The sequence below is a fragment of the Elephas maximus genome, chromosome 1 (genome assembly GCF_024166365.1).
Source record: "Elephas maximus indicus isolate mEleMax1 chromosome 1, mEleMax1 primary haplotype, whole genome shotgun sequence".
Taxonomy (NCBI): Eukaryota; Metazoa; Chordata; class Mammalia; order Proboscidea; family Elephantidae; genus Elephas; species Elephas maximus.
The window spans coordinates 108,765,713-108,902,357 of NC_064819.1; the positions used below are offsets into that span (position 1 = coordinate 108,765,713).

Here is a 136,645-nt window from a genome sequence, read left to right on the forward strand (position 1 = left end):
GATTGAGTTTGGAAGCATTCCCTCCTCTTCTACTTTATGGAAAAGTTTAAGGATTGGAATTCCTTCTTCTATAAATGTTTTGTAAAATTCCCCAGTGAAGCCATCTGGTCTAGGACTTTTCTTTGTTGGGAGGTCAGCGTCATGGTTTTTTTTTGTTGTTGTTGTTTTATTTTAATTGTGCTTTAGGTGAAAGTTTACAGAGCAAATTAGTTTCTCATTAAACAATTAATACACAAATTATTTTGTGACATTGGTAGCCAATCCTGCAATGTATCAACACTCTCCCCTTCTCGACCTAGGGTTCCTCATTTCCATTTCTTGTTTCCTGTCCCTTCTTACCCTCTTGTCTTTATTTGGGGGCTAGTATGCCCATCTAGTCTCTTATACATAGTTGAACTATGTGTGTTATTTTCGGTTTTATAGGCCTGTCTAATCTTTAGCTGAAGTGTAAACCTCAGGAGTGACTTAAGTACTGAGTTAAAAGGGTGTCCGGGGGCCACACTCTCAGGGTTTCTCCAGTCTCTGTTAGACCAGTAAGTCTGGTCTTTTTTTTGTGAATTTGTTCTACATTTTTCTCCAGCTCTGACTGAGACCCTCTATTGTGATACCTGTCAGAGCAGTCGGTGGTGGTAGCAGGACACCATCTAGTTGTGCTAGACTCAGTCTGGTGGAGGCTGTGGTAGTTGTGGTCCATTAATCCTTTGGACTAATATTTCCTTTATGTCTTTGGTTTTTTTCATTCTCCCTTGCTGCAGCCAGTATGGGACCAGTAGACATATCTTAGACGGCTGCTCACAAGCTTTTAAGACTCTGGACATTACTCACCAATGTAACATATAAAAAAAAAATATAGAACATTTTATTTATAAACTGTGTTATGCCAATTGAGCTAGATGTCCCCTGAGACCATGGCCCCAACCCTCAGCCCAGTAAACAGGTCCCTCAGTAGACCATTCATGTTTTTGACATTTATCCCTGTTGATACATGAGAGTTGGTGCATTCAATTTATATAGCATCCCATTTCATAAACAAACTAAGTTTCATTTTCAATTTGTCAATGGACATTTAGGTTGTTTCTAGTTTTTCTGTTATCACATAAAACATAAATGGACAACATGCACATGTCTCCTTGTGCACACCTGTGAGTTTGTCTACAGTCACACTTTGAAGTAGAATTGCTGGGCTCCAGGGAAATATTGCCAAATTACCCTCCAAAATGATCATGCCAATTAACTGTCCTTCCAGTAATAAGGAACCCTGGTGGTGCAAACTGTTAATAACTTGGCTGCTAACCAAGAGATTGGCTGTTCAAACCCACCCAGTGGGCTCAGCAGGAGAAAGACCTGGAGATCTGTTTCCATAAAGATTACAGACTAGAAAACCATATGGGACTATGAGTCAAAAATGACTCAATGGCATCTAACAACAACAACAACCAATACTCCCCACTCGTCAGAGGTGTGAAATGGTAGATTTTTGCATTTCCCCCATTTACTGGTATGGTTGAGTACCTTTTCACATTTGTGGGCCACTCATGTTTCCTCTTCTGAAGTGACCTCCTCATATCCCTTTTCACATTTCCTCTCCCAGTCTGTAGGGGGTTGTTTTATCACTTTGTTTATGGTATCTTTTGTTAACCAAAGGTTTTCAAATTGTTATTAAAGCTAGGTGATGGGCACATAGGAGTTCACTATACTATTACATTTTTGTGTAATTTTTAAATTAGCATAACAAAAAGTTTGTAAAAAAAATCAAGTAATTTTCTACTATTCCAAATTCCTGAAGATCAGTTCCTTTATTTTACAATTTTACTTCTCACATATCTTCAGTGCCCCTGAAATTTATTTTATAGTTGGTGTGTGGGGGATCAAATGTTTCCTTTTCCCTTGTGGGTGGATGGATGACTGTCCCAGCCCCATATCTCATCCTGTATGTCCCTTCTCCACAAGCAACGTCCCCCTCTGTCTCATATATTCTTGGGTCTGTTTCTAAGCTCTCTATTCTGTTCTCCGGTCACTGTGTTTATTCTTGCATCTTGCCACACTGTTTTAATTCCCGTATTACCGGATTAGTATCTATAGGGGCAGCCCTTTCTTCTTTTTCTACTTCAGTATCGACTTGGTAATTCTCGGTCATTTTTTCTTCCATAGAAATTTTATGGTCAGCTCGTCACATTCCAGAAAACAAAACAAAACGCTGTCGAGTTCTTAGTTGTAATTGCATTAAAATTCTAGATTAATTTGGAGAGAATGAACATTTATGACATGGTAATAACCACAAAAATGGACTCAAGCATATCAAAAAGCTTTCATTTTGTTATGCATAAGGTCTCCATGAGCCAGAGCCAACTCAGTGGCGACTACCAACAACACCTACAACATGGTACTTTTCTGACCATTACTTTGGCACATCTGTCCATATATTAAAGGTCTTCTTTTTTGTAAAAAATGTGTTTGCTCCATTGGGATCTTCCCCAGTCTTTGTTACATTTATTCCTTAGGCGTGATGGTTTTTGCTGCTTTTCCTGCCTAAGTGGAATATGCTCAGCATATCCTTCCTTCTCCCCTACTCCAGGGCCTTCCTTAGCTTACCACCACCACCACCAAACCCCCCACCCCCCACCACTGTCCTGGGAAGCAGCTGTCCTTCCCCGACAGCTGACTGCTGTGCTGAGGCATTGCCAGAGTGGGTAGGGTTCCTACCTTCCCCCAGGGTCCTGTCAGCGGAGTCTGGGGAGAGTGACAGCTGTTTTAGTGGGGACAATGGGCTGCATTTTATACAGGCCAGACTGCCCCTCTCCTGGCCCTCCTCCTCCCTAGCCAGAGCAACTGTTCCTGGGTAGGGTGGGGTCCCACCTGTCAGATCCAGGTACTCTTTCAGTCAACATTTGACACCCTGACTGATTCTATTCATGTGTTACAAGCAAGTCCAGTGTGGGTCCTGTTGTCCAACTGCCTGTTCACAGGACTATCATTCATTGGAACTGGTGGGCAGAAGAATAGTGGGCATGGGTAAGGGTAGCATTCCTCCAAAGTGCATGATCCATTACCCTGGAGGGGCTATAGATCATATAGTGTTTTCTCAGTTGTCACCATATTCAGGTCTCAAGGCCTCGCAACAGCCCCCCTTAGGTAGACAGTTCCAGGGCTGTGGCTCTATACCTGACCTACTCATGCTCTTGACACAGCCTCCCCACTTGCTCCTGGGCTACCGTGCCCCTAGGTGCTCCCTGCCCCTGATGGGGTCTCCCTCTCAGAACTCCTTGTTTGGAGGTCAGCCTGGTTCTCAACCTTCCACAACTGGGAAAGGCTTCAGGCCACCGCTAATGTCCAGGGGAACAGCAGTAGAGTGACACATAACAGAGCCAGGGCCAGGGCCTCTCCAGCACCCAGATCTCCACCAATTCAACAAGCACTGACTGAGCCCCCGTGTCCCTCTAAGTGACTGCTCATGGTCTACAGGTGCCTCACATCAGGCCTTCCAGGAGCCACCTCACACATAGGGCATTGTTGTTAACTGCCATCAAGTCAGTTCTGACTCACAGCGAGCCCAGTGTTTCATAGGGTTTTCATTGACTGATTTCCGGAAGTATATTGCCAGACCTTTCTTAGCCCATCTTACTCTAGAAGCTCCACTGACTCATATTCAGCATCATAGCAACACGCAAGCCTCCACTGACAGATGGGTGGTGGTTGTACATGAGTGGTGTACATGGGTGGTGGTTCCCATTCCGTTGGCTGGGAATTGAACCTGAGTGTCCTGAATGGAAGGTGAGAATTCCACCAGTGAACCACCAATGCCCTCTACATACAGCATTATTGTTGTCGTGTGCCGGTGAGTCGATTTCCACTCAGAGCAAGCCTGTAGGACAGAGTAGAACTGCCCCACAGGGTTTCCTAGGCTGTAATCTTCACAGGAACAGATTGCCAGGTCTTTTCTCCTGGAGGGCCGCTGGAGAATTCAAACTGCTGAGCTTTTTATTTCCCTGGTGGTGCAAGCGTTAAGGAAATAAAACCCAAAAAAAGATGAAAGGAAGGAAACTAATGCTTATTGTTCTAAGAGCCAAGCTCTGGGCCTGGTCTTCTCCCTCATCTCTTAATCCTGCCAGAAGTAGGTATTCCTGTAATTCACATTTTAGAGAGGAAGGCCAACACACAGCACAAATCCAGAAAATGCCACGCAAATTGTGCTCTGCGTGGATATCACCGTCAGCTGTGCAGTGTACAGCCGGCTTGGCCTTCCAGCATGGCCCTGAGAGAGGGTCATAGAGCCAGCATGTGAGTCCACTTCTGAGTGACTCATGCGGAAGTCCTTGGAACCACCTATACAGGTAGCAGCAGAGGCAGAGGTCACCTTGTAGAGTGCCTTGGGGCACTTGGGAGGAGACAGGCTTCCCTATCTGGCAAGAACCCAGTAGCGCCTTTACAGCTCTTAACCACCGCACCCTTGGTTTACCTCTCTGCATGTTTGTCACCCCTGCTCTACAAAAGCAGGCCATGAGTCCACTCTTGGTGTGTCTGTTCATCACTGTGTCTGCAACGCCTTGAACAGGCCTGGCATATGGAAGGTATTCAATGTTTATTATTAACGTTTCTGGCCTAAGTAACTGATGCCTGTGTATGGGGGTGGTGGGAGTCCTCAGAATGCATATGGATGGGCCTGAGGGCCTGGGGAGTGGGCAGGGAGGAGGGCACCAAGGGCCACTTTCTGTCCAATCCACAGTCCTTAACTTCACAAGTTGAAACCCAGATGGCTTTTTTTTTTTTAAATAGACACTGAGGAAACTGGAGGTTTGTCCAGTTTCCTCAAAATGGCCTGGCCCCTCCCTTGGCCAGTCAGGAGGTGGAAGGCAGAGGACTGCATGGTGCAAGAAAAACCCATTACCCAAGGCTAAACCAGAATCTAGAAGGAACTGCTCAGTGGCAGCTCTGGTAACCTTTCCTGGAAAAGCTCAGGACATCACTAGCAAAGCCCTAGGTTTTCCTCAGAGAAGAATGTCTGGGGCAGGCCGAGGGGTGGGGCAGGCCGAGGGGTGGGGCAGGTTACTCTGAGGTGGGGGTGGAGAGGAGAGTTAATCTCAGGAGACGGTAGGGGAGGAAGAGAGGAGGCTGAGACTGGACAGGTTCCTCAGACCCAGCTTCTGCCCCTCCCCCACATCCCTGCTCCAGGGTCCCCATTGTTACCAGAGCCAACATCCTGTTTCCTTTACTTCCATAGCTGTGGAACTGAGGTTCTAAGGAGCGGGGTGTGACTTACCCAAGGTCTCAGCAACAGCAAGCACAGATTGGACCAGAGCTTGTTCGGGGCCCTCTGCGGTTCCCTCTGGACCTGACCCTTCTCCATTTTGGCTGGGTTTCTTTGCCAGTGCAGTGTGGTCAGTTCTCCCCTCCAAGCTTCTTTCTCAGGGCTGTCTGCGGCCCGAGCAGCAGGGTTCTCACACACTTCCTGAGTTTTTTTGGATCAATGGCAATCTGGGGCTCAGTGAGCAGCAGAGTCCAGCACAGGCTCTGGGGACAAGCAGGCCCAGGTTTGGATCGCGCCACAGACGCTCCATTTATGCCTTCTTACAGCAAATGTTTATTGCCAAGCAAGCACTGGGGACACTAAAAACCAAACCAGTGGCAGTTGAGTTGATTCTGACTCGTAGTGACCCTACAGGACAAGGTAGAGCTGTCCCAGGGGGGTTCCGAGGCTGTAATCTTTACAGAAGCAGATTGCCACATCTTTGTCCCGTGGAGCAGTTGATGGCTTCAAACCACGCAGCTTTCGGTTAGCAGCTGAAAGTTTAACTGCTGCACCACCAGAGCTCCTTTATTGGAGACACAGCGGCAGACAAACAGACTCAAGTCCCTACTCTGATGTAGCTTACATTCTAGTGGGGGAGGCAGGTAGTAAACAAGGAGGTAAAACAAATAACATATCAGATGATGATTTGCAGTGGAGACAACTAAAACAGAGAAGGGGGATGGAGAGTGGGCAAAAGGAGAGGGTGAAGGGGATATACTTTTAAATAGGATGATTGGGTAACATTTGTTCAAAGACGACTTGAGTAGGTGAGAAATGGAGCCTTATGGGTACCTCAGGGAGGGAGGAGTGTTGCAGGCAGAACCCATAGCAGGTGCGAAGGCCCTGAGGCAGAAATTTGTCTGGTACAATCAAGGAATAGCAAACAGGCCAGTGTGGCCGAAGCAGAGTGAAAGAGGAAAGGACTAGAGGTTGAGTCAGAAAATCAAGGGGCCAGGTTACCCAGGGCCCTGTACATTACAGCAAGGTCTTTGGCTTTAACTCTGAATGAAACAAGAACCTTTAGACGGTTTGAGCAGAAAATAGACAGAATCTGATCCATGTTTTGCAAGGATCACTCTGGCTACTGTGTGGAAAAGCGAAAAAGGGATGCTATAACACTTCAGGGGCCCTGGTGGCAGAGTAGTTAAGAGCTATGACTGCTAACCAAAAGGTCGGCAGTTCAAATTCACCACCTGCTCCTTGGGAACCCTACACAGCAGTTCTACTCTGTCCAATAGAGTTGCTGTGAGTCAGAATCGACTGAATGGCAATTTTTTTTCTTTTTTAAATAATACTTCAGGCAAGAGATGATGAATGCTCATGTGAGGGTAGTAACGGTAGCGTTGGTGTGAAGTGGTGAGATTCTGAATGTTTTTAAAAGCTGAGTCATCAGGATTTACTTACGTAGGCGGTAGACTGTGGCAGAAGAGGGAATTGAGGATAACTCCCAAAATTTTGGCTTGAGTAACTAGACAGAAAAGGTGTGCTTCAGGGTTCTATCCTTTCACCATATTTATCCAATCTGTAATGCTGAGCAAATACTCGGAGAAACCGGACTATATGAAGAAGAACACAGTGTCAGGATTGAAGGAAGACTCATTAATAACCTGCAATATGCAAATGACACAACCTTGCTTGCTGAAACTGAAGAGGACTTGAAGCACTTACTAATGAAGATCAAAGACTACAGCCTTCAGTATGGATTACACCTCAATATAAAGAAAACAAAAATCTCTTCTTCTTGGTGGTAGTGAGGTTTCCCCCACCCCCTGCTCTGGGATTGGTTCTCTTTTAAGCCTAGCACATTGCAAAACTAACCAATCCCCTCGCTTGGGTTCCAGACACCTTATTTGCGTGGTCCCCTCCCCAATATGGGTTCCACGCATCTTATTTGCATTAGCAGCAAGCTGTCCAATCTCGTTGGTGGGCCACAAGCACCTTATTTGCATAGTCCCACCCAATCATTGTATGGGAGTCACAAAGGCTATGGCTAGAAGAGCCATATTAAGTAATTCACTGCACCACACGTCTCCTAAGGAAGCAACTAGAAAGAGGAAAAATGTGCCTATAAATCTACTTTCTAGCTCCTCTACTTTGTTTCCCCCAAGTAGAACTGGGACAGGCCTGCCTTTTTGGCCTTGTAAGTTTTCTTTCTTCAAGGTCTTTGATGGTAATGGAGACGATGATGATGCTTTTGGTGGCTGGTACGGGGATGTTGATAAATTATCATATTTCCAAGGCTTTGGAGTTTACAAAACACTTTCATGACCATTATCTCATCTGAGCCCAGCAAGGCAAGAATTATACCCATTTTATGAAAAAGAGAATGAGGTCTTTTGATTAAAAAACTCAGACTGACTTTATACCTCATTTAATCTGGAAAAAAAAAAAAATGGGTGGAGATGAGAGTCCCGAAGTGGGCATTCCTCGTACTGTCCCTGAGTGGGAGTGCTGCCCAGCTATGCCTACCTGTGCCCAGCTATAACAGGGGCTGTGCTTCCACTCTCTTAACCCCAGGAGAGGACCCACATGTGGCTGCCCGGGTCCTCTGGGCATTCTCCACTCTGGACATGCCTAATGTTGAGATGTGTATATGGGTTGCAGGCTTACTGTTTCTGAGGTTCCTGTGTGTCTCGTACATTGTCTCATTCCACTTACTCTACCTCAGACGAGGTCTTGAAGTAATAGAGGAGGGGGTCAGGGCCCAAGGTTACACAATTAGGAACTACTGTCAGTTCCTACCCTGCAATAGAAATTCCTGCGTATATTCCCTCCTCTCCCCTCCTCGCTATGAGTAGGAATTGACTCCGTGGCACCGGGTTTGGTTTTTTGGTTTGCTCCCCTCCTCCCAGAATAGAAGAGGGACCCAGGGCAGCTGCCCTCTCCCCTCAAGATACCAGGTGCCAGAACACAGCTGCCTCTTCTCCATGGCTCCTCCAACCCAGGCAAGCTGTCATGGGTGGGGCTGAGCCGGGAAGAGCAGCCCTGTGTTGCATGTAGTGAGGCTGTCCCCTCTGCAGGCAAATCCAGCCAGAGATTGATTCTGAGCTGCAGTTCTGACCGGTGAGAGCTCCCCTGATCAGAGGGTAGGGAAGGGGAGGGAGGCTGTCAGGTCTGGGTGGATCAAACCAAAAACAAACCCGTAGCCTTGGAGTCGGATTCCAACTCATAGGGTGGATCAAACCCAAAACCCACTGCTGCGGAGTCGATTCCGACTCATAGCGACCCTATAGGACAGAGTAGAACTGCTTCATAGAGTTTCTAAGAAGCGCCTGGCAGATCTGAACTGTCAACCTTTTGGTTAGCAGCCATAGCACTGGGTGGATCAAGGGCCCTCAAAAAAATTAGAATTGGCTGGGGAAGGAAGAGCTCCTACTGGATTGTGGGGAAAAGGTTAGGGAACCCCAGGGGGACAAAGAGTGTGCTTGAGGGAATGACTAGAGGAGGGGAGAGTTTAGGGAATGGTAGGGGCCCCTGAAGGCTGGGAATGGCAAACTGCAGGTCCTAGCTCCAGCGTAACTGTTCCCTTGGTTTGGTCTCCCCATCTGGGCAATGTTGAGAACCCTCCTGACAGCTACCTTGCCAAGAGAAAGGGCTTCCAGAAAGTAAAAGTGACTCGCTCATGAACTGTGGTCTGGGGATCCTGCCTACCTCCTGTCCATGGGAGAAAGTAGATCCTGCCTACCTCCTGTCTTTGCCAGGTGAGGAGGGAGAAGAAAAGGTGCAAGCTTACAGCCTGGGTTGCCTTCGCAGCCGCTGACCTGGCCATGCCCGTCCCGCTGCTCTCGCTGCTGCTGCGCGCTCTGCTGTCCCGCCTGCTGCTGCCTGCTGCCCGCCTGGCCCGCCAGCACCTCCTGCCCCTCCTGCGCCGACTTGCTCGCCGCCTGGGCTCCCAGGACATGCGACAGGCTCTCTTGGGATGTCTGCTCTTTGTCCTCAGCCAGCAACACCCGCCGGACGCTGGTGAGGCCTCCAGAGAGGCCCTCTCAGAGAGGAGAGGGAGGCTAGCCCCCCAAAAGTGAGGCCACAAGTCCTGGAGGCAGATGTATCCATCGAAATGCTTTGTTTTGGAGTAGGACAGTCCTGGCACTGTCACTGACCCTCAAGAGACACAATGGGATGCTGAGCATGAGAGGGCCCCCCCCACCAGGATGCTGGCCCCTCCCCCTTCTCCCTACTGCCCCAGCAGAAATGCTTCTAGAAGGATGCCTCTTGTCTAGCAGAAAACTGATCATTGGCTTCAGCTCTGCAGTTCCTCCAAAGAATCTTCTAACCACCTCTGGCCTCAGCAGGGAGAGGAACTGACTTTCCCCCCGCAGATGGGGACATTAAAGTCCAGTGTGGGACAATGCTTACTCCAGGGACAACTGGCAATTTAGCTGAGAGGCAAGATTAGAATCCAGCCTGTCTGCCTTCCAAACTCAAGACCTTGGGTCCCTTAGGGAGGCAGGCCTGCCCAAAAGCCTTGCATGCAACAAGCGCTCAATAAATATTTGTTGATTTGAATTCTTGGTATGGCTTCGAAGTCTTATCACCCATACTCCTGCACTGCAAGACAGCCTACCCGAGCCAGGCAGCCGGGGGTGCGGAGGAGATGCAAGGCTTCCCTTTGCTATCTACCCCACTGTCTTCTCAGTCCTCACTGCTTGGAAGTTTTTTGTGTCTAACTTCAGTCAGAATGTCACCTTGGGACCCAGTCATGGCTTAGGTCTCTCTTAGAGGAAGGTTGGGTGGCCAGTTCAGGGTAGGGAGGAAGGCGTCCCTGAGAGAGCCTGGGGATTCTTCTCAGGGGGCGTTGGTGATGGGAAGAGGAAGATTTATTTGCCAAGGAATCCTGTGGCCAGCCACGGAGGGGGGGGGGGCATTCGGAAATGCACGCCCCTGAGGGGCATTCTGGCACAGAGATCTGAGGGAAGTTATGTTACCTGACAAATTCACCGCATCATTTCTGCCTCCACAACCGGAGGCCCCTGGGGGTTAAATAAGAGTTGTCAGACATTTGCATCCCAGCCTCCGGATAATTTGCTTATTGTTCCCATGTAAAAATCCTGCCTCCCAGAGAGTCTTGGACTCTAGATTCCAGGGGGATAGTAAGGAAAGCTGGCCCCCTTGGGGATTCTCATGCCGTCCCTACACCCGTCAAAAGTGAAGTCGGGGGAAGAAATGAGACAAGAGCCCTGCGAGGATTTCGGCCAGGCCCCTGCGGTCGCCCCTTCCAGGGTTCCCCAGGAGCCAGTGCACGTGCTCCCTTCTCTCCAGAGGGCGGCCTTGGGGGCGGGAGCAGGGGAAAAGGAGGTCCGAACTTCTGAGTCCCTAAACTCTGTGTCCTTCGGGTCACCGGCCCTCAAAGTTGCCTCCCCCGGCGCCGCGTGGCCCGGCCCGACGGGCCCCTCCCACTGCTACCCGCCTCCCTTCCTGACGGCTCCAGAAGCGCCTGCGGCTCCCGGTCGGCGCGGGGCCCGGCATAGCCGGCAGCAGGGCGCGGGCCGGGCTCCAGGACCGCCCGTTGCAGCCCGCTCTCCCACCCACCGGAGCTCGGGCCAGCCCCGCCGGCGGCGGCGACCAGTCAGGCCCGCCGCGGGCAGCGTCCTCCCGCCACGGCTTCGACCCCAAGCCGGAGGTGAGAGGCCAGGAGGGGGCCAGGGGCCCGCCAGCCCGGGAATTTCCGCCCCCCAACTCCGGACGCCCACGGCGGGGTCTCAGCAGGTGCGCGGAGGGCTGGGGTGGGCGGGGTGGGGGAGGGGCGGGTGGGGCGGGGTCTGCGCGGTTCTCACGCGGCCCGGGCCCGGCGGGACCCCGGAGAGAGGTGCGGGTGGGGAAACAGGCTGGGGTAGGGGTATCCTCAGTTGAGTTGGAACCTGCAGTTTCTGGAGGAGATCCATTTCTGGGACTTTGAAGGCTGTAGTTAAATGACGGCTTTTCCTCCGTCCAACTACACACAGACGCCCACAAGGTTAGAGACCTTACCAATGCACAGGTTGGGGGCAGAGGTTTGAGAAATGAGCCTATCAGACCTAGTGAACAAAGGGTTAAGTCTTCCTGAACCTTGACCTTGTACCCACCCTCCTGTACACACCCACGGGAAGGGCCAGGACCGTGCTGTTAGTTGCCAGGGAGAGTATATCCCACCTCATGGCGATCCGTTCTGTGCAGAGTACAGCTGCTTCGTAGGGTTTTCAAGGCCTTGACCTTTCTGGAGCAGATTATCAGGCCTGTCTTCTGAGGCACCTCTGGGTGGGTTCAAACTGTCATGTTTGTGCCACCCAGGGACTCCAGGCTAGGATTGTTGTGTGCTGCTGAGTCAGTTTTGACTGGTAGTGACCCCGTAGGACAGAGTAGAGCTGACCAATAGGGTTTCCTAGGCTGTAAATCTTTTTTTTTTTTTTGGTGTGTTTTAAGCAAAAGTTTACAATCAAGTCAGTCTCTCATACAAAAATTTATATACACCTTGCTATATACTCTTAGTTGCTCTCCCCCTAATGAGACAGCACACTCCTTTCCACCTGTATTCCCGTATCCATATCCATTCAGCCAGCTTCTGTCCCCCTCTGCCTTCTCATCTCCCCTCCAGACAGGAGCTGCCCACATAGTCTCATGTGTCTACTTGATCCAAGAAGCTCACTCCTCACCAGTATCATTTTCTGTCTTATAGCCCAATCCAATCCCTGTCTGAAGAGTTGGTTTTGGGAATGGTTCCAGTCTTCGGCTAACAGAAGGTCTGGGGACCATGACCTCCAGGGTCCTTCTAGTCTCAGTTAGACCGTTAAGTCTGGTCTTTTTATGAGAATTTGAGGTCTGCATCCCACTGCTTTCCTGCTCCATCTGGAATTCCCCATCATGTTCCTTGTCAGGCCAGCCATCAGCTGTAGCCGGGTACCATCTAGTTCTGGTCTCAGGCTGATGTAGTCTCTGATTTACGTGGCCCTTTCTGTCTCTTGGGCTCATAATTACCTTGTGTCTTTGGTGTTCTTCATTTTCTTTTGCTCCAGGTGGGTTGAGACCAATTGCTGCATCTTAGACAGCCACTTGCTAGTGTTTAAGACCCCAGGCGCCACTCTCCAAAGTGGGATGCAGAATGTTTTCTCAATAGACTTTATTATGCCAATTGACCTAGATGTCCCCAAAACCATGGTCCCCAAACCCCTGGCCCTGCTACACTAGCCTTTGAAGCCTTCGGTTTGTTCAGGAAACTCTTTGTTTTTGGTTTAGTACTGTTGTGCTGACCACTCCTGTATTGTGTGTGGTCTTTCCTTTCACCTAAAATAGTTCTTGTCTACTGTCTAATTAGTGAGTACCCCCTCCTTCCCACCCTCCCCACTCTCCACTCTTGTAACCATCAAAGAATATTTTCTTCTCTGTTTAAACTATTTCTTAAGTTTTTATAATAATGGTCTTATACAATATTTGTCCTTTTGCAGCTGACTAATTTCACTCACCATAATGCCTTCCAGATTCCGCCATGTTATGAAATGTTTCACAGAGGATTTATCATTGTTCTTTATCTATGCGTAGTATTCCATTGTGTGAATATACCATAATTTATTTATCCATTCATTTGTTGATGGGCACCTTGGTTGCTTCCATCTTTTTGCTATTGTCAACAGTGCTGCAATGAACATGGGTGTGCATATCTGTTCATGTAAAGGCTCTTATTTCTCTAGGATGTATTCCAAGGAGTGGGATTGCTGGATCCTATGGTAGTGCTATTTCTAGCTTTTTAAGGAAGCGCCAAATTGATTTCCAAAGTGGCTGTACTATTTTACATTCCCACCAGCAGTATAAAATTGTCCCAGTCTCTCCGCAACCTCTGCAAAATTTATTATGTTGTGTTTTTTGGATTAATGCCATAGGCTGTAAATCTTAATGGGAGCAGATTGCCGGGTCTTTTCTCCAGTGAATCAACTGATGGGTTACAATTGCACCACGAGGGCCCCCAGGCCAGGACTAGGGTGAGGGAAATGAGGTAAGTCTGACCCAGAGAGGATTGACACCTGTCTTTATTTAAAACATAAATATTTTGTTCATCATGGATTTTTTGCAGTAACTTTTTTTTTAATTGTGCTTTAAGTGAAAGTTTCCAATTCCAGTCAGCTTCTCATACAAAAACTTATACACATATTGTTATATGACCCTACTTGCTGTCCCTACAATGTGACAGCATACTCCTCTCCACCCTGTATTTCCCATGTCTTTTCAACCAGCTCCTGTCCCCCTCTGCCTTCTCATCTCTCCTCCAGACAGAAACTGCCCACATAGTCTCATGTGTCTACTTGAGCTAAGAAGCTCACTCCCCACCGGTATCATTTTATGTCTTATATTCCAGTCTAATCTTTGTCTGAAGTGTAGGCTTCAAGAATGGTTTTAGTTTTGGGCTAACAGAGAGTCCAGGGGCCATGACCCCTGGGGTCCCTCCAGTTACAGTCAGACTATTAAGTCTGGTCTTTTTACTAGAATTTGAGGTCTGCATCCCACTTTTCTCCTGCTCCTAGGGATTCTCTGTTGTGTTCCCTGTCAGGGCAGTCATTGGTGGTAGCCGGATACCTTCTAGTTCTTTCGGTCTCAGGCTGATGGAGTCTCTGGTTTATGTGGCCCTTTCTTTCTCTTGGGCTCATATTTTCCTTGTGTCTTTGGTTGCAGTAACTTTTTAAAAAATACATTGCATTAAAATATTATTTATCTTGATTACTGAGATTTTTGGCACCTCAAATTTTGCACTCAGACAATTCCTAGTCCCAGCTCTGCCACAAAGCCATGGAGATATAGTGACAAACATAACTGAGAATCAAGGTCGTGAAGCCCAGGTGAAATTGTGCACTACAGATTAGTAAGCACAATTAAGCCCGTGCATACTTTGCTTACTGTAAACCCGTGCATACCCTGCTTACTGGTTAATCCCACAATAGACAGTCGTGAGACATTTGCTGGCGACAGACATCGGGCTGAGCAAACACACTTCCAGCAAACACAGATGGTTAGTTAGTGACAGTTGAGAGGACACAGGCCTGGGGAGGAATGGAACTGTGTATAAGGTGGTGAGGCATGCTTGGGGCCTGAAGGGAGGGGAGGAGAATCTGGGGCAAACCACAGTCCCAAACAGGGTGGGTGCATGGGGTGGGGGAGTGCAGCTGGGCCAGCCCTTCCCACCCTACCCCACTCCTGTGCCAGGGACCTGAGGGAGCCCAGGAAGAGCAAGAGCCGCAGACTGGGCAGAAGATGAAGTGGTTGGGCCTGGCTAGAAAAATTCCTGCCGAGCCTGTCCAGCAGAGGGCTCTGGCACCAGGCAACCAACTCTGCCTTGGGGGCGGCTCCGGAGGGGTGTGGGTGCTGGCTGGGGCCTAGGCAGGGTAGGTGCCAGATGGGCTTCTCTCCAGCAATAACAGCCCTGGCTGCTGCCATTCACTAAGCGTGCCAGGCCCCAGCGGGGGTGGGGAGAGGAACCAGCCTTCCGCAGTCTGGCCCAAGACCCTCGCCACTTCCGTCCAGTTACCTTCCCCTTCCAGCCTCCTTTGCACACAACTGCAGCCACTGGCCATAGGTCTGGCCATGCCTGGTGGATCTGTCTGACCACTAGGCCTGTCACCCCCACAGGCCCAGAGACAGGAAAGGAAGGTGGGAAGAGAGGCAAGGGGGCAAGGAAGACAGGAGAGGAGGACGAGGAGAGGAAGAGAGAGAGACTGGACAAACAAGAGGGCGGGAATGAGGGGAGGGAGGTTGTGGACACAGACATGGAGCCTCCCACAAGCTATGAGGCAGTGCCTAAGAAAATACTACCCATACCCGTCTTCCTGCCTTCGGTTTGGTTAAGGCCGAGGGATCCTGGTATGTCATGTCTCTGCGGGTTTCAGAAACGCCATGGAGCTGGAAGGCTGGGTAAATGTCCCTTCTGTAGTACCCTGGGGAGAGGCTACTGATCCTAAGTAGAAAAGCTACTCTTCTCCCAGGGATCCGTCTGTTTCTGTCTGGGGATAGGGTGTGACTCTGCTTGTCCCTATAATGTTAGTACCGCTAATTGTTAATTAGTGTCTGAGGCCTCTCCAGAGGACACAGTCCTTGGGCAGCTTTGGGGAGGGGGGAATGCATTCAATTTTCACTCTTGAGGACTTCTCCAGCCTTTGGATCCTCCTTTAGCACCAAGGGCTGCTGTGGTGCCAGCAAGTGCCCCACCTGCCCTCCAATTTAATGCACAAGAAAAAAGGAAAGGAATCCTTTTTCCTCCCCTGGAGGTACTTGATGGACTGAAAACTCAGCCCTGGGCATGCCCACCCCTTTCCACCTCAGCCAGTGGAGGATGTGGGACTCAGCAAGGCTCCCGCCTTCTCAAGAACAAGAGGATTCACTTCAGGATGTAGGGCTGTTCCTGGCTTTTTCTCTTCGCATGCCCAGCTGTGCCTCGCTTTTCCCAAGGTCTGGATTTAGAAAGGGTGAACAGGGACAGATCACCCAATAATCAAGGTATGCAAGGGCTTTCTTGTGCTTACTTACTAACCTTTAGCGCACAATTTCACCACAATAGAAATGTGGTGAAACCCATGTGAAATTGTGCACTACAGATTAGTAAGTAAACACAAGTAAGCTCATGCCTACCTTGCTTCTTGTAAGCTTCAGTGTACCTTGCTTACTGGTTAATCTGCCCCTGAGAGTGAATCATGAGGGGGCTCAGAGCTGCTTCTCTATCTCCTTCCATACACATATAGCACCATACATACCCCTCCAAGTCAAAGTTGTGGGTGACGAGCATTGTGGTGTTTGTGTCTCTCTGTGTGTTAGAGGCGAAACAACCTACCAGGAAGGTCACTGAAATTGGAAGAGTCCTACCGGGGAGAAGGGGGCAGAAGCAAGCCTGTAGGAAGAGGAAGAGGAGTCTGAAAGGAAGAAGGTGGCACTGAAAAGGGGAGCCTGGAAAGAGAAAAGGTGCAGTGTGGAGGAAAAGTGGCATGGGCAGGGTTTGGAGTGGATAACGGAACATCTGGGATAGAATGGGGCGTCCGGGCTTGTCTGAGCAGAGGGTTTGTCACAGAAGACTACCGCGACTGGCTCTGTAAGAGTTTGCATAGACCCGGCGGAGGAGACTGGGGTACCCAGCGTGGGGCTGTACCCTCCAGAGGCCTCCCCTTGATGGAGGAGGGTTGGCGTGGCAGGGCCCCAAAAGGTCATACTGAGGGTGATAACGTGAGGTGTGGACAGGACAGCCCTGGGGGCGCAGGGTCTCGGGGGTGGGCGCTCCCCGAGCTTTAGGAGCCGCTGTGGGGGAGGCAGGGGCGGTTTCGTGCGGCTCGGGCGGGCGGGCTGGCCCAGGCCGGGGCGGGCTGGGGGCGGGCCCAGCCGAGGGCGGGTGAATGCTCCGGCGGGCGCGGGAAGTGGCCAAATAGCGCGCGGACCTCAGCGCGGGAGGAGCCCACCTCGAGCAGGTGCTGCCAGGGTCGGGGGGTGCCGGGGACGGCCGGGCCGGAGGGCGCCGCTTCCCTCTTGCCATGAGGCAGGGAGCCGGGCCTGACAGCTACGCGGCTGGGACACCCCGGGTGGGGGCGCCACTCCCCGGCGCTGAGCGTGCGGAGCTGCGCAGCACGTGGCGCGGACGGGCCGGGCCTCGGCGGGGGGAACCTTGAGGATGGGGACCTGAGCGGCGCGTGGATGGCTTGGCCCACGAGCGTAAACGCGGCTGTCGCCACGTCGACCTCCACCAGGGTCAGGCGAGTGGATGCTTAATTGCGCTCGATTTGTTGTGGTATAGGGGAGGGGCCGCGCCGCTGGCTGCGCTGGGAAGAGAGGAAGGAGAACGGGGACTGGAGGTCAGGGAGCTGTCTCTTTAGCCCTCTCCTTTTTCTGGCTTAACTCATGTCCCTGAGCCTCCTCTTCCTGGGCGCGTCCTCATTTACTCCCCGAGAGAGGACCCTCCCATTCACTCAGAGGACAAGGACACACATCCCGGGTTTTCGTTCCGGGGGAGAGCAGTGGTGCCCCAGGCTGGTCCCATCCCTGCCTCTCAGACCTCTCGGAGCCTCTCCCCAACCCCATGGTAGCCCCTTTGCCCACTCCTCTTGGTAACCTCCAGATCCTCCTGTTTGTTCTCTCCATCGTCCTGCCTGCCCCGGCCCTGAGACAGAGGGAGAGTGAGTGTGTGTGTGTGTGTGTGTGTGTGTGTGTGTGTGTGTGTGTGTGTGTAATGAGGGGGGTGCCTTAGAACTGACACGTCAGTCTGGTGATGACCCACCTTATTTTTCTCTCTTAGTTGGAGCAGAGTTCCCCCACCTCCCGTCTACAGGGATAGTCAGGAAGCAGGCTTTATACCTCCCTCCCCACTCTAGAAGCAGCCTAGAATAAGCTGCACTCATTAGCTGTGTGCCCTTAGGCAACTGACTCAGACTTTCTGAACCTCAGCAGCCTCTGTTCAATGGAGACAATCTAGCACTAGCTTATGCGGGGTTGTGAGGGAAAAGAGGGAGGATTTTGCTGTTAGTGACTGGCCTCATAAATGATAAACCCCTATGGGATCCTGGTGAGTGGAGAGTTTGATGCTATATTGCAAGGGTGTTCCTAGAAGCAGAGGTGCATGAGGGCTGTTGAGGAAGTGGGGAGGTGTTCCATTTAGTGGCTGCTTTCAGAGCCACATTTCAGCAGGCCAAGGCATGGCTGGAGGAAACACCAGATGCTCTGAGCTGGTATCATATCCCTGGTTGCTGCTGGGCGAAGGGAGACAAGAACAAAACACCAGGGCTGGCCTGCTGAATGTCAGGGGTGGGGGCAGGGGCTGTCCGTGAAGTTGAATTGTGCCCAGGACTAGACCGGGAGTGCTGAGAGCAGCAATAGCAGGGAAAGAGGTCAGAAGTAAATACTTCTCTGAGCCTAAGCTGGATTTTACTGAGGGGAAGGGGAGATACTCTCTTCTCCGCACCCTAGTCTCCCATCTGGTTTGAAACTACACCTGCTCTTAATTCAGGAACCCTGCGGGCAGGGGGGCGGGGCAGTTTTGGAGACCAAACCTGGTATGCCAAGGAGAGAAGCTGGGGGTTCCCCATCTTGTTACCTAATAGCAAATCTGACACCTGAGCCCTTTCTGCCCATCCCCCGCCACAGCAGAGCCCTCTTGCCCCTACCTCTCTGGAAAATGTAAATACTTCTGTTCACCACTCTGTCCTCAGTGCCTGGCTGACATGCAGAGGTCCTCAGTAATAGTTGTTTTGTTGAAAGGATGAATGAAAGAAGCCCCCTGCCTCCCTCCAGAGGAGTGTGGGTCTGCTGCCCACTCCTTGCCCCTGCAACCCTGGCGTCGGTTGGGGGGCTGAGGAAAGCCTTTGGAGAGTCTGGAGTTTGCCCACGGAGGGGCTAAGGAAGATTATCAGGAGGGGTGGGAAAGCCTCTTGATGGTCTGAGGGACTCCAGCAGAGTCTTGTCTCAGGTTGGGGCCTGGAGCGCTGGCTGCACCTGGGAGTTCAGTCAACCCTTCAGCTCCCCTGCTGAGCGTCCTTAACTCTTATCTGCCAAGCCACAGGGTGGTTTTATCACTGGCTGTGTGAGTCTTCTCAGAATGGCCCTGCTCCCTTCCTCAGGGGGGCCTGAGGAGTTCTCTCCTAAAGTGCCTTATGCTACCTTCTTAATTCCGGACCCTCACCCAGGAGCCCAAGGACAAGACCTGCAGCCTGAGCTTGAGCTCAAACCATCTCCTAGGGCCTGCTTGGAGCCCCTCTGCTCGGAACCCTCTGGTGACAAGCAGCAGGTGAATGCTTGGCTGGGCTGAGGAGGGTGGGAATGACCGTCCTCATGCCCCAAACAGCATGATTTGGCCCCAGAGCTAGGCCAGCTTGTGGGGAATGCGCCAGCACAGTCTGGCCTCCATGCCATCCAACAGGAAAGCTGTTTAATCTGCTGATGCCAGGGCTCCTCCCTCCACAAGCAGAGACAGGAGAGATACCGAAGGGGGACGCTGGGAGCTTTGGGACTCTGCAGTTAGGCAGGCCTGTGCCTTCCACCCCCTAGTGTTCCCTTTAAGGCCCCTTTCAGAACCCTCTCAGAAAGGGGAAGAGGACAGGGACCTGGGATTGAGTCAGAGAGGAACTGAGGGGGGATGGGGTGACCCTGGGGGCAGGGCTGGGGAGTCCAATGAGCCAGGCTACGTTGTGGGAAGGGCTGGGTCCCCACATCCATTGAGAAATATTTTCCTGGAAAACCATCTGGAACTAGGCAGCCCTTGAGCAGTAGCTGGAAAGGAAGGTTCAGGTGCCACCAGCACAGAGGCCTGAAACTGGGGCTCCTCTAGGAGGGGACAGGCTCTTCAAAGCCCACCGTAGTTATGGACCCAGGGCTCCCCAGGGAGGGACTGTGCAGGGGGCTGGGGAGACCTCTCTAGCAGGGCCTCATCTTTGACCCCTTGCTGCCGATGCCAGTCTGTAGCTCTATTTGCTTGGTTCCCTCCCTCCTCTCCTCCCCCTTGTCCTCTTTGCTTTATCTGCTTCACTCCATTTACCTCCCCCTGTCCCTCTTTCCATTGTTGTCACCGTCCCTGACCCTTCTCATCCTCTTCCCTGCCTTCTCTGACTGTGTTTCCCTCCCTCTCAATCATTCTTCCTCTTCGCCCTCCACCCTCTTGTTTCCCAGCTTACAAACTGCTTCAGCTGCTGGATAAAAATAGCAGTGGCAGCCGCCAGGCCGGGAGCCAGGTAGAGCCTGAGCAGGCAGGGGTCCTACCAGGACTGGCCTGCTGGGGGTCAGGGAGCAGAGTGCCCACACACCCAGGAGGAGCAGCCTGAGGGGCAGGGCCGGAGGAGTCCTACTGCACTCTGCTTCTTGCCTGCCCTGCCTCCCCCAACCAGGGTCAGAACAGACCTATGGGAAGGCAGGGCCAAGACAAGGCCTCTCACTGCTTCTGTCCCCAGCAAGCCTCAGAAGAAGGGAGCTCTCAGCCAGAGGACACCACGAACACTGTCACCATGACAACCAGTCACCAGCCTCAGGACAGGTACTTGGGGGCAGGGGTAGGGGAGTGGAAATGGGTCTTCAGGACACTGATTACAGTGTCCTTTGGAATTTGGAGTTGCTGCTGCTGGCTGCCCTTCTGGTCAGGTCTGGGTCGGGGTGGAGACCGTGTGTGCCTCGGCTGGGTGGGTGGGTGGCAGTCCCTCCCTGCTTGTCAATATTTCCACTGTTGCTCTGTAGCCAGCCAGCAGCCTTCTGGCTCCTCTCACCACCGTGAGCAGACATTTCGCAGTGCCTTTCATTCCCAAGCACATCTGGCAGAACTGCCCTCTCCCTCAGGGTTGCCCAGCACCTCCACCTCAGATGACCCCGCCCCACCCCAGCCCTTGATCTGACCTTCCTCTCACTTCCCCACCTCCTGAGCCTCTGAGACCCACAATTGTGTTCTATGCAAATGTTTTTTGGGGGAGAGGCTGGAGCTTGATTTCTGTTCTCCAAGGGGCCAAGGAAGTTGAGAAGTGATGCCTGGAATCGGAAACGCTTTCCAGGTGCAAGGCTCTGTGCCTCCCTCCACTGCAGACTCCAGATCCCATCACAGGTCCCCTGCCCACCCTGTTTCCTCCTGTGCCAGAGGCCACAGAACTAGGTCACTTCTGGCTGTGGGACCATGGGCACTTAGCTTCATCTCTCTGGGACTCTTTCCCCACCTGCAAAAGAGAAGTGAGAATAGCTACTTCACAGTGGCTTATTTGGAGGGGAGAGGATTTAAGGGGACACAGTTAAGTATACAGCCCTTGTTAGGTTCCTCCTCTCCATTCCTGGGCTGTCTGCCTGCCCGCACCCCAGCCTCAACGTTCCTACAGCGAACAATCTCCTGAACCCCAATTTTCTTTCTTCCCATCTCCATCCACCTTGTTGCACTTCTTTCCCAGCACCATTCTGGACATCTGTCCTATTTGACCTTTGTTGGGAGTTCCTCCCTCTATTCCGGGCCTAAGAACCAACCCCTGAGCTCTCTTACTCAAAGTAGGGACTATCTGAGGGAATTCAGGAGAGCTGTGGTTGCAATGGCTTAGACCTGCCCACTTGAGGGCTCACCCAGGGCCTGCATCTGTGTCCGCGGGCTCAGGGACAGAAGCCCCAACACTCCTCTCCACAAGTCCCACCGAGCCCGACACCTCCTGCTCTAGCCAGACCTGTCCCTTCACAGCCCTGGGTTGAGTCCCTGTCCTCTCTGTGGATAAAGCAGGGGTAGGCTGTGTGTGGGGGCGGGGTAGGCAGGCATGTCTGAGGCTCACAGTGGGAGGGGCCCAAGCTTACAAACAAGGCCTGTCCCAGACATGGCCTTGAAGTGTAGGGTTTGGGGCAATGCCCTGACCAAAAGCTGCGACAGCCCTTATTTACACTGTGGGGCCCAGATGACATCTAGCTGCCTGGCACCTCCTGGCCTGCCACAGGTGGTGTGACCTATAGAGCCACTTTTGTCTTGGCCAGGAAAAAACAGCTCGCTCATTTCCCAGCAGCCCTGAGGCACCCCGCCTGCCTGCCCCACTAGGTCCAGAATGGGCTGGGAGCTTCTTGACCTCAGAATCCTCTTTGGAAAGCCACAGAGTCCCAGCCCAGATACCATAATCACTTCCAGCCTCCCTAGTGGAGGTGGAAGAGACACTTACTGTTTGCTTTCTCACTCATCCACCCACCCCTAGTCCTTCAGCAGAATTTCCAAAACCAATCCCGGATGTGAGGATCACACTGGTTCCCAGCCTGCAGCGTCCCCTGAGTCTTTCAGGGCTGAGAACCAAGGTCCTGTTGGTCATGCCATTCAGCCATGTGTCCCTGGCCTCCCTCCCACCCTGGACGCTCTGGATTCGTCTTATGCCATTTTCCCTTTCCCAGGGCGCCCTCTCCCCCCACGCCACCCCTCCTCATTCCGAGCAAACACACCTGTAGGAGGACCTGTGCACAGGTACACAAACACAGCTCTCCAGCCCCAGCCTCTTACCCTGCTCAGAGGGACAGCTGGAGAGACTGAAGGTCAGGGAGGCAGGGGCTTCCCCAGGTTTGCTCTGGGGAAGGGTGGGATGGGGAGTCACTCTGGGCCCTTTTCTTCTCCCGTGCCCAGGTACAAAGCTGTCTGGCTTATTTTCTTCATGCTGGGTCTGGGGACGCTTCTTCCCTGGAACTTTTTCATGACGGCCACCATGGTGAGGCTGGGGGCACTGGGCCTGAAGAGGGCGTGGGTCATTGGGTGTGCAGGGCCTGCATCTGTGCCTGTGGCCCCACTGACAGAGGCTCCAACATTCCTCTCAACTTTCACAGTATTTCACAAACCGCCTGGACAAGTCCTATAATATGTCTTTGGTCACTGCTGAACTGAACAAGGACGTCGAGGCCTCAGCCGCCCCTGCAGCACCCTCTCCTGAGCGGAGTTTTCTCAGTGCCATCTTCAACAATGTCATGACACTGTGTGCCATGCTGCCCCTGCTGCTGTTCACGTGCCTCAACTCCTTCCTGCATCAGAGGTGAGGGCCCCTCCTTTGCAGCTGCCCACTTGACCCCTCCCTGTCTCCTCCATTTCCCAGACTAAGAACCTGGTTTGACTACCCCTTCCCTGTCCCCCTCGGCCCCTCCCGGCAGGATCCCCCAGTCCCTACGAATCCTGGGCAGCCTGGTGGCCATCCTGCTGGTGTTCATGATCACTGCCATCCTGGTGAAGGTACAAATGGATGCTCTGCCCTTCTTCATCATCACCATGATCAAGATCATGTTCATTAATTGTAAGTTGGGGCTGGGAGAGGGCCTGCAGGGCAGTCTTCCCCACATACCACCACCATTCTTTTAGACCCAGGGTCAGCCTGAGAGGAGCCACATTCCTCTCCCAGGAGGGAACCGGTGCTGTGGGCAGTTGGGATTCAGAGGCCTGAACAGGCATGGACCAGGGTTGGGAATGGGAGCAGAGAGAAGGGCACCTCAGTGTCAGTACTCACTGGGAGTAAAGCAGGAATTACAGGGACCTGTTTTCCTGTAACCAGCCAGTTGTTGTCAAGTCGACTCTGACTCATGGCAACCCCATATGTGTCCTTGGGTGGTACAAATGGTTAATGTGCTTGGCTGCTGAGAGGTTTGAGTCCAACCAGAGGTGCCTTGGAAGAAAGGTCTGGCCATCTACTTCCAAAAAATCAGAACTGGAAAACTCTACAGAGCAGAGTTCTACTCTTACATGGGTCACCATGAATTGGAGTTGACTTGATGGCAACTGGTTTAGTTTTCCCACAGACCCCCAACCTCAGCCCTGGTGGAAGTGAGTCCCGCCCTCCTCCCTCCCCTCCACTCCCCCCCGCCACTGATGCCCACCCTGTTCCCCCAGCATTTGGTGCCATCCTGCAGGGCAGCCTGTTCGGTCTGGCTGGCCTCTTGCCCATCAGCTACACGGCCCCCATCATGAGCGGCCAGGGCCTGGCGGGCTTCTTCTCCTCAGTGGCCATGATCTGTGCCATTGCCAGTAAGTCCTGCAGCCTACTTGCCTATTGCCCTGGTTTTTGTGGGGAGAAGGGGGTGGGACTTGTCTCTGAACACTGACAACACTATCTCTACCTCAGGTGGCTCGGAGCTGTCAGAAAGTGCCTTTGGCTACTTTATCACAGCCTGTGGGGTCATCATTCTGACCATCATCTGCTACCTTGGCCTGCCCCAGCTGGTGAGCAATGCAGAAGGCTGGGGTTTGGGGCCTGTGGAGTCCAGGGCTCCAAACCAAGGGTATTCTGAGGTCAAAACCTAGAGGAAGCAAGAATTCAGGAGATCCCACCCCTGAATCTACCTCCCTGTCTCTCCTACTTGATAGGAATTCTACCGCTACTACCAGCAGCACAAGCTCGAAGGGCCTGGGGAGCAGGAGACCAAGTTGGACCTCATTAGTAAAGGTCTGAATCGCCTGGGGAGCTGGGGCGGAGGATGGCATGCCAGGCAGGGGACAGCATAAGCAAAATGATAAGAATGAGTACACTGTATTTGCGGGCAGCAATGAGCCAGCAGAGGACAGAGGAACTGACATGGGGGAGGGGAGCGATGGTAAATAAGGCCTGGAAAAGGCAAAATGAGGAGATATTTGGACCGAAGGTAGTCAAAACATTTTTAGGTTCTTAGGAAAGTAACCTGACCTGAGGCTCCAGGGAGAGGTCAGAACCCAGGCAACTCAGGCTATAGGAGCTACAGGGAAGTTCTGGGCCGGACGTGAGGGTGGGACTGTTGACTTGTTAAGGGGCTGTGTGCTTCCAACCAACCTTAGCCCTTTTGTCTCATCTCTTCTCTCCCCATGACTTGAAGATCCCTCTACAGCCTCTCACCCCCCAGGAGAGGAGCCAGGAACAGGCAAAGAGGAGCCCAGAATCTCAGCCCCCAACTCTCAGCCCACCTCCAATAGCCCCTCTATCAGAGCAATCCTCAAAAATGTACGTGGGCGTCCTGCGCTCTTCTTCTTCTTTGCCCCCACGCTCTGCCCCAACTCAACTCTTCCCTTTCTGACCTGAGATTTGGATTCACGTGCGTGTGTGTGCGTGTGTGTGTCTTGTGTCTGTGTATGTTGTGGGTAGGGGTTCTTTTCTGCATGGCCACCTTGAAAACTGAGGCCTGGGTGAATTTCCCGCCCTTTTCTCCAGATCTCAGTCCTGGCTTTCTCCGTCTGCTTCGTCTTCACTGTCACCATTGGATTATTTCCTGCCGTGACCGCTGAGGTCAAGTCCAGCATCGCCGGCATCAGTGCCTGGAGTGAGGACACCATGGGTTCCCAGGATGGGGGCAGGGGCTACAGCGGGACTGGGATTGGAGGAGAGAGGGAGCCTGGGCTGCCTTCTCCCCAGCCAGACCCTCCTCTTTGTCCTTCCCTGGGCTGGAAGCATCTTCCCCATTTTATTGCTGGGGAAGCTTAGGTCCAGTGAGGGTCAGGGATTGCTAACTACCTTCTAATCTAAATCTACTCTGACTTTTCCAGGACACTACTTCATTCCTGTGTCCTGTTTCTTGACTTTCAATATCTTTGACTGGCTGGGCCGGAGCCTCACAGCCATATTCATGTGGGTAAGTGGAGGAAACGGGTACAAGGCCCTTGTGGGAGGCAGGAGTCCAGCCTTGAGACCCAGAAATGGAACCCGAAAAGGCATAGTAAAGGAACTATGCTTTTTTTTGTTTTTTTTTTCATTGAGGTGTAGTTTACATATAATAAAGTACACAAATTGTAAGTATACAGCTATACATACAACACACACACACTCCTCTATAATCACCACCCAGATCAAGATCTAGAACATTGCCCACACCCTCAGAAGGCTCCACTGTGCCCCCTTTCAATCAGTACACCTAAGGATAACCAAGCTTTGAGGTTTCCATTTAGATCCTGAGGGTCCCCAGACAGAGCCCTGAGGGCCTAGGTGTCTGGGTGTGTCCTTGGGGCAGACCCAGGTTAAGGCATTGCCCTGCTTCCCACAGCCTGGGAAGGACAGTCACTGGCTGCCAAGCCTGGTGGTGGCCCGGCTTGTGTTTGTGCCCCTGCTGATGCTGTGCAATGTGCATCCACGCAAATACCTGCCTGTGGTCTTTGAGCACGATGCCTGGTTCATCTTCTTCGTGGCTGCCTTCGCCTTCTCCAACGGCTACCTCGCCAGCCTCTGCATGTGCTTTGGACCCAAGTGAGTGGGGCTGGGTGGGCACCTTGGTGGCATCAGGTAGGGTCCAGAGCTCCAGTGGGGACACTCAACAGAGTTAAAGAGGCCAAGAGGAGGATCTCTGATCCTGGAACTTAGGGTTCCCAGGCTGAGATGGGAGACCCCTTGGGAGAGGCCTGGAGACTAAGGGAGAGGTGGTAGGGATAGGGTGCCCAGCCTGAGCTGGAGATGTGGGAGGGGGCTGTCAGGATGAGTTGGAAGATAGCCTCAGTACACATCCTCCCCAAGGGTAAAAAGCTAGGTCAGAGTTAGGATATAGGATGCGTTAGTTAGCTGAGTTAGGTACTCAGGTAAGTCCTATACCCCTTGCCCTCTTTCCCTCAGGAAAGTGAAACCGGCTGAGGCGGAGACTGCAGGAGCCATCATGGCCTTCTTTCTGTGTCTGGGTCTGGCACTGGGGGCTGTCTTCTCCTTCCTGTTCCGGGCCATTGTGTGACCATGGATAGACAGAACTGCACTGCCCGCCTGCGTCTGGCCACCTTCCTTCTCCTTTCAGGGATGGGCAGGTGTGGTCTGGAGGCTTTCTCTTCCAGCTGACCTCTGATATCTCACTGCCTGTGCTGGGCACAGGTGGCCAGGCCTAGGGGAGGGAGCCTCTGTAGGTGGACAGTGGTTCCCACGGTGGGCCTGAGGGTCAAAGTCAAGGGAGGGGGTGCAGTCCCTGCATCTGCCTAAGCCTGCCCATGCACTTGGCTCTGACTGGTTTCTGCTTGAGCAGGACCACAGAGGCTCCCGGTCTCAGAGCTGAGTGAGTGAGTGCACTGTATCTATATGTATGTTTGTTGGCCTGCCCTGGTACCGGTGGCTAGGAACCAGGACTGACCGTTATATGGTCTGATCTGATTATTTCCCCTCCTTCTCTTCTCCCCATGTACTTCCCCCTCCCCGTATCCCCTCCCCTGCTCTCCACACTTAGTTTCTACCCATCAAGCACCCTGTACAGATTGCCATTATACTGCCTTTTTTTATACCCAACAGAAACCAGGTGCCCTCAGAGGCTCTGTGATTAAATAAACTTTTGTTTTTATTGTTTTTTTTTCCCCCTTCGTGGCTCCGTGTTTCCTCCAGCCATGGCTTCATGCCCTAAAGAAGGTAGAGGGCTGGCGGCCTGAGTCTGGGGGGAATGAGCAATGACCCAGCTGGGCCTCTGCCAGGGCTGGGCCCAGGTCCCAGGTCCAAGGGGAGGTAGCCCTCTTGGCTTCATAGGGAGTGTAGTGCCCCCTTCTGGGGCCATAGGGAAGGACAGGCTGGGAGCCAGGATACTGACCATTGGCCCAAAGGCCAAGTTTTTCTTTTGCCACTTCATTCCTTCTTCCATAGGACTGGGGATGGAGATGGCTCTCTGTCTTTCCTTTATCTTCACTACTACCCCCTGTGCTCTGTCCTCAGCCCCAGGCATGAGCTCTCCAGCACTGGATAGCATGGCCCCCTCCCCACTTCAGCTCCTGGTGGCACTCCTGCACCATCGGGCAGTAAAAGGCTGAGGCCTGAGGGTTCTCCCCTACCTGGCACTCTTCCATGACACCAAAGCTCAGCCTGCCAGTCTGCCTGGGGAACAAGGGGCCTATGTGTCCTGCATTGAAGCTAGGTCCTCCCCTTCTCATCCCAAACTCTGGCCGAGGGAGGGGTGGGTTGGCATGGGGGCCCATAAGAGTGCCTTGGAGATGGAGGCCGCACCGCTGGGGTGCCCCTTCTCAAAAATGATTTCTTGAATGGTAGTGCAGCTCTGGCCACAGAGGCCCCCGCCTCACTAACCTGGGCCTCGGGTGCAGCCTCATATTCCCCCAGAAGGGCAAGAGGTATTTCCTCAGAGCTCAGCCAGCCAGCAGATTGCTACAGAGTTGGCACCTCTGACAGGGCGTCATGTCTCACATGAATTTAATTTAATTGAAGGCTTCAGACCTCATTAAGGGTTGTTAGCCCATTTTTAAGGCTCTTTGATGAGCTCTGAAACCCTAATGGGGTAGTTAAGTGTACCATTATATTGGGAATTAAAGTCTATGTACTAATTTGTCAGACTAGGGTACATAGCTGAGGTTGGTGGAAAATAAGATATTCCTTTCCTCTCAAGTTCAAAAAGTCTGTGGAAGGCCCTTTGGCAATAAGAGTCAAGCTGTAAGAGACAAACCTGAACCCTTTCTCTTCCCTTGCCCTCAATCTCCTTGATTTCCCCCATTTTACCCTATACCTGGGATCCCTGTTGAGTTTCTTCCTTTCAGGGCCAACAGGAATCCTGTGTTTCTTCCCTGGGTGCATTCTTGGGTCGGGCCACGTCCTGCCTGGCCTCTTATGACTTCTTCCCTCCCTGGTCTCCAATGCATCCCACCCGTGGCCACAGGAATAATTGGAAACCAAAATGAGGTTTAGGCCAGACCTCTCCCTGGGGTATGTTCCTACCTTCCAGAGCATTTCCTGATCATTTACCACCACCACCAGCAGCAACAACTAGTTCATGCCGTTTCTTTCCCCTCTGTACCTCAGAGTTTTTGTAACTTTGTGATTCTTCTTCTATCACATTCTTTTCTTACTCCAGCTACCAGACTGTCATGTTTTTGAGGGTAGGGTTTACATTTAACTCATAGTTTTGAATCTTCAAGTTACAAGCACTGTACCTGGCTCCCAGAGGTACTCAAATGTTTGCTTCATTGCACAAGCTTGTTCCAAGATGGGGCTTTTTTTTTTTTTCCATCCAGAAGCAATCTTCACATGCCTGACTCCAGTTGTGTGGCAGCATTTATTGGTATAGAGAGATACAGGATGTTAACTAGGTTCCCCACAATCCAGCGATGATTTGGAGGGAAAAATGTATTTAAAATACAGTCACTTTTCTTTCTGTACTTTACTATTGACACTAAAGAAAATTTTTCCCCAAAATGTTTTCTAATGCAAATATAGAAACTGTCTCCTCACTTCCTTTCCATTCTCATGATCTCAGTGTCCTAGGCACTAGGGATTAACAGAAAAGCAGCTACCAGGTCTCCTGCCTGGCTAGCTGCAATGATGGCTCCTGACCACAAGTGGGTGCTCTTCAGGCAAACCACCTTTTCGGGGGCAGGACTGGATAGGGGCTTCCTCCAGGGGTCTGCACCACTTTCCTCCTAGCATTTTGTTTCCTGTAAAGTGAAGAGGGCTGAGCATGAGAATCTACTAGGTATCCTTGACCCTGCTGTGACATTGCCTTCTGTATAATGTTCCTGCTCAAAGAATCAGTCTACATTCAGCAGCCATCCTCACTAGAGTGGCTGTCTTTGCAACATAGAAATTTTCCTCTTATTTTATGGTAAATTGTTGGGGTTTCAAACACTTTCGAAAGCTAAGTGCCCCAGTCAAATCAACAGCCCTTATTGAAAATAGAAGTGAAGCCTCAGATATGACTAAATGACTAACTGGAATTTATCTGCGTATCTCTTCTTTGAGGTCAATGTGGGGAAAGCATGGTGAAGGCAGTGTAAGGGGGATGACAGAAGAACCCCAATTCTTGGAAACGCTACTTCTCAGAGTTTGACAGTCACTCAAAATGGACATGAGCAGAGAAACGCAGAGTCACTTTAAAGAGAGAGCTCTCCTCTCAGGGCTGAAAGTTCGCTGAGTCTTATACACAGCTAGAGTGGCAGCCCCAGGGAGGTCAGCTAGCCAGCAGAGCTGACACAGAGGCCAGGCTGGCAGTGTCCACCCAGGCCCTTGCAGCCTATCTGGTTCCTGGGGCAAGTTGGCACTGGGTATAGAGATGGGCATCCCCTGGACTCCTCTAGGCTGTCTCAGCATGATCCGTCTTCCTGTGTGGGTGCCTGCTCAGAGCCCTCTGCAGCCTTGGCAATCTTGGTGCTCCTTGTAAATGAGCAATTTGATATCCTGGCTCTAGGCTGCAGGGTCTCAACTATGAGCTGGATCCCACGAAGTTGCCTTTCTCGGCTGCACTGTGGGGCCTCTACCCTGAGACAGCTTCCCTCTTCGGCCTCTCCTTTGGAGGCCAGAGGGGATTGGTGTTGGGGGAGTGGATTAAGAGCTTCTGTCCTGGGCCTGCCCTGTACCAGCTGTGTGACCTTGGATAAGTCACTCATTCTCTGGCCCTAGCTGTTCGTCCTTAAAATAGGTGATTATGCATGAACCTGCTGAGGAAATTAAGAGTCAGTGCCCTAGAGCTAAATGCAGGAGGTGAGGACCCCGCAGAGCCACATAGTTCCATGGGTCCTTAGGATGAGGCTCAGCACGGCAGGCCCCCCCACCCGATCTAGGTGCCTAGCTGCTCCCCCGCACGTCCAGCCTCCGGAAGCTTCAAGAGCCAAGCATCACTCCCCCTACGCTCGTCATCTCAAGCGCGAACCACCTGGGTCCCGTCCCCCTCGCCGCAGATGGCTGGGAACCGCGGGGGCAACCAGGGCCCGCTGCTCTGTTCGGCCCCGCGGCGAGGGGAGGGCGGCACGTGACGTCACTCGGCCCGGCGTCTCCTGGCGGGAGCTCGGCCCCAGTTCTGGCGCTTCTCAGCCCTGGCGGGTGAGGGACCAGACTGACTCTAGTGCTCCCTTGAACCAGGAACTTTCCGTGCCGGAGCCGCTCATCTAAAGCAGGGATAGTAACACGTTCCCTGCCTGCCTCACCGCGTTGTGGAACTCCACTGAGATCATAAATTTCACGAGCCGCTCATCGCTGCGCTTGCCTTGTCTCTCACAAGGCCCCAAAGCCGCAATGAAGTGCTGACTCTTGCTATCCCTGTTTACTCTAGAAAACAGGGTGAAAAGAAAAAAAGGATGGGAAAACATTTTGTATACTACAAAGCACCAGGTGAATCAGAACGTCATCGCTTTTCACATCCCCAGGGATCCCAAGCCTTCTAGGATACTGAACTCCTTTATCACCCTGCCCAGGTGAAACCAGAAAATTCTTAATGTTTAACGTCGGCCCCTCTTGTGATTTCCTCACCATCCAGTAGCGCTATCAGCCCTACTAATCCCTTGTCTGGATGGAAGTGGACCAGGCAGGCACTGGGCCCAGTGAATAGCCCAGAAACTCAGTCAGTTGAGACTAGCACACTGAGAGGGAGTGACTAGCACACTGAGAGGGAGTGACTGGAGTGTGGAGCAGGACAGGTGGCAGGAAAAGCAGTTAAGTAGGTCAGGATTGTTTGTGGTGCCACCTGCCCCCTGCACCTTCCACTGACTATAATCTGCTCTAGACTAAAAAATTTGAGACGGCACTGGGTTGGGTTTTTGGATTTTTACCTCCTTAGTCAAGAGGGGGACACTCGACAATGCCAAAAGAAAAAAGGGATGCCTGGTGGGTGTGATGGCAGGACAGAGATTTTTGGGTGGGAAGACAATGGCAGGCAGGATCAGTCACACCTCTTAGGTCATTGACACCACACCCTTAGAAAAAGGAGACATAGTCACATGTTTATTAATAGAGCTGGTTACCAAAGATGCCCAGTTTACAATTCAGGAACGGCTTAGATTGCAATTTCTGGCCCTCTTCTCACCACAGTCTCCTGAGTGATTTTGTCCCTGCCCATGAGTTAAGCCATCAGCTTGATGATGTCTACATTGACAGCTCCAGCCCAGGCCTCTCCCACATACCCAGCTGCCTCCCAGACAAGTCTCCTTAGTTCCCCACCACATACCTAAAGTAGACTTTGTCACTCCTACCCAGAGCAGTCATCTCCCACCCCTCAACCAGCCCCTACATTCTATCATTTTACCTTAGAAAAGACTGATGCTGCGTCTCTTCCCCACTACTGACCGGTCTCCCTGCCTTCAACTTCTGCCTTCTCTTAAGCCATGTCCAGTAGAGCCTCCAAGAGTTTTTGTTTTGTTTTGAACAACACAACTAATAGGTTTGATTTAATAGATTTAACATATTCTTACCTTTACCCAACAACTACCTGTTGCCAACAAGTTGATTTCAACTCATGAGGAAGCCATATGTTACAGAGTAGAACTGTCCACAGGGTTTTCTTGGCTGTAATCTTTATATGAAAGCAAATCATCAGGCCTTTTTTTCAAGGCACTTCTGGGTGGGTTCAAAACTGCCAAACTTTAGGTTAGTAGTACAGGGCAAACAGTTTGTACCACCTAGGCACCTTACCCAACAACTAGATAATATATATTTTCTTAGTACATATGGAGTATTTATAAACATAAACCACAATCTAGGTTACAAAACAAGTCTTAAATGGAAAAGAACCAGTATCATACCACATTGTATGTCAATGGCACAATTAAAGGATACTAAATAATTGAAAATTTAAAGCCAGGGTTTTGAACCAGTTCTGCTCAGTTCAGTAATGGCCAACGAAGTGAAACCAGAAGAGACCTGAATTTTTAAAATGTGGGTGAACTGGAGCGTGAAAAATTACTGGTTGAAGCCTTGCTAGAAACTTAATCTCCCCCTTGGAAAACAAGGGCAGCACGCATGTTGCACAGCAACCAACTCTCAGCAGTACCCCTGCTCAAAGATGAGAGCAGACCACCCACATTTGAATGTGTGTAGCTCTCCACAGTTCTGGCAATAATTCAATCTCCCGCATTAGGCTCCTGAAAGGGCTCGCTATGCCTCTTCTAAGTCTCCCATTCCAGGGCTTCCACCTGTAATTTTTCCCATTCCAGGTATTAAAGAAAAATTGGGGTCAGTTTTAATTTTGCTTTGTCAGCCATGACTGAACCAGTTTGAACAGGATCAAAGCCCTCTTTAAAACTCTTCTAAATTGATCGAAGAAGATACCATAAAGGGAAACGGAAAAGCTTTAAAACTGTATTATAATAAAAACACTATATATCAAAATTTGTTGAATGCAGTACTTGAGGGGAATCTTGTAGCCTTAAGTCTTTATGTTGGAAAAAGGAGAAAGGCTGAAATTTAGTGAGTTAAGCATCAAAGTTAAGAATATAGAAAAAGAATAACAGAACTGATCCAAAGAAAATAGAAGTAATGAGATAATAAAAATGAAGCAGAAAGTAATGAAAAATTAAAGAGGCAGAAAACAAATATATAGGGATCAATATAAATAGAAAAATCTCTGGTGAAACTGATCAAGAAAAAAAGGGTATAACGAACAATTTTAGGAATGAAAAAGGAGACATACTTTAGATAGTACAGAGATTTAAAAGATAGTAAAAGAATAATATGGATGACTCTATGCTCATAATATTTAAAACTTCCAAGAATCCTCTAGAGAAATTATTAACAAAATTGATTAAAGGATGGTGCAAATAATTTAACATGCTAAGCTGCTAAACTCTCGGTTGGAGGTTTGAGTCCACCCACAGGCACTTCAGAAGAAAGGCCTGGTGACATACCTCTGAAATATCCACCATTGAAAACCCTGTGGAGCCATAAACCAAAACCAAACCCATTGCCATTGAGTCGGTTCTGATTCGTAGCGACCCTATAGGACAGAGTAGAACTGCCCCATAGGGTTTCCAAGGAGCAGCTGGTAGATTCGAAATGCCGACCTTTTGGTTAGCAGCCGAGCTCTTAACCACTGCACAACCAGAGTCCCTATGGGGACTAATTTCTATATTCTAAACAAATTTGATCTCACAAGAAAATTGATTAAAGGGGAAGAAAATTTGAATAGTCCTGTAACATTAAAAATATTGAATCCTACATCTAGCTATTGGTCCCATCTGATCCAGAGCAAAGGAGAATGAAGAAAACCAAAGACACAAGGAAAATATTAGCCCAAAGGGCTAAAGAACCACATGAACTAGAGACTCCACCAGCCTGAGCCCAGAAGAACTAGATGGTGCCTGTCTATCACCACTAACTGCCCTAACAGGGATCACAACAGAGAGCCCTGGACAGAACGGTAGAAAAATATAAAACAGAATTCAGATTCAAGCAAAGAGAACAAACTTACTGGTCTGACAGAGACTGGAGCAACCCCTGAAACTATGGCCCCGGGACACTCAGCTAACTCAGAACTGAAACCATTTGCGAAGCCCACTTTTCTGACCCTATAAGACAGCAGAACTGCCCCATAGGGTTTCCAAGGAGCAGCTGGTGGATTTGAACAGCCAACCTTTTGGTTAGCAACCGAATGCTTAACCACTGGCCCCGCCAGGGCTCCTGACAAAGATGTGACAGGCCAACGAAACAAACAATAACACATGTGAGGAATGTGCTTCTTAGTTTAATCAAATATACGAGACCAAATGGGCAGCTCCTGTCCTAAAGCAGGACAAGGAGGCAGAAAGGGACAGGAACTGGACGAATGGACACAGGGAAGCCGGGGTAGAAAGGGGGAGTGTTCTGTCACATCGTGGGGATTGCAACCAAAGTCATGAGACAATACGTGTATAAATTTTTCGATAAGAAATTAACTTCAGCTCTAAACTTTCTCCTAAAGCACAACTGAAGAAAAAAAAAAAAGGAAAAAAAAATTGAACCCTTAATGAAAATCCTTCCACACAGAAAACAGCAGACCCAGATGGCTTCAAGGTGAGTTCTGAAAAACTTCAAAGGAACAGATGATTTCAGTCTTATATACAGTCTTCTAGAACAGAAAAAGGTAACGCTCCACAACTCATTTTATACTAAAATAACATTTACCAAAGTTAAACAAGGGCAGCAAAAGAGTAAATTACAAGTCAATCTACTTGTGAACACAAGTACAAAAAAAAAAATCCTAAGCAAAATATTTTTTGTTTGTTTTTAAGCAAAATATTAGGTAACTGAATCCAGACAACATACATAAAAATATAATAAATCATGTCCACATTGTTATATTCCAGGAGTTCCAAGTTGATTTAATATTAGCCTATTAATGAATTATAGGTCTCTGGGTGGCACAAACAGCTTTTGCTCAACTACTAACTCAAAAGGCTGGCACTTTGAATGCACCAGGGATGTCACAGAAGAAAAGCCTGGCCATCTGCTTCTGTAAAGATTACAGCCAAGAAAACTCCATGGAGTTCAGTTCTACTTTGCAACACATGAGGTTGCCATGAGTTAGGATTGACAGCAACAGATTTGGTTTTTTGGTTGTTAATAAATGAACCACATATACAGATAAAGGAAGTTAAAAGAAAAATAATACAGGTAATATTCTCAATAGATATAGAAAAATAAATTGATACTTATTCAGATTAAAATTTATAGCAAGTTTTTTTTTTTTTTTAAGGAAACAAAGAACCCAGAGCAGAAATGTGGAGAGTGCTGATACATTGTGGGGAAGGAAACCAAAACCATGAAATTATGTACAAGCTATCCAATGGGAATCTAATTTGCTCTGTAAACTTTCACTTAGATAAAGCACAATTGAAAAAAAACAAGAAAGAAAATCTTATGAAGCACAGTTCTACTCTGATACTTATGGGGTCTTCATGAGTTAGCCTCAACTTGATGGCAACTGGTTAACCCGATAAGACCTCATCTTAACAAGATTACATCTGCAAAGTTTCTATCTAACAGGTATTTAATACAAATATTTGTACATAGAAAGCCTGTGAAATAAATATTACCAAGTAAAAAAAAAATAGCAAGTTAGGAATACATGAGAAAATATTGTACTCAATGGTGAAGTATTAGAAGCATTCCTATTTTGATCAGAAATGACACAGAAATATTTCTGCTCATCGATATCCTGCAGGTCCTAGCTGGTGCAGTAAAACAAGAAATAAGAGATACAAAGATTAGAAACAAAACTGTCATTATTCTCAGACTACGGGGTTGTACCTAGAAAACATCAAAAAGTCAACAGAGAAACTTAAGAATTAATAAGGTAATTTACAAGTTGCTGGATATGTGATCAGGAAGCAAAAATCAATTGCTTTTCTACTCTGCAAAGAAAAATCAAAACCAAACCCTTTGCTGCCCACTCCGACTCATGGCGACTCCATATGTGCAGAGTAGAACTGCTCCATGAGTTTTTCAAGGCTGCGATTTTTGGAAAGCAGGTTGTCAGTCCTTTCTTCTGAGACACCTCTGGGTGGGTTCAAACTGCATTGCCCAGGGACTCCTTCTACTCTCCAGAACACAGAAAACAAACAAAAATTTCCATTTGGCATAGCACCAAACTAACAATAAAGTGAGCAAAAATTGTACAAGAGACTTTGCCTGTCTCAGTGGAATGTAGAAACAGAGGCAAAAGACAGCCTCAGATCTGGGTTGGCCATGCAGATCTGCCCAATTGTCCAGTGATTCTGAACATCAAGTCCATTGGCAGGTGTTCTCTGTGGAGTTCAGGAATCAAAGCTTCATGGGGTTGGAGGGGCCCGTGTTGTGTCTGACAGTGACAGGACAGGGCTGGCCCGAGCTGAGCTTGGGAGGCTGCTTGCTGAGATTAAGAGTCCAGAACTACTCCCCAAACTCATACAAACCCTGATGTCCTGATGCCCCTGATTGTTTTATGTATCCATCTGTGGAAGCTCCCTTTCGGTGGCCTCCCTGAGCCCCTCAAAAGAGCAGAAACACTACCTAACTTCAAAATTCCCAGTTGGCACCACCACAGTAGTCAAAACAGCTTGATACTGGTACAAAAACAGATACATAGGCCAACGGAACAGAATTGAGAATCCAGACATAAATCCATCCACATATGAGCAGCTGATATCTGACAAAGGCCCCCAAACAGTTAAATGGGGAAAAGACAGTATTTTTAACAAACGGTGCTGGCATAACTGGATATCCATCTGCAAAAAAATAAAACAAGACCCATATCTCACTCCACGTACAAAAACTAACTCAAAATGGATCAAAGACGTGAATATAAAATCTAAAAGATATAGATCATGGAAGAAGAAATAGGGACAACGTTAGGAGCCCTAATACATGGCATAAACAGTACACAAAACATTGTAAAGAACGTAGAAGAAAAACTAGATAACTGGGAGCTCCTAAAAATCAAACACCTATGCTCATCCAAAGACTTCACCAAAAGAGTAAAAAGATTACCTACAGACTGGGAAAAAGTTTTTAGCTGTGACATTTCCAACTGGGGCCTGATCTCTAAAATCTACATGATACTGCAAAAACTCAACTACAAAAAGACAAAGAACCCAATTAAAAAGTGGGCAAAAGATATAAACAGACACTTCACTAAAGAAGATATTCAGGTAGCTAACAGATGCACGAGGAAATGCTCACGATCATTAGCCATTAGAGAAATGCAAATCAAAACTACAGTGAGATTTCATCTCACTCCAACAAGACTGGCATTAATCCAAAAAACACAAAACAAGAAATGTTGGAGAGGCTGTGGAGAGATTGGAACACTTCTACACTGCTGGTGGGAATGTCAAATGGTACAACCACTTTGGAAATCGATTTGGCGGCACTGGTTTTTTTTAAAAAGCTAGAAATAGAACTACGATAGGATCCAGCAATCCCACTCCTTGGAATATATCCTAGAGAAATAAGAGCCTTTACACGAACAGATATACGCACACCCATGTTCACTGCAGCACTGTTTACAATAGCAAAAAGATTTTAGAAACCAAGGTGCCCATCAATGGATGAATGGATAAATTATGGTATATTGACACAATGAAATACTATGCATCGATAAAGAACAGTGAGGAATCTGTGAAACATTTCATAACATGGAGGAATCCGGAAGGCATTATGCTAAGTGAAATTAGTTCCAAAAGGACAAATACTGTATAAGACCACTATTATAAGAACTCAAGAAATGGTTTAAACAGAGAAGAAAATATTCTTTGATGGTAACGAGAGGGAGGAAGGGTGGAAGGGTGGAAGAGAGGTATTCACTGATTACATAGTAGACAAGAACTACTTTAGGTGACAGGAAAGACAACACACAATACAGCTGAGGTCCGCACAACTGGACTAAACCACAAGTGAAGAAGTTTCCTGAAGAAGCTGAATGCTTCGAAGGCCAGTGTAGCAGGGGTGGGGTTTTGGGAACCATGGTTTCAGGAAACATCTAAGTCAGTTGGCATAATAAAGTCTATTAAAGACCCCAAATTCTTATAAAAAGACCAGACTTAATGGTCTGACTGAGACTAGAAGAACCCCCGTGGTCATGGCCCCCAGACCTTCCGTTGGCCCAGGACAGGAACCATTCCCAAAGCGAACTCTTCAGACAGGGATTGGACTGGACAATGGGATGGAGAGGGATGCTGGTGAGGAGTGAGTGTCTTGGATCAGGTGGACACTTGAGACTATGTTGGCATCTCCTCCCTGGAGGGGAGATGAGAGGGTAGAGGGGGGTTAGAAGCTGGTGAAATGGACATGAAAAGAGAGAGCAGCGGGAGGGAGCGGGTTGTCTCATTAGGGCAAGAGCAACTGGGAGTATATAGCAAAGTGTATATAAGTTTTTGTGTGAGAAACTGACTTGATTTGTAAACTTTCACTTAAAGCACAATAAAAATTAAAAAAAAAAAATTCCCAGTCGGCTCAGCTGTAGGAGTCCTCGATCCAGGAAGAGCCTCTCTGTACCTTGTGGAACTTCACTTGGCTTCATCTAGACCAAGAGTTTGCATACTTTTTCTGAAAAAGTAAGACAGTAAGTAATTTAGGTTTTGCAGGCCATTTGGTCTCTCATGACTATCAATTCTGCCATTACAGCACAAAAGCAGCCATAGACAATATGTCAACAGATGAACGTGACAGAATGTCTTAGTTTCCTAGTGCTGCTATAACACAAATACCACAAGTGGGTAGCTTTGAAAAAAACAGAGATGTATATTCTCACAGTTTAGGATGATAGAAGTCCAAATTCAGGGCACCAGCTACAGGAGAAGGCTCTCTGTCCGTCAATTCTAGTGGAAGATCCTCGTCTCTTTTGGTTTCTTCTCCTCAGTTCCTTCAGGATCTTCATGTGTCATTTGTTTTCCTCCTTTGTGCTTGCTTGTCTCTATGCCTAATCTGCTTTTTTTATATCTCAAAAATTATTGGGTTTAGGTCACACCCTACACTGATATGACTCACCAGCATAACAAAGAAAATCCTGTTTTCAAAGAGAATTATACCCACAGGTATAGGGGTTAGGAGTCCAAGACATTTTTGGAGGACACGACTCAATCCATACATTGTATTTCAATAAAATTTTATTTATGGACACTGAAGTTTAAATTTCATATAATTTCCACATATCAAAAATATCCTTTTTTGAGCAGACTTAACAGTCTGAGACTAGAAGGACCCTAGAGGTCATGGTCCCCAGACCTTCTGGTAGCCCAAGACTGGAACCATTCCAAAGCCAACTCTTCAGACAGGGATTGGATTGGACTATAAGATAGAAAATGATACTGGTGAGGAGTGAGCTTCTTGGTCAAGTAGACACATGAGACTATGTGGGCAGCTCCTGTCTGGAGGGGAGATGAGAAGGCAGAGGGGGACAGAAGCTGGCTGAATGGATATGGATATGGGAACACAGGGGGGAGAGGAGCGTGCTGTCTCCTTAGGCGGAGAGCAACCAGGAGTACACAGCAAGGTGTATATAATTTTTCGTATGAGAGTCTGACTTGATTTGTAAACTTTTGCTTAAAGCACTATAAAAAATAAAATAAAATAATTAAAAAAAATTAAATACTATTGTGTATTAATGGACCACAACTACCACAGCTTCCATCAGACTGAGTCCAGCAAAACTAAATGATGCCTGGCTACCACCACCTATTGCTCTGAGAGGGATCACAATAGAAGGTCCCAGATAGAACAGGAGAAAAACGTAGAACAAAATTCTAACTCACAATAAAAGACCAGACTTACTGGTCTGACAGAGAATGGAGAAACCCCAAGAGTATGGCCACTGGACACCCTTTGAACTCTGTACTGAAGTCACTCCTGAAGATAAGATAGGCCCATAAAACAAACAATAATACAAGTAGCTCAACCCTGTATAGAAGACTAAATAGGCACACCAGCCCAGGGGCAAGGATGAGAGGGCAGGAGGGGACAGGAAAGTTGTACAAATGGAAATGGAGAACCCAAGGTCAAGAAGGGGACATGTCACACGGTTGGCAACCAATGTCACAAAACAGTATGTGTATTTTTAATTGTTTAACAAGAAACTAATTCGCTCTGTAAACCTTCATCTAAAGCACAATAAGATAAATAAATACAGTAAAAAAAAAATACCTTTTTTGAGAATGAAGAACATCTAAGACATAAGGTAAATATGAGCCCAAGAGGCAGAAAGGGCCACATAAGCCAGAGACTGCATCAGCCTGAGACCAGAAGAACTTGATGGTGCCCGGCTACAACCGATGACTGCCCAACACAGAACACAACATAGAATCCCTGATGGAGCAGGAGAACAGTGGGATGCATATCTCAAATTCTGGTAAAAAGACCAGACCTAATGGTCTGACTAAGACTAGACAGATCCCGGAGGTCATGGTCCCCGAACCCTCTGTTAGCCCAAGACTGAAGCCACTCCCAAAACCAACACTTCAGACATGGATTGGAGTGGACTATAAAACAGAAAATGATACTGGTGAGAAGTGAGCTTCTTGGCTCAAGAAGACACACGAGACTATGTGGGCAGCTCTTGCCTGGAGGCAAGATGAGAAGGCAGAGAGGGACATGAGCTGGTTGAATGGACATGGGGAATACAGGGTGGAGAGGAGTGTGTTGAGTCATTAGGGGGAGAGCAGTGAGGAGTACATAGCAAGATGTGTAAGATGTGTATAAGTTTTTGTATAAGAGGCTGACTTGATTTGTAAACTTTCACTTAAAGCACAATAAAATTATATATATATATATATATATCCTTTGTCTTTTGATTTTTTTCAATTATTTAAAAATGTAAAAACCATTTTAGCTCAAATGGTGTACAAAAACAGGTGGTGGGCCCGCCAGCTACAGGCCTTAGTTTGCCAACTCCTGTTTTAGCTGGCCACCCTCCAATAGTGGAAGGCTGGGCTGGGCCTTTGCTATTTCAGGAACATTGAGGGTTGCACATAGTGCTGGGATTAAGGATTCAGGAGACTCCAGGTAGTCTGAAGCCCATCTTTACAGCCTCGCGTAACTTCCCTCACTCTTTAACATCAGAACTCCTTAGCATGGCATTTGCAGCCCTCTGTGACCTAACCCCTGTCGTCTGGGGTCCTCCTGCCTCCTTCATGGGTTTCTGTTGGCTTTGTATAAATGCCCTTTATTATGTTGAGGAATCTCTCTTCTATTACTATTTATTTTTTAAATAACTTTTATTAAGCTTCAAGTGAACGTTTACAAATCCAATCAGTCTGTCACATATAAGTTTACATACATCTCACTCCCTACTCCCACTTGCTCTCCCCCTCTTGAGTCAGCCCTTTCAGTCTCTCCTTTCTTGACAATTTTGCCAGCTTCCCTCTCTCTCTATCCTCCCATCCCCCCTCCAGACAAGAGTTGCCAACACAATCTCAAGTGTCCACCTGATATAATTAGCTCACTCTTCATCAGTGTCTCTCTCCCACCCGCTGATCAGTCCCTTTCATGTCTGATGAGTTGTCTTCGGGGATGGTTCCTGTCCTGTGCCAACAGAAGGTCTGGGGAGCATGGCCGCCGGGATTCCTCTAGTCTCAGTCAGACCATTAAGTTTGGTCTTTTTATGAGAATTTGGGGTCTGTATCCCACTGATCTCCTGCTCCCTCAGGGGTCCTCTGCTGTGGTTCCTGTCAGGGCAGTCATCGATTGTGGCCGGTCACCAACTAGTTCTTCTGGTCTCAGGATGATGTAGGTCTCTGGTTCATGTGGCCCTTTCTGTCTCTTGGGCTCTTAGTTGTCGTGTGGTTCTATTACTATTTAGCTGAGAGTTTTTATCATGAACGGGTGTTGGTCTTTCTCAAATGCCTTTTCTGTACCAATTAATAAGATCGTGTGGATTACATTGATTGTTTTTCTAATGTTGAACCATCCCTACACACCTGGTATGGATCCCACTTGGTCATGGTCAATTATTTTTTTGATATGTTGTTGGATTCTATTGGCTATAATTTTGTTTAGGATTTTTGTGTCTAAGTTCATGAGGGATGTTGGTCTGTAATTTTCTTTTTCTGTGGTGTCTTTACCTGGTTTTGATATCAGGATTATGCTGGTTTCATAGGATGAGCTTGGGAGTATTCTATCCTTTTCTATGCTCTGAAATACCTTTAGTAGTAGTGGTGTTAACTCTTCTCTGGAAGTTTGGTAGAATTCTCCAGTGAAGCTGTCAGGGCCAGGGCTTTTTTTTGATGGGAGTTTTTTAAATTACCTTTTCACTCTCTTCTTTTGTTATAGGTTTATTTAGTTGTTCTACCTATGTTTTTCTTAGTTTAGGTAAGTGGTGTGTTTCTAGGAATTTATCCATTTCCTCTAGGTTTTCAAATTTGTTAGAGTATAATTTTTCATAGTATTCTGTTATGATTCTTTTAATTTCAGTTTGGTCTGTTGTGACACCACCCATCTCATTTCTTATTTGGGTTATTTGCTTCATCTCCTGTTTTTCTTTTGTCAGTTTGGCCGACGGTTTATCGATTTTGTGGATCTTTTCGAAGAACTAGCTTTTGGTCTCATTAACTCTTTCAACTGTTTTTCTGTTCTCTATTTAATTCTGGTCTAATTTTTATTATTTGCTTTCTTCTGCTGCCTGAGGTCTTCTTCTGCTGCTATTTGTTTGAGTTGTAGGGATAATTCTTTGATTTTGGCCCTTTTTTCCTTTTGTATGTCTGCATTTATTACTATAAATTGACTTCTGAGCACCACTTTTGCTGTGTCCCAAAAGTTCTGATAGGAAGTGTTTTAATTCTCATTTGATTCTATGAATTTCTATATTTCGTCCTTAATTTCTTCTATAACCCAGTAGTTTTTGAGCAAGGTGTTGTTCAGTTTCCATTTATGATTTTTTTCCTTGCTTGTTCTGTTATTTCTACTTTTATTGCTTTATCATCAGAAAAGATGCTTTGTAATATTTCGATGTTTTAGGTTCTATTAAGGCTTGCTCTGTGGCCTAATATATAGTCTACGGTAGAGAATGTTCCATGTGTGTTGGGAACGAAATATATTTGGCTGCCACTGGTTGGAGCGTTCTGTATATACCTGTGAAATCATAACCATTGGTTTTGGCATTCAGATCTTCTGTCTTTATTGAGCATCTTTCTGGATGTTCTGTCCTTCTCCGAAAGTGGTGTGTTGAACTCTCCTACTGTTATTTTGGAGCTATCTTTTTTCAAAGCCATTAAAGTTTATGTACTTTGGAGCCCTGTCCTTGGATGCATAAATATTTACAATGGTTATATCCTCCTGGTATATTGACCTCATGGGTTTTTGAGTTTTGGTCCCTCTCTTGGATCTCTGTGCCTTTCCATACTTCTCCCTCTCCTGGGAGTAGACCTGTGCCATACCCCTAAGCATGCCCCCTTCCCCAGCCTAAGTTGGGGCCTCTGCTGCTCCTCCCATACCCCTCTGTCTCACACTTGGCCTGCTACAGCTCCACTCAATTGGGGGCTCCTTGTTCTGTGTGGACATCCCTGCATCCCCAGGGTAGAGCTCTTGGACACAGGTAGAGGTCATCCTTACAGACTTCCTGGACAAAAAGGTGGAATTTTTGCACTGAAAAAGGTGGAATTTCTGCACTGGCTCAAGGTTTGAGATTTTCTCATTTGGGGAAGTGCTGGAAGAGGGCCCTATTGTGACAGAGCAGGAGTCCAGTTCAGGGGAAGCCCATCCACAGGAGTAATTCCTGGTCCATTTTGGACTTGGGTCTCAGAGGGGAGACAGCACCCCCCAACCCATTTCTGGAGCAGGGACAGAGCTGGAGGAACAAGGGCTCTCAGCTGAGTGATTCTGGTGTCACTGAAACCTGCTTTTCCCTGTCCATGGAAGGCGGAGTTGCTTTTACCTCCCTCAAGGCTGTGAGATGTTGTGAATATGTTCTTTGTGACTGGGGAGCAGATTTCTGAGAAAGGGTATGCTGAGATATGAGGTTCTGGTTAGAGATCTGATCAGAAACAGAGCATGCTGGAGAATTCCTGACAGCATGGCCTATGAGACCCCCACACTCATCGGACTTCTCGTGGCCCTAGGCTTCTCATAGATCCTATAAAGGCACGTAGAACGGCAAGGTAAGATAAAAAGTGTGTGGTGGCAGCAGAGATTATGGGATGGAAGAGTGCCGCGGCAAGAAGAGAAAAGCAGGAGTCTTTCGTTCTCTGGAATTCAACAAAGAACAAAGAATTTGAAGGAAGACCGGGTGCCAGGGCTGGTGAGGGAGCACCGAAAAGTGGTGGTGGGGGAACCCCTCCCCAATATTCCAGGTGCAGAGAAGACAGGGAAAGGAGATGATGAACATGTACACAACAGGGAGTCACCATTCTCCCCTGGAGGAGCTGTGAGTCCTGCAGGCTTCCCGCAGGAAGCCTTGAAAAGGCAGAACAGCTTGCCAGCCGGAGAGGAAAGCACGAGGGGCAGAGAGGCAGGAGAGGCTTGGCGTCAGCAGCTCGCTAGGCAGGCGCACGGCCTGGTGCTCCGGTGCTGCAGCCAAAGGGGAACAAATTTGGTTCGGGTCGTCTGGAGCGTGCTGTCCTTCGGCCAGCATATTCATGCCGCCTCTGAGACCTCCGTCACCCTGCACAGGTCCCTGGAGATTCCACCACCGCCCCCCCCCACCGCCCACAGGCCCAAGGGAAAAAAAAAAAATAAAAAAACAGCTTTCGAAAAAACGTCTACGTGCTGGTGTAGGGAGGATGCAAGTCCCTGCGCCCCCTGCACGTGGGCGGCAGCAGGTCCCGGGAAGGTCCTTGGTACCGATTTTGTCCCCAGCCGCTCGGTGAAGTCGGCGCCCGGGGAGCCGCCCCGGGAGCCGCCCCAACAGCCCATGTGTTGTGTGACTGATAGAGTAGGGGAAAAAGTGTCAGTAAATCTCCCCGTTTACGCTCCACTCCACTCCACTCCTCCGCCCCCATACAAGGCTAGTCTCGCTGGTCCGATGGGCAGGTTTGAGCCTCCGGCCGCCTACACTAATTCGGATGAAAACCGAAGCGCCGCACAGAACCGGCGCAGAGACGCGGCCCCGGCCGCAGTGGGAGGGGCGAAACCGGTAGGACGAGCGGGGGCGGGGCCATCCAGAGCAGCCTAGAAACTGCTGGAAGGTTCGCAGTACCTCCACCGCTCCTTCCGCCGAGCGCCGGCAAAAAGTTCCCTTGCCAGCTAGCGCCCCTCCCCCCAGCCGTCGCCCAGCCCCCTAGCCAAACCCCGGCCCATCTTCCTGTTCCCAGGTGGGCCGGGGTTGAGGGGTCTGTCCGGAAATTGAGCCTCGCGTTCCACACAGGCCCGGAAGGAAGCCCCACCGTCTTGTTGAGATGTGTGGAGCGTTCCAGGAGGACGGCTGGGCCTGGGAGCTGAGGTGGCGTGGTTAGCCGCCCACACCTAAAACTGTGGTCTTTTCCAGATATTCCCCCCAAATCTAGAGAGAGCCAGCGGCTACTCAATTTTTTTTTTAAGGTCACCATTTATGCTATATAAACACTCCCAATCCCCCAATCCTGGTGGGGTCATGCCCTTTATCTGCAGAGAACGGACTGTGAACACGATAAAAGACGTGTGTGAACACACAGTAGATGTTACTGATGCAGTGATCCAGCGTCTGTGGAGCCAGTCGGCTTCTTCTATTCCTCCCCGCATCTCCCCCCAGCACTCCATGTTGGACCATGACGTCAGGTGGGCGGGCGGCTGCAGGTGCGGTGCTGACGGGCATCCTCCTTTAAGGCGGAGGGATCCCGGGCCGGGGTGCCGGGTTGTGCTTCGCTTTATATAGAGCGAGTGGGGGCGCAAGGCAGGTCTCTTGAGTCTCCGGCCGCGCGGTTTTATATCGTGCGAGCTGTGCACGGGCTTTAGCTAGGACTCGTTGGTATTTGTCACCCTTCCCATTCAAGGTAAGGCTGGGATCTTCTCCCCGGCTTTTCTCCCGCGAGCGTTTCTTTGAGTTGTTCTTTTCGCGTTTCCAAGTTCCAGGTATTGTGCGGGAACGGCCTTGGGACAAGTCTCCTTTTCTCTCAGGAGTGGGAAGGGGTCTCGAATTTGTCTTCGTTTCATTCCGTTTTTATGTGTTTGGGTGATGGCGGAGTTTGCCCTAGTTGGCGACTAGCTCCGGGCGAGGTGGGACGCAGTGTGGGTCTAGAGTGGTGGTCAGCCGCACGTGGTGGCCGCGCGGGTCCGGTACGCTGCCATGTTGGCCCCTACACTTCCGGACGTGGCTACGGGGCGCACAAGGGTCCTTAAGGTTGTGGGTCTGCGCGTTTGAGGTGACTCAGCACAGCCTTGTGAAGCCAGCCTCACTCGCTGACTTGCTCGGTGTTCTTCAAGTCCAGCAGATCCGTTTTTTGGAGGGTCCGTGGCGGGGGTGGGATGGGACACGGACGCTTTCGGCGTTATTCGGCCCCCCGTGTTTCATCCCTGTTTCCAGATCTTTCTGGCATTCCGGGGGGGAGGGGCTTTGAAGGATTCATGGGTTCTGTATCACTCCCGCCCCTGACGAGAACTGGGTTTGTTCTGGAAGCTTCTGGAGCCAGGCGCCCCGCCCCGGTGCCCGGATGCTGGGGCGGAGGCGGGCTGTGCGGCGGCGCCCCCTCCTCGCGTGGCCGCAGCCGGCGCATGTCCGGCAGTGACGAGGGTCGGTCCGGCGGGCTGCGGCCACCATCTTAGTTGTTTGCTCTGGTTTTAGGTTTTAGTTTGTAGCTGTGGGGTCGTGTTGGAGCTTTTGTTTTCTCGTTCTTTGTCCTATTTAATTGCATTTCATGGACAGGTTCTCCATCGATCCTCATGTTGCCTTCCCCTTCCGCGTGGGCCAGCATTCTTGGTGCCTGGACGGTTCCGTATTCTTCGGAATTAGACATTTTTAATGGAGGACTAATTTTAATTAGTGCTGTTTCAGTTTTAATTTAGTATTCAGGTTGTTTTAGTCTTTACGTCGAAAACGGTAATGCTTTGCATATGTGAACCTGTATTAGTAGGGTTTTCTCTGGGCGTTCAAAATACCTGGGGTAGGGCCGGTGTTCTGTGTTTTTTAGCACGGTGCTAGAAAACGAGGTTCCTGGGCCAATGAGTAGCAGTGCTTTACTTACCTTCCCCCCAAAAATTGTTTTGTTGAAATGTTCTAGGTTTTTCTGAAAATCATAATAGAATAGGGCCTCCAGTTTCTTGGCAGTGAGTAGTGCTCAGCCCAAAGTCCCTTGAACTAAACCACTTTTTAGTCTTGATACATGGGCCGGGGTGGAATTTAGGGGTTTGGGACTGAAAGGGCAAACACTGGGTATTCTGTTCCTTTGTAATATCTGATTGTTCTTACTGCAGATGCCTGAGGAGGTGCACCATGGAGACGAGGAGGTGGAGACCTTTGCTTTCCAGGCAGAGATTGCCCAGCTCATGTCTCTCATCATCAATACTTTTTATTCCAACAAGGAAATTTTCCTTCGGGAGTTGATTTCTAATGCTTCTGATGTGAGTTTCTGGTATAGTCCGAGCATTCCAGAAGAGGGAGATGGGTAGTTTGACATTTGGTTGGGGCATCTATTGAAGGAAGGAACCCCTGGTAGCACTTTGGGCTGCTGGCAGTTCCAGCTTACTGGTGAAGGAGAAGAAACCTGGAGAGTTCCCATAAAAATAACAGCCTAGGAAACTGGGGCAGTTCTGCTCTGTCCTGTGTGGTCACTGTGAGTTAGCACACAAGAACTGTTGGAGTGAACCGTACCCTGTTGAAGGGAATGAACCTTGTTGTCTGTGGGTCCATGTTGAGCTTCAAAGGGAGGAGAAGGGGGTCTTCTTGGAGACCACTTACCTAAGTGACTGGTTTTTTAGCCTTGTTTTAAGGGGTAATCAGAAATTGGGGCTGTTTGGGAGTAAAAAGGAGCCTTGGTGGCTGCTAACCAAAAGGCTGGCAGTTTGAATCCACCAGCTGCTCCTTGGAAACCTATATGGGGCGGTTCTACTCTATGGTTGTATGAGTCCGAATTGACTTGATGGCAGTGGGTGGTTTGGGAGTAGAAAACCTAAGGGTTTTCTTTGGATGAAGAGATGGAGCTTAAGGAAGCAGATTCTAAAGCTGTTACTTGTATTATTTTCAGGCCTTGGACAAGATTCGTTATGAGAGTCTGACTGACCCTTCTAAGTTAGACAGTGGTAAAGAGTTGAAAATCGACATCATCCCCAACCCCCAAGAACGCACTCTGACGCTGGTGGACACAGGCATTGGCATGACCAAGGCTGATCTCATAAATAATTTGGGAACCATTGCCAAGTCTGGGACCAAAGCATTTATGGAGGCTCTGCAGGTATGTAGCATTTTAGCTAGGCACACACCATTTACATTCATCCACGTTCTTCAGCTTGCAGTTCTTTCAAAACTGGCCTTTTTTTTTTTTTTTTTTTAACTCTTTGGTAGGCTGGTGCAGACATCTCCATGATTGGGCAGTTTGGTGTTGGATTTTATTCTGCCTATTTGGTGGCAGAGAAAGTGGTTGTGATTACGAAACACAATGATGATGAGCAGTATGCTTGGGAGTCTTCTGCTGGGGGTTCTTTCACAGTTCGTGCTGACCACGGTAAGTACTGTGGATTTTGTGTTAAAGATTAAAAGTCTTAGAATTGTTTGCGGGTGTTCTGTAGTAGAAATTTTGTTACATCGTGAAGCAGTTTGTCTTACAGTACAGTTACATGGTCTTATCTGTTACGTTCAGTTCCACGTGACTTCTTTTTCTAGGTGAGCCCATTGGTCGGGGTACGAAAGTGATTCTGCACCTTAAAGAAGACCAGACAGAGTACTTAGAAGAGAGGCGAGTCAAAGAAGTAGTGAAGAAACACTCCCAGTTCATAGGCTACCCCATCACCCTTTATGTGAGTTTGGGCTGGGAACCCTTTCCTCTCTTTCAGGTGCAGGTGTCTGTTCTTGGAGATCTTTATGGTTCTCAGGTTCTGCTTTGCCTAGTGTTGTGTATTCCGAAACTAATTGTTCTGTGGTACTTTCAGTTGGTATGAGTAGGAATTGATGGCAGCGGGCTTGGGTTTTTTTGTTATGTTTAGTTGGAGAAGGAAAGAGAGAAGGAAATCAGTGACGACGAGGCAGAGGAAGAGAAAGGTGAGAAAGAAGAAGAAAAGGACGATGAAGAGAAGCCAAAGATTGAAGACGTGGGCTCAGATGAGGAGGATGATAGCGGTAAGGACAAGAAAAAGAAAACCAAGAAGATCAAGGAGAAGTACATTGATCGGGAAGAACTGAACAAGACCAAGCCCATTTGGACCAGAAATCCTGATGACATCACCCAGGAGGAATATGGAGAATTCTACAAGAGCCTTACTAATGATTGGGAAGACCACTTGGCAGTCAAGGTAAGAAGCCTTGCATTGTGGCTCAGTAGGAGAAAGGAGGTAAAAGGGTATTAGGCAAATGGAACTTGCCCAACTGGTTCGTAGCTGGGACCTGTGAAAGTCATGGAGCCATATAAGGAGTCCACTTACTAATGACCCTTGCAGGGTAGACGGGATAGTGGCCTGTACATAATGCAAGGTTTTGATTTGAGAGTGTGTTCTTTCTTTACCCACGGATTGTATGTAACTAGTACCAGTACCATCCTAGATTCTTTTAGAGGCATTAAGCCTTAATTTTCTCAAAAAGCGCTCTATAGTGTGTCTGTTCTATCTCTGGTGGTTAAGGATCTTTGTTCCAAACAGTCTCAGATCTTTTGGTGTTGGAACTAAAAGCCATTTTTATCCTGAAACACACTTACGGGTTTGTTTCTGGCCTTCTTTGTTTCAGCATTTCTCTGTAGAAGGTCAACTGGAATTCAGGGCATTGCTGTTTATCCCCCGCCGGGCTCCCTTTGATCTCTTTGAGAACAAGAAGAAAAAGAACAACATTAAGCTTTATGTGCGTCGTGTGTTCATCATGGACAGCTGTGATGAGTTGATACCAGAGTATCTCAGTGAGTATCCCCATGACCTGATGTATTTTGTCAGATGAAGTATTACGAGGCAGTTCAGCATTAATGGGATTAAAATCTTCATTCATTTCTGATAACGTATGGGCTTCTGCAGCATGACAAGTGAAGGTTCAGTGAACAAGTGTGGAGCCTTTTGTTTGAATCTGGATAACCATGTCTTTTTTTTTTTTTTTGCTGTTCTTGCCCTGGTTTGTTGCAGACTTCATCCGTGGTGTGGTTGACTCTGAGGACCTGCCTCTCAACATCTCCCGAGAAATGCTCCAGCAGAGCAAAATCTTGAAGGTCATCCGCAAAAACATTGTCAAGAAGTGCCTTGAGCTCTTCTCTGAGTTGGCAGAAGACAAGGAGAACTATAAGAAATTCTATGAGGCATTCTCTAAAAACCTGAAGGTAAGGATGCAAATGCTTAGTCACCTGGCCCACTTTCTTAATGAGAATGGGGTTTTCTGTTCACATAGAGGAAGCAATACTTCTGTATGTTGAATTTTTTTTCCCTTCATCCTTAAAGCTTGGAATCCATGAGGACTCTACTAACCGGCGTCGCCTTTCTGAGCTGCTGCGCTATCACACCTCCCAATCTGGAGATGAGATGACTTCTCTCTCAGAATATGTTTCTCGCATGAAGGAGACCCAGAAGTCCATCTATTACATCACTGGTGGGTTGCAGTCTGTGTCAGATCTCAGCCTCTGGAGGCTTGGGGAGGAGGGAAGGCAGGGGTGCAGGGATTACAGGGAGCTAATGGGAGCTTACAGTATGAGGCGGTCTGTTCACATGCAATAACCTTACAGGTGAGAGCAAAGAGCAGGTGGCCAACTCTGCTTTTGTGGAGCGAGTAAGGAAGCGGGGCTTTGAAGTTGTGTATATGACTGAGCCTATTGACGAGTACTGTGTGCAGCAGCTCAAGGAGTTTGATGGGAAGAGCTTGGTCTCAGTTACCAAGGAGGGCCTAGAGCTACCAGAGGATGAAGAGGAGAAGAAGAAAATGGAGGAGAGCAAGGCCAAGTTTGAGAATCTCTGCAAGCTCATGAAAGAGATTTTGGATAAGAAGGTTGAGAAGGTAAGCAATTAACGGGACTTGAGTACATCTGTCTAGAGGCTCTTCCATCAGAACTTTGGTTATTAGTCAGTTACTTGATAGCGTATTTTTTAGGGCACGCTTGTGTTCCTACCCAGTCAGGTTTTAATAGTTTTTGTAAAATTTCACAAGTCTATAAAGATTGGGCACTGATTTAATTTCATCTGAGAGTTGAAACTTTACTCTGCCTTCAAGTAGTTGTTGGGTCGATATAAGTCTGTTTTTGTGATCACGTCCACAGGTGACCATCTCCAATAGACTTGTGTCTTCACCCTGCTGCATTGTGACTAGCACATACGGCTGGACGGCTAACATGGAGCGGATCATGAAAGCCCAGGCACTTCGGGACAACTCTACAATGGGCTACATGATGGCCAAAAAGCACCTGGAGATCAACCCTGACCACCCCATCGTGGAGACGCTGCGGCAGAAGGCTGAGGCAGACAAGAACGACAAGGCTGTCAAGGACCTGGTGGTGCTGCTGTTTGAAACTGCTCTGCTCTCTTCCGGCTTCTCTCTTGAGGATCCCCAGACCCACTCCAACCGCATCTACCGCATGATCAAGCTGGGCTTAGGTAAGTAGCCTTTTGATACCCCTGGTGGGAAAAGGAATTTGTAGAGCTAGGTTTTTGGATAGAACATTTTTTAATGCCAGTGGGTTTAAATCTCGTTCGGTCTTCTCTAATTGGCAGGCATTGATGAAGATGAAGTGACAGCTGAGGAACCCAGTGCTGCTGTTCCTGACGAGATCCCCCCTCTCGAGGGCGATGAGGATGCATCGCGTATGGAAGAAGTAGATTAGTATTCTACCTGTACACAGTGTTCTCTGTATAGTGTCCCTGTGGCTCCCACAGCAGCCTTGAGTGGCCCTGTCCCACCTGACTGCATCTGTTGATATCTAGTGGTGTTTTCCCCTTCTGTCCTTAGAGTTTAAGGCAAGGATGTAAGGGCCTGAGGCCCCATCCCTTCCCTTATTTGAGAATGGGGTTGGATGTTGTGTATTGTGAGGGTTTTTTTTTGTTTTATTTTGTTCAGAAATTAAAGTATGTGAAATAAAGATGCTGTTTTTTATACACTTGTGAATGATAACTGCATTTCATATTTGTATAAGTTCTCCCACATCTGACCTGTGGTTGCTGTCATCCTATGCATAGCAAGTTAAGCTGAGTTTTTATACCTTTGTGACAGGGGCTATATGGTACATAATTAAAAGCTAGGGTGAGGGAGTAGTGGGTAAGGTTCAGTGGTAAACAGCTGCTTAGAATACATGCAACACTGATGATAAAGGTAGTTTGGAATAATTACCATGTTAATAAGTGTCCTCCCAGTTTCCTTCCCAAAGCCTATATACTTAAACCAAAACACAAGACAAGCAAGCCCCTGGTAGGAATTTAATAAAGTAAGAGCAAAAAGTTAACATTTTCAGAGTACCAAAATCTGCAGTGGCTCCTGGAGCAGAGCCTAGGTGGTGGTACTCGGTGGGGTCTGCCACCCCTTCCCTCAGCAGCACCATCTTTCCCCCTCCCCTACCTGGGAAAGCAGCACTGGCACCTACACTTGTGCTTTTCTCACCAAAGAGAAATGCAGGTCTCTGGTAGGGAGTCGAACATGATACTCAAGGTAAGGAACAAGCACAGCTAAGGTGCTGTTGGCCGCAGAGCCAACAGCTAGGGTGAGACTTGAGGGAGCCTGAAGGGGGGGAGTGGGCCTTGGACTGTGCCTTCCCCACTGGGTGGATGGTCATTTGGCCATCTTTACCCCGGGGGCTAAAAGCTACCTACTGGAGGGGAGAGGACTTAAGGCAAAGGGGAAGCCTGCCTGCTGGACTTTCCACCCCCAGCTGCAAAGCTGGTTTGTGACACTGAAAAAATACCTGCATTTTGCCCTTGATTCAGCCACCTATGAGAAATTACAGTAGGAGCGGAAAGCGGTTCTATTTCATTTCACCCCTCCACCCCCTCAAACCTTCTGCACGGAGGACTCGATGGGCACAGGCTTCTTTCCCCGTTGCTTTAGGCGACCCCGAGCATAAACTCGAAGGAAGAGGGCAGCAAACACCACAGCCACACCCAGCCCACCCACCACAGTGACAGTGTGGCCGTAGAGGAGGCAGGAGAGAAGGATGGCGAAGGCCTGGCGGAGGGTCATGATGATGGTGAAGATGGCAGCCCCAAACTGGCCGATGGTATAGAAAATGAAGAGCTGACCAAAGGCTGAACAGACTGACAGCAGCAGGGCATGGGCCGCAAACTCGCTGTGTCGTCCCATGAAGCGGGTCCCCTCCAGGAGGGCCCCCTGCTCCAGCAAGGAGCCTACTGTGAAAAGGCAGGAGAAAAAGTTGACCCCAAACATCATCTGCACCGACGACATTTTGTAGGCAAACAGAGCATCCTGCCAGTTTGAGGTGAAGCTGTCAAAAGCAATGTAGCCTGCCAGCAGGATGAGGCCTGAGAGAGTGGTGGCCGGGGAGTTGCGGGGCTCTGGTCCACTGGACAGTAGAAACATGGTGACCCCGACGGAGATGAGGCCAGCTGTCAGGTATTCCCAGTGCTCGTAGCTGCGCCGAGACACCAGCTTGCCCATCAGCATGACAGGGATCACCTTGGAGGCCTTGGCCAGCACCTGGGTGGGGAAGCTGACAAACTTGAGTGCTTCATACTGGCACCAGCTGCTAAGCACATTAGACAGGCTGGCAAAGGAGTACTGGTACATGGGTGCCCCATGTCGGGGCTGCTTGCAGAGCAGACAGTAGAGGCCAGCCACCATCAGCGCCAGCACACGGTTCATCAGCACTAGGAACTGTGAGTCCGTGAAGCGTTCACCTGGTGTTGTGGCTGTGGCCCCATAGTTGCGGGTCATCACTCTTTCCTGCAGCACACCCCAAGTCAGATAGGACACCTAGTAGGGACAGGAGAGAAACAAAATGAGTCAATAAGCAAGAGAAGGAAAAGGTGGGCAAAAATGGATCTCAACTTCCCTCTTCCTCGAGATGATGTCTAAATGACTTAAAGGACAGCACACATTGCTTTGGTTCCCCTGTAGTAACTCAGCTGCTAACCAGAAGGTCCGCAGTTTGAATCCACCACCTGCTCTGCAGGAGAAAGATGTGGCAGTCTGCTTCCATAAAGATTTACAGCCTTGGAAACCCTATAGGGCAGGTCTACCTTGTCTCATAGGGTCACTATGAGTCGGAATCAACTTGACAGCAGTGGGTTTGGTTTTTGGTTTTGTACTAACTAGAAATTTCCTCCCTGCTCCCAAGTTTGTGGATACCAGGATTCGGCTTGTAGCGAATCAAATGTGACAGATGCTTGAAGACTGCGCAGATTGTCTCTGTCCCCACAGTATGAGTATGCTGGAGCTGATGCCATCGAAAGCATCTTCCTATCCTTAACCAGTTCAGGGAGGCAAGGCTTCTCAGAGAAGGTTGGACAGCTTTTAGTTCATTATCATATGCAAGGCCGGACTACTCCCCACTCCAAAGTGTCATGCAGCCAGCATCCTAGCACTCCTCTCACATGCAGTATTGGAAAAGAGCTGAGCAGTCCCCCCGACGTTTTCAATACCAGTGCTGGAGAGGTGAAAAAGGAGGAGGAAAGAAAAGGCAGTGTTTCGTCCCAACTACTTCCAAGAAGGTGGTGATGCAGTGTGCCCCAGAGAGGAGGAGAGAGACACATAACACACCAACCAGCAAACCTGTTACAGTAGGACTGGTATGGTGAAGACTTTGGTTCCAGCCCAGGAAGAGAAACAGCCTGCCTACCTACCTGGAGGCCTGTGGCACAGAAGAGCAGCTTCAGAGCCTGCCAAGTGGGGGTGGTCTCTGCTGACTCTGTCCGGGGAGCCAGGGGGGACTCATCAGAGGCCTTGGGCTCATTGCCAAACACACAGGCTTTCACCAGGGGGAAGCAGAGGCCCCTACCTGGAGAAGGCACACACAGTCAGCCCCAAATCTTTCCCATAGCATCTAATCCTCCAGAGCAGCGGCCCTGCCCTGCTGGCCCCCCTGGCCCATCCCTCCCTAAGCCACATCCGTCTGGACCGTCCGCCAGCGTGGAATTCAGGACATAGGTAGCACGCTTCCCCGCCCTTTCCCCACACACCTGTCTCCAGGTAGTTCTTCCGTCTGAAGTATTGCACCAGTAGGTAGCCAGGCACCATAAAGCTGGCATAGCCAGCAGCATTCACCAGAAAGCGGAAGAACCATAGCTGGGTCCATGACTCCGGAGGAGCTTCGGGAGCCTCCCCGCCTGCCCCTAGGGAGGGGAGCGTGGCCAGCACCACCACTGTCCACCACCTGCAGAGGCAGCAGACACAAGATTTGGGGTGCAGTTCCTCATCCTCTTGGCCCTCCAGAGGAGGCCACACTGGAGAACGGCCCGGCGTCTCCTCCCCACCGCCCTCCGCTGCAGCCCAGCCGGACAAAGAGCCTCTCTCTCTCCGGGAGCGCGGAGGGGGACCGGCGCGGGCCAAGCAGGGCCCCCTCCCTTCCCAGGGTCGGACCCACCCCTCTGGCCACACAGGTCCCCTCTGTTCCCTCTAGCGCTCCCCGGCTGCTCAGGCCGCTGCTCAGGCCGGCGACGGCGTCCTCTCCTTTCACCCCACCCTCCACGTTCCCGGAACGCCAGGGTTCCCCAACCCCTCAACCCCTTCCGAAGCCCCCTCAAGGGGTACAAGACCATGCCTGCCCTCCAACCCAGCTGGCTCCGGGAAGCGTTATGTGGGCCTCCTGTCCAGCAGCGGAGACAGCACCCTGCCCCGCGTTCGGAGGGGCTCGGTCACGTGGCCCAGGAGCTCGGTCACGTGGGCGCCATCGCTCCCCTAGCCCTCACCTGGCGTCCATGGTCCCGGCCGCTTGGGGCGGAGGGGGACCGGGGAATGCAGTCCCCGGCCGCACGCTCCCTCCGCCGCCTCCCGGAGCAGCCAGTGAGCGAGCGGCTAGCGGAAGTGCCGCGCTCTTCCCGCCTCCATCCCAGCGGCCGCCCCTCCGCCCCCTGTAGCGACCATTGCAGCGCCCCAGGCCGCCGCCGCCCATAGCGCCCCCGCGCGGCCCGGAGGAAGACGCGGTTCTTCTCCGGAGACCTAGGCTCTTCCTGGGAGGGGGAAGAGGGGAGCCCCAGCCTTTGAAAGGAGCAGCCCGGTGTCTCCCCTCTGCATTGTGAACGCCCTTAGCCCTCACAGTCATCCCAGGAGATGGTGGTGACTATTGCCATATTATGGACGAGGGCGTTGAGATTTTACGTTCCCGGGCTTCCCCTTGTATTAGTTTTCCCGCTTTCTGACAGGATGGGGATGCCCCCCTCCCTTTTTGTTGGGTTCAGCACTTCTGTCCCCCACTCCCCATGACCTTCAAGGCTCTGCCTGACTTGGCCCCGTCCTTCTCGCCCACTCACCTATCCCGTGCAGAGCCCCACTGGCCAGCCCTCAGTTCCTCTATTTCACCAGAGACCATCTCCTGAATTCTGTCCTCCCTCATCTCTTACTCACCCTTACGTCGGACTTGAAGAGAGGAGTTCCCTGACCACCCAAAGCATGGCCCTCCATCCACTCCATATTTTCACACTATTCTTTTCCTTCACAGCACTTATTGAAACGTGTAATTACACACATATTTACATGAAGTTTGATTTTAATGACTGTCTCACTCACTAGACTATAAGCTGGAAGTGACAGACACCTTGGTGGTTTATTCCCCTATGTTCTTCACCTGAGCGTAAGCCTCACCTCACAGGGTCCTCAAACAGGTGTGGAAAGAGGGGGGAAAAACAAAGTCACATTTCCCTTGTTGCCCACCCTCCCTAAACTAGATTTTCCAGATGACAGCAGCCAGGACAGGGATGAGGCCTCCAGGGCCTGTGTCTTCCCATCCCTCCTTCTTTCCACCTGCAGCGTCTGAGATGGAAAAAAGAAAGGCCTGACCACTATAGGTAATACTCTACCCCACCCCCACCCACTGAGGCCCTACCCTGCCCAGGGGACAATTTTTCTCCCTCTGCCTCTACCACAAGGTCACAGGGCAGGCCTGTCTAAAAATCCCCAGCACAGCGCGCGAGTGCGCGCGCGTGCACACACGCACGCACGCACACACACACACACTACACACACACACACACAGATATGCATGCACGCAAAACTCTAGAGGGGAAAATGTTTTAAAAAAGTCTGCCATTTTAGTGTCATGTTACTGAAACTACCCCCCCTCCCAAAGTTTCATTTCAGTCAGGGCCTTCTGCATGAAGTCTTTAAACAACAGTCTTTTTAGAGTCCTCAACAGCAGTAAGATGGGACCCCCTCAGGGTCCTGCTTACTCATATGTCAGCCTCTCTCACACTCAGGAAAGTCCATGTTTTTGCACTGGTTGGCAGTTTCAGGCTGACCCAACGTGGGTAGAAACAGGAGCCTCTGCCATCTTCCAGAGGGGCAAACAGGCTTCGCCCAGGATACCTTGGGCTCTGGGGGTCTTCTGAGAATCTCCATCCACTGAGGAAACTTTCTTCCAGACTGGCTCTCTCTACCTTTTGATCCCTCCTCTCAGCTAAGGTCTGTGCTGGCCCCAGGCTGTGGCCCCAGCAGTCCCCAGGGTACCAGAATGGTACATTGCCTGGGCCCAAACTGCAGCAGCTGTGGTACCAGCTTTCAGATGGGAAGAGGAGGCGCCCCAGGGCCCCAGACCCTGCCTGGGCTTCAGTCGGCACACAGAAGCGGCTTCCCTGAGATCTTCAGGTCATCGAAGGGCAAAAGAGCAAAGGGCTGAGAGAAAGAATGGAGAGAAGCAGGGTCAGCGGTCATAAAAATGAAGGTAACGGCCAGAGAGGGAAGCTGGGGAAAGCTGTTGGGCCACTCCCTTTCCACCAAATAACAGCTAAAGGACATCAAGGAATAAGCCTTCCCATTTCCAGAAGACAATGGCCCCTCTGGGCTAGACCTAAGGCCAGCCCTTATTCTGTAAGATAATGCCAGAATATCAGAGCTAGGAGGGACCTTTGAGGTGGTCTTGCCCACAGGTCTGGTATTTTGGGGGTGGGAGAGGGTGCCCATAAAACATTTTGAATACTGAACACTTAAAAATGGAAAGACTGCACAGAAAATCTGGGTTTCACCTCTCTTAAAAAACTGGAGGATACGGTAACATGGGGCACATTCCTACTCTGCAACCATCTCCTAAGGGAGAGTACAGGAGCCCTGGGGCATGGATTCTTGGTTTCCCACAGGCTCCACCACCCTCTGTTGTCTTAGGCCTGCTTCACTGATTCACTTTAGCTGCAGGGCCCCTGCCGGAGTCCCACTTTGGGTGCTCTGGTCTTGTCCAACTAAGGGAACAGGCTCAGAGAGGGGTAGAGGCTTGCCCAAGGTTTCACAGTTGGTCAATGGCAAAGTTCTGGATTAGACCCTGGGCTCCTAACTTCCAGTCTGGTCCTTTCAGCTCATTCCAGTCCCTGTCCCTCCCTGCTCTGGAAGTGGGAGGTCCTGGAGAACAGAGCAGAGTGTGTATGCTCTTACATCCTCAGCCAGGTCCTGGGGTGTCTCATCCTCCACGTTTCGAAGCAGGGAGTCAGCTCCTGCCTCGCACAGGGTAGACGAGATGCTGCTGAGGCCCCGGCCAGCTGCAAGGTGCAGGGGGGTGCACCCATTGAGCATGCGGGCATCCACCCGGGCACCGGCCTGGAGAAGGAACTGTACCAGGCTCCGCTCCTGGGTTTCCACAGCCAGGTGCAACGCAGTCTTCCCACTGGTGCCTTCCTGGAAGGGAATATGGATGTCAGCCAAGGTTCTCAAGAGGCAGTGTGGTGGGTCTGAGCCATGGATGAGGAGTTGAGCACCACCACTTCTGATGGATGGGCAGGGAACCTACGAGTGGACTGGGAGGGGAGAGACGGGGCGGTGGCGGGGGGGGGGGCGCAGCCTGACAGCACCCTGATTGGCAGCCTCACCTGTGCGTCAATGTCAGCTCCGTTCTGAAGCAGCAGTTCCATCAGAGGCCGGTTCCTCTGCAGGGTAGCGATGTGGAGGCAGGCCAAACCTGGAATGCGGTGAAGGCAGTGAAGGTGGGAGCTGCTGATCTGCATTCGCCAACTCCCTCCCTCCCTTCTCTTCAGGGACCTCCGTACCCCTTAGCCCCAAGGGACTACTGCCCACTCAGTGCTTCTGATCACAGGACTGTTAAAATGTAAACGCAAAAACCCCCTCAAAAGTCTGAGGGGAAAGGAACTCAAAGTTTCCACCTTTTCAGAGTCATGTTATTGAAACTTTCACGGTTCAAGGGTCAGGTTGCTGAGAGACCCTTCCCTCCCCACACACATACCCGTACACACACTGCCTTCAAACCCAGTCCCAAAGCTGCCTTCTCTGAGAAGCTCTCTGGGATCCTCACACCCCCAGGCCCTCCCCAGCTGCCACTTCCTTGTGTGTTCCCCCTAGTTGGGATCCCACTCTGCTTAGTAGTAGAAAATTAGGTTCACATTCATGTCCCTCATCTCCTGCAGTCTTTGTTCAAACACCCCTGCTCCATGAGGCCCTCCCTGACCACCCTATTCAAAAATTACATCAAGCCTTCCACCTCCAGCCCCCTCTACCCCATTCCCCTTACTCTGCTCTACTTTTTCCACAACTCTTACTGTCTTCTAACATACTACATAATTTACTTTTTATATCTGTTGTCTGTCTCAGTCTTTCTGTTTTGTTCACAGATGTATGTCTAGCTCTTAAATCATGTCTGGCACATAGAAGGCCCTCAGTATATTTTTGTTGAATGAATGAATGAGTTCATCTAATCTCTATTAAATGGGCTATCTTGAGGGCAGGTTTAGCTCTCTACTTAGCACACGGTATGAAAAAAAAAACTAAACCCGTTGCCGTTGAGCGGATTCTGACTCACAGTGATCCTATAGGAGCCCCAGTAGTGCAGTGGTTAAGAAATCGGCTGCTAACCAGAAAGTCGGCTGTTCAAATCCACTAGCCGCTCCTTGGAAATCCTGTGGGGCAGTTCCACTCTGTCCTATAGGGTCACTAAGAGCATACAGTAGGTGCTCAGTAAATTCTAAATCAAATTCCTTCATTCATCATTCATTCACCAAAGATGTACTCAGTACCTATGTGCTTAGAGCTGGAGGTGAGTCAATGAACATGCTGTGGCTCTGCCTTCCCTGAGAGTGGGTTCCCTGTCTGCTCTCCCCTCCCTGCCCCACAGGGCCCCTAGGCTGCCCGTGTACCTTGCCAGTTTTGCAGCTGGAGGTCCAGGGAGTGAGGCAGTCCTCTGCCTGGCTCCGGCCGCCCCTCCAGCAGCCAGCGGGCACAGGCCAGGTGCTGGCGCTGGCAGGCCACATGCAGGGCTGTGTCACCGTGCCGGTCCTGTAGCACCCGACTGGCCCCCTTTAGCACCAGAGCCTGAACGGCACCTGGCTGATCCAGATGTACAGCCAGGTGGAGCGCTGTCTGTGGGCACAAATAGAGAGCGACAGAGCCACTGTGGCACACTTCCACCTCTGGGGACACGCTAAGGTGGGCGCAGGAATACCCACCTGCCACCAACTTTGAGCAGCCTATAAAGGCCAGGGCCCTGGTCTCCCAAGGAAACACTACCAAGCCCTTCCTTCTGTCACTCCACAAACTCTTGGGACTCCTGTTCTGGCAGCAAGGTGAGGGAAGTGGCCCCCTGCCCTTTGCAGGCCCTCTTAGCCCCTGGAGAAAGGTCAGATGGGGGCGGGGTCTAACCCCTCACCCTCTGGAGACACCTCTATTATCCCCCAGGGCCAGGCTGCCAGGAAGGTCTTGCGGAAAGGAAAGATGGCAAACTCCTCCTTCAAGGCCCCATTCAGATGTGATCTCCTGGACAAAGCCTTTCTTGGCTGTGTCACACAGACATCGGATCCCACAGCAGCCGGTATGTCTCTACCACAACTCACCTTGCCGTATATTTAGGTGTTGACATGAGTCCCCTACCCAGGCTGTGAGCAACTTTTGGGCAGGGGTTGTGTCTTTCTTATTCATACTCATCTCTGAATCCTTATCATCTAGCCCAGTGTCTGGTATATGGCTTCCTGGGTGAGCAGCCTAAGGAATATTGTACGATTGCTGGGGATGGCTGGCAGGGCAGGTATGGCTATCTGAGCACAGTTCATCCTCTCTACCTACCTGGTAAAGGTTGTTCTGAATGTCCAGGACCTCCTGGGGCAGCAAAGCCAGGCAACAGAGCAGCACGGCTGGGGCCTCGTGAATTACCGCCAGGTGGACCAGCCTGGGGAGAGGTCAGGGGCAAGGCTTGGGGTCAGGGCCCAGGCTAGAGAGAGCTGGCTAGGGTCCTGGGGTTAGAAGGAACACATCAACCACTAAACAGCCACCCACTGGGTAGGTGCAGGAAGTGAGAGTTTGGCCCAGGAAGTGAAGGCTGATGTGAGGAGCCAGGATCTTGGGGGTGGGAGCTCCAAGTTCCCATCTCTGGCCTTCAGGAGGGCCTTGGCTGGGTGGGAATGTGGGCAGGGTGCTGATGAGACAAGGGCCTTCCTGTCCATAGCCTGCCCACACCCCACACCCTTCTGCCCCCAGGGCCTCACCAGGCCAGCTGCAGCTCAAAGCCAAACTGAAAGCTGGCAGAGGAGCCCAGAGGGGGTTTCCAGGGCTGTGCTCCCCACCTCCCACCCCAATAGGGAGAACAGAGGGGTGGGGTATGGGGTCGCCCCTCCAGCAATTCAATGTTGGACATTCCACAGGCGAGAAGACAGCTCTTGGAAGAGGAGCAAGGAGACAGTGCAGCATCCTGTCCTATTGCCCTCCACAGGGAGTCAAAAGGGGCCCCTCCTGACAGCACAGAATAGGTGGGCCTGACCAGGGGCACTTCTGTGTGCACCTGAGGGGAGGTCTGTGCAATGCAGAAAATGTGCGCCTGTTGGGGGCCAAAGGCTTTACACTAAGGGCGGGGGGGCAGCTGGGAGGGGAAGTTCCTGTGTCCCGGGGTTTCCCTACATCAGGTGGGAAAATGAAAGCCACAGCAGCAGGGTCTGGGCCAGGAGAGCTGCCTTGGGGCATGAGTGAGAGGATTGTGCCTGGGCTGGGGAAGGGGCTGCTCAGGCAAGAGGGGGACTGGCTTTGGAGGCAGGCAGGCAGCAGGAGAGGCCCGGGAGAGTGACGGGAGGGAGGAACCGTTCTGGAAATCCCCTCGGCCAGGGCCTGCTCTCTGGGTCACATTCCTGCAGCCACCTCCCTCTCCCTCTCTCTCCTCCTCCCACTTCCTCTTCCCACTTCCATACCTCCCACAGCCCAGATACCCTGGAGGGAGGAAAGTGCCCCCTTCTCTCTGGCGAACCCCTGGGGAATCCTGACATTGTTTCCCCCACACACAATCTGGACCAGTACACCTGTCTCTTATTGAGATGGTAAAGGCAGGGCTAGAAGACTAAGAAAGGAGGCCAGGGTCAGAAGTTCCTACTTCCTGAATCAAAGGTCAGCTGTAGGTATCCTACATGGAGTCCCTGAAATCTTGGGGCTCTGGGCCTGAGGGCTAGTGATCCAGGCACGCAGCGCAGAAAGACTTGGGTCACTTCTCTTCCACTGACAATCTTTGCCCAAAGCCATGCAGAATTAGGATCCTTGTACCTCCAAAAAGGTCAGGGCTAGCACCTCCCCTTGCCTCCTCCATCCCCATTCATTCATCCTAGTTGTACTGATATAGGAGCCCAGCCTCTTTACTCTGCTTCTCATCCAAAATCCCAGCCACCCCCTCCCCTGTCAGTTTTCTTCTTTCTGAGGGACCAGGCCTCAGCTGGCCAGCTCCTCCCACACATCTGCTTCTCATCTCAGCTGCCCCTTAGCCCAGTCCCCATTAAGCTCCACCTGGGGCTGGGGGGCAGTAAGAGTAAAGTGAGGGGGTCAGGCAGGACAGTGAGGCTTAGGGGGCTCAGAAGCGGGAGGGTGTGGGGGAGGCTGATTCCAGCCATCACTTCCCCTTTCTCTGCAGAGGAGGAAGTAAGCTGGGGCAGCCAGCCCCCTGTCTGTCTGCTGGGGCAAGGGTGCTCCAGCCTGGCTCACCGACTCCTCCTCAGGGCCAGCCCCAGCTCTGCACCGTGCCCCCTCTTCCTCCCAGCCCCCACTGGCAACCTGCAACTGGCAACTCTGGTTCCTTGAGACAGGGCGTTCTGAGGTCAGGAGTTGGGAATCCCAGATACTGAGTAAACAAGGATGCCTCCTCCTCCTCAAGGGAAAAAAAGAGCAAAACTGGACTGGTCAGGGGAATTTTGTCTTCCTAGGGGTGGGTTATTGGTAGCTTTCCAAGATGCTGGCTGGGGCTCCAGGCGTCTGGGGAGGGCTCTGCCAGCTCTGCCCACTTCCAAAAGGGAGGGCAGAGATATGATGCTAAGTCCTATGGCCTGGTTAGAACTCAAAAGTCGTCTGAGTTTGGGGTTTGGAAGAGAGTGGGGACTGCCCCTTTCCGCTGCCTTGAAGCATCCTCGTGTGTGGGGGCGGGGGCAGGGGGAAACCTGGCCTGTTGCGGCTCCGGGGGAGGTAGGCCTCCCCAGTTAGAATTGGGAGGAAGGGGTCCTGCCTCAGCCTCGCCCCCGAACTCACGTGTCTCCTTCTTCAGAAATGTATGTGAGTGCTTCCAGCTGCTGAGGGCTCAGCGACCCCGCGGAGAGGAGCGGCGAACCTGGGGCAGGGTCTTCGGCCTCGGGGTCCCCCAGCAAGGGCAGGGGCTCGAGGAGTGAGGAGGAGCCATAGGTGGAGTCAGCTCGCTCCCCATCCGCGTCTTCCTTCTCCTGTGGCTCCTTGGCGTTTCTCTCGGGCTGGGTCCAAGGCTGGGGGCCGCCGCTGTCGGAGGGCCCGGAGGCCGGGGTGGATTCGGGCAGGGATCGCAAAGAGCGCAGAGACTCGATACCCGAATCATACCGGCTCTCATCCGCCTCGTCCGGCCCTTTCCGCACCTCCGACATGCCCGCGGAGCCGGCCCGCGGGGGCCGGGTGAGAGCAGGATCCGGCTCCGGGCTCCGCTGCGCTGCCTTTCCGGGTTGCGGGGCCGCCTCGCAGAGCCGACACCCCGCCCCGAGCGGCCTCCTGCCTGGGCTGCGGGGTCCGAAGAGTCGACCAGAGAGCGGACAAGGGTCGGCGCCGGTCGGGGTCCACCGCAGCGGCCGCTCAGCGTAGCAGGCTGCCCTGTCTGGTCCTCTCTCTCGCCCCGCCCCTCAGCCCACAGGGTGGCCGCGCGCCGGGCGGCCCCGCCCCAGGCCCCGCCCCCGACAGCGCTTCCGGGCAGAGGCCCCGCCCCCCCGGAATCCCCCTCATCCCTCCCTCTGCGTTGGCTCCGAGTCATGGCTTACCCACATCTGACTCACTTGTTAGTCCGGTCATCCGTCCGTCCGTCCGTCCGTCCGTCCGTCCACCATCCATCCATCCGTCCATCCATCCATTCACTCCTTCCCCCTTCCTTCTTAATTTCATTCATTAATTCCAAGTTGGTTTTTAAAGAAATATTTATTAATTGTCCACATGAGCTGGGCATCCTGTGGGGAGAACAGGTGAGTAGTGAAATGAAGAATCACTGCTTCCTAACCTCTCCCCGTTTCTCTTGCTTTCTCATCGTTTCCTATCAGTGCCCACGAATTTGGGTGGAGAAATTCCATCTTTAAAGTAGGCCCTGGATAGAAGGTCTGCTATGTCAACTCCCAGATCACATAGAATTGGGCATGAGGATTTATTTTTGGAAAGTAGGTTTCTTAGGCAGACTGGTGTTTTAAAAGCCTAGTGGCCAATGGAGTTTCTTCTTCCTCACAGGGGTGAAACACTGACCTCCGGTGGCTGCTGCATCTGGTTACCCTTAGCGGTCAGGGAAGTTTAGTTCCTCATGGTGGGGCCGGGATGGGGAGGCCCCAGACATGCTGAGCCACACTCTGCTGAGATCCCTGACAAGGACCCAGCCCCAGCCCATCTTTCTTCCTTCCACATCCCTGTTTTCCCTGGGCTCTGCGAGGCCTTAGGAGAACTCCCACCCACATGGTGAGCTCCAAACAAGTGGCCCATAATCACCCCCTTCCTTGTTTCTCCTTCTCCTCCAAGTGCCAGTAGCCTAGGGTCCAGCAATGCCCTTAGGGGGTCATTCTCAAGGGAACATCTACCTTTTCCACCTCTGACATTGGGGGAGGGGACTGGGGTGAGTTTAGACAGCTACTAACCAGCTTTCCCACTGCCCTCCCCCGTGTAACCTTGGTTTATTCATCCATCCATTTATCCATTTGACAATCATGTATAGAGCTTCTCCTATATGTCTGACATTGTTCTTGCTGCTGGAGGCAAAAGTGAGTATCACAGTAACAGTAATAACCAACAACCACCACACCATCACCAACAACAAAAGATCCCCTGGTCCCAGCCTTCAAAAAGCCCCCTGGCTTGGTGTATGTTTTGCGTGTATATTATCAACAAGGAGAACAAAAAAAAACTCCCTGACAATTACAACACAGAGTGGTTGTGCTAAGACAGATGAGAACAGGGTGCTCTCTTGGCACACACTGGAGCCACCTACCCAGTGGGGTAAGGGGCAGAGAAGGCTCCATTCCACCTGGGAATGAGAAGGGAGGTGGGCTGGGAGAAGGACCTGGTCTCTGGAGGGTGACTGGAGAGAGAAGAGGGCTGCAGGAAGAAGGTTCTCTCCACTGTTTTCCATCCCCTTGGAGGTACAGAACACGTGTTGAGCATGAAGCACTGAGAAGCCAAGAGGGAGGACTTCACATCATTGTGTGTGGGGATGGGGAAGTCCAAGGAAACAAGAACTTCCCCTTCCTTTGGGGTAAGTATAATTTCAGATGTTCTCAACCTCCTCTCCTGACATATTCTTCTCCCATCCTCAAAGGCTGGAGCAAAATACAGTAATCAACTCTGGACCTAGACTTTCTGGGTTCAGAATCTGGCATTATCATTCTCTTTTTGCAGTTGCGAAGCTGAGGCCCAGAAAGGTGAGTTAACTTGTCCAAAATCAAACAGTCAGGAAGGGCAGAGCAGAGTTCACTTGCCTCTAATCCAAAGCTGTAAAAAAAAATTTTTTTTTCAGTGAAACCTTCGTTTTATCAAGACCAAACTGCACAAGATAGGGGCAACTGAGCCTCTATTAAGAAAAAAAAAAAAAAAAACCGTTGCCATCTAGTCGATGCCGACTCATAGAGACCCTATAGAGGACACAAAAAATCTGGAGTGTACAGTGGCCGCCCCTTTCATTTGCCCAGAGACTGCATTTGATGGAAAAATCAACCCTAACTCAGTCAGATGTCTGGCCCTGAGCCATAGATATTAAGTACCTGATATCTGAGCAAGGAGCCTAGGTTGAGCAGTGGTTAAGCATTCAGCGTCTAACAAAAAGGTCAGCAGTTCAAATCCACCAGCCTCTTTGTGGGAGAAAGATGTGGCAATCTGCTCCCATAAAGAATTTGTTGTTGCTAGGTGCCGTCAGGTTGGTTCCAACTCATAGTGATGCCATGCACAAGAAAACGAAACACTGCCAGTCTGGTGCCCTCCTCACAATCATTGATATGTTTGAGCCCATTCTTGCAGCCACTGTGTCAATCCATCTCCTTGTGAGTCTTTCTCTTTTCTGCTGACCCTCTACTTTACCAATCATGATGTCCTTCTCTAGGGACTGGTCCCTCCTGATAACGTGTCCAAAGTAAGCAAGATGAAGTCTCACTATCCTTGCTTCTAAGGAGCATTCTGGCTGTATTTCTTCCAAAACAGATTTGTTCGTTCTTCTGGCAGTCCATGGTATATTCGATATTCTCTGACAACACCATAATTCAAAGGCATCAATTCTTCCATCTTCCTTATTCATTGTCCAGCTTTCTCATGCATATGAGGCCACTGAGAATACCCATGGCTTGGTCCACAATCAACGCCCATGGAAACAGCAGTCAAGAAATCAAACGACATATTGCATTAGGCAAATGTGCTGCAAAGGACCTCTTTAAAGTGTTAAAAAGCAAAGATGTCACCTTGAGGACTAAGGTGTGCCTAACCCAGGCCATAGGAAACCCTGGTGGCATAGTGGTTGAGAGCTATGGCTGCTAACCAAAAGGTCAGCAGTTCAAATCCACCAGGTGTTCCTGGGAAACCCAGTTCTACTCTGTCCTACAGGGTCACTATGAGTCAGAATCAACTCCAGGGCCGACAGGTTTCAGGTTTTTTGGCTGAGCCAGGTGTGTGGCAGCCCCTTTTCTGACCACATGAGGTCAGCAGTGAGTCACCCACTGCCCCCAGCAACAGAGCCAGAACTCTGACAGGAAGCCCTCCTGGGGACACTCCAGGAATGGGGAGAGATACTATGGTAGTGTTACCTGGAGGGATGGTCCTGGTGTGGTCAGGGCCTACTTGGCCCTAAGTATTCTCTGAGGCCAGGCCCCTCCAGTCTTCCTGTTTTTCTGCTGGTGTTTTCTGAATCCCTTTGTGGTGCCCTCTCTCCCCACTTCCGCCTACCCCAGCCAGGCTCATCTTTGGGAAATAGGCCTGGTTTCCATGGTGACCAGCTGGTCAGCTGGCTGCTTCCACAGCCCCCTCCCTTTACCCCTCTTCTTCTTGAGCTTCCAGAGAAGAGTAGTGTGTATGAATGGAGAAGGAGGCAGTGGTGGTCTTTTGTCTCTCAGGAGCTCTGAGGTTATCCAGAAGGAGTTCTGCTGTCTCTCTTCCAGAGTCCCCTGAAGTGGAGATGGGATGGGAAGGCAGTAGAGGGGTGGATTATAATAACTAAATGGGGAGTATAAGGATCTTACCTGGGTTAGGAGAGGCCAATAGGACCTCTGTTCGTTCTCTGTGTACAGTGAGGACTGATCTAGGTGGAATGTGCTGACACCACAACAGGAGGGATTGGAGTTAGCTCTGAGGCAAAAAAAAGAAAAAAAAAAATTTTTTTTTTTTTTTTTTTGAGGCAGGACTTCCCTAAAAGGCTGGGTGATATTAGAAGGAGCCACCAAGTGGGAGTACTCCTCTGTCATGGAAGTGAATGCAAACCCCTGCCTCTTGAGGACCACAGCCCTTCTCTGTTTGGGCTGGGAGGATGGACTCACTGACCTTGACAGGGTCATGCAGGTTGGATAGTTCTGAAGCAACAGGCAGAGAGAAAGCTGCCTTCATCTTGCCTGGAAAGGGAGGAGTTGCAGGAGGAGGCAAGAGCTCTTCTGCTACAAGTAAGTGGCAGGAACATTTCAGACAGATGGCTATACCCTATCCCCAGAGATCATATGTATAGGCATTGCCTCAAGCTAACTTCATACCCACAAGTATCCCCATGGACTTTTGAATGGGAAAGATCTGGATTCTAGGTCTAGCTCTGTTATGTGCTAGCAGGTGACCTTCAGTAAGTCACCCCCTCTGCTTTGATTCCTTGTGGGTAAAAAGCGAAAACAGTTAATATATGTCAAAGACCCTAATGTGGCACATGACACACAGTAGGATCCCACAGTGACTCATATAAACAGATTAATCATACCCACTGCCATTGAGTCAATTCCGACTCATAGCGACCCTATAGGACAGAGTAAAACTGCCCCAAATCATACATGGGCTTTATCACATTCTATCATAATGATGGAGTCCCTGGGTGGTGCAAACAGTTAATGCACTCCTGTTAACCGAAAGGTTGGAGGTTTGAATCTATCCAGAGGTGCCTCAGAAGAAAGGCCTGGCAATCTACTTTCAAACAATCAGCCATTAAAAACCCTATGGAGCACAGTTCTACTCTGACACACATGGGGTTGCTATGAGTTGGAATCAATTCAACAGCAACTGGTTTTTATCATAACAACTGGTTTCCATGCCAACACCCCCATTAGACTTTGTACTCCTTGAGGGTAGGCAATTATGTGTTTCATTTCTGAACAGAAAGGCACCGAATACGTCTATTGAATGGATGCATCTAGGAATGAATGAAGGGATGTCAGTTTCCTTCTTGCTTTTTCTAGAATATGCAGAGAAAAGCAGTGTGGGTTGGGTGGCATGAAGGGGTAGGTTGCCTGCAGTTTCTCAATCTGGCCTGTGGTCTGGGACTTCTACACCCACAGAAGGTCAGAGCCTTAGATATTGTCCAGTCAACTTCCTCACTGCACAGCTGAGGAAACTAAGGTACAGAGAAGGGAAGGCACTTGCCCAAGGTCACACAACACATTAATGGCAGAGCCGGGATTGAGAACCAGGCCTTGGGCTTCCTGACCTCCAGCCTAGAGCATTGTACACACTTCATTGCTTCTCTGAGGAAGAAGGATGGTTCAGTGAAGGCCAATTCCAGTGTCCTCCCCTCTGCCCTCTGTTAGTCCTTTCTCACCTCTAGCTTGGATTCCTTCCTTTTCACCCAATTCCATCCCTGTTCAGCTGGGTCTGGCCACTGAGGTCTGGCTTCTGCCTTAACCCTTTACCACCCAATTGAGAAGACGAGATCTTCCCTTGGGCCTCAAGACTCAGTTGCCTTTCCCCAAACCTCATCCTCAGGAACTCGCAGGAGCCCGGGATGCGGAGGGATGTTGATTGAACCTCTGGCACCCCCTCCACGGAGGATAGACGAAGAGTTGCGGCACAGATCTTCCTAGCATGGGAAAGGGGTGCAGTTAGCAGAGCTGGGAGCTGGAAGGGCGTGCGGGAGGGCCCCTGTTGCTTCTCCCCTTTTGGGGGTGGTTGTTAGGTAGGCTTGGAGAAGGCGGAGTTTGGGGGGCCGGGGGCGGGGCTCGGCTGCGCTGGGAGGAAGAGGGGGGGCGCGCTGGCTCCAGCTCTGCTCAGACAAAAGGCGGCGGCGGGAGCGGGCGGGAGGCGGAGCGGCGCCGCGAGGGCCTCAAGGTGACACCCGCCCCCGGCCCCGGCCCCCCCGACCCGGCCCCTCTAGTCCGCCCCCCAACCCCAGCCCCTCGCCCCTAACCCCAGGTGCCCTTCCCAGGCCCCCTCCCCCCGCCGGGGGGTGGGGAGCAGCGAGGGCCCCGCCCCCTCCCACCCCCTCCCCAGGGCCCGCGCAGGATGCCCCCGGCCCCCGGCAGACCCCCGGGAGGCCCTGAGCTTGACGCGCCCACTCTACGCCATGTCCCCCCCTGGCTCGGCCGCGGGAGAGAGCGCCGGCGGCGGCGGCGGCGGTGGCGGCCCCGGGGTCCTGGAGGAGCCCACGGCGGGAGCGACGGCGGACGACGGCCCCGCCCGAGAGGAGGTGAGAGCCGACGGCGCCCCTTCCCCAGGCCCGGCCCCCGCCCGGCCCCCCCATCCCCCGCTGCGCGGCCCCCGCCGGTTCCGCCGCAGCGCGGCCGGCGCCCCGCACCCGGAGCCGGCCGCCGCAGCCGCAGTCCCGCACCGCCGCCCCCACCTGGCGGCCGGAGCTGTCCGCGGTGAGGGGGAAGGGGCCGCGTCGGGGGCGGGGCTCAGGGGGGTCTTGGGCAGGGGGAGGGGCCTGGGGGCGGAGCCTTGCGGCCCCGCGGTGGGTCGGGGAGGGGGCTAGTTTATCCTGGTGGGGATGGTGGCCGGGAACCTGTCTCACAGAGGGGAGTGTTACCTTGAGGGCTGGGAAGGGCGACTTGCGGGAACAACAAAGTCAGGAGGGTGCCATGGGGAAGTGATGGTATTACCTGACTGGGGCCCTAAGAAGGTCAAATGTGTGCAGAAGTGGCTCCTCTACCCCAGTAGCTGATAGTGTGTGTATGTGGTGGGGCGGGGGTATGGGGAGGTAGGAGGGTGGGGTGGGCGCACTCGTGTCTGTCCACCCCTGCTGCTCCCCGTTGGGGGCCCTAAGCCCAGGAATCCTTCTGAGTCTTGGCACTAAGCATACCTCTAGATGGAGGCCCTACTCTTCAGTCCCTCTGAACCTGGAGACAAAGGGGCTGAGGAAAGTACTAGGAGACCACTCCCCACCCCCTCTCCCATGCATACTCGTGTACCATGCATGCACACTCGTGTACCATGCATGCACACTTGTGTGCACACATGCACCCAGCAGGGACACACTTGCAGGTACAGTCCCTTCACATGTGCTCACATAGGGACAAGTACACTCCCAGGTGGCCAGGCAAAGTTGCACATATGTACACCCTCCCCCCAAGGACAGGGCTTTTCAAAAGCCACATGCACTCTAATCTCCTTGTCTGTGTATGCCGTGTGCTATTTCCTAGCCCACCTACCTATCTGCACTTTCAGATCTTTCTTCCGATTCACACCAGGCCCAGGGCCCACTGCCTGTTACTGTGCCCTTCCTTTCCATCCTTCCCTCCGTGCCCTGGCTGGCCTCCAGGTGAGGCTTGGGAAATTGAGGGAATAAGTCAGGGTCCTGGCAGGAGGGGTGGGAAAGCACAGGTCACCATCAGAAATCCAACTCAAAACACATTTATAAGTGGCTACTGGCTGCCAGCACCATGGTAGGCACCTAGGGTACAAAGAGCATAAAGCCTGGGCCTTACTCCCATCCTCTTCCCAGCCACCTGCCTCGGCCCCTCTGGATACTTACTTGGGGATTGCCTTCTGCTCAGGGACTCCAGCCCCTCCCTCCCATCTTAGTACAGAGGGGAAGGGGGCTAGTGTGCAGGAAGTGACTCACAGGGGGCTGGGGTTTAGAATGTGGGGAATGAGACAGGGACTGGGGTTCCCTTGTGGCCCCCCTCCGAAGGAGGTGTTAGGCTAATTGTGAGGGTTAGGGAGGTGGATGGGTCGAAGAGGCATGGCTCCTCTGGAACCTAAGACTGAAAGAGTCTGGAAAAACCGAGTGCCCCACCAGTTAAATGGGAGGTGATGTCCGTGGGTCTCTCCCCCCTTTCCTAGAATACCTGGAAGGGTCTGGGCTGGGGACTTGCCTCTGCTGATGCCTGTTTGTCTGTCCTCCCCTGTCTTCCCCATTCACACCTTCTCTTGTTTCATTGACGTCTTTGTGTCTGTCTTTGGACTCTCTGGGTGCCATCCTATCCATCTGTCTTTGCTGCCTGGGCCTCCTCTCACCATCTCTGGCTCTGATCTGTACCTGTCTCTTGTGGTGTCTCTCTGCATTTCTCTGTATTGACACCCCATGGCTCACTCTGGGTCACTCACATGGCTCACTCTGGGTCACTTCTGTGTTTACCATTGGTCCTCGGCTCCCATCATGGTCTTACCTTCTCTCTCCACATCCCTCTCTGTTTTTGCTTGTCATCTCTGGTGCTGACATCTGCCCCTCCATCCATCTCTGTGCTTGTCCTGCCCATTCTCTCATTCTCTGCCCATCCCTGCCCCGCTCCCTGCCCTTCTGAGCAGCAGCGTCCCATCCAGCCCTCTTTCACCAAATCCCTCTGCCGTGAGTCTCACTGGAAGTGCCTGCTGCTCTCGCTGCTCATGTACGGCTGCCTGGGGGCCGTGGCCTGGTGCCACGTCACCACGGTGACCCGCCTCACCTTCAGCAGCGCCTACCAGGGCAACAGCCTCATGTACCACGACAGCCCCTGCTCCAATGGCTATGTCTACATCCCCCTGGCCTTCCTGCTCATGTTGTACGCCGTCTACCTGGTGGAGTGTTGGCATTGCCAAGCCCGCCATGAGCTGCAGCACCGCGTTGATGTGAGCAGTGTGCGGGAGCGTGTGGGCCGCATGCAGCAGGCCACACCCTGTATCTGGTGGAAGGCCATCAGCTACCACTATGTCCGCCGCACCCGCCAGGTCACCCGCTACCGCAATGGCGACGCCTACACCACCACCCAGGTGAGAGGCTACTGGGGGGGTGGGTAGTGCAGGCCACTCCAGATAGAGAGGGATGCTTGGACCATGCCTGACTGCCCCTGAAGCAACTTGGGCAGCAGTGATCTCCTGTGGGCACTACACCAGGAGGACAATAACAATCTTAGTAGTAACAGCAAACACTAGGCCTTTACAAATATTAAACAGTTCATTTAATCCTCATAACAACCCTATGAGACAGGTAACTATGATTCCCATTTTTCAGATGAGGAAACTGAAGCCTGGAGAGGTTAAATAATCTGCCCAAGGTCAAACAGCTAGTATGTGGTGGAGGTGGGATTTGAACTCAGTCTGGCTCAGGTCTATACTGTTTAGTGCTTAATGTTTGGAGATGCCTTAACATGCACAGTCTCACAACATGCTCTCAGCTGTTCAGTGTGGTAGCTGCTACTGATACCTCTTTCATAGGTGAAAAGACCTAAGCTCAGTGACTTGCCCAAGGCCTGCAATTCTTCAGTGGTAGTGCTAAGTCCAAGGCTCACAAAGGAGGTGGGCGTCAGATGGCAAAATGGTGGAGGTGGGCAGTGGGTCAATCAGCACTCCCTGGACTGGCCAGCATTAGAAATTTTGGGGTCCTGCAGGAGGAGATGTTCCCAGATGAGAGTGACCTCTGTCTCAGTATGAATGGGTAGACAGAAGCCTAGAGCTGCTGAGAAACAGGAAGGAGTCCATGTGATAGTTGCAGGGGAATTAAGGAGACCAGAGACGGAGGGTTCATCAGGCAGCTTCTCTAGAAAGCCCACTTGGAAACAGGCTTCTAAAAGGGAAGGGGAGGATGCTGTTTGTGGTGAACGGTGTGTGTTGGGGGGGAATGGGACAAGTGAGGCAGTGGCAAAAGGGTCAGGCAAGCCAAGGTCTGATCCCCAGAGGAAGCAAAGCTTAATTAAAGTTAGCACGCTCGCAGGAGTTTCTCCTAGTCCGGACCTCATCTCTAATTCATTAAGATGAGGGCCTCAGCTTCTCTCTAAATCAGATCATAGGATCTTACACGGCTTGAGCGTTCAGTTCCCAGGGGCAGGTTTAGGATTTGACCGGGGCATAGGATCAGTGATGGGAGCGGCGAGGGTGAGCAGAGAGAAGCGGGAAGCGGGAACCGAGATGCAAGCTCCCTGCGACTCCCACCACCTTCGCCCTTGCTGCAGGTCTACCACGAGCGCGTCAACACGCACGTGGCGGAGGCCGAGTTCGACTACGCGCGCTGCGGCGTCCGTGACGTGTCCAAGGCCCTGGTGGGGCTGGAGGGCGCGCCAGCCACGCGGCTGCGCTTCACCAAGTGCTTCAGCTTCGCCAGTGTGGAGGCCGAGAACGCGTACCTATGCCAGCGCGCGCGCTTCTTTGCAGAGAACGAGGGCCTGGACGACTACATGGAGGCGCGCGAGGGCATGCACTTGAAAAACGTGGACTTCCGTGAGTTCATGGTGGCCTTCCCGGATCCAGCCAGGCCGCCTTGGTACGCCTGCTCGTCGGCCTTCTGGGCTGCAGCGCTGCTCACGCTGTCGTGGCCCCTGCGTGTGCTGGCCGAGTACCGCACGGCTTACGCGCACTACCACGTGGAGAAGCTCTTTGGCCTGGAGGGCCCGGGCTCCGCGAGCAGCATAGGCGGCGGCTTGAGCCCCAGCGACGAGCTGCTGCCCCCGCTCACCCACCGCCTGCCGCGGGTCAACACGGTGGACAGCACGGAGCTCGAGTGGCACATCCGCTCCAACCAGCAGCTGGTGCCGAGCTACTCAGAGGCGGTGCTCATGGACCTGGGGGGGTTAGGGGCGCGCTGCTCCGGGGGCGCGGCCGGCGGCTACGCGCCCACGTGCCGCTATGGCGGGGTGGGCGGCCCCGGCGCGGTGGGCGTAGCCCCTTACCGGCGCAGCTGTGAGCACTGCCAGCGCGCGATCAGCAGCTCCTCTATCTTCTCACGCAGCGCCCTGAGCATCTGCGCCAGCCCGCGGGCCGGCCCGGGGCCCGGCGGGGGCGCCGGCTGCGGGGGCAGCCGTTTTTCGCTCGGCCGCCTCTATGGCTCCCGGCGCAGCTGCCTGTGGCGCAGCCGGAGCGGGAGCGTGAACGAGGCGAGCTGCCCCACGGAGCAGACGCGGTTGTCGAGCCAGGCCAGCATGGGGGACGACGAGGACGACGACGAAGAGGAGGCCGGGCCGCCACCACCCTACCACGACGCCCTTTACTTCCCGGTCCTCATTGTCCACCGGCAGGAGGGGTGTCTGGGCCACAGCCACCGGCCGCTACACCGCCATGGCTCCTGCGTAGAGACCTCACTGTGACCTCTGGCCCCGGAGAGGCCTCCCTCCTGCCCCTCTCTCCACTGTGCTTCCTGCTTGTAGCAGGGGAAGTCACGATGGCTGACCGAGGCTGTGCTGGGCGCGGAGGGAGGAAGATGAGGCTCACTGGACAGTCCCAGATGAGACCGGGATCGATACCCCCACCTTTCCTGTACATAGAGACAGATTGGGGGTGTGGGGAGAGGTTGCTAGCTCCCTAGAATCCCACCCTAGCAAAGAGTCGCCTTTTCCAGCTCCACTCCTGAGTTCCTAAGAGGACACCTTCACTTCCTACGCACATTCGAGATTTCCTGTCCAGTCTTTCAAGGGATCCTTCAACTGTTACGTGGTGACTGTGCTGTGGGACCGCGGTGGGCCTCATCTCAAGTGGGAGGCCCTCCGCGTGCAGCTGGGGAGGTGTAGAGGCTTGTGGGGAAGGGGCACTGGGGCTTTCCTTCCTCTGTTGCCTCGGCCCACTTGGGCCTCTTTCAGTTGAAGGGGGGTGGTGGTGGTCTAGTGAACAGCAGGGCTGGCTTCCAGCCAGCTAAGAATTCAGAGGGTCTGAGGTCTGGGACCAGGTGTCAGCCCAAACACTCCATTCCAACTCCATGGAAATGATGTTTTCCTTCTCGGCGCTGGCCCAAGTGACCAGGGTTTCCTCTCTGCCACTCCCTCCACTGTTGTTTATCTCACTGGGCCCCAGGAGTCCCAGGGAGACTGTACTCACCACACAGTCAGCACTTACCTCCTGCTCCCTGGCTCAGAAGAGCTGTTGCCTGGGTGAAGGGGGAGGGAGGAGGTGAAATGTGTAGTGCTGTGTACCATGGTCCTATCTCTAAACTTGGCAGCCTCCCTGAAGCAGCATCCTCACCTGGGTTCTGGGTGGGTACTCCTTCAGAGGAACTGAGATGCCACCCAAGTCACATTCCTTAGAGCTAGCCAGGGGGGATGATGAGGGGACAGAGCATGAGACAGACCTGGGTGACAACGGGGAACTCTGTAAACAGGCTGGAGTAAAAGAGGAGAACCAAGGGGAGAGGTGAGTAGAGGGTGAAGTAAAAGGACCTTTAAAGATGGAGTGGTCTGTGGGGGGCGGCCCTCTCCTCCCCCAGTGTGGGGAGGAGTGGAGAGTGGTTGTCCCTCACACAGGCCTCTGTAAGGCTGACGGCGTTGCTACAAGCCCCAGCTGGAGAAATACTCAACTCCAGTGGCATGGTCGTAGGCAGGAATTCCTAAATCTTGCCCGACCTCTCCTTCCTCCTCCCCTTGTCCTACCTAATAAGTTGAAGCTCTGCTGGGTATCCTAGGGTCTTCAAAGGGGCACTCTGCCACCACCCCAGGGCACTGGCCCTAGGTCCTGTTTCCCTATAGCTCTGAAGCTGCCTTCTCTCCTGTGTACCATCCTCCCAACAATGTGCTCCAGTGTGCATGTCTGTGTGCCGCCTTTCTGCCCCCCTGCGCCCCTGGCTAAGGTTTTCCCAGCAGATTTAGCGCCCAGGGATTGTGCTCACATTTCAAGCTGACAGGGTAACCCTTGGGCCACCTGGGCATTCCTCACCGCCATGCTTCTCATTGTTTGAGCCATCAACGCCCCCCCCCCCCCCTTCTTCAGCCTTTCCCATCTTTCTCCAGCCCAGCCAGGTCTGCTCCTGCCCTCTGGTGTGGCTTCTGCCTATGCAACATCTCCTTTGGTCCCGGGGACGGGGGACGGGGTAGGGGAGGTTCAAATTGTGGGGACACTGTGGCCTGTGGCCTATCAGGGTGTTGAGTTAGGAAGAAGGGGAAGCCAGAGGAGGGGATACTTGGGCAGCAGGGACGGCTGCCCACCAGGTTTCACTGACAGCAGTGGCCACCCGCCGACCAGTACTGGCCTGCCTGGACCTGAGTCTGTGCTCCTCAGGCACCTGGCAGTTGGAGTGACCCTCTGAATGGGCATCTGTGAGGTACAGGTGGTGAGCCGCAGCCTCAGGCCCCAGCTCTAGGCCAGCTGGCACCTAGATATCATGTTTTCCTGTGGGGGCAGCCTGGCCGCCTCGCAGCTCCGAGGAGGGAGGAACTCAGCTCTTCTTCCCTCGGGCCTGTTCCTGAGACAGAGGCCAGGCTGGGAGGAGGGGAAGGGAGACCCCTATTACTATTTTTGCCTGAATTGACCATTTCTGCCTAGGTCTTCACACACAGACAGCCTCACCTCCCACACACACACAGACTTAGAGAGAAACCAATTCTTTGGTCTATTTTCTTGGTAGCTTTATTGATTGCCAGGGAAAACTAAAACCAGAAAATTAATTAATCTCTAAAATTAAACTTTACACTGAATGTTCTTGTTTCTCTAATTAGGACCTCTGCTAGCAGCTGTGGCTACACACACACACACACACACTCACACGTTTGTACTCTGGAACTGTCAGATGGAGTCAGGCACAGACAGTCAGACTCTAGGTCGCCCAGACAGGCATACATATGCAGTCATGCCCAAGCCTCCTCTGGTGCTTTGCTTGGTGCCTGCTTGTTGGAAGGAGTCCCGGATGGCAGGCACCCCTGGGCTATGGTTGCAGCCCATGACCCACCCTTCAGGAACACAGATCTGGAGGCTCTGGGCCCCTCAGCCCAAGAAGGATGGGGGTTGGGGCTCAGCCTGAATCTATCTGGTCTTCATGTGGTCCCTGGGAGTTGATGGGATTCCTGTGGTGTGGCCCAGAGTGGGCAGTTGTGCTGGCAGCCACAGGGAGACAGGGACTCGAGGACACCTGGAAGGCTCCATGTGTCCTGGGGACAAGGGCTTGCGGGGTGGGCTGGGCCTGGCTGGGGAGCAGGCAGGTTTCTGTCATTTGGGTGCATCACACTGTGGCCTTTCTGTCGTGGATTTCCAAGCGCAAAGATTGTACAAATCAAACTGGTGGATAATAAACTTGTGGATGACTCACTGACTCCCTGTGTGGTACTGACTCCCCCCTCTCCTCACTGTCTCTGGGGTGGAAGGCTCTGGTGTAGCCTGAGGTATGGGTGTGTGTCTATGTTTGAAGGTGAAGAGGTCAAGGATCTGTTCAGTAGACAGGAAAATGTTGGGGAGGAGGATCAGGGAGAACAGGCAGTCCCCATCAGAGAGTCTAGTCATGCCCAGTCCCTCAGAGCCCTCCCTCTTTCCCTTGTTCCTGAAAGAAGTTGGTCATTTCTGGGGGTCCAGTTCTACCCTCCCTGGGCACAGGAAATGGGTCACTACTTCATAGCCCCTCTTCCCCTCACCCTAGGCCTTCTCCTTCTCCTCGCATTTTTACCCACACAACTCTTGATCACTCACCCCAAGGATATTCATGGTCTCCTCCCTCCCCCCTCCCTTTGGGCTAGTGTGAAGTTCTGCAGCAGGTATGGCTGGGGGATAAAACGAGAGCTGGGGCAGTGACCCCCAGCCCTGTCCCCATCTCATCCTGCAGGGTTCTCAGGGCCATTGGTGGTAGGTGACATGAAGTGGCTGGGATTCAAGGCCCGCTGGCGGGCTGCTTCACGATTGGCTTGGAGGGCCTGGCCAATGAGGTACTCACTCTCCTGGGCCACATCCGATAGACGTAGGTCAAACTCCAGGAGGGTCTTGTTGTCTGACATCCCTTCCAGAAGCTGCTTCCCACCGTCCTGGCAGAGGGGGAGGGGTGGAAGGGAAGGGATCATTTTACATCACTACCTGGGTCACACACACGTGTATGTGTATACCCACTCACACACATTTATATATAGACGTGACTGAGGCAAAAGCTTCACAAAACAATAGTTGACCTATTTGTGTAGTATACTGACGTTATCCCATCCCACCCCATCTCATTTGAAAAATGGTGGCCTAGACCCACTCAACTGATTTATCAACCCCTCAAAGGATTGGAAAACATGCACCTATGGCAACAATGGTAATTTCCTTCTTCTTGACTGGTTTAGCCTTAGGCACGTGAAACAAATCTGGTTAATGAGATGTGAGAGGAAAAGTTTGGAGAGGGTGGCTTCTGGGAAAGTTATCCTCACTTTGAACAAGGGAACAAACTCCAAGTGAGATGCTAGTAGTGCAGGAGCTGTCTTGGGAGCATGGGAAGGGCACCAAAGAGGCCATGGCCATGTGGCTGAGGTGGCAGAGCAGAGGGATGGCATGAGCCACAGAATTTACCAATCTCAGGACCTGCTACCCTAAGCTTCTGGTTATGGGAGGTAATGAGTATTCCTCTTGTTCGAGCCATTTCCTAGTTGAGCTTTCTGTCACTTGTAGCCAAGAGCAACCCCTCTAGAGACAGCATATGTGTGTAAGACTGTTCTCATGGGGGAGGTGCAGTAGAGGGTACAGGGGCCTAATTAGAGGTACAGGGAGGGCCCTCATCGCTAGTCCCCACAGCTCCAGTCCCTTCTGGGTTGGGTGGGCTAGTTAGAATGTGAAAAAATTTCATGGTAGAAGGCAGGATGCTGGTGTTTTATGGTTATGACCCAATAGTGGGTCGTGAAATCAGTTTAATGGGTCACAGCAGCATTTAAAAAATGAAAACAGTAGAATATAAAGGATATGAGTATAAAACATCAGCATATATCACAAGCAGTAAAGGTAAGTTTCAATGATATTTTATTTATGTATATGTTCACTAGGTTGTCATGTAAATTATATTTCTCACTCTAGGAGTTGGTCAGGAAAGTTTGAAACACACTGTCTATTGGAAGGGAGCTGAGCTTCCAATCAGCCCTAAGTTTGAGTCACAGCTCTGCTGCTTTCTATTGACAGGATGCTCTTGGACAACTCATTAACTTCTCTGAGGCTCAGCTTTCCATCTATGAAGTGGAGTTAATAAGATGCATCTTACTAGATAACTATGAGGATTAACAGAAAAATAATGGATATTAGGTACCTAACATAGTACATCACCTGAGTTATAATAACAGCTAGTAATTACTGAAGAGTCACCCTGTGCCCTGCAATGGATGCCATAAAAGTATGACTCATTTAATCCTGCCAATAATGACATTTAAAAGGAGGCAGTACTATTACTCTCCCCATTTGCTGTTGTTAGTTGGGTTCGACTCATTGGCGACCTTACATAGAACAGAACACAACATTGCCCGATTCTGTGCCATCCTCACAATTGTTGGTACATTTGAGTCCATTGTTCAAGCTGTTATTCCCATTTTACAGATGAGGAAATGGAGGGCCTAGAGAGGTTAAGTAATTCATCCAAGAGCTAAGTGACAGAACTGGAATTATGGCAAAGATTATGGCAAGTCCAAAATCTTAACAATTATCCTGCAAGTACCCCCATGGCAGTTGGATTGCACTGACCATCCCCCTCCAAAGGTCTCAGGGCAGTTCCTTGGCCCTGTCTGCCCCAGAAGTAGTGGCTCACCAGGCCGATGTGGTTGCAGGACAGGTTGATGCTGGTGAGCACAGTGTTGACAGAGAGCACCTGGGACAGGAGGGTGGCAGTGGGCTCGGACAGCTCATTGCCACCGAGGTGCAGTGTGGTGAGGCACTTGTTGGTCTGCAGGGCATGGGCCAGTGCCTGGCCACCTTCATCCTCGATGCAGTTGAGGCGTAGGTTGAGGGTAACGAGGTTGGTGTTGTGTGCCAGGGCGTGAGCCAGGGACTGGGCACCTGGCGCACGCACCTGGTTGTTGGCCAGGTTGAGTACGCGGAGGCGGCTGTGGCTCAGCAGCTTGGCGGCAGCGCGCACGCCACGGTCTCCAATGAGGTTGTGTGACAGGTCTAGCTCCTCAAGGGCTGGGTGGTCCAGAAGGCTGTGAATCAGGATGCGTGCCTTGTCATCGTCCACCCTGCTTCGGGTCAGCCTGAAGACCTGTAGGTAGGTAGAGGATCTGCAGAGCCCATTGGCCAGACAGAATCTGTCTGCCCATCTGCAGAAGGCAGGTGAAGGAGGGAGCCCCACGGAGGCTTGAGACTCTGCTCGCCTGGTATTGGCCACCTTGGCTGGCTCTTGGGCTGGGTAGGCCTAGCCAGCATGGTTGAGTGTGTTACCATTTCTTGAGTAATTACTATGTGCTGAGCATACTGCTGGAACGTTTCCTAACTATTATTTCTAATCTGCAGTATCCCAGTGAGGTAGGGCAAGTTCTCCCCATTTTACAGGTAGAAAATGGAGGCCTAGGGAGATTACATCATTTGCTCAGGGTTACACAGTGATTAAGGGGCAGAGGCAGGTTTTGATGCCCCAGCCCCTCAATGTGCCCTTGTCATCTGGCTAACATCCACCATAGCAGGGGGAGGAACCCTTTGAAGGAGGTTGCCAGGGTGAGAACCAGGGAGAAAGTGGGGAGTGAGAGAGGCAGGAAAAAGATGGGATGAAGGAATAAAAGAAGGGATGGGACCAATGTTATGAATATTGTAGATGAGAGAAGCAAAGTTCCTACCCTTCTTCTTCCCACTGACTTGTTCCACTTCTCCCTCTACCTTGGGACCTCTGGGAGGCTATCCTCTCTACTCTCCCTCTATCCTTCAGTCCTATCCTTATTGCATCCCTTTTAGCCATATTAGAATCTTCTGTCCCTCTTGTCTTTCCATTGCATCTGTCTGGCAAAGTCTCAACCCTGGATGAATGCACTTTCTATTTTTTGTATGTCTGTGCCCAAGCCAAAAAAAAAAAAAAAAAAGTCACATGACAGGGCTGGTTAGCATCACTGGAAATTTATTACCTCCAACTACCAATAGGCCCTCAATGTCATATGCCAACCCAACTATATCTCTCTGGTCAGCTTACTCTCTCATAATATACAACAACTATTTCAGCTTTTCCCAAACTTCTCAAACTGCAGATGCCCCCCTACACCCCTTTTCAGCAGGTGAACTCCCCTCCCCATTTACAGGGGAATGAGCAGCCACTGGATGGGAACTCCTCATGTTCCTGACACCAAACTCAAACCTACCGATACTGCTGCCCTCCACTAGGTCTCTTCTCATCTCACTTTTGGCTCTCCCTTATGAGGGCTTCAACCGCCACCTTCATAAAGATGGCTTACCTTTCCACCTTTAATTCAGACCTCTCTGTCCCACTAACAAATTGGCTGCTTCTCTGGGGTGCCTCAAAGCTACCTCAAGTGTGCAACTGAACTCATGGCCTTCTTCCTCAAACCTAGTCCTCTTCTCACATTCCCTGTCTCTGCAAATGGCCCCTTCATCCATCTAGTCTCATAAGCCAGAGGCCTTGGTGTTAAGCTCACCTTCTCTTCCAGATCCTCCTTATGCCAGCAAGGCCAGTTGATTTGACTGCCTAAACATCTCCTTAACCCCTCATTTTTCTCAGTCTCTATAGACACCACCCTCATTCCAACTACCCTCATCTTCGGTTGGATTTGGCCATGATCTCCTAGGTGACCTACCATGTTCACTGCAACCCTGCCCCAGCCATTCTTCATCACAAGCAGAGAGATCTTTTCACATGAAAAATGGAATAGTGTGACCTCCTTTTGACCTAAAATCCTTGGATGGTGTTCCAAAACTCTTAAGGACAAAGACAGACTCCTTAACAAGGCCTCCTTCACCCAGCAAGTCTGGCCACTATTGCTTTTGCGTTTTCATCCTATATCGCCATTTTCAACTTACCCCATTGGCTCCAGCCACACTAGCCTTCTCTCAGCCCCTTGAATTTGCCATGTTCACTCTGCCCTTAGAGCCCCTGTACATGCTGCTCCCTCTGCCTGGAATTTTCTTCCCTTTCTCATCTCATACTCTTCCTTCTCATCTCTGCTTAAGCAAGACTTGCTCAGGGAAGCTTTCCCTGGCAAGGTCAAGTTCCTCTTTTATGATCTCTCATAAGGGTTTCTCTTTTTTTTATAGGGTTTATCCCAGTTTAGGATTGCCAGATAAAATACAGAACGCCCAATTAAATTTGAATTTCAGGTAAACAAGTATGCCCCATGCAATATCTGGGACATGTTGTTGTAAACTGTGGGGGGGGTCGGCCCCCAACTCATGGCCACCCCATGCACAACAGAACAAAATGCTGCCCAGTCCTATGCCATGCCCATGCTTGGTTGCAGACTAGACTGTTGTGATTCTTAAGGTTTACATTGGCTGATTCTCATACTAAACAGTTATTCAGCGTGTATCCGAAATTCACATTTTTATTTGCTAAATCTAGCAACCCTATCCTAGTTGCAATTTTGCATTTTGATGACTATTTGATTAGTATCTTTCATCCCACCAGACTGTTGGACACTACAGGGCAACCAATGGTATAAATTTCTTCTCTGTGTCTTCAGCACCTAGGACAGGGCCTTGTTTACTGGTGAATGGGAGGGTGGAACCTTTTTCATCTCTGTATCCCCAGAGTCTAGCTTGGTGCAGTGCATAAAAACCAGTCTGTCAATGAAGGAGAAGGAAATGGGAGGAGGAAGAAGGGTGTAGGAGGAAAGAGAGGGGAGTGGGGATGCACAGAAACTGAGAGGGGAGGTGAGGGGAGGCTCCGGAGGTGGTACCTTGAGAGTGTGGCATGCCTTGATGGTGGCCGCCAGGGAGTGGCAGTCGTGGTAGGTGAAGAGGAAGAGGTTCCATTCGAAGTTCATGCCACAGTCCTTGACACCGTACACCAGATCTAGTTCCTCCAGGTGTTTCAGGCCAGCCACCAGGTCACGCAGCTGATAGTGGTCGGTGGAGTACTCCTCCATCTCTCCCTCGCTGCCAGAGTCTGACTGGTCTCCGTCCCGGGGCGGGGGCGGAAACCGAACGGGTGGAAGAAACTGATCCACTTGGATCCTGCGCACATAGTTCTTGCAGAGCGGCAACAAGTCAAGGATGACGGTGGGATCTGTGGTGCCTGGAATGAACTGCTTTAGCAGGTTCTCTAAGTGCCGCTCGAAGAACATGCGCTTCCAGCTGCCACCATGCCTGGCCACGTGGCACATGGGCCAGCGCTGAGCGCAGCAGCGGCGCCAGTAGTTCTCATCCTCGATCAGGTTGGCGGTCACGGTCAACGGTAGGTCTGGAGACAGGTGGTCCAGGACCTTCTGCTGGTGCTCGGGGAGCAGCTGCTTCAGCACAGGGTTGTCTTTGGGAACAGAGGGAGGAAAGCAGGGGCCACAGTGTTGGGGACACCACAACATGTTGCCCTGGGCTGGGCCACTGAAGAAAAAGAAGACCCTCCCCTGCTCTTAGGGAAGCTCCAGTCTGAGAAGGGAGACAGCCAATGCTTTCAGGGAGACTCAGCCTGAGGAGGGAGACACAGCCCCTGGCTTTGGTGTGCTCCCTGACTGAAGGGGGACACTTCAGCATCTGGTCTCTGAGACCTCCCAGTCTAAGGAGGAGTCTCAGGTCCAACCCACAGTTATCATCTAGTCTGATGGAAGAGACAATCCCTGACTTCAGATGCTCCCAATCTGATTTGATTAATTCATTTCACAACAAATATTTTTTGAGCACCTTGTTCTAGGTGCTGGGGATACAACAATGAACAACACAGAGAAGTCCCTTTCTCCTGGAGTTTACATTCTAGTGAGGGGAGACAGATGATCGACAAGTAGGGAAACGAATATATCTGAAGTTAGGTGGTGATAGACAAAATGATGGCCTGGTCCTCAGAGATCTCCCCATCTGGTAGGCAAGGCTAGCAGCTCATCTTTTGGAAAGGATTAGCAGTTACATTTGCATAACATTAACATCCCATACATGACATGGAAGAGGGCTTTCTGGAGGAGAAGGACTTGGTGGTTTGGCCTGAGTGGAAGGGAAGTGTCAAGTGAGGATGAGGACAGGGGCTGCCACAGGGCCAGTGGCATCACTAGGGTTGGTGCTACTCCGTGCGGTAACTCATGGTATCACTCTCCCATGGACCTCCTCCCATACTTGACCATACAGAATCCTTCGTGCTGGCAGCAACGAAAATAACGAGACATGCTCGTAGCACGTGCAGATGAAACCATGTGATTCAAAGCGTCATTGTAATTGGGTAATAATGACACCTCTGACCTGAGCTCATTAAAATGTTCAAAAAGTAAATTAGCATAGAGTTTTAGCCTTGTAGGTATATTGATACATGTAAGCTGAAAAATTTTTTTGTTGTTATGACTAACTACAGGGATATTTTTATAAAAAATAATAAATTTCTGCTGAAACACTGCACTAAAATTTTATAGACAGTTATTCGGTGTTACCCCTCTCTGACAGTGCTACCTGGTGCAGTTCACCCCCCTGCACCCACCTAGTAGCGCCACTGCACAGCACCCAGCCTCTGAGACTCAGCTCCAGGTAGTCCTAAACCATGCTGCCCACTCCTGGCCTCCCTCCCTCCCAGGACAGGGGCAGACTCACTCTGGAAGTTCTTGACAATGTGCTGAATGCAGAGCTCTGAGAGTAGAGGCACAATGGCCAGCGACCACTCGGCGTCCTCGGCGATGATTCGGCGCATCTGACGTACATTGGATGCATTCAGGCCCTTGGACTTGATGGGAGGTATCAAAACTGTGGGATTCATAGGCTGTGGGGCTGTGCTTGTGGCTTTGCCTGCAGTGGACTGGTCCTGGGCTGCGTCTGAGGGCCGGCTAAAGGCTGGCATTAGCTGTGGTGTTAGGTTGTCCTGCATGGTGGGGGCTGGAAATGCAGGGGCAGGTGGCCCCCTGGTGACCTTGTATCAGAAAGCTGGCAGGTTTCTGATGCTGGTGGGGACCTGGATCAAGAGAAAAGGGGTAGAGGTGTTACTTTGGAGGATCTCAGTGGGCATGTACCAGGAGAAGCAGCACACGGTGGTGCTTAAGGGTCAGTCTCCAGAGTCGCATGGACCCAGGTGCAAATCCCACTAACTAGCTGTGTGACCTTGGGCAAGTTACGGAACCTCTTTGAATCTCAGATGCCTCCTCTATGAAATGGGGATAACAGCTCCCCATATGATTATTGGGAGGAGTAAATAAAAGACTGCATTCAGAGGGCACAAGAAACTGTCTGGCACAAGAAACTACAGCAAGGAGCAGCCCCCAAATTTTAGATAAAAATAGTTATTCAGCAATATCAGCAATTCCTGTAAACTCAACACTCTTTTTTCATTCTTTATGCATACTAACTCATTCCTCACAAGAGCCTCTCCTATCATTCCCACTTTTCAGAAGGGAAACAGAAGCCACAGGGGTTAGTTGACTTGCTCATTGTCACACAGCTTATAACTGACAAGCTTGGACTTGAGCCCTCTCTGTCAAGCACATACTCTTAATCCTACACTATACTGCCCCTCTGAGGGTAAAAGGTGCTAGGTGTGTATTGCTAAAAAACCAAGGTATAATTATACCAGTTGCCATTGAGTTGATTCTGACTCATAGTGATCCATGCATGTCAGAGCAGAGCTGTGCTCCATAGGGTTTTCAATGGCTGTTTTTTGGGAAGTAGATCACCAGGCCCTTTTTCCAAGGCACTTCCAGGTGGACTCAAACCTCCAAACTTTCAGTTAGCGGCCAAGCGCATTAACAGTTTGCAGCACTCAAGGACTCCTAAGGTATAATAAAACTCAAACCAGTTCCATTCAAGTCGATTCCAACTCATAGTGACCCTACACGACAGAGTAGAACTGCCCCACAGGATTTCCAAGGAGCGGCTGGTGGATTTGAACTGCCCACCTTTTGGTTAGCAGGCAAGCTCTAAACCACTGCGCCACCAGGGCTCCTAAGGTCATTTATTATAAGGTATAATAATAAAAAAAAAAAACCTACTTAATTCGGCACAGCTGCCTGCACCTAGTATTTTACATGACAGCAACTGCCTGCCCCAGAGAATGGGGTTGAGGACAGCATTGGCTGATGGAAATATCATGAAAGCCACATGTTATTTAAAATTTTCTGGTCCAAAACCAAACCAAACTCATTGCCGCCGAGTTGATTCTGACTCATAGCAACCCTATAGGACAGAGTAGAACTGTCCCATAGTGCTTCCAAGGCTGTAATGTTGATGGAAACAGACTGCCACATCTTTCTCCCACATATCAGCTGGTGGGTTCGAACTGTCGAACTTTCAGTTAGCAGCCGAGCACTTAAGCACTCCAGCTCCTTAAATTTTTCTAGTCGCCACCTTAAAAAATGTAAAAGGAAACAGGGGAAATCAATTTTATATTTAACCCAGCAAATCCAAAATGTTATTATTTAAATATGTAATCAGTATAAAATTGTTAACGAGGTATTTTGGACAGTGCAGGTTGAGAGAGAAAGGAGAGGAGGAACTGGACCCATGCCCTGTCCAGGGGGTCAGCACCTTCTTCTTCTCCTCCCCTTTGAGGACTCGAGTTCCAGGCCCCTCCCTACAATCTCCCACCCCGAGTCTTCCTTCTGGTTCTCCTAGCATCCCAGACAGCAATGTGCAGATGCGCACGTGGGAGGCGAGAAAGGAGCTAAATCCGGGGCTGGAGACAGAAGACAGAGGATGTGTCTTGGACTGGGGAACCCCCATTTGCCCATCCCTGCACCCTCAATGTAGGTGCCCCTGCCCTGAGACCTGCCGGCAGAAGTACGGCTGCCCTGTCTTCGGCTGCTCCTCTGGGCAGTTTCCCCCGAGATCTGCACCCTGTCTTGGTGCACTGTGTAGTGGCCGGTGGAAAGGAACAGTCTGAAACAGCAGGGCGTCCTTGGTGGAGGGAGGGGACCATATGGTCCTCCCCACCCGCCAGACATCTCAAGGAGGATGAGCCTGGTTGAGAGAAAGTGAGAGAGAAGAGAGACCTGCCTGTGGGCAAGGGTGGGGGCAGTGTAGGGAAGATATTGATGAATTTTGACACCCCTATGCAAATCAAATGCAAATGTACAGATTGTGTCCAGAATTGTGGGATAACCAGCTCATGCTTTTTGACTAATGGCCCCCCGGAGGGTGGGGCTGGGAGGACTGTCAGCATTTCTGGCTTTGCCAGTTACATGCTGTGTGACCTTGGCCAAGTTACTTAACCTATCTGAGCTTCAGTTTCCTTATCTGTAAAAATGGGACAACTCCCTATGAGGGCTGTTGTGGAGGGTCCTCTGAGATAGGGTTCTCTGAGGGGCATGCAAAGGATGAAGGCACTAGGAAGGACAGGAGTCTTGGGCTGGAGGCCTGTATCCTGAGTGCTGACTCGAGATGGTAACTTTGAGTGGGTGTAAGGTTTCTGAGGCCCTGGTCTGTCTCCAGGGTAGGTATGAAGGACATGGTGGCAGTGGTGGATTGGGGGGCTGGGTAGACAGCAGGACAGCGGGGACCTACAGTCTGAGCAATGGATGGAGGTGCGCCAGCCCCAGCAACCTGGGCCCATTTATGTTACCAGTGGGGCAGATCCTTGCTCTCTCCAAGATTCTGGCCTAATGCATTCTGGGGTTTCCTCTTGGTCCTAGATGCTACCCAGAGCCAGGATACCCCACAGGCCACACCCAGGGAGCAGGACTGGGCTTGGCAGGGGGAGTCCCAGGTTACAGGAGGGTGTTGCCTGGAGCTGCATCCGTAGGCATTACTCATACCACCACCCAGCCTCATCATCATAGCAGGGGTTCCCTTCTCCACACCTTGGGAAAACCCAACTGGGGCCAGGTGGGGCGCCCTCTGGAGCAGGGTGACTTGAGTCGCACTGCCCAGGGGCGCACTCTCCTGGGACCCGGCAGTTCTTCCTAAGGTCTGCTCCTAATTGCTCTCCTGCTGTTTGGTGTCCGCAGCCTGCCTCTGGGCATGACCCTGCAGGACCTGTCCTGGGATGTGTTCCAGAAGGAAGGGGCAGAACCTGGTTCCTCATGCCTGCCATGCCTGGCTGGTATAAAAAGAGCCTTTAGCACCCTTTAGCTTCCACAGAGATATCAGTGCCACAAGGTCTGATGTCCTGTTTCAGGCAAAGGCTGAAAACATTAACTTCCTAATAAGGTCAGAGTGGAGAGTTTTCATTTAATCATTTCTTGTTTTTTTTTTTTTAATATATATTACAAAAATATTTTTGACAAGTAAATTACCAGACACAGCACAGAGGGCCAGCATATCCTAAGAAGGATTTTAGTTACAAATGCTTTAAAAAAAAAAAAAAAAAAAACCAAAATATAAAAGTATTATTTAAAAGAATAATGAGCAAAACTAATGCCTCACCTGTTATTAACTTTATGATATAAAATGTGAGCTCCTCCCAGACAGGGCGTGTGCCCCATGCTCACCCCCCAGCAAGCCACTGTCTCGGCTCTCCTCTGCTCCTACGTCTCTGACCATTGTTTTTCAGTCTCTGTGGCAGGCTCTTCTCATTCTGCCCACTCTTCATATGTTGAAGTCCCTTGGGGCTCTTCCATGATCCCCCTGCCTCTCTCCTGTTGAGGGGATCCCAGGGATCCACTGCAGGTCCACTGGGATGCCTCCCAGGTCCCTCAAACTCAATCTGCCCCAAGAGAACTCAGTGCCTCTCCAAAGCAGCTCCTCTTCTTGTGCTTCTTACCTTGGCCAAAGGGCATGGGGCCCCACCCAGGTGCCTGAACCAGAGGCCAGGAGCCATCTCTCTCCTTCAGGCCCCCCACATTCAGTTACAGTTGAATCCCTTTAGTTCTGCTTCCCACCCCAGCTGTCCCTCCTCTCCCTCCCTGCTGCTGCCTTAGCCCAGGGCCTCATTGTCTGCAGGGATCGTGGCTCCAGCTGCCCAGCACCTGGTCTCTGGCACCCAGTCTGGCCCTCTCTCATCTATCCTTCAGACTGCAGACATGGCAGGCCTCTGTGCAAACCCTTCATTGCTCACTGGTACAGCTCAGCTCCCTCAACTGGACACTCTTTGAAATAAATGCCTCCCCACACCCGGAACACTGCAGGGTATTTCACGTGCCCAGACTTTGCTCAGGAGCCTGGGTGGTACAAGCGGTTTGAACTTGGCTGCTAACCTGAAGGTTGGTACCTTGAACTCACAGAATGGGCTCATGGAAGAAAGGCCTGGTGAACTGCTTTCCTAAAGAACACAGCCAGGAAAACCCTATGGAACATAGCTCTGCTCTGTAACACATGGGGTTGTCTGAGTCATGGGCAGCTAACAACAACAACAATAACAGCAACAACAAGAAGCCTTTGCTCAAGCCGCTCTCTATGCCTGGAATGCCTTTGTCTCAGCCTGGGAAAGGGACAATCACTGGTCTTTCAAGTCTAAGCTCAGGCACCACTTCCTCTCTGAAGACTTTCGGCCTTTTTTGCCCTCTCACCAACAACCATTCCTTTTGTCAGACCACACCCCACCCCAGCACCTGTGTCACTTCGGTGGCCTGACTGACCATCCCTCCCTACACCCATGCTAGAGCCCAGGGACTGTCTCTTATTCATTTTCATCTCTAGTCCCTAGCCCAGTGCCAGGCCTGCTTCAGATGAGGGATCTGGTGTTTGGGGCTATCCCACCCCTTCAGAGAACAGAGTCTGGCCAATAGGACTATCCTACTGGTCAGGGGGATTGACTCAGCAGTGGCCACATGATACAAGCCAACCAGGATTTTTACAAGTGGAGGAAGGACATGTGTCAATGAAGGCTATGGATCCCCACTGCTGGAAGCTCTGTTTCCCTTCATGCCACTAGGCCTGTCTTCAGCAGGAGGGAATGAAGCCTGGTAGAGATCAGCAGAAAGGAGTCATTCTCGAGGCCCCCAAACTGCCCAGCTCATCAGCAATTCCTTCAGGTCTGAGAGCTAACTGGGCGGCCTTCTGATAAATCTTTTTTTGCTGAAGCTAAGAGTTGGATTCCTGCTGCTTTGCGACCACAGGATCCTGAGCCCTGGTGGTACAATGGGTAAGTGCTCGGATGCTAAATGAAAGGTCGGCAGTTCAAATCCACCAGCTGCTCTGCAGGAGAAAAGACCTGGCGATCTGCTCCTGTAAAGATTTCAGCCTAGGAAACCCCATGGGGCAGTTCTACTCTGTCCTACAGGGTCCCTATGAGCTGGAATTGACTCGACAACACACAATAACAACAGTTGGATGAATGAAAATATGGGGAAAAATAGTAGATGAAATAGTTCAGTAGCTAAAACAGTTCAACGGAATGGCTGAGGAGGGCCGAAGCTCCCGAGGCTATTACACCCAGGCCCTGACATCCAACCCCAGTGGCCTCTTCCGCTCTTGACCTCTCCAGCCTCCAGACTCACCCTCCGTCTTTTCAGCCATAGGATAGTATCAGCAACTTAGATTTGCTAAGCACTTAACAGTTACAAGGCCCTTTAAGAACTATTCATTCATTTGAGTCTTACACCCACTATATAAAATCCCCATTTTACAGATGAAGAGACTGAGGTCTTGAGCATATCTAGGAAGGCTGGGGTCAGGGCCTGATGCCTCTAACCACAATGCACTACTCCGTCCACACTCACTTGGTGTGCCCTCTTTCCCACACTTTTCCTGAGCCTCCACCCTCTGCTAGGAAAGAAGACAGTATGTTTTCACTCCCTGGAAAGAGGGGGTCCTGTCTTTATGCAGAAAGGATCTGTCAGGGAGGGTCTCCCCAGACTGGAGAGATCCCAGGCTCCCCACTATGGGAATTTCAGGTTCCTAACACAGGATTTTCATCCCTGCTACATTAAAATGCATATTTCTCCTAAATAAAACTAAATCTTAATATTATATACACGTTGTATTTATATCACTGTTGTTAGTTGCCGTCAAGTCTATTCCAACTCATGGAGACCCCATGTGTGCATAGTAGAACTGTGCTCCATAGGGTTTTTTTTTTCTTCAAGAACTTTTATTCTCCTTTAAGTGAAAGTTTACAAATCAAGTCAGTCTCTCACACAAAAACCCATATACACCTTGCTACACACTCCCAATTACTCTCCCCCTAATGAGACAGCCTGCTCTCTCCCTCCACTCTCTCTTTTCGTGTCTGTTTCACCAGCTTCTAACCCCCTCCACCCTCTCATCTCCCCTCCAGGCAGGAGATGCCAACATAGTCTCAAGTGTCCACCTGATCCAAGAAGCTCACTCCTCAGCAGCATCCCTCTCCAACCCATTGCCCAGTCCAATCCATGTGTGAAGAGTTGGCTTCGGGAATGGTTCCTGTCCTGGGCCAACAGAAGGTCTGGAGGCCATGACCACCGGGGTCCTTGTAGTCTCAGTCAGACCATTAAGTCTGGTCTTATGAGAATTTGGGGTCTGCATCCCACTGCTCTCCTGCTTCCTCAGGGGCTCTCTGTCGTGTTCCCCGTCAGGGCAGTCATCGGTTGTAGCTGGGCACCATCTAGTTCTTCTGGTCTCAGGATGATGTAGTCTCTGGTTCATGTGGCCCATTCTGTCACTTGGGCTCGTAATCGCCTTGAGTCCTTGGTGTTCTTCATTCTCCTTTGATCCAGGTGGGTTGAGACCAATCGATGCATCTTAGATGGCTGCTTGCTGGCGTTTAAGACCCCAGACACCACTCTTCCAAGTGGGATGCAGAATGTTTTCTTAACAGTTTTTATTATGCCAATTGACTTAGATGTCCCCTGAAACCATGGTCCCTATACCCCTGCCCTGCTACGCTGGCTTTCAAAGCATTCAGTTTATTCAGGAAACTTCTTTGCTCTTGGTTTAGTCCAATTGTGCTGACCTCCCCTGTATTGTGTGCTGTCTTTCCCTTCACCTAAAGTAGTTCTTATCTACTATCTAATTGGTGAATGCCCCTCTCCCACCCTCCCTTCCTCCCGCCCTCCTCCCTCTCGTAACCACAAAAGAATGTTTTCTTCTCAGTTTTAACTATTTCTCAAGTTCTTATAATAGTGGTCTTACACAATATTTGTCCTTTTGCAACTGACTAATTTCACTCAGCATAATGCCTTCCAGGTTCCTCCATGTTATGAAATGTTTCACAGATTCCTCACTGTTCTTTATCGATGCGTAGTATTCCATGTGTGAATATACCACAATTTATTTATCCATTTTTTTCATCCGTTGATGGGCACCTTGGTTGCTTCCATGTTTTTGCTATTGTAAACAGTGCTGCAATAAACATGCATGTGCATATATCTGTTCGTGTAAAGGCTCTTATTTCTCTAGGATACATTCCAAGGAGTGGGATTGCTGGATCCTATGGTAGTTCTATTTCTAGCTTTTTAAGGAAGCGCCAAATTGATTTCCAAAGTGGTTGTACCATTTGACATTCCCACCAGCAGTGTAGAAGTGTTCCAATTTCTCCACAGCCTCTCCAACATTTATTACTTTGTGTTTTTTGGATTAATGCCAGCCTTGTTGGAGTGAGATGAAATCTGATTGTAGTTTTGATCTGCATTTCTCTAATGGCTAATGATCAGGAACATTTCCTCACATATCTGTTAGCTACCTGAATGTCTTCTTTAGTGAAGTGTCTATTCATATCTTTTGCCCATTTTTTAATTGGGTTATTTGTCTTTTTGTAGTTGAGTTTTTGCAGTATCATGTAGATTTTAGAGATCAGGCCCCAATCGGAAATGTCACAGCTAAAAACTTTTTCCCAGTCTGTAGGTAGTCTTTTTACTCTTTTGGTGAAGTCTTTGGATGAGCATAGGTGTTTGATTTTTAGGAGCTCCCAGTTATCTAGTTTTTCTTCTACATTCTTTATAATGTTTTGTATACTGTTTATGCCATGTATTAGGGCTCCTAACGTTGTCCCTATTTTTTCTTCCATGATCTTTATCGTTTTAGATTTTATATTTAGGTCTTTGATCCATTTTGAGTTAGTTTTTGTGCATGGATTGAGGTATGGGTCTTGTTTCATTTTTTTGCAGATGGATATCCAGTTATGCCAGCACCATTTGTTAAAAAGACTGTCTTTTTCCCATGTAACTGTTTTGGGGCCTTTGTCAAATATCAACTGCTCATACGTGGATGGGTTTAGGTCTGGATTCTCAATTCTGTTCCATTGGTCCATGTATCTGTTGTTGTACCAGTACCAGGCTGTTTTGACTACTGTGGCGGTATAATAGGTTCTAAAATCAGGTAGAGTGAGGCCTCCCACTTTGTTCTTCTTTTTCAGGAATGCCTTATTTATCGGGGCCTCTTTCCCTTCCATATGAAATTGATGATTTGTTTCTCCATCTCATTAAAGAATGTCATTGGGATTTGGATCAGAATTGCATTAAATGTATAGATCGCTTTTGGTAGAATAGACATTTTTATAATGTTAAGTCTTCCTATCCACGAGCAAGGTACGTTCTTCCACTTATGTAAACCTCTTTTGGTTTCTTGCAGAAGTGTACTGTAGTTTTCTTTGTATAAGTCTTTTACATCTCTGGTAAGATTTATTCCTAAGTATTTTAACTTCTTGGGGGCTACTGTAAATGGCATTGATTTGGTGATTTCCTCTTCGATGTTCTTTTTGTTGGTCTAGAGGAATCCAACTGATTTTTGTATGTTTACCTTGTATCCCAATAGTCTGCTGAACTCTTCTATTAGTTTCAGTAGTTTTCTTGAGGATTCCTTAGGGTTTTCTGTGTATAAGATCATGTCATCTGCAAATAGAGATACTTTGACTTCTTCCTTGCCAATCTGGATGCCTTTATTTCTTTATCTAGCCTAATTGCTCTGGCTAGGATTTCCAGCACAATGTTGAATAAGAGTGGTGATAAAGGGCATCCTTGTCTGGTTCCCAATCTCAGTGGGAATGTTTTCAGACTCTCTCCATTTAGGGTGATGTTGGCTGTTGGCTTTGTATAAATGCCCTTATTATGTTGAGAAATTTTCCTTCTATTCTTATTTTGCTGAGAGTTTTTATCATGAATGAGTATTGAACTTTGTCAAATGCCTTTTCTGCATCAATTGATAAAATCATGTGATTCTTGTCTTTTGTTTTATTTATGTGGTGGATTACATTAATTGTTTTTCTAATGGTGAACCATCCCTGCATACTTGGTATGAATCCCACTTGGTCATGGTGGATTATTTTTTTGACATGTTGATTTCTGTTGGCTAGAATTTTGTTGAGGATTTTTGCATCTACATTCATGAGGGATATAGCTCTATAATTTTCTTTTCTTGTTGTATCTTTACCTGGTTTTGGTATCAGGGATATGGTGGCTTCATAGAATGAGTTTGGTAGTATTCTGTACTTTTCTATGCTCTGAAGTACCTTCAGTAGTAGTGGTGTTAACTCTTCTCTGAAAGTTTGGTAGAACTCTGCAGTGAAGCCGTCCGGACCAGGGCTTTTTTTTGTTCGGAGTTATTTGATTACTTTTTCAATCTCTTCTTTCGTTATGGGTCTATTTAGTTGTTCTACCTCTGTTTGCGTTAGTTTAGGCAGGTAGTGTGTTTCTAGGAATTCATCCATTTCTTCTAGGTTTTCAAATTTGTTAGAGTACAATTTTTCATAGTAATCTGATATGATTCTTTTAATTTCAGTTGGGTCTGTTGTAATATCGCCCATCTCATTTCTTATTTGGGTTATTTGCTTCTTCTCCTGTTTTTCTTTTCTCAGTTTGGCCAGTGGTTTATCAATTTTGTTGATTTTTTCAAAGAACCAGCTTTTGGTCTTGTTCATTCTTTCAATTGTTTTTCTGTTTTCTATTTCATTTAGTTCAGCTCTAATTTTTATTATTTGTTTTCTTCTGGTGCCTATGGGTTTCTTTTGTTGCTCTCTATTTATTCAAGTTGTAGGGATAATTCTTTGATTTTGGCCTTTTCTTCTTTTTGGATGTGTGCATTTATTGATATAAATTGGCCTCTGAGCACCGCTTTTGCTCTGTCCCAAAGGTTCTGATAGGAAGTGCTTTCATTCTCATTGGATTCTCTGAATTTCTTTATTCCATCCTTAATGTCTTCTATAATTCAGTCTTTTTTGGGCAGGGTATTGTTCAGTTTCCAAGTGTTTGATTTCTTTTCCCTGTTTTTTCTGTTATTGATTTCCACTTTTATGGCCTTATGGTCAGGGAAGATGCTTCGTAATATTTCAATGTTTTGGATTCTGCTATAAAGGGTTGCTTTATGACCTAATATGTGGTCTATTCTAGAGAATGTTCCATGTGCATTAGAGAAGAAAATATACTTGGTTGCTGTTGGGTGGAGGGTTCTGTATATGTCTATGAGGTCAAGTTGGTTGATTGTGGCATTTAGATCTTCCGTGTCTTTATTAAGCTTCTTTCTGGATGTCTTGTCCTTCACCAAAAGTGGTATGTTGAAGTCTCCTACTATTATTGTGGAGCTCTCTATCTCACTTTTCAATGCTTATAGAGTTGGTTTATGTATCTTGCAGCCCTGTCATTGGGTGCATAAATATTTAATATGGCTATATCTTCTTGGTATATTGCCCCTTTAATCATTATATAGTGTCCTTCCTTATCCTTTATGATGGATTTAACTTTAAAGTCTATTTTGTCAGAAATTAATATTGCCGCTCCTGCTCTTTTTTGATTGTTATTTGCTTGATATATTTTTTCCATCCTTTGAGTTTTAGTTTGTTTGTGTCTCTAAGTCTAAGGTGTGTCTCTTGTAGGCAGCATATAGACGGATCTTGTTTTTTAATCCATTCTGCCACTGTCTATCTCTTTATTGATGTGTTTAGTCCATTTACATTCAGGATAATTATGGATAGGTATGAATTTAGTGCTATCATTTTGATGTCTTTTTTTGCGTGTTGATAGTTTCTTTTTCCCACTTGATTTTATGTGCTGGGTAGATTTTCTTTATATATTGTCCTTTCCTCATATTTGTTGCCGTTGATTTTGTTTCTGCCGAGTCTGTATTTTTCCCTTGCATTTTATTTTGATGAGTAGGATAGTTTGTCTCCTTTGCGGTTACCTTATTATTTACCCCTATTTTTCTAAATTTAAAACTAACTTTTATTTCTTTGTATTGCCGTATCTTCCTCTCCATATGGAAGGTGTATGATTACATTTCTTAGTCCCTCTTTAGTACTTTAATGTTGTCTTCTTTTATATAATAACATTGCTGTTACCCTGTGTTGGGCTTTTTTTTTTTTTTTTTTTTTTTAATCTTGCTTTGTTTTTTTGGATTTCCCTGTCTGGGTTGACTTCTGGTTGCTCTGCCCAGTGTTCTAGTCTTGGATTGACACCTGATATTACTGATTTTCTAACCAAAGAACTCCCTTTAGTATTTCTTGTAGTTTTGGTTTGGTTTTTATGAATTCCCTCAACTTGTGTTTATCTGGAAATGTCTTAATTTCACCTTCATATTTAAGAGACAGTTTTGCTGGATATATGATTCTTGGGAGGCAATTTTTTTCCTTCAATTTTTTAAATATGTCATGCCATTGCCTTCTTGCCTGCATGGTTTCCAATGAGTAAAAAAAAAAAAAAGAAGAGTAGTCTGAGTTTATTCTTATTGGCTCTCCTTTGTAGGTGACTTTTCGTTTATCCCTCACTGCTCTTATAATTCTCTCTTTATCTTTGGTTTTAGCAAGCTTGATTATAATATGTCTTGGTGACTTTCTTTTAAGATCTACCTTATGTGGAGTTCGGTGAGCATCTTGGATAGATATTTTCTCATCTTTCATAATATCAGGGAAGTTTTCTGCCAACAAATCTTCAACAATTTTCTCTGTATTTTCTGTTATCCCTCCCTGTTCTGGTACTCCAATCACTTGTAGGTTATTTCTCTTGATAGAGTCCCACATGATTCTTAAGGTTTCTTCATTTTTTAAAAATTCTTTTATCTGATTTTTCTTCAAATATATCAGTGCCAAGTGATTTATCTTCGAGTTCAGAAATTCTAGCTCTTCTACTTGCTCAGTTCTGCTCCTCTGGCTTTCTATTGAGTTATCTAATTCTGTAAATTTATTGTTAATCTTCTGAATTTCTGATTGCTGTCTGTCTATGGATTTTTCCAGCTTATTAAACTTTTCATTATGTTCCTGAATAATCTTTCTAATTTCTTCAGTTGCTTTATCTGTGTGTTCCTTGGCTTGTTCTGCATATTGCCTCATTTCCTTCCTGATGTCTTGAAGGTTTCTGTATATTAAACTTTTGTATTCTGCATCTGGTAATCCCAGGAATGCACTTTCATCTAGAAGATCCCTGGATTCTTTGTTTTGAGAGCCTGTTGAGGTGATCATGATCTGTTTGTTTATGTGACTTGATATTGACTGTTGTCTCCAAACCATCTATAAGTTATTGTGTTAGTTTATGCTTGCTTACTATGTCGTAGGTGCTTGCTTTGTTTTGTTTTGGTATATCCCTATGGGTTGCTTGAGTGAGCTAGGTTCATTATTTTCGCCTTTGGAGCTCTGGTGTCCTGTCCCCAGCTGGCTAGAGCTGTTATCAGGTATATCGGTCTAGGAGTCCATTCAGTTTTCTTATATGAATTCAGCTCAGGTTTCCAGGTAGCTGATCATCAAGTGTGTGGTACAGGCTCTATCCTACAGTCTTAGGGGGCAGGGGTGATTGGCATATATACCGGTATCTGATTGCAGCAGGGGGTCATGCTCTGAACAAGGCAGGGGGCTGAGAACCGACCCCCAAATGTCTCTGAGGAAAATGCGTCTCTGTTCCCTAGAGCGTGTGGGTGGGTGGGTTCTGCAGTGGGACCATGGGCACCCAAAGTTTTTGGTTGTAAGGACTGGGAGGTACCAGCTATCTTTGGACCCCTGTCGTGGGTGGCTGGGTGACCTGAGTGGAGCTACCAGTCCTTAGGTCCCTGGTGTGGGTAGGTGAGGACCTTGTTTCATAGGCAAAGCAATGTCAAACATCAAACACCCGCCTCTCCACCGCACCGCTGAAATGGTTGGAGTTTGCCAACAAGGGCCTATTTTCCCAAAATAGGCCCACACAGGTCCATGCAGAAGGGAAAGGTGCCCAAGGTCCACGGACGGTTTATGCCTGGACAGGAGCTGCTTCTGTCCTGAGCTCCCCCAGTTAGTGGAGCTGGCAAATTATCTTTTCCCCCCATTTGGAAATTTTTTCCTTCCCCAAGGCTGGGAGGACGGCTCCAGGTGCCCATCAGGGTCTATCTCAGGCCTAGGGATTCAGCCGCTGAAGCTGGGTTGGGGGTGGTGGTGGGGTGCGGTAAAATATACTCAAGTACTTAGCTTTTGCCGAGAGTGCCCTTCTGCTCTGGTTCCAGAGGTGTGAGTGGGCTGTGTGGCCGGCTGCTTCTCGCTCAGGAAACTGCAACCGAACGCTAGTACCAGCCTGCTGCCGCCAGTGCCGCTCCGGGAATGGTGCCTGAGGGCTCCCCGCGATTCAGGTCCGGTAACTCCTCTTCCTCCCCCTGCCCCTCAGTTCCTTGTCTAAGCTTGCCTTTGATGCTCAGGGCTCCCAGCTTGTCACAAATATACTCGTTTCACTTGTTTTTTTGGGGTCTTTGTTGTAGAGAGGGCTTGCCGGAAGCGTCTGTCTATTCTGCCATCTTGGCTCCGCCTCCTCCATAGGGTTTTCAAGGCTGTGACCTTTTGGAAGCAGATCACCAGGCCTGTCTTCTGAGGTGTCTCTGGGTGAGTTCAAACTGCTAACCTTTTAGCTAGTAGTTGAGTGCTTAACTGTTTGCATATGTACATATCCATATATTAACCATGAGCTGCTTTTTAAAAATGCATTTTAGGACAAACAAAAGTACAGTATATTATCAAATATTATACTGACACTAATGTAGCAAACTTTTTAGAAATGTAGAAGTCATGTAATGTATGGTTATCTCTAAGAGTTCAAAGGCACAGAAATTATATATACACGTATGTAGATCCTCTTATCAGTTCTGCACACCTCAGTGTAAATGAGTTTCAGATCCAGAAAGTGAAGTCAGAAAGGAGGCAAGGAGAATGTACCACTGAAAAGGGAGCAGTTGGGGAGGGTCCACTGGAGAATGAAAAGGCAGGAGGCCTGAGAACTCCACCTACTTCCCAGGGTGGCCTCAGTTTGGCCTGGGCACCTTGCTGACATCACCAGTTTGGAGCTGGTAGTAGGTGGCACCTACTTTCCTGGGAGCCTGCAGGGATACCCATCAGCTGGGGATCCAGGGGGCACACAGACAGCCTCCGAGGGCCCATAGAGGGTAGCCCCAGAAGTTCTAGAGGGGTCACCTTCCCCTGTGGAGCCTTCCCTGCCTGGGGAGGCTATACGGCAATCAGAGAATCCGAGTTTGAAGACTGGAAATATGTTCAAGACTCCAGTCCTTCTCCAGGCCAGTAATCCTCTCTGACATTCGAGAGAGAAGGTTGGGGCCACCAGGAGTGAGTACCTCTCATGCCACCATCTGGGGTCCCCTTTAAGGGCATGCCCTGACCTTGGGTAAACTAGGAAAGTGGGGACATGCCCTGTGGCCTTTCATCTCCCTGGGGCTGCCTCACCAGCCTGCCTAACATGGACTTCACATGGACATGTTTACAGCGTCAACCGAACCCAAGCCAGAGCCATGATCCCTGGAGAAAGGCCAATCCTTCTCCTCCCAGTCACCCAGTCTGTGTCCTCAGGATCAGGGTCCAGGGCCCTGAAATCACATTCAGGGTACACCATATCAGGCTATAACTTAGAGGGCTTTGTGTTAAGGTCTGGTCTGTACATGCCCAACGATAGGTAATATAAAGTGACAAGATGCCCCAGTTTGGCCAGGGTCATCCTCATATTTGATAGCTTGTGCCTAGTGGCCAGCTGCGAACCATATCTTTGTCCATATACAGGTTACAATTTATGAGTTCTAGGCCCTTAATAGCGTGTGCACAGCAGGAGGTGGTATAAACCAAAACTATTGCTCTTGAGTCCATTCCGACTATTGGCAACCCCACGTATTAACCAAAAAACCAAACCCAGTGCCGTCGAGTTGATTCCGACTCATATCGACCCTGTAGGACAGAGTAGAACTGCCCCATAGAGTTTCCAAGGAGTGCCTGGCGGATTCAAACTGCCGACCCTTTGGTTAGTAGCCGTAGCACTTAAACACTATGCCACCAGGGTTTCCACCCCATGTATTAAGAGTAGAATTGAGCTCCATAGGGTTGTTTGGCTATATTCTTTGTGGAAGCAGATCGCCAGGTCTTTCTTCTGTGGAATCATTGGCTGGATTTGTACTGCCAACTTTTCGGTTAGCAGCTGAGTGCAAACTGTTCGTGCCATTCAGGGACCTACAAGGCAATATAAAACCGATCCAAACCAACCCATTGTCATCGATTCCGACTCATACCAACCCTATATAGCAGCTGGTTAATTTCAATTGCAGGACTCAGGAGTTGGACTGCCTCAAGCTAAATCTCTACTCTACCTCCTAGCATCTTTAAGATCTTGGGTAAGTCATTTCACCCTACTAAGCCTCAGTTTATCTGTAAAATGGGGGTGGTAATTAATAGTACTTATTTCATAGGATAAGTATACTTTGCACATGTTATCAGGAGGGACCAGATCCTGGAGAAGGACTTCGTGCTCTGTAAAGTAGAAGGTCATTGACAAAGAGGAAGACCCTCAGTGAGATGAATTGATACACTGGCTACAACAATGGGCTCAAACATAACAATGATTGTGAGGATGGCGAAGGACTGGCAGTGTTTCATTCTGTTACACACAGGGTGGCTATAAGTCGAACCGACTTGACGGCACCTAAAAGAACAACAAATCTCATAGGGTTATTGGGCAAATTCAAGAAATAAAGGAGCTAATGTGTGTAGACATTTCATATAGTGTGGGCCCAGAGTCAGCATATGTTAGATATTATTGTGATAAAGATGTTACATGCTTTACCTACATAACTCTATTAAATTCTCAGGTTTACCATTATTATCCCCATTTCACAAACGAGGAAATTGAGGCTTAGAAAGTTTAAGTAACTAGTAACTTGCTAAGCATCACGTAGCTAGTAAGTGGAGAAGCTGAGGTTTGAGTTTCTGTCTAACACTCACTTTCAGGCACAAAAATATGGACAAATAACGAGGTGATGGAGTTAACTTCATGAAGCTACTAACTTGGTCATTCACAGTGTGTTTCCAGTGGGCCTCCCACTTTCTATAGCTCATGAGTTCTCTCTCCTTGTCACCAGTCTGGAGCCTGGGGTTGCCTCCATTCATGCTAACCTAACAGCCCAGGCTCCCTCACCCCCTAACTCACTCCTGGGCACCAGAACCTTCCACAAAGTTGGGTCATTGCCTTTCTCCTTTGGCTTCAGGCTCCATGGGGACCCAAGAGAATACTCAGGGCTCTGCTGTCCTGATCCAGGGCTCACACAGGGCCCTCGATGCTCCTCACAGACTCAGGAGTCACTGCTTGCATCTCTAGCACATTCCACCTCACAAAGGAGATCTCCGACCTTTTCCATCCTTCCTCAAGTCTCCAGTTAAATCTACCCACTCTGGACAGGGGCTCCTCCCACCTGCCTGAATGGGAAAGGTAAATAAGTTGTAGGGGAGCCCTCTCACCTTCCTGTCCTTTACATCCCTGGTCCTTAATGTCCTTACTTCCCTTTCTCTTAACTGAGACGAGGTGACACCTGGCCCCTTTTAAGGCCTGAGTACCTCTGTGCCTGGTGATATGCCCCCTATGGGCTGTCTCTGCCTCAATAAGTCGTGTCCCAGCACTTTCATCTCTTAACCTTTCTGAAAAGGGTTTGTTGTTGTTACTTGCAGTAGAGTTGATTCTGATGTGTGCACACACCCCATGTGTGCAGAGTACAACTGCGCTTCATAGGGTTTTCAAGGCAGTGACCTTTCAGAAGCAGAACGCCAGAGCTGTCTTCTGAGGCACCTCTGGGTGCATTTGAACCACCAATCTTTCAGCTAGTAGATGAGCACTTAACTGTTTGCTCCACCCAGGGGCTCCTCCATCTCTCACCTGAGCAAGTGGGTTCCCCTCCATCGGGGGAGAGCCTTTGCCTGATTTTCCTGCCGGTTCCACAGCCTCACTTCTTCCTAGGAAGCTGACCTTCTCTGACTCGCTGCCCTCCCTTTCTGACCACTGGCTCTGGTCTCAGTCACCTGGAATCTAGCTTCCAAGCCTAGTACTCTCCTGGGGAAGCCTCCCTTGAGGGTGAGTGCTCTCCTGTGCCAATCTCCAGGGGTGCTCTGCAGCGTTCGGCATGGACTGCCCTCCTACCTGCCTGCCTACCGGTGCCTCTCTGGTTCTCCACCCACCTCGCTGACATGCTGTCTCTGCCTCCTTGGCCAGCTTCTCTCCCTTCCCAGGACCCACTGAGGAGTGCTCTCCCCAGGCATCTGTCTACACCTGCCTGAAGGTGAGCTCTTTCATGCCTATGATGTCATGAGATGGGGCAAATAACTCCTCAGTTCCCAGTTGGGATTTCCCAGCTTGTGGACTCACAAGAAGACAGGCAAAAAAGTGTCTCAGACAGAGCCCAGGCACAGCATGCTTGGTCTTAGCCCGGTGAACCAGCAAACACACTTATCGCAGCCCCTAGGCCTGGGCTCCCTCCCAACTCCTGCTCACTCTGGTCTGTTGTCTCAAAAGGGATTCCAGAGGCTTCGCTCCCCACTCATAATCCCTCCCTTCAGCTCAGACCCCAGCTGAGAAGCTCCAGTTCCAAAGGTCAGTGGGTCCCTCCTCCATTCCACCTGCTGCCAATAGGTCCTGGTGTTCTCCTGGTAACCAAGGGAAACCAGCCCAGCGGCAGGAGGGAGGGAGGTGTGGAAGCTTCTGGACCTGCAGGAGGGACTGCGGCCCGAAGGAGCTGGTGATCTGCAGCATCAGCCTCTCCGGGAAGACTGGAGCCCCTGAGTTTATGATGGCTCTCTTCCACGACCCACCCAAAGCCCCACCTTCCCCTTTTCCTTACCACAGTTCTCCCTACCCTTCACTCCGGCCGGACGCTCCGGGCTCCACAGTGTGTAGACAGTGGCTGAGGCCGGGGAGGAGGTACTGAATGGAAGGGGGCCTCTTGTAAGTGCAGACCGGCCCTTCCCCACCACAGGAATGTTGGGAGCTCAGGCGATGGCCGCCTGCAGGTTTCAGACTTGTTGGGCTGAGGGCGCGGGCCTTCTCTCTGGGGTCGCAGGAGTGGCTTCTGGGCCCTGCAGGCGTGAGTGGGGTCCGGGAGAGGTCAGCCCTGTAGGGGGTTGAGTGTTCCTATCCGAGAGATCGCCTCACCTGCTCCCTCGGAGCCCGGGCCCTCGCCTTCTCTCTAGTCTCCGCGCGGCCTACAGTCGTTAGGGACGCCCTGCGTCGCCAGGGGGCGGGACGGGGAAGTCCCGGCACCATTTGCACGAGCTGGCCCGAGGCCCCGTGTGCGCGTACGCTTGCTTATGCACCACGTTTGGGTGGTGGTCGATATAAGCGCAGAGGGCTGGTCCTTTGTTATGGCACTTGGCTCGGCGGCCCGCAAGGTGGCCCAGGCCCTGCCTCAGGACACTTAGGTCTGTGTGGGGCTGCTTTGTGGGTAGTGAAAACTCTGTGGCCTTGGGGATGGGTATGCTTGGTGTTCTCTGGAGGTGAGGAGTGGGCCAGGGCAAGGGTCCTGGACTGGAGTACTTTTTCCTTATTGGTACCTTTTCAGGAGAAATGGTGCAGTAGGGTGGGGGCACTGGAGAGGTCCAGGGTACCTGCAGGAGTTACTGAAGCTCCCCCTGAGGCCGCCTGTTGACTTCAAACCCTGCAGGAGAGCTGTGGGCTGCACTGCATCCCTGAACAGTAAGTAACACCTTCCACCTTTCTTCAGAATGTAAATGAGGCTGGTGTCCGGCACCTGAGACAGGAAGGTTCCGGGTCTCCGCAGTGCTCTTTGGCAGAGCTCTAAACCTGGAGTCAATGCTCTCCTTGCTCCCGCCAGCCCTGTAGTGACAGGATGTGGTGGCCCTGATCTCCTGGAGGGTGAGGGTGACAGACTTCAGGGGGCTTGCTAGTAAGAAAAAGAAATTGTCCTCAGGAGGGGAGAGGCAGCCAGTGAGGTGGGAGGAGTTTCACGTGGAGGCAGAACTTAGCTTTAAGCTGGTTACCTTGGGTAAGGGAACCCTGGTGGCGTAGTGATTAAGAGCCACGGCCGCTAACCAAAAGGTCAGCAGTTTGAATCCACCAGGTGCCCCTTTGAAGTTCTAGGGACTGTTCTGTCCTGTCCTATAGGTTTACTATGAGTGGGAATCCACTTGAGGGCAATGGGTTTTTTGTTTTTTTTTTTTAAACCTAGGATAAAAGACGCCCTAGTGGCAGAACTGGTTAAGTGCTTGGCTGCTAACCAAAAGGTGGTTCAAACCCATCCAATGGCTCCTTGGGAGAAAGGCCTAGGGATCTGCTTCTGTGAAAATTACGGCCAAGAAAACCCTATGGGGCAGTTCTGTTCTGTTACATGGGGTTGCTATGATTTGGAATTGATGGTACCCATTAACAACCTTGGGTTGGCATTTCAGAAGCTCGGTTTCCTCATCAATAAAGTGTGGGTACCACAACCCTCACCTTGGTTCCCACAGTTTGTTAAGAAAAAGCTGGGCCTGTGGTGAGCACCACCAAATATGGCTACGGCTCCAATTACCAAGATTCTGAAATGAAGCTTTGCAACTCCAGAGGGCTGGAGCAAGCAGTCGAGGACCAGGCACCAAGGGTTCCAGTCCCTTCAAGCCCTCGTCAGTGATTTACCAACAAATCATCAGTCCCTTAATTAGAATGAGGAATTGTTCAAAAAATAAAGTCATGCCAGGAAGGTCCATCTTGCTCTGTATCTCATTTTTACTACACAATCCCAGAGCTTGGCAGTTGGGGCGGCCCTGACTTGAATATGGGTCCCTTGCCCCTGAGGTCCTTTCTTTCATCTAGCAACAGGGACTTTGGAGCAGAGACGGAGCTCCAGCATCTGGCTCAGTCCTGGCAGAGAAGGCAGGCTTCCCTGCATCCCTCAGCGTCCTGCTCTCAGTTGCCAACATTAGACTGTTTTCAGCTTCAGCTTAGGCTGGGAGCAGGTGGTGTGTACCTCGTTTCAAAAAGTAGGACTGCTCTGGCCTGTGCAGTCTCTCCAACCCCATCACCTGGCACTCTGCCAGCTCACTGTGCTTAACGGCACTAGCCTCCTCAGTTCCTACCTCAGGCCTTTGCACTGGCTGTTCCCTGAGCTGGGAACGCTCTTCCCTCAGATACCCACATGGTTCGCACCCTCGCCTCCCGGCTCCCCACTCAGATGCCACCTCACACACTCCTGATCCCCTTTCCACTTTTTTGACACAGATCTCATCACCATCTGACACCTCCTTTTTCTTGTGCATTGCCTGTTTCCCCCACTACAAGTAAGCTCCTCAAGGGCAGGAATTTTTCTCAGTTTGCTTCTTGTCAGTTCTCAGCAACTGGGCAGTACCTGTTGCTCAATTCATCAACAAATCAACAGGGCCTTAATTAAAACAAGAAGTCATTATTAATGAAACGAAGTAACTCGGTGAAGGTCTGCTCTGCTGTAATGATTTTTACATGAAAGCTCTGGATCTTGGCAGGCTGTTGGCAAATCAGGAGGCTTTGTTGGAGCCCAGGACGGCTCTGCATACAGAACCCGTCTGAGCACTCTTGGCCGTGATTTGGATCCTTTCAGCCCAGTGTGAGGGGAGACTGGGGATGGGGCATGCATAACAGGTTCTTGGGAGCGAAAGGCTGCTTTTTTAAAATAAAAGAATCTTCTAGTTTCCAATCCTCTGTGAAATATTTTTAATGAGGATTCACAGTCACGACAGCCACCAAGTGGGAGTGTGTCTCTGGGCCCACTTCTGCCTTCTCCAGTCATCTCCAGCTCCCTGTGTCCACACGGGGCTTGGCTCAGGGTGGCCCTTTCTGGCTCAGCTTCTCAGCCTTCAGTCCTCCGCTTTACCCTCTGAGGTTCAACTAGCTCCTCAGAGCTCCTGGCACTTGCACGTCCACTGTCTCTTTGTTCACATCAGCCCCCGGGTGGGCCTGGGTCAGAGCTGGGTGAGGGCATAGGCTCGGGCTGTGCTGAGGGCCGTTTCCAGGTCAGCAGTGCTTCCGGTGCCCTGGGCCACGACTTGAGTGCCCCACGCCTTGCCTCCCATGTGGCTGCACACAGCCAGTGCCCAGGCCTCTGCTGTGAAGGCAGGTGTGGCACCCTGGGGGCAGAAACAGAAGGGGAAGCCATACGGAGCAGCCCTCCCTGTCCCATGCGCTCAAGGTACCCTCGAGAATGGAGTGGCAGGGAATCAGCATCCCTTCCCCAGCTGGGTACACGGTGGAGGAAGCTGGGTGAGGAGACAGGAGAAGGGCTGGACTGGAAGTGTATATGGAGATTGATGAATGTCTGCTACTTGTTAGCAAGGGATATGAGGCCTGGAGAGGAGGGTGGGGTGGAAACTAGAGGATCTCATGCTGCTTTTACCCTGGGGGAGAGGTTCCTGACTGGGAGACTGACCTATCCCTGTCCTGGGGTGTCCTCATAGATCACCTCCACCTAGCCCCTTAGCTCCCTTTTCAGGGAAAAGTAAAAGGTGTGAAGTCAGAGATCTGGACCAGGAGCTGGGTGGGGATGGGGCTGCTCTCCTGTTACCCTCACCTGGGCCACCTGACAGGCACACAGCACATTCCCCAGGGGCTGGGGGCTGAGCAGTAGCACGGATGTGCTGGGGGCCTGCTCACACAGCTGCCGCACCACCTTCACCAGAACCTGGACAGGGAGGACAGATGGGGAACCCCATGGCTTCTCAGTCTCCGAACTACCCCCGAGACATGACTTCCCCTCCCCAGCCCTGGGGGCAGCTCTTCCACCTCCCCTGCCCCAAGACTCACTGAGAGGGACTCAGCAGGGACTGTGTCCACAATCAGAGGCCCATTCGTGTGCCGCTCCAGCAGCTCCTGGGTTTTCTTTGCTGCCTGTAGGGCAGGAAAGAAGGCAGAGGGGTGAGGGTGGGAGGCAGGTTTTCAATCAACTCCAACTCTGAACAGGGCCCTAACCCAGCAATGCCTTTCCCTCCTCTTCCCCCTCCCTCAGCCAAGGTCATCAGCTCTGAGAAGAGGTGGCAGGGGCTCTGCCTGGAATGGCCTCCTTTTCTCGGGTCCCATCTGGGTCCTTCCTCCCCTCCCTTGCCTCTTCTCTCTCATCACAGCCCCAGGGCCCTACAAATAGGCCACTGAAGGTGAAAGGATGGTGCTGGAGCACAGATGGCTGGGAGTGGGGGGGAGGCAGGGGGAGCCACAGTTAAACAGCCATTAGGGTTGAATGGTGTTAATCACATCAGTGAAGGCTTCCTGGAGGGAGAGTCTGAGCCAGATTTGGAAGATGGGGGAGAGACACGGTTTGGCAGAGAGAGAGAGGTGTGGGGAAAGGCCTGCTGTGGGCTGGCAAAAAGAGGAGGAAGGCTACCATTGTTCTCGCCCACCTCCCAGCACAGCCTGACTTGTCCCACGTACCCCAGTTCTTGAGACTCCACAGGGAGCGGGTTGGAGGTCTCTGGCCCTTGCTTGGTGTACTGGGAATCTGTCCCCGATGAGTTCAGCCAAACCTCCTCTTACCTGCCCTGTCTCCAGCTTGCGGATGGCAGTGTTGGCACGCCGCTGCAGCACCTTCAGTGTTGCCTGAAGCTCCCGCCGCTGCCACTGGGGCATCACAGCGGTGTCCACGGCCTACAGCCAGAAGCAGTACATCACCCTTGCCCTTCCCTGAGCCACAGCCTCTGAGGCAGGGTCCAGCCAGGGTCAGAGAAGACACCACACCACCCCATCCCACACAACAAATGTCTGGGCTAGCTGGAGTCCAACCTAACTGGAGTGAGAGGGTCCAGGGAGGCCTGGGGAAGGGTACAGGGCCAGGAAAGGTGGGAGCGGCTCCATGGGGGGTGGCCCTCACATCAGTGAGTCGTCCCATGTGCTTGGATAGGCGCCGCGCCTCCACTACATCCTGGCTGCCCCGACTCAGCCTCTCTGCGGCTGCTTTCACCTCTTGGGCCAGGCTCTGGCCCACCTCTCGGGCCTGTGGAGAGGGAACAGGATGGTCAGGGCTGCCTGGCTTATATTCACTTCCCTAGGACAGGCACTCTCAACAGGGGCCAAATTAGAAAGATTTAACAATCAGGACCAATCAAAGCACCAGCACCAATTAAAACGAAGCACCAACAAACAGCTGGAATGGCCACATCAGTGCACATGTACCAACCCTGGTTCTGCTGCTGGGTAGTCCTGAGCCTGGGCGTGTCGGCTGTTAGTGTCCCTTGCCCGCCACCCACACCCATCAGCCTCCTGGGCCCCCTGACTTGCTGACCTGCTGGGCCTGCTCTCCAGTGATGGCCAGCAAGCGGGTAGTACCCTTGGCTAGCTGGCGCTCCCCGATGATAACCAGATCCCCCACAGCCCCTGTTCGTAGCAGATGACTGTGGGCAGACAGAGGGAGGAGAAAGTCAGGGGTGATGATGGGAGAGAAAGGAGCAGCCTGAGCCCCAGTCTAGGGGCTGGTGGCTCCAAAGAACAAGGAAGGGTGAGGACCAAGGGCCTCACGCCAGGGCGAGCAGAAAGGAGTGACTCACGTTCCACAGCACAGCTCCACGGAGGTCTGCAGTGCGGCCTGGGAGGCTGGGTCCAGTGCCTGGGCTACAGGCACTCCCACAGACACCACCCGAACAGGGTCTGGGTATACCTGAGGGTGAGGGGGAATAGGCCTGGTAACTGGCCTGAGCAGGACAAGCAATCTCCACCTGGAGGGCTCCTCTGACTCACCTCATCCAGGGAGCGCAGGCCAGGGACTTGTGCAGTGAGTGCCAGGGCCACCTCGTCTGTGTACACAGGCTCATCCTGGCCCACGGCCTCCTGCACAGCGCCCTCCACTGCCTGGAGCTGCTGTGGTGTCAGTGGGGCCTGGCAGGGGAGAGGGGGGAAGAGGACAGACCCACACGCCATCAGCCCCATGCCTAAAAATGATGATTAAGAAGCAGTCAATGTTCACTGATCTCTCCCTGGGTTCTAGAACAGTGGCTGGCACCATAAGTATTTATTTTCCTTAGAAAACCACCTGGGAGCTGGGCCCACTGGAAGCTGCAGGCCTTTCACTAGGCATCAAAAGATGATGAAGAAACAAAAAATGAGGCTCTGTTCTCAGGGAGCATACAAGAGGGGCAGCCCAATGGGAGAGAGGTACAGGATGGGGGATGCAGGAGCAAGGAGCAGTCAGGTGAGATGGGGGTTAGTCAGTGAGTGCTTCCTGGAGGAAGAATTTGAGACAGTTATGCAAGGAGGGGAAGGAGACAGGGTGGCAGAGAAGGGAGACGGTAGCCCTGTTTGAGGAAGAATGGCCTGGGTGACAGGAGGAACAAGGAAGCTGAGTGGCTGGCAGTGAAGGAGGACCCTGCTAGAGGGCCCTCAGGTTTCTACACCATTGGAGCTGAGGTGGGGGAGGGCCAGACACAGGCTAGCCTGACCCCTCACTGGTGCAGGAGAACCTGAGGGAAAGGGACTCGTCAGGGTTCCACTATGACTGAGCAGCAGCACCAGGCCCACAATGGCAGATTGCCTCTCTTTAACCTTGTCACCTCACATGAAGCCCCCCTGCCCTGCTCACCTGGGTGGCAACGTCCAAGCGTAGCCGCTCGGGATTGAGATGGGAGCCTCGCTGTTCTGTGCCAGGGCCCAAGGCCTGTCGCAGCGCCCAGTTCAGCAGGTGGGTGGCGGTGTGCTTCTCCATGCACCCCAGGCGCCAGGCCTGCAACGCTTTTGTCACCTAGGGTCCTGCGTGGGGGAGGGGTGGTGGGGACAGCAAAGGGGTCTATAGAATATCAGGAACGGCTGAAATGGGATACTTACCTTATCCACATGCAGCTGTACCTGGTCCCCCACCTGCAGGCACTCAGGAGCCACAGCCTCGTGCAGAATGAAGCCCCCACAGACCTGGGCCCTGGCCACTGGGAACAGTACATCCTGGGGAAGGGCAGGGGCCAAGGTTTCAGAATAACTGCTTGTAGTCTTTCCCTCCCATTGGTTCCCGTCCAGGCTCAGGTCTGCCTCCCACAGGAATTAGAGTGTGTGAGTGTCTCACCTGCTGCTCTGCCCGAACCAGGTAGCCACGGTCTGAAGCCTGACCCCCCTGTTCAGCATAGAAGTTGGTCCTGTCCAAGAGGAGGCCACAACGCTGGCCTCCCCCAATAGAAGTCACAGCAGTCCCATCTTCTGTGTACAGCTGCAGCACCTGGGCCTCACAGGCTCTGAACTCTGCCAGGGCACAGAATGGTTATCAGTGCCAGGCAGGGGACTGGGGCGTGGGGTGAGGGTCTGTGCGGCATTTGAGGCCATAGGCGTGAGGCTGAGGGGCTGCAGCGACCCCTGGTGGCTACTCTGGGGAATGCATTGGGGCTGGGCACAACCATCCACTCTGATGTCACTCCCAAGCCTGAGGCCACCTGCCTCTGTCCCAGCTCTCACCATAGCCCCCAGTGGGTCGCAGGAAGTAGTTGTACTTGGGGCTGTCATCAGTCAGGGGGACCCCTTGGCGCCGCAGCTCCCCCAGCGCGTGGACATCAAGCCGCATTCCCTGCTTCCGAGCTGGCTCAGCCTGCTGTGCCCGGTGCTGCAGGATGGGTGTGTGAATATGGAAGGCGGCACGAGGGTATAATGAGGCCTGAACCTCTGCAGAGCCCTGTCTCTGTCACACAGCTGTGTGCGCCCTGTAGCCCCTCTGGGGTAAGATCCCTGGGCTGCCTGGTGAACCATCATCAATCTTGTAGGCTCCTTAGGATGAGGCCTCCCTCACCCACTGCTGCCCTTGGAGGCCCCTCTAGGATGCTGTGTTGGCCTCTTCCCTCCTGCTCCTCTGTTCTACCATTGCTGGCTTCTGTTCCTCTCTACAGGCTCTGGGTAGGGCCTGAGGGCTTGGGCAGCCTGTCTGTCACCCCCACGGGTATGGGTTCAGACCCTATCTCAGCCTCTTATTTCCCCTCGATAGCTGTAGCTTCTCTCCCCGGAGCTTGGGGCTGGGGAGAAGGGTGACATGAACCAACAGAGCCCTGGGTAGGGATCCACCAGCTTGTACCTGGGCCTCCTCCCGGGCTAGCCGCTCCAGCCCAGCCGAGTCCAGCTGCACACCTTTCTCCTCCAGCATTAGCTCTACCAGGTCCAGGGGGAGTCCCAGGTGCCCAGAGAGTGACAAGGACCAGGCCACTTCAGCTTTCAGGAAGGAAGACAAGGGACATTGAGGAGGGGAGGTGTGGGGCAGAGGAAGGGTTTAAGAGAGTAGGGGAGAAGTCAGGACCGGGGCTTGGCTTTTCTAACCACAGAAGCCACCAGGTTCCAAGCACAAGTGCTCCCTCCCCACATAAACCCAACCCAGTACTGTTGAGTCGATTCCGACTCATAGCGACCCTATAGGACAGAGTAGAACTGCCCCATGGAGTTTCCAAGGAGCGCCTGGCAGATTCGAACTGCCGACCCTTTGGTTAGTAGCTGTAGCACTTTGAGGGGTCATTTTCAGGCTGCAAGGCCAGAGCTGTGGCCAGCTCAGGTACTCCCCGGGCACAAGCCACTTCACAGGAGGAGGGAGCTCAGTGCAGGCACGGGGCAGGCCTTGGAAAGCAGGGCCTGGAGGCAGGGCTAGCTGGGCAGTGACCTGCCACGCAGAGGTTGGCATGTTGGAAGAGCAGAGGGAGAGGGGACACTGGGGCGGAGGTAAGGGTGGGCGTGAGGCCCAGGCTGGTCCGGAGTTCCTTGCTCACCCCGAGCTCCTTGCTCACGGAAGCAGCCTCTGCCCACCTCAGTGTGCCTAAGTGAGCCCCTCATGCTTGGCCAGGCACCCCACTCACCAGGGAACATGTCGGAAGGTCCCAGGCGCCTCAGGGTCCTATCAATGATCTGCCGACCCCGCTGCAGGGAGGCCAGGAAGGCTGCCTCATCGTCTGACACCAAGCTGGCTATCTGAATCAAGGGCAGCACAGGAGTGGAGCTGGGCCCTCCTTGGAAGGGGGCTTCTTTCCCAGCTCTCTCATCAGCCCCCTTCCTCTGCCGTCAGAGTCCAGTACCTGGGCTGAGTTCTTCTGCAGTTCCGGGTAAATGTCTCCCTGGGGGAGGTGGAGATGGCTGAGGAGGTGGGAAAGGCAACCAGCCCAATGTCCACCTTCCTACCCTGGGCCTCCCTGAGGACACCTGCCCTGGAGAGTCAGATGGGCTGAGGGACTGGGGGAGGGACCTAAATGAGGACTCTGTTTCCCTGAAGAGTAGGGATATAAGCAGAAGGGGGCACTAAGGCCAGAGGCTCAACAGTCTGGGCAGAGAGGCTTCCTGAAGGCTTTCTGCTTCTTGTAAGCACCTCTAGCTTTCTCAGCCTGCTGACAGTACGTTGGGCTGGATATCTATGGTGGGGAGCCCTGGGTGTCCAAGCTGGGGGTGCTGTCTGGGTTAAACAGAAGCTCCCCGAGTGTCCAGGGAAGTCCATAGGAGGAAGGAAGCTCTGCCCTTACCAGTGTCTCCACCACCACAGGTACCAGACTGCCTAGGAAGCCAGGTGGTGCCCTCAAGATTTCCGTGGCGAACCGCACGGCTCGACGAAGGATTCGACGAAGAACCAGCCTAGAGGGGTTCAGAGTGCAGGTGTGAACCCCAGCAGCCTCAGTCAGCAGTACGTGGGGTAGGGAGGACACAAGGTCCAGAGTGTGCTCTGCCCCAAAGCCTTCTTCCCCCCATTGTTCCTGCCATCTCAACCTGAACCCCTGTTCCACCTCCTTCCCTCCTCTCCCCTGCATCCCCAGCAGCTCCTGCTCCTCACTGTAGCTCCCCAGACTCACGGGGCACCTGACATCCCAGGGGAGACACCATCGGCGATGCAGACACTAAGCATGCGGATGTGGTCGGCCACCACGCGGTATGCCGTGTCTACGCGCCCCTCGTCTGCTGCCCCTACCCGGCCCAGGTAAGGGGGGGCCCCGCAGCCCTGGAAGGCAGGAGAGAAGAAGACATAGCTGCTGGCTCTGCCTGACCTACCCAGGTGGTTGCTCTTCATCACACCTGGAGCATCTGCCCTTGCCCCAAAGCCAACCACATCCAGAATGGCTTTGCAGAGCAGCCCTGGGCTGGAGACACCTCAAAGATGAGTGGGAGCCAGACTCTGCCTTCACGGGGCTCAGGCTCAGCACTACAGTGACCATAGCTGTGACCATCTGCTGAGTTTCTGCTATGAGAACTGGGTGGGTACTTGGCTGATATAACCTTTAGTCCTCAAAGCAGCCCATTCAGGGAAGCATTATTATCCTTGCTTTAGAGAAGAGCAAACAGGCTCAGAGGAGCTAAGTGACCTGAGGCCACACAATTCATCAGGAGCAGAGCTGGAATTTGAACCAGGCCTGTCCGACTCCAGGTGCTTTCTGCTATCTGCTCCCACCTCTACGGCCTTGATGGGGTAGAACCAAACCCAGACCCACTGCTGTTGAGTTGATTCCAACTTATAGAGATCCCAAAGAGTTTCTGAGGCTGTAAATCTCTACAGAAGCAGGCTGGCACATGTTTCTTCTGCAGAGCCACTGGTGGTTTCGAACCACCGACCTTTTGGTTGGCAATCGATTGCTTTAACCACTGCACTACCAGGGTTCCTTGATGGGGAAGAGGAGGGAGGGAATAAGCTGCTTCTGGAAGGGAAGAGGGAGGCTCACCTGGTGTATAGCGTTGAGCAGTGGGGAAAAGAGGTCAGTGTCGTAGGTGGAGCGTCTGCCTTGCAGCACAGCCACCAGCCTTTCCAGGCCCATCCCTGTGTCCACGTGCCGCTGGGGCAGGGGCTGCAGGCTTCCATCTGTCTCTCTGGCCAGGGAAGGTGTGAAAAGTGAGGCCCCACCCAAGAGTACAGGTGGGAGGCAGATGCGCAAGTGGAGTAAGGGAATGAGGAGGAACCCAGGGGGCATAAACGACAGTGGAAGGAAAAGATGGGCAGTATCATCCCCTCACCACCAAGGGCACATGACAATGGCCTTGGGTCCTGTCCTTTTTCATAATGGGCTATTCTCACCCTCACTCGTGTTCAGTCCCTTCCCTGGACCCAGATATTCCCTCCTGAGGCAGAATTCTCTGCCCTTAGAAAGAAACATGTTAAAGTCTGCAAGAAAATCTTGAACGGGTCATTTTGTTCAACTCCATCATATCATTACTCTGATACAAGATCAGAGGCCAGAGAGCAGCAGTGACTAGTTTGTCACCGGCAAAGACTAAGATCAAAATGTTTAGAAATTTACCTGGTACATAGTAAGCACTATAGAAGTATTTGTTTTTCTAAGCAATGGATCAGTCTCCTGACTGCTGCCTTTTTCACTTCCTAGCCAGGGATTTCCCTCCTGCCTCAGCACCCCATTACCTGTTATGCTGCATGAAGACCAGATTCCAAAGCTCCACCAGCTGAGGGGCTCCCGTCCCACCAGCCAAGTCATAGTGGATCTCGGTACAGGGCCCACATGGGCCAGTATCCCCCATCTCCCAGAAGTTCTCTTGTGGCCCAAGGGAAAGCACACGGCTGGCAGGCACTCTGGGGAGAAAGTCAGGCGAGTGGTGGGGAGATGGACAGACCCAGAAGCCCAGGACCCTCTCTGCCATGACAGCCCCTCCTTCAAGTTCAACAACAGGAGGAACAGGGCTGACCCCATAGTATTCTGGGGTATGCTGAGACTCTGAGGACATATGGTGGCAGTCTCTATTTCCCAACCCTCCTGCCCCCCAGGAGTGGATAACGAGAGGGTGGGCTTACCCTAAGCTGAGCCAGATGTCCCTGGTCTCCAAGTCTGGGTCCAGTCTTGCTTTGGGGTCACCACCAAAGTAGGAGACCCAGAGCCTGTCTTCAGGGATACCGTAGACTTGGGTCAGCAGTTCCCAGGCCATGCTGCAAGCCTCCTTCTGCAGCAGAAAGAGGCATGGGGTGGTGAGAGGAAGGCCCTACCGAATCGCCAATCAAGCTACACGAGCTCAGTCCTCAGTTTAAACCAAACCCATTTCAACTGCTTACCTTGTTCCCAGAACAAGCCATGACCATTTCTGCCTCTGAGGTTCTTCCTGTCCAGAAAGTGCCCCTCTCTTCTAAATGCTATCTTCTTTCAAGTCCCACCTTCTCTGTGAAACCCTTTATCCACTCTAGCCTGGGATGATTGCTAACTCCTACATTTTAGCATTACCATCTAAACATTTATTTATACAGTTATTGATCAGCTATTAGGCAGGAGGCACAGGCCCTGGCCTCAAAGAGTGACAGATATTTCCATTACACATGCTTATCTGGCTCTTTGCCTCTGTGTCTGGTATGAGGCCCTGCCTAAGAAGATTCTGGAAGAATTAAGGAAGGACTAACCTTTATCTCCTTGTTGACTGACCACTGACCCTTTCCGAACTCCAGGACTCCCTGGAGACTTACCTTAAAATATTCACCCCCAAAGGCCCAACTGCCAAGCATCTCAAAGAAGGTATGATGGGAAAGGTCTCGGCCCACATCCTCCAGGTCATTGTGGCGTCCTCCTGCCCTCACACATTTCTGACTGTTGGCCACACGTCGGAAGCCTGCCATCTCGCTTCGTGGGTCCACAGTGCCCAGGAAGATCGGCTTGAACTGGAAGCACATGAAAGGGGGTGTGTGTTCCAGTTACTCAGAAGGGAAAGGTGAGGAGTGGGGACAGCTGTTCAGACTGAAGCTGGCTGTTCCCCTGAGAGCACAGTGTGGTCTTGGCCTGGGGGAGGGGCAACTTGGGAGGCTGGGGCACCCATCTCTGGTGTGTGTGGTACAGAAAGGGGTAAATAAATTATAATACAGAGACCCTCTGCTAGTCAAATAAAAAAAAAAAGGCAACATAAAAGAAGTAATATGCTGGTGCCTGGCAAAAGGGCACTGCATAGCTACATCCTACATCTCAGTTTCTTCAATAACCACATCCAATAACTTGAAGGTACAAAATTGAGACCACAGTGTACTGGGCACTCCCTAGAATGTTAGCATTTAACAGAGATCTTGGGCAGCCTCTAAGGTTAACCTATTCTCCATTTTACTGATGAGAACAATGAGATCTAGAGAGGGTAAGTGCTTGTTCAAAGTCAATAGCTTAAAGGACTGCTTAGCATATAGTAAGCGCTCCATAAACACTTGTTAATGAATGAGTTTATAAATAATGAGTAAATGAAGCCAGGGTTCCCCACCAGTCTGTCCCCACAGGGCTGCACACCTGCCATTCCCAGACCTAAAACTCAACCCCAGTCCCAAGGTTCCCATGTCAAGCCCTCGGCAAACCCCGCTCCCAATCATCGTACCCAACCAGCCAAAAGCCATGAGCTCCGCCCCCGGCTTCTTTTGCCCAATCCTGCAGCGCTTTTCTTTGCGGAAAGCTCACAAACTCCGCCCCCAGCTAGCATGGCTCAGCCCCTACCTGGTTCATCCCGGCATTGACGAAAAGCAAGCTGGGGTCGCCGCGGGGCCGGACGGAAGCGGAGGGCACTAGCCGGTGACCATGGCGGTCCCGGAAGAAGCTCAGGAAGGCGTCCCGCACGGCCGTGGCCGGGGCTGGAGGGGGCTCCGATGAGAGCAGCCGGCGGCTGGAGCCCCGCCAGGAGAGCGACCTCCCAAGGGCCCGCCGCAGCCGCCCGGCTGCAGCAGCCACCGACGCCACCATCTTAGCTCCGGGCAGCGATTCCGGGGTCAAAGGGCATCGGAAGGGGTAGAAGGTGACGATCCCGTGTTTCAAGGAAGCCGGGCGTTTCCTACAGCGGCCCCTGTCGATAGGAGGACTTAGGATAACCTATGCAGCCCGGGCGAAAGTGATTGGGAATGGGGACTCCGGCCACAGTCGGTCCAGCATAGCTCCTGGCTCATGTTGCTGTTAGGTGCCGTGGAATCGATTCCGACTTATAGCGACCCTATGTATATATGTACAAGAATGAAACACTGCCTGGTCTTGCGCCATCCTCACATTCCTTGCTATGTTTGAGCCCATTGTTGCAGCCACTGTTGCACGTTAAAAAACAAAACAAACAAAAAACCCCGTTGCTGTCCAGAGAGCCTACTATGTGCTAGCCATTGTTTTAGGCACTTGGGCCACGTTAATAACAGAATTAACAAAAATCCCTGCCTTCTGGAAATCTATATCCTAGCAGTAATTGTTGTTATGCTTACTAATTTCGCAGGGTTACAAATGGGGTTGCAGTGAACAGGTGTGGGTTCAGCTGTGTGTGTGTGTGTGCGTCGCCAGGCTGAGGTGGAAACAGCAGAGAGTATCAAGGGACAGAACATCAATATTCATTCAAGAGTCGTTCAACAAATATTTATTGAGTACCTGCTATGTGCCAGGCACTGTTCTAGGCACTTGCCGCTTACCTCTGCCCTTGGCATTGGAGAAGTCCATTTTGTCGTTAGGGACTGAAGCAGGCCCTTTGGAGCAGGAATCTAGCAGAGACATAGAAGCTGAACAACATCTGCTCCATTATTAATTGCTTAATAACATTTGGTCTTTTAATTTGCCTGGGGATTAGAGAGAATCCAGGTCGTTAGGGCAGGACCAAGCTGCCGGCTTATTGCTGCAGAGATTTCTCTCTAAGCCTGCGAATGCCCCAGGGTTTTGTGTGTTTTGCTTTAGGGTAAAAGAGATACCTACTCCGCCTTCTCCTTCTGTCATTTTCTGTGGTAATGCAGTGCTCCTGAAGCCAACACAGGCTCTTGTGTGTGCAGCCAGGCTTCTCATGGGGCTTCTCATGATGCCCTCTCAGAGAATTTGTCAAGGTTAAAGCCCAGTACGGACAGGAGAGCTGAGGTTAGTGTCATTGTCACCAAGAAGGCCTTGCTCTCCACCTGGCTCTTTTGGTCATCATCCTTTGTGAATTATATCATTTGGGAACTTTGAAACAGTCTCTTCAAGAAATGTGCAGTCTTTTTGGACTTGAGTTTCTATAAACCAAACTAAACCCATTGCTGTCGAGTCAATTCCAACTCACAGCAACCCTACAGGACCCAGTTAGAACGGCCCCACAGGGTTTTTAAGGATCAGCTGGTGGATTCCAATGGCTGACCTTTTGGTTAGCAGCTGGGCTATTAACTACTGCGCCACCAGGGCTCTTGAGTTTCCATAAACCAAACCCATTGCTGTCGAGTCGATTCTGACTAAGAGTGACCCTAAAGGACAGAGTAGAACTGCCCCATAGGGTTTCCAAGGAGCACCTGGTGGATTTGAACTGCTGACCTTTCAGTTAAGTGGCTGTAACACTTAACCACTACGCCACCAGGGTTTTCTGAGTTTCTACGGTGATAGTAAATAGTGATAGTGAATTCTCAACTTTTTATTCAGACAGAGTCCACAGCGCTTATCCCGTGATCCTCTGTTTCTCCTCTTGTCCATGTAGATTAAAGGTGTTGTTTTGAAAGTGTACTTTGCCTGTTTTGGTTTTTCCGGTGTTTTTGGAACAGGAACCTAAAACCAGAAGGGGGATTTCTGTGAGATTAATGATCTTAAGACAAGCCTGTGAAATTCTTTCCCAAACTGAGATGGGAGTGTTTTGCTAAAGAAATCTAGCTGGGTCCACTACCTAGTACAGACATTAACTTTTTCTTTTTTTTTTGTCCAGATTTTGCCCAGAAAGTTTTTTCATTATGGTAGGAATGTTATGTTTTTAGACTGACATGAATTTATAGAGTGTGGAGCCATGGATTGTTTTCCTTTTCTCTCTCTCTTTTTCAATTGTGGTGAAAACATACATACCAGAAGCCATGGATTTTTTAAATGTGTTCTTTGAGTTGTTTTCTGTTTGAAGTAGTTTTTTCCCCTGTCTTAGTAGTTTGTCCTTACCACTGATGAGTCACTCTGTTCTTTTTAATATTTCCCAGTGAAGCAAAGTGGTTCTCCTAGGATTGGGATGTATATATTCTGATTTGCTACTGTCCTCTGAGCAGGAAGTTAAACTTGAGGTCTACAGCTTCCCATGATAGATGGTGTCTTAGGCAGGGTTCTCTAGAGAAGCGAAACTAGTAAAGCATATGAATATATATAGAGAGAAATTTATATCAAGGAAATGGCTCACGCGATTGTAGAGGCTGGGACATCCCAAATTCGTGAGTCAGGCTGGAGGCTTCTCTTTGTTCACGTAGCCGCAGGGGCTGGTGAGCCCAAGATCAGCAAGTCAGACAGCAGGGCTCTGGCTCACAGGCTGCAAAGATCAATGAATCCCAAGATTGGCAGGCAAGACAGTAGGTAAGCTGCTAGCTCAAGACCCAAGAATTGGAGGTCAGACAAACAGGAGCCAGCAGCAGGCTCCAGAGCAAGCAAAAACCCATGAGCCTTGCCAGAAAGCCCACCTATATAGGATGCAGGCCACACTTCCAAGGAAACGCCCTTTCAACTGATTGGCTACTCACAGCAGATTCCATCATGGAAGTGATCATATTATATCGAATCTTATCATGGAGGTGATTATATTATTATATGACTGCCTAAACTACATCATAACTGCCAAACCACTGAGAATCATGGCCCAGCCAAGTTGACACACAACCTTAAGGATCACAGATGGAGACAGAGAGAACTCCTCAGACTGGGCGGTTACTGACCTGGGGACTTCTTACAGGGGTACTGATTTACTGTCTTAGTATTTGTAGGAGTTTCATCTTGGGGTTTAAAATGCAAATGGGGTCTGTTTTCTCTGAGCTGTTCAGAGAACATCATTTTGGGTGCTGCCTCCATTATTGGTAAAGAAAGTGGTGCTTTGTCTTCTCTGGGGTTGGGATCTCCCTTATATTGCCATTTGACCTGGAGGTCTGTGAGTGGTGCAGGGAGCTTGTGCTCGACTGATAGCCTGAGGTTGGTGGTTCAAACCTACCATGTGGCACTGCAGAAGAAAGGCCTGGTGGTTTGCTTCTGTAAAGATTGTTGATGGTGACCCAATGTGACAGAGTAGAACTGCCCCATAGGGTTTTCTAGGCTGTAATCTTTGTGGGAACAGATTGTCAGATCTTCCATGGAGCCACCGGATGGGTTTGAATGGCCAACCTTTCAGTTAGCAGCCGAGTGCCAAGAAAATCCTACGGAGCAGTTTACTCTGCCACGCATGGGGTTGCCATGAGTTGGAATCAACTCCCCAGCAATGGGATCTGGTTTTGGTTTGGCATTAAATCTACTTATCTTGGCAGTTCCAAGGTACCGCATTCTTTGAGTCCCTGTTTTTCACCTTGCTCAAAGGAAACAGCACTGTAGAAGAACTAGATGGTGCCCAGCTACAACGGATGACTGCCCTGACAGGGAACACAACAGAGAACCCCTGAGGGAGTAGGGGTAAAAAGACCAGATTTAATGGTCTGACTGAGACTAGAAGGACGCCAGAGGTAATGGTCTCCAGACCTTCTGTTAGCCCAGGACAGGAACATTCCCAAAGCCAACTCTTCAGTCAGGGACTGGACTGCACAATGGGATAGAAAATGATACTGGTGAAGAGCGAGCTTCTCTAATCAAGTAGACAAGTGAGACTGTGGGCAGTTCCTGTCTGGAGGGGAGATAAGAGGGCAGAGGGGATCAGAAGCTGGACAAATGGACACAAAAATAGAGTGGAGGGAAGGAGTGTGCTGTCTCATTAGGGGGAGAGCAACTAGGAGTATATACCAAGGTGTATATAAATTTTTGCATGAGAGACTGACTTGATTTGTAAACTTTCACTTAAAGCAAAATTAAAAAAAAAAAAGGCAGCACCCTTACTCTGGGAGTACAAATTGTCCTGATTTCCGCAGTGGCTTTGAGAGCAGAAACCCGAAGTTAGTGATGCCTTCTGCCTGGGCTCAGGGTCAGAGGAGACACAAGGGAATTTTCACCCTTACTGAGCATAAAAATTTTTGTTTCTTTGAGCATAGGGAACTCAGCTTTGGGGATTTCCTCTTATAAATCACTAAGGCTTTTTTTTTTCAAGCATCTAGGTTAAAAGTTCACCCTACAAGAAATGTAGCTAGTTTGGTGCATTTACTTATAGCATTATGTCACCTGGAATGGGAGAGAGCATCGCTTCTCACACTTTAACAGGCATGGGGATCTCTTGGGGTCTTGTTAAAATGCAGACATGGATTCATAGGGCTGGGATCAGGTCAAAAGTCTGCATTTCTAGCAGGCTCCCAGGTCGTGCTGTTGCTACTGCTAGTCTATCAGACCGTACCTTGAGTGACAAGGCTGTAGTAGAGGACTTGTGAGAGCCTGAACTCAGGCTTTAGGAAGTGTGCCATTGGGTGGGAAACCTTGGTGGCATAATGGTTAAGTGTTACGGCTGCTAACCAAAAGGTCGGCAGTTCAAATCTGCCAGACGCTCCTCGGAAACTCTATGGGGCAGTTCTACTCTGTCCTATAGGGTTGCTATGAGTTAGAATAGACTCAATGGCACTGGGTTGGTTGGTGCCATTGGGTGGTCCCAGGGCCCTAGGGTTGAGGGCCTTTCATTTCTTCCCTTTCTGCCAGCAGCTGGTGGGTAGAGCTGGGAGCTCGTCGTGTGCGTGCATAGCCAAGCTCTAACCACTGCACCACCAGGGCTCCGGACATGTCATTAGAAGGGATCAGTTGATGAAGGAGGACAATATGTTTGGTAAAGTAGTGGGCCAGCAAGTGCAAGTGAGACCCGTGGAGAGATGGACTGGCATAATAGCCGAAACAATGGACTGGAGCATGTCTGAGATCAGGAGGATGGTGCCAGACTGGGCAGTGTTTCAGAGTCACTACCTACTATTTATTGAGCTTTAGTTATGTGCGAGACTGAGCGGCTTTTTTGTTAACTCATTTAATCATCACAGAAATCCTATCATGTAACTGCTATTACTCTCCTATCTTCATAGTTAAGGTTCCCCAGGGTTCAAATAAATTAATGCCACACAGCCAGTTATTGTCTAGAGTCAGGATTTGAACCCAGGTCTATCTGTCAGACTCTCAAACTGAACATGTCCTGGATATCAAGGATGCCACCTTCCCGGATGATGGACACTTATGGAGATGATCATAAGACACAGGTCAATGTGGGAGAGAGGCCCAAGGGCACCCAGGAGAGGCCAGAACCTAGTTGAGGGGAGATCTTCCTCAGCACTCTCTATATCCTTCCCACATTCCTTTGTAAATCTGAGCTCTCCCATTTTGTGACTTGATTCTCACTTGGGATTAATGAAATTTTTGTTTGTATTACCCTTAGGGAGCCCTGGTGGTGCCGTGGTTATGCGCTCAGCTGCTAACAAAAAGGTCAGCAGTTTGAACCCATCAGCTGCTCTGGGAGAAAGATGCAGTAATCTGCCTCAGAAAAGATTTACAGCCTTGGAAACCCTGAGGGGCAGTTCTACCCTGCCCTACAGGACCGCTATGAATCAGAATCTACTTGACAGCAATGGGTTTGGTTTGGGTTTGTTATCATTGGTTGAGCTCTGGTTTCGTTCCCTACTAGAATGTGAGCTCCTAGAGGGCAAGAACATATAGGATTTGTTTCTAACCTCAAGTCCCCTGTGCAGTTTCAGGTGCACAGTCCCAACTGCCATCAAGTTGATTCTGACTCATGGCAACCCCATGTGTGTCAGAGTAGAACTGTGCTCCACAGCGTTTTCAATGGCTGATTTTTCAGAAGTAGATTGCTAGGCCTTTCTTTTGTGGTGCCTCTTGATGGGCTTGAACTTCCGACCTTTAGGTTAGTAGCTGAGTGCTTCAACTGATTGCACCACCCAGGTGCATAGTAAGATTCTGTAAATGTTTTTGAATTGAATTCTACTTTGTGCTCAAAATATGCAACTAACTGTGGCTTGTGCAATGAAGGCATTACACATTTCCTGTAAGAAGTCTGAAAGTAGGTGATTCTGGGGTTAGTGCAGTGTCTCAAGGACCTTCACTCCTTCGTGGAAAAAAGACCACAGACAGAATTTAAAAGTAAGAACTACATTGCAAGAAGGAAGGAAGGCTTCCTCCATAGCTAGAGACTACGGACTCTGACTCCCAGTTTCTCTAATCTTCAAAATTGTAGGCTTGCTCTTTCACATGAGTACCACCCAGGGGTCCTTCTAAGAATTGCCTTGAGGTCAGCACGGGAGGAGAGGCCTCGTGACAGCATCATAAGTTACTGAACGTAAGAAATGCTGTTTGAAAGTGATACGGTTACATATTTAAGATCCACCAAGGTGTCAGTTATTGTCCAAGGGAGTAACCCATTCAGGATCTCTTTGTTAGTTGAGATTTTAACTTTAGGAATAATTACATGAAGCTCTGTTGGCTTTAGAAACTGTTTTCTTCATCTTTCTTCTGTCTGGTCTGACATCCTTAGTGTGGGGCATCTAATTTTTAGGAGAATAACATGAAGCTCTCTTGAGTTGCTTTTCTCTTCCCCTTTCATCTTCTTCACCCTTCTTAGGTGATGCCTTTTGGCCTCATGTAGCTGTAGACATCACATCCATGTTGAAGGCAAGGGGAAAGGAGAAAGGGCAGCTCCAAGCAACCTGCCTGACTCTCATCAGAAAACAGAAGTTTCCCAGAAGCCCCTAACAGATTTCTGAGTCTGTCTCATTGGCCAGACTCTGGATCATATGACTAACCTTGGCTGCAAAGGAAACCTGGAAAATGAGTTTCTATTCTTTTCAGCTCTATAATGGGATTTGAAGGACCCCTTGTGGTGCAACAGTTGAGCGTTCGACTACTAAACAAAAGATTGGCAATTTGAATCCACCCAGCTGCTCTGTAGGAGAAAGACCTGGAAACCTGCTCCCATAAAGATTACAGCGCTGGAATCCCTACGGGGCAGTTCTGTTCTGTCAAATGGGGTTGCTATGATTGGAATCGACTCTACAGTGCCCAACAACAACAAAAATAATGCAATTTGGGCAAGGCAGAGAGGGTCGGCCATTGGGGACAAGTGTATCTTGTTATCCAGTTGGAATGGGGGCCTCTTAGGGCATGGTGGAGAAGTGGAAAAACCAGGGTCTTTGAATTCAAGCAGATCTGGGAATTCCAACCTTGTCACTTATTAATGCCTGACTTTAAACACATTTTTAGCTTCTTTTTTTTTTTTTTAGCCTTGGTTTCTGCACTAGTAAAGTGGAGTAGGTTGTATGAATAAAGATAAAGATGAAAAAGGGCTTTGTATAGCAAGGAGTCTGGTGGTGCGATGGTTAAGCACTCGGCTGCTAACCAAAAGGATGGTTGTTGGAACCCACCCAGTGGTTCCATGGAAGAAAGACTTGGTGACCTGCTCCTTTAAGAATTACAGCCTAAAAAACCCTATGCGGCAGTTCTGTTCTGTCATATGGGCTTGACGGCACCTAACAGCAACGAAGTACTTGTCGCGTAGGAAATGTTCAGCTAGTGGTATTTTCTTTCCTTTTTTTTTTTTTTTAAATAATTTTTATTGTGCTTTAAGTGAAAGTTTACAAATCAAGCCAGTCTCTCACACAAAAACCCATATACACCTTGCTACACACTCCCAATGACTCTCCCCCTAATGAGACAGCCTGCTCTCTCCCTCCACTCTCTCTTTTCGTGTCCATTTCACCAGCTTCTAACCCCCTCCACCCTCTCATCTCCCCTCCAGGCAGGAGATGCCAACATAGTCTCAAGCGCCCACCTGATCCAAGAAGCTCACTCCTCAGCAGCATCCCTCTCCAACCCATTGCCCAGTCCAATCCATGTCTGAAGAGTTGGCTTCGGGAATGGTTCCTGTCCTGGGCCAACAGAAGGCCTGGGGGCCATGACCACCGGGGTCCTTCTAGTCTCAGTCAGACGATTAAGCCTGGTCTCATGAGAATTTGGGGTCTGCATCCCACTGCTCTCCTGCTTCCTCAGGGTTTCTCTGTTGTGTTCCCCGTCAGGGCAGTCATCGGTTGTAGCCGGGCACCATCTAGTTCTTCTGGTCTCAGGATGATGTAGTCTCTGGTTCATGTGGCCCTTTCTGTCTCTTGGGCTCGTAATCGCCTTGAGTCCTTGGTGTTCTTCATTCTCCTTTGATCCAGGTGGGTTGAGACTAGTTGATGCATCTTAGATGGCTGCTTGCTGGCATTTAAGACCCCAGACGCCACTCTTCCAAGTGGGATGCAGAATGTTTTCTTAATAGATTTTATTTTGCCAATTGACTTAGATGTTCCCTGAAACCATGGTCCCCAGACCCCTGCCCCTGCTACGCTGGTTTTCAAAGCATTCAGTTTATTCAGGAAACTTCTTTGCTCTTGGTTTAGTCCAATTGTGCTGAACTCCCCTGTATTGTGTGCTGTCTTTCCCTTCACTTAAAGTAGTTCTTATCTGCTATCTAATTAGTGAATGCCCCTTTCCCACCCTCCCTCCCTCCCCCCTCTTGTAACCACAAAAAAATGTTTTCTTCTCAGTTTAAACTATTTCTCAAGTTCTTGTAATAGTGGTTTATACAATATTTGTCCTTTTGCAACTGACTAATTTCACTCAGCATAATGCCTTCCAGGTTCCTCCATGTTATGAAATGTTTCACAGATTCCTCACTGTTCTTTATCGATGTGTAGTATTCCATTGTGTGAATAGACCATAATTTATTTATCCATTCATCCGTTGATGGGCACCTTGGTTGCTTCCATCTTTTTGCTATTATAAACAGTGCTCAATAAACATGGGTGTGCATATATCTGTTCGTGTAAAGGCTCTTATTTCTCTAGGATATATTCCAAGGAGTGGGATTGCTGGATCCTATGGTAGTTCTATTTCTAACTTTTTAAGGAAGCGCCAAATTGATTTCCAAAGTGGTTGTACCATTTGACATTCCCACCAGCAGTGTAGAAGTGTTCCAATCTCTCCACAACCTCTTCAACATTTATTATTTTGTGTTTTTTGGATTAATGCCAGCCTTGTTGGAGTGAGAGGAAATCTGATTGTAGTTTTGATCTGCATTTCTCTAATGGCTAATGATCAGGAACATTTCCTCACATATCTGTTAGCTACCTGAATGTCTTCTTTAGTGAAGTGTCTATTCATATCTTTTGCCCATTTTTTAATTGGGTTATTTGTCTTTTTGTAGTTGAGTTTTTGCAGTATCATGTAGATTTTAGAGATCAGGCCCCAATCGGAAATGTCACAGCTAAAAACTTTTTCCCAGTCTGTAGGTAGTCTTTTTACTCTTTTGGTGAAGTCTTTGGATGAGCATAGGTGTTTGATTTTTAGGAGCTCCCAGTTATCTAGTTTTTCTTCTACATTCTTTATAATGTTTTGTATACTGTTTATGCCATGTATTAGGGCTCCTAACGTTGTCCCTATTTTTTCTTCCATGATCTTTATCGTTTTAGATTTTATATTTAGGTCTTTGATCCATTTTGAGTTAGTTTTTGTGCATGGATTGAGGTATGGGTCTTGTTTCATTTTTTTGCAGATGGATATCCAGTTATGCCAGCACCATTTGTTAAAAAGACTGTCTTTTTCCCATGTAACTGTTTTGGGGCCTTTGTCAAATATCAACTGCTCATATGTGGATGGGTTTAGGTCTGGATTCTCACTTCTGTTCCATTGGTCCATGTATCTGTTTTTGTACCAGTACCAGGCTGTTTTGACTACTGTGGTGGTATAATAGGTTCAAAAATCAGGTAAAGTAAGGCCTCCCACTTTGTTCTTCTTTTTCAGTAATGCCTTATTTATCGGGACCTCTTTCCTTTCCATATGAAATTGATGATTTGTTTCTCCATCTCATTAAAGAATGTCCTTAGGATTTGGATCGGAGTTGCATTAAATGTATAGATCGCTTTTGGTAGAATAGACATTTTTATAATGTTAAGTCTTTCTATCCACGAGCAAGGTATGCTCTTCCACTTATGTAAGTCTCTTTTGGTTTCTTGCAGAAGTGTACTGTAGTTTTCTTTGTATAAGTCTTTTACATCTCTGGTAAGATTTATTCCTAAGTATTTTATCTTCTTGGGGGCTACTGTAAATGGTGATTTCTTCTTTGACCTTCTTTTTTTGGTGTATTTTCTCTCCTTTTTAATTTCTCCTTCAGTATCTAGGCTTCAGTGAACTTTGGGATGTCATTGAAACAGCATGAGAAAGGGCTGACGTGGCCTGGAATTGAGTTCCAACTCTGCCTCTTACAAATTCCCTATGTGATCATGTGCAAAACACTTAATCTTCCTCTCTTGTGAAATTAGGATAATTATATATATTTTGCTTAACTCAAGGGTTGTAATAAGATAATGATGTAAAGCAGTTTGAAAAATAGATAGTAAGGCACACTACAAATGTAGGGGTAGAGCTGGGCTTGGGCATAGACAAAATATGAATAAAAAATGGCGACACCCTCTTCAGCCTACTCTTCTACTGGGCTCCTCATTCATGCTGCCTCCTGCTATCGCCTCAGCACCATGTATCTTAGTGTATGTCCAAATTCTCCTTGATGGGGAAACTTCTCAGTCTTGTGACCCGTTCTCATAAGGCCTTGTTCTCAAATTCTGATGGTGGGTGGCAATGAGTTAATCAGAGAAACTGTTGTTGGGTGCCTTTGAGTCAATTCTGAGTCATAATGACCCCCGTGTAACAGAGTAGAACTGCCCCTTAGGGTTTTCTTGGCTGTCATCTTTATGGGAGCAGATTGCCAAGTCTTTCTCTCACCTCGGTGCATTGAAACTGCCAAACTTTCAGTTAGCAGCTGAATGCTTAACCATCTGCACAACCAAAACCCATAGCCATCGAGTTGATTGTGACCCATAGCCACCCTATAGGACAGAGTAGAACTGCCCCTTAGGGTTTTCTTGGCTGTCATCTTTATGGGAGCAGATTGCCAAGTCTTTCTCCCACCTGGATGCATTTGAACCACCAAGCTTTCAGTTAGCAACCGAGTGCTTAACCAGCTGCACCACCAAAACCCATTGCCATCGAGTTGATTGTGACCCATAGCCACCCTATAGGACAGGATATAACTGGCCTATAGGGTTTCTAAGGCTGTAATCTTTACGGAAGCAGGCTGCCACATCTTTCTCCCTTGGAGCAGCTGGTGGGTTCCAACTGCCCACCTTTCAGTTAGCAGCCAACCGCTTAAACGCTGTGCCACCAGGGCTCCTTAGTCAGAGGAACTAAATGCTGCTTTTGTGTCAACTCTGTTGGAGGTTACAGGACCCAGTCCACGTATGGGCTCAGCTTCTTTAGGTATGATGTTGGCATGTGGGAATTTTATACTGGCTAGTGGTGGAAGGAGCGCTTTAGCCTGGACAGTACCGAGAGAGAGGAGGAGGTGTGTGTGTGGGTGTGTGAGGGGTGTGTGTGTGTGTGTACGTGTGCGCACATGCGCACGCACACACGCATTGGGGTGGGGGTGGGGAAGGTGTCATGAGGTAAGGGGGAGTCACCGTTTACAACTGGTTCGGTTTGGTTTTGGTTTTATGTAGTGCTATGAAAAGATCTCCAAAAGCGAAAAGGAAAACGCTCATGGTAGTATGTGCTGTGTGCTGCTAAAGCACAGAAAGGGAGGGAAATATAACACAAATGCGTATTTGTTTGATTAGCTCTGGAAGGGATACACAAGAAATAACAGTGATTTCTATTGGAATGGGGGTGCAGGTAGGACAGGCCAATTGGGGGTTGAGGTGGGAGAGAGGCTTTTCCCTGTATACCTTTTTATAGTTTTTTTTTATTTTGCGAGCTATGTAAGTGAATTACGTTTTCAAAATAACATAAAATATGAAAAGAGATTATGTAGAATAACATGAGACAGTGCTATCCAGCTCTTCAGCATAAATAAGAGGAAAACGTCGAGACTGTGGCATGCCCTGATTGACCATAATTTCATTTAGAAAGGCTGTGAGACAAAGACTCTGCATCTTAATACATGGAGTGTACGATTTTTTTTTATGTGGCTCTGCTGTCAGAGTCCGCTCTTTTGATACTGGTTTTATTTCTCTTTGTTAAGTTTTTTTTTTTTTTTTTTAAAATTTGGGCACATTTTAGAAGTTTACTTTTTTTTTTTTTTTTTTTTTTTTTTTTTTTTTTTATAATAACTTTTATTAAGCTTCAAGTGAACGTTTACAAATCCAATCAGTCTGTCACATATAAGTTTACATACATCTCACTCCCTACTCCCACTTACTCTCCCCGTCTTGAGTCAGCCCTTTCAGTCTCTCCTTTCTTGACCATTTTGCCGGCTTCCCTCTCTCTCTATCCTCCCATCCCCCCTCCAGGCAAGAGTTGCCAACACAATCTCAAGTGTCCACCTGATATAATTAGCTCACTCTTCATCAGCATCTCTCTCCCACCCGCTGACCAGTCCCTTTCATTTCTGATGAGTTGTCTTCGGGGATGGTTCCTGTCCTGTGTCAACTGAAGGTCTGGGGAGCATGGCCGCCGGGATTCCTCCAGTCTCAGTCAGACCATTAAGTTTGGTCTAAGTTTTTTTATTTTGTATGTTTATTCTGTTCTTGGGTACTGTCCTGTCGATCTGGACTTGTAGCGACTCCATGTGACAGAGTAGAACTGCCCCATAGGGTTTTCTAGGCTGTTTTTTTTTTTTTTAATCTTTATGGGAACAGATCAAGTCTTTCTCCCGAGGAGCCCCTGAGTGGATTCCAGCTGCCAACTTTTCGTTTAGCAGCCGAGCCCTTAACTGTTGTACCACCGGCGCTACTTTTGTTTATTCTACCGGTAAGTTTGTCGTCAAATCTTTCCCCTTTCCCAAAGATATTTGGATAGACTACATCCCGTAAGTTGGATTTTTGGATACATTGTCTTCCAGAACTCATGCTACAAAGGTGGGGATCTTGTGATGGCGGTGGCCCCTGGAAACTGGAGGAGCTCACTCACCAGTGTCTGACTTCCCTGCAGCTTCCCTCTCCCTGTCAGTTGAGCTTTTAGGAATGGAGATAGTTGCTTTGGCATCAGTCTAGAGACTCATGATGGGAAGTCCTCCCACAAAAGATGTTCTAATAAATTTGAGCACAGAGCTCCATTAGCCGTTCATGAAATGGCGCCTCCCTCTCTGTCTGTGAGGGAAGTCTGGAGAATGGAAAAGTAAACACAATTAGGAATCCTAACATTAGGGCAATTTTCCTTTGCTATCAGCTTACTCTTCTCTCTTTGAGATGCTATTAAAAATACATGCAGGATGTGAGTGAGATAAAACATATCAAAATTCAAGTTGATTCAATTTACAAGGGCACTCTTCCTCTGGCCCTCTGGCAGTGACTTTAGCCATCTGAGACACAGCTCAGAGTATGGGAGTGAGGGAAAAAGGCCTCTGAGCAGCGGAAAGTGCTGCCATAAAGCCCACAGACCTCATTTCAAAGAAGAGCTTCTCCTACTCTCACTCAGGGCCTGTTGAATCAGTGACTTATTTTAATAGTAATAGCTGCCCCTTTCCAGGTACTTCCTATGTGCCAAGTAACATGCTTTACATATTTAATCTTCATAACAACTCCATGAGGTAAATTACTATTATTCTCATTTTGTAGATGAAGAAACTGAGGGAAGTTAAGTGACTTGTCTAAGGTCACACAGACAGTAAGCTAGAGAGCAGGAATTTCAACCCAGACAGCCAGGCTCCAGAGCCTCTGTTACTGCCTTGCTCTGTTTACCTCCCATCTGATTGTGTGTGTGTATTTAGTATGTATAATTCTAAAAACTTGGATAGTTGGTTTTCCATCTCTTGGCAGATTAGGAGGTGGGGCTTCTAGAAGCAAGGACCCTGCCCAGTGAGAGACATAGACTGGCAGCCTAGAGGTGACTGAGGAGATGCAGGAACTGTAAACTCCAGCAGCCTGGATCTTGCTATGAGTCAGCCCCACACATTTCAGTTGTCCCAGCAGGAACCACCAAAAAGCAATTTAGTACCATGATTAAGGAGTCCCTGAATGGTACAAAGGAGCCCTGTTAAAGTGCTCGACTACTAACCAAAAGGGTGAAGGTTTGAATCCACCCAGAAGGGGCTTGAAAAAAAGACCTGGTGATTGACTTCTGAAAAACTAGAACCCTATGGAGCACAGTTCTACTCTGACATTCATGGGGTTGTCATGAGTTGAACTGGACTTCATGGCAACTGTTTTTTTTTTTATTTTTAAACTATGATTAAGATTCATAAACATGGCTGTGGCAGACACTGTAAGCTGTCTCTTTCCTTGTCGTAGTAATAGATCCCCCAACTCTTACATGGACCATGGCTGGCCACTGAGTTTCTCTTGCTGGTAGTTTTGGCCCTTGGTCTAGGAGGAGAAGTGAGATGTGCCGGGTCATACAAGCTCTGTCCTTCTGCCTTTTCCTTTCCGTGGGCTGGAATATCATCTTGGGGATTGGGGTGGTAGGAAGGGTAACACCCAGGGATGCCAGAGTAAGAGGATGGAAAGAACTTGAGTCCATGACCTTGCGCAGACACCAGGGGAGCCATGAACTATTTATTCCTGCATTGCTACATTCGAGAGAAATGTGCTGTCTTAGAAACAAGCCATTTTAAATCTCTAGAGCAGGCAAACTCACAAGCCGATGAACACACCCTGAGACATCAAGGAAAAGTTACATTATGTTTGCTGTATTTTGTTAACAAGTCAAGGAAATATTAAAAACATTTTAGAAAGAACTCAATAACAAATACACTTGGAGGCCTAATAGGGTCAACCTTAATTATTTGGAAACATCCCTGGAAAATCACTTAATGGTGGCAGAAAAAAGGAGGTATACTCTACTTGGATGGTGTACTAAAGAGAGGGTTGAAATTCAGTTTAGTTCCAAAAATGTTTATGGAATGCCTACTATGTGCCAGGCAGGACAGATGGAGTCCTGCCATCAGGGAGCACACAGTCAGTGGGGCGCAGGGGACAAGGCTGGTGAACATGTAGATATAGAAAATGATCAACGCGATGGAGCCCATAACTCAATGCTATGTTGGGGCATCAGGGAAGGCTCTTTGGAGGGACGTCCAAGCAGAGTCCTACAGACCAAGTAAGAGAAGCTTTGCTGGCCAGTGTTCTAGCTCTTTGTAGTGCTGAATTTCCTGTAAGGACAGAACCACTGGTGTTTTAAGGAGGTTGGAGCTAAAAGACCCATTCAAGAGGCTTCTCTGACTTCAGAAACGTGCCCGTTGAAATTAACAATAGGTTTCTCCCTTTCCTTTTTCCTTCTTGTTCCGAGCTCCTCCCACCCATGGGATAGGTTCTGGCAAAGTTTAGGGTGGCCAGTGTGCCACCCTCTTGGGACTTAAGTAAGAAGATGTCACGTAGATATGTCTTCTGGGAATCAGAAAGGTCTTCAGCTAACAGTGTCTTTTCCTTCATTGTTGTTGTTGGGCGCCATCAAGTCGATTCCGACTACTAGTGACACTGTGTGACAGCGTAGAACTGCCCCATAGGGTTTTCTTGGCTGTAATCTTTACAGAAGCAAATCGCCAGGCCTTTTGTCCTGAAGAGTCACTGGGTGGGTTTGAACTGCCAACCTTTCCATTAAGCGCTCCTTCCTTCATCTTTAGTAGTGGTAAAAGCTGAAGGAGCAGCCAGGGCCCTCAGGGAATTAAAAGCACGAGTTTGCTCAGTCTCATCCTCAATGACAGGCTGATAGATAGCGGGCAAATTATTGAACTCTGGCTGGCAGCTGCTCTGCGATGATGATGTTATCCTTACCCGAGAAGGGGACTGTAGGGAATGATAAATCAAAGGTATTAGATAGCACTTGGCAGACTGAAAAAAAGGTAATTAATTAGTTTGGAGCAGTCTTGCAGAAATATCGATGCCTGAAAGACACTTGACATTTTCTTTTCCTTAGACAATATGAACTCAGGAAAAGAGTCCAAATTATGGTAGTTGGGGTAAAGAAAAGGTAGAATAGGGCCTGTCATGAGGACTTTCTTGCCCTGAAACATGGTTTGAGGCTGAGTTTCTTGGGGGTATTACACCAAACTTCTTTATTTACCTCTCTGGCCCTCAAAGTTAGGACCGTTGCCAAGTCGTGAGCATTATACTCCTTTAAGAACTATTTGTATGGGATCAAATTGATGATGGCAACTCGAAAGATTAGATAGGAACCTTAGGGGCAGTGAGTTTATACTAATGGGGGAGGAATAACTTGGAAAATGAGGGTGAGAATGATTGCATAACTCAATGTCACTGAGTTGAACATGTAGAAACTGTCGAATTGGTGTATGTTTTGCTGTATATATTCTCTATATGCACAGACACATATATATGTGTGTATATACATATATACGCATATGTGTACATAAGCATGTATGTGCATACAAACATTTTTATTTGACTTTTAATATTTATCACACTTGGTTCTTTAAAAATATTTTACTGTGTTTTAGGTGACAGTTTACATAGCAAATTAGGTTCCCACTGAAAAATTTTTATACAAATTGTTCCATGACATTGATTACATTTTTCAGTGTCAACATTCTCATTATTTCTATTCTGTTTGTTCTGTTTCCATTAATCTAGCTTCCCTGCCTTTCCTTAGCTTCTCATCTGTGTTGTGGGGTAAATGTTGACTGTTTGCTTTGATATAGTTGGTTATTTAAGGGAGCATAGTGTTCACAGTTGATACTGTTTATTTTATAAACCAATCTATTATTTGACTGGGAGGTGACCACTGGGAGTGACTTCAGTTTCAAATTCAAAAGCTATCTTAGGGTGCTAGTCTCAGGGGTTCCTCTACTCTCTGTCTTAATCATCTGGTGTTGCTGTAACAGAATATCACAAGTGGAAGGCTTTAACAAAGAGACATTAATTTCCTCACAGTCTAGTAGCTAGAAGTCCAAATTCAGGGTGTCAGCTCCAGGGGAAGGCTTCCTCTCTCTGTCGGGTCTGAAAGAAGGTCCTTGTCATCAATCTTCCCCTGGACTTGGAGCTTCTCTGTACAGGAACCCTGGGTACAAAGGACACACTCTGCTCCCAGCGCTGCTTTCTTGGTGGTAGCAGGTCCCCAACTCTCTGCTTGCTTCCCTTTCCTTTTATCTCTTGTAAGGTCAAAGGTGGTACAGGCCACACCCCAGGGAAACTCCTTTTACATTGGGTTGGGGATGTGATCTGAGTAAGGGTGTTACATCCCACCCTAGTCCTATTTAACCACAGGCAGAGATTATGATTTATAACACACAGGAAAATCACGAAATGGAGGACAACCACACAATACTGGGAATCATGCCTAACCAGGTTGACACATGTGTTTGGGGGCACAATTCAATCCATGACACTATCAGTTCAGTAAATCTAGCCTTTTTCAGGAATTTGAGTTTTGCTCTACATTTTTTCCCTTTCTATCTGGAAACTTCTATTATGTCCTTGGCCAGAATGGTTGGTAGTAGTAGCTGGGCACCATCTTACTTCTCCTGGTCTCAGGCTAGATGAGGCCGTGGTTCATGTGAGCTATTAGTCCTGCGGCCTGGTTTCTTCTTTGAGTTGTTGGTTTCCTTCATTGTCTTTTGTTCCAGATGAGTAGAGAACGATAGTTGTATTATCACACTTGTTGTTGATGCAAAACTTTCTGATCAGATAAAAAAAAAAATGAGATAAATAAAATACCAAAGAAAAATTGGAAATGAAATTTCCATTATAAATCAGCAGACTTATATTAACCTTGAATGAGTTAACATGGCCATCTTTGAGATAATAGGTAAGTATATTGGGCAGTGACTGTTTAGTACATGGCTAAGTACTTATATTTTAATGTAATCTTACCCTAAAAAAAAAAAGGTGCAAAATTGCTTCCTGATGTTCTTAGGGGAGAGAATTAAATCCATACCGTCATCCACCAGGCAGTGCATGTTCTGGCAGTGACCCTCCCTCTCCCTCCTTCATCCGCCCTTCTCTTACCCTGCTTCAGTTTTTTCACAGCACTTAGTTCTCTCTCTTCTTTTTGTATTTATTTGTCCTCGATTTTTACACTTGTTATTGCAATAGAACGTAGGTGCAGAAGAGTGCATATAGGTGATACACTGAGTGGATTTCCCAGTGGTTGTAGACTTTTGATATGAAGTTAAATGAGTAGTTTCTTTTATAAGAATCAGCACAAAGCTAGTTCCTATGAGATAGAGGTTACAGATGTTCCAAATGTCCAACTTCTCCAAACTGCTCTACCACTCCATCAACTCTAATACCAACTACTCCTTCTCCTCTCAGTTCTCGTCCTCCCATCTTTGGGTTTGTTAACTTGCTGCAACATCTCACAGAACTCATGTACTGTACTTACGATTATGGGGTTTATTAGGGAAATAACAGGTTACTACTCTGTCCTATAAAAAACCCAACCAAACCCATTGCTGCTGAGTTGATTCTAACTCATGGCGACCCTATAGGACAGAGTAGAACTGTCCCTTAGGGTTTCCAAGGAGCAGCTGGTAGATTTAAACTGCTGACCTTTTGGTTAGCAGCCAAGCTGTCAACCACTGCGCGACCAAGGCTCCCATTCTATCCTATAGGGTTCCTATAAGTTGGAATCGGCTCGATGACAGTGGGTTTGTTTGTTTTTTAAACAGGTCATAATTCAGGATCAGGGTCAACTTGGAAGTAACAGGAACAACTCAGGATACAATTCTTCAATCAGGACAGCTTCTTCTCAGGCTGCTGCTGCCGGGCCTCTGTCGGGCCTTGCTGCCACTGCGCTCCGTGCCCGTCTCCTGGTTCTCTCCACTTGTGCCACCACTGCTCTTGTCACACCATTTCTCATGGTCTTCAATGTTATAGACCCTTCTTCTCTCTCTCTTTGTGTCTCTCCCTAAAACCTCTGTAAGGGAAGCTGGTTATATAGCAAGCTGCTTATCAATTTCAAGTTGTAATCCCCACCCCCCAGCAAGACCACAAACTAACCAATCCCCTACAAGAGTTCCATGTACCTTATTTGCATAGTACTACCTTGTCATTTTGTAGGAGTCACAAGACCATGCTTAAAAAAAAAAAAAAGTCATTTTGTAGGAGTCACAAGACCATGCTTCGTAGGGCCATATTAAAGCTATTCACTGTACTGCAGAAGTGGACTGGCAGTGACCTTGAGCACCAGACACCATGTGCTGCCTTGAGGTGTGATCAATTGCTTTCGTGTGGCCTTTCTTGCCATGGTCTTGTGACTCCCACCCCAAGTGATTGAGTGGGACTATTACACAAATAGGGTAATTGTGGCCCACCAAGGGGATTGGTCAATTTTGCCATCCTGATGGGCTTGAAATGAGCCATTCCAAAGGTGGGAAGGAAAGAATCCCACTTCTACCAAGGAAGAATAGCCAGGAGCAGAGAGGGTGTCCTTTGGACCCAGGATCCCTGCACTGAGAAGCTCCTGGAAGGAGACAGAGAGAACAA

The 136,645-nt window shown here is 49.8% G+C and overlaps 8 protein-coding genes and 1 long non-coding RNA gene across 24 annotated transcripts; 4 read left to right on the forward strand and 5 right to left on the reverse strand.

Moving 5' to 3' along the window:
- The first annotated feature begins 4,435 nt into the window (after positions 1-4,435).
- MYMX (myomixer, myoblast fusion factor) lies at positions 4,436-9,414 on the forward strand. Of its 2 annotated transcripts, none has more exons than XM_049875332.1 (2): positions 4,436-4,568; positions 8,989-9,414. In XM_049875332.1, the coding sequence occupies exon 2, from the start codon at positions 9,055-9,057 to the stop codon at positions 9,307-9,309; it is 255 nt and encodes an 84-aa protein (XP_049731289.1). In that variant the 5' UTR covers positions 4,436-4,568; positions 8,989-9,054; the 3' UTR covers positions 9,310-9,414. The 2 variants fall into 2 exon arrangements, with proteins under 2 accessions (XP_049731289.1, XP_049731282.1); XM_049875325.1 differs by having other exon boundaries at positions 4,538-4,568; positions 9,041-9,414.
- Positions 9,415-10,697: 1,283 nt separating this feature from the next.
- SLC29A1 (solute carrier family 29 member 1 (Augustine blood group)) lies at positions 10,698-27,481 on the forward strand. 10 transcript variants are annotated; one of them, XM_049893173.1, is made up of 15 exons: positions 10,816-10,993; positions 16,055-16,198; positions 18,901-19,001; positions 20,158-20,240; positions 22,320-22,401; positions 22,517-22,719; positions 22,835-22,974; positions 23,565-23,699; positions 23,797-23,894; positions 24,039-24,117; positions 24,521-24,645; positions 24,853-24,961; positions 25,185-25,270; positions 25,679-25,878; positions 26,239-27,477. In XM_049893173.1, the coding sequence occupies exons 4-15, from the start codon at positions 20,212-20,214 to the stop codon at positions 26,348-26,350; spliced, it is 1,398 nt and encodes a 465-aa protein (XP_049749130.1). In that variant the 5' UTR covers positions 10,816-10,993; positions 16,055-16,198; positions 18,901-19,001; positions 20,158-20,211; the 3' UTR covers positions 26,351-27,477. The 10 variants fall into 10 exon arrangements, with proteins under 10 accessions (XP_049749170.1, XP_049749130.1, XP_049749149.1 ...); XM_049893192.1 differs by having other exon boundaries at positions 20,162-20,240; XM_049893213.1 differs by lacking the exon at positions 16,055-16,198 and having other exon boundaries at positions 10,698-10,907.
- An 18,113-nt stretch (positions 27,482-45,594) lies between these two features.
- Positions 45,595-51,894, forward strand: HSP90AB1 (heat shock protein 90 alpha family class B member 1). Its single transcript, XM_049893258.1, has 12 exons — positions 45,595-45,707; positions 47,125-47,271; positions 47,895-48,101; positions 48,212-48,371; positions 48,530-48,663; positions 48,850-49,155; positions 49,583-49,748; positions 49,966-50,156; positions 50,275-50,422; positions 50,556-50,824; positions 51,084-51,417; positions 51,535-51,894. The coding sequence occupies exons 2-12, from the start codon at positions 47,125-47,127 to the stop codon at positions 51,642-51,644; spliced, it is 2,172 nt and encodes a 723-aa protein (XP_049749215.1). The 5' UTR covers positions 45,595-45,707; the 3' UTR covers positions 51,645-51,894.
- A 24-nt stretch (positions 51,895-51,918) lies between these two features.
- On the reverse strand, positions 51,919-55,814 carry SLC35B2 (solute carrier family 35 member B2). 2 transcript variants are annotated; one of them, XM_049893272.1, is made up of 4 exons: positions 55,675-55,814; positions 54,946-55,139; positions 54,610-54,764; positions 51,919-53,740 (listed from the first exon to the last, which is right to left on the reverse strand). In XM_049893272.1, the coding sequence occupies exons 1-4, from the start codon at positions 55,683-55,685 to the stop codon at positions 52,802-52,804; spliced, it is 1,299 nt and encodes a 432-aa protein (XP_049749229.1). In that variant the 5' UTR covers positions 55,686-55,814; the 3' UTR covers positions 51,919-52,801. The 2 variants fall into 2 exon arrangements, with proteins under 2 accessions (XP_049749229.1, XP_049749235.1); XM_049893278.1 differs by lacking the exons at positions 54,610-54,764; positions 55,675-55,814 and having other exon boundaries at positions 54,946-55,026.
- A 411-nt stretch (positions 55,815-56,225) lies between these two features.
- Positions 56,226-64,003, reverse strand: NFKBIE (NFKB inhibitor epsilon). The gene is made up of 6 exons (XM_049893289.1): positions 63,401-64,003; positions 60,974-61,076; positions 60,052-60,274; positions 58,774-58,862; positions 58,343-58,582; positions 56,226-57,592 (listed from the first exon to the last, which is right to left on the reverse strand). Exons 1-6 carry the CDS (start codon positions 63,760-63,762, stop codon positions 57,527-57,529), a joined length of 1,083 nt encoding a protein of 360 aa, XP_049749246.1. The 5' UTR covers positions 63,763-64,003; the 3' UTR covers positions 56,226-57,526.
- A 306-nt stretch (positions 64,004-64,309) lies between these two features.
- LOC126081471 (uncharacterized) lies at positions 64,310-70,182 on the reverse strand. Its single transcript, XR_007518400.1, has 3 exons — positions 70,143-70,182; positions 67,579-67,684; positions 64,310-64,329 (listed from the first exon to the last, which is right to left on the reverse strand). It is a non-coding gene; the product is annotated as an uncharacterized LOC126081471 (long non-coding RNA).
- Positions 69,805-77,048, forward strand: TMEM151B (transmembrane protein 151B). 3 transcript variants are annotated; one of them, XM_049893300.1, is made up of 4 exons: positions 69,805-69,989; positions 72,050-72,490; positions 72,935-73,015; positions 73,669-77,048. In XM_049893300.1, the coding sequence occupies exons 1-4, from the start codon at positions 69,867-69,869 to the stop codon at positions 74,794-74,796; spliced, it is 1,773 nt and encodes a 590-aa protein (XP_049749257.1). In that variant the 5' UTR covers positions 69,805-69,866; the 3' UTR covers positions 74,797-77,048. The 3 variants fall into 3 exon arrangements, with proteins under 3 accessions (XP_049749257.1, XP_049749267.1, XP_049749278.1); XM_049893310.1 differs by having other exon boundaries at positions 72,053-72,490; XM_049893321.1 differs by lacking the exon at positions 72,935-73,015.
- A 550-nt stretch (positions 77,049-77,598) lies between these two features.
- Positions 77,599-103,704, reverse strand: TCTE1 (t-complex-associated-testis-expressed 1). Of its 2 annotated transcripts, none has more exons than XM_049893334.1 (5): positions 103,367-103,704; positions 85,070-85,424; positions 83,242-83,810; positions 80,157-80,606; positions 77,599-78,420 (listed from the first exon to the last, which is right to left on the reverse strand). In XM_049893334.1, the coding sequence occupies exons 2-5, from the start codon at positions 85,338-85,340 to the stop codon at positions 78,214-78,216; spliced, it is 1,497 nt and encodes a 498-aa protein (XP_049749291.1). In that variant the 5' UTR covers positions 85,341-85,424; positions 103,367-103,704; the 3' UTR covers positions 77,599-78,213. The 2 variants fall into 2 exon arrangements, with proteins under 2 accessions (XP_049749291.1, XP_049749301.1); XM_049893344.1 differs by having other exon boundaries at positions 103,352-103,704.
- A 2,187-nt stretch (positions 103,705-105,891) lies between these two features.
- On the reverse strand, positions 105,892-117,102 carry AARS2 (alanyl-tRNA synthetase 2, mitochondrial). Of its 2 annotated transcripts, XM_049893368.1 has the most exons (22): positions 116,841-117,102; positions 115,841-116,032; positions 115,184-115,329; positions 114,797-114,964; positions 114,105-114,249; positions 113,244-113,389; positions 112,920-113,028; positions 112,482-112,520; positions 112,266-112,377; positions 111,500-111,633; positions 110,893-111,037; positions 110,510-110,682; positions 110,278-110,391; positions 110,036-110,176; positions 109,198-109,335; positions 109,008-109,117; positions 108,746-108,854; positions 108,335-108,457; positions 108,001-108,111; positions 107,278-107,361; positions 107,045-107,155; positions 105,893-106,604 (listed from the first exon to the last, which is right to left on the reverse strand). In XM_049893368.1, exons 1-22 carry the CDS (start codon positions 117,081-117,083, stop codon positions 106,440-106,442), a joined length of 2,958 nt encoding a protein of 985 aa, XP_049749325.1. In that variant the 5' UTR covers positions 117,084-117,102; the 3' UTR covers positions 105,893-106,439. The 2 variants fall into 2 exon arrangements, with proteins under 2 accessions (XP_049749334.1, XP_049749325.1); XM_049893377.1 differs by lacking the exon at positions 113,244-113,389 and having other exon boundaries at positions 105,892-106,604; positions 112,266-112,373.
- Positions 117,103-136,645: the final 19,543 nt, after the last annotated feature.

What these genes read in the sequence shown, in the direction of transcription:
- HSP90AB1 (XM_049893258.1), top strand. Translation starts at nt 47,125, where the DNA reads ATGCCTGAGGAGGTGCACCATGGAGACGAGGAGGTGGAGACCTTTGCT. An exon ending in GCTACCCCATCACCCTTTAT is followed by an intron (nt 48,664 to 48,849) that starts GTGAGTTTGGGC and finishes TGTTATGTTTAG; the next exon opens with TTGGAGAAGGAAAGAGAGAA. An exon ending in TGGATAAGAAGGTTGAGAAG is followed by an intron (nt 50,825 to 51,083) that starts GTAAGCAATTAA and finishes TCACGTCCACAG; the next exon opens with GTGACCATCTCCAATAGACT.
- TCTE1 (XM_049893334.1), bottom strand. Translation starts at nt 85,340, where the DNA reads ATGCAGGACAACCTAACACCACAGCTAATGCCAGCCTTTAGCCGGCCC. An exon ending in AGGCATGCCACACTCTCAAG is followed by an intron (nt 80,607 to 83,241) that starts GTACCACCTCCG and finishes ACCTACCTACAG; the next exon opens with GTCTTCAGGCTGACCCGAAG. An exon ending in CCTGCAACCACATCGGCCTG is followed by an intron (nt 78,421 to 80,156) that starts GTGAGCCACTAC and finishes CCCCTCTGCCAG; the next exon opens with GACGGTGGGAAGCAGCTTCT.
- SLC29A1 (XM_049893164.1), top strand. Translation starts at nt 16,919, where the DNA reads ATGGCTTGGCCCACGAGCGTAAACGCGGCTGTCGCCACGTCGACCTCC. An exon ending in CAAGATCATGTTCATTAATT is followed by an intron (nt 22,975 to 23,564) that starts GTAAGTTGGGGC and finishes CTGTTCCCCCAG; the next exon opens with CATTTGGTGCCATCCTGCAG. An exon ending in TGCATGTGCTTTGGACCCAA is followed by an intron (nt 25,879 to 26,238) that starts GTGAGTGGGGCT and finishes TCTTTCCCTCAG; the next exon opens with GAAAGTGAAACCGGCTGAGG.
- SLC35B2 (XM_049893272.1), bottom strand. An exon ending in GAAGAACTACCTGGAGACAG is followed by an intron (nt 54,765 to 54,945) that starts GTGTGTGGGGAA and finishes TGCCTTCTCCAG; the next exon opens with GTAGGGGCCTCTGCTTCCCC. An exon ending in TCTGTGCCACAGGCCTCCAG is followed by an intron (nt 53,741 to 54,609) that starts GTAGGTAGGCAG and finishes TGTCCCTACTAG; the next exon opens with GTGTCCTATCTGACTTGGGG.
- TMEM151B (XM_049893300.1), top strand. Translation starts at nt 69,867, where the DNA reads ATGTCCCCCCCTGGCTCGGCCGCGGGAGAGAGCGCCGGCGGCGGCGGC. An exon ending in ACGGCCCCGCCCGAGAGGAG is followed by an intron (nt 69,990 to 72,049) that starts GTGAGAGCCGAC and finishes CCTTCTGAGCAG; the next exon opens with CAGCGTCCCATCCAGCCCTC. An exon ending in ACGCCTACACCACCACCCAG is followed by an intron (nt 72,491 to 72,934) that starts GTGAGAGGCTAC and finishes CCTCTTTCATAG; the next exon opens with GTGAAAAGACCTAAGCTCAG.
- AARS2 (XM_049893368.1), bottom strand. Translation starts at nt 117,083, where the DNA reads ATGGTGGCGTCGGTGGCTGCTGCAGCCGGGCGGCTGCGGCGGGCCCTT. An exon ending in CCTGGGATGTCAGGTGCCCC is followed by an intron (nt 113,029 to 113,243) that starts GTGAGTCTGGGG and finishes GAACCCCTCTAG; the next exon opens with GCTGGTTCTTCGTCGAATCC. An exon ending in GCCTGCGCTCCCTGGATGAG is followed by an intron (nt 109,118 to 109,197) that starts GTGAGTCAGAGG and finishes CCTCACCCTCAG; the next exon opens with GTATACCCAGACCCTGTTCG.
- NFKBIE (XM_049893289.1), bottom strand. Translation starts at nt 63,762, where the DNA reads ATGTCGGAGGTGCGGAAAGGGCCGGACGAGGCGGATGAGAGCCGGTAT. An exon ending in GAGCTGACATTGACGCACAG is followed by an intron (nt 58,583 to 58,773) that starts GTGAGGCTGCCA and finishes ATTCCCTTCCAG; the next exon opens with GAAGGCACCAGTGGGAAGAC. An exon ending in CCCAGGACCTGGCTGAGGAT is followed by an intron (nt 57,593 to 58,342) that starts GTAAGAGCATAC and finishes TCTTTCTCTCAG; the next exon opens with CCCTTTGCTCTTTTGCCCTT.